The sequence below is a fragment of the Coccinella septempunctata genome, chromosome 9 (genome assembly GCF_907165205.1).
Source record: "Coccinella septempunctata chromosome 9, icCocSept1.1, whole genome shotgun sequence".
Lineage (NCBI taxonomy): Eukaryota > Metazoa > Arthropoda > Insecta > Coleoptera > Coccinellidae > Coccinella > Coccinella septempunctata.
Window position 1 is genome coordinate 7,518,926 of NC_058197.1, and position 111,578 is coordinate 7,630,503.

Below are 111,578 nucleotides of genomic sequence, written 5' to 3' on the forward strand. Positions count from 1 at the left end.
CAAATCCAGTTATTTGCATGGAAAATGCAAGAGATCAGTATAATATTATAATATGCACTAGCTTGAGGAGAGTTAATGTTCGTTATCTTCTTTGGCTAAAGTTTGAATACGTTACATCAGTTGTAGATATCAAAAATATTAACCCTAATATGAAATGCATATGATGCAGTGGTTGGGAATGGGTATCTCCCGAAGGAATTAACAGATAATTACAAGAATGTTAAATTCTTCAACAAAAATCATCTTGCATCAATATAAGTAAAAGGAATTGAAGTTTCAAGTTAAGATGAACAAAAATTTCACATGAATAAACAAGTAACAGGGCAACTTGCGCGTATTTGTGGCTATTCATCTTAATACATTGATTTAATAATAATAATGAGGTATTTATTACTACCTTAAGACATTTACATTGTATAGGACAAGTCAAATGAAAAATAGAAAAATCCATTTTAGGGATCTTATTCTCCGATGACATTTATCGAAAATCCTGTAGTAAACTTTTCGCATTAATTCACTCAAACATAAAATTCTCAAATGCCACCACTCTTTTGGGTCTCCCAATAGAAGGAAATTCTTTGTCGTCCTCTTCATTCACAATCTTTCTGATTGTGGAAATATCCAGCTGAAATATAAGTCGTTTAGATTCAGATGAAACATTATATAAATTCTCTTACATTGAATATGTACGCTACCGTCTGACGTATTTTGGATTTTAGAATATCAGGGTATAACTATTTGAATGAGCGGACCTGAATTCTAAATAGCACTTCCTGAAACCCTGTCTCTTTTTTCAATCACTTTCGGCATTTTCGTAATAAAATTGATATTAGTTGTGGCAACGGCGTTATGACATTAACGACATTTCATGAGTGCCAACCTAACTTCGTTCTAGTTACAAAAACTTGAGAAAATTATTTCATGGCCAACCGACTGCTAAAATAAATTTGAATGAAGTATACATTGAATTCACATTGAACTAAAGTTTAGTTCAATGTGAATTCATTAAAAATTGCTACGCTATGGAGATTTCATTTCTTTTGTGCCTTATCATATCATATCAGGTACATTTTTGCCTTTGGTATTACTGGGTAAAATAAAAAACATCTGTTTTCATCGTTACCGCCCGCTCTCCCCTTGCCAACCCAGATTGAACTGCACATTTATGTTCCATTTACATGCCTTTAATAGGCAATTTGGTTATTTGTAAATTGTTAAATAAGCTTCAAAATCGGAAGAAAAATATTATGCGTCATGGTCATGTACACGTTCTCCAGTACCGAATCATCACCGAAATGCTGATCAATTATTCTTTCAACTCTCGCGTCGTGAACAGTTCCAAATTCTACAAAAAATTCTGTTACTTTGGTGCTTCGGGGCTGTGTATTCTTTCCTGTTAAGGAATGTATTATTTTATCGCCCAGCAGGTTTTTTATAATTTTTTCATCATTTTTCCGCAGCATTGTCAATCGCTTTAAGTCTGAAAAATCCCTCGTTGTGCGAGGCTTGTGTTTTCTGGTTATAAGCAGGTATTTACTATTTTTGATGAATATCAATTCAATATCTGTTCTTGTTTTAGAGATTGATTAAAATTTTGGAATTACTGAAATGGTTTTTTGGATCCTTAGATCCTTTTTTTCCCAGCAGTTTGGTCATTATATAAGAATTTTTCCCTTCATATTTAAGTAGTAAACAAAAATTACCCAAAATCGACAAATTTTTCATTGAGCCTTCTTACAAGTACAAGTAGTAATGACCCAAATAGTTCTATTGATATTGATAGTAATGAAGAAAATTTGGAATTTTTTTTCCGATGAAATTACCGCTGCCGATAGTGGTATAGGTAAAAGAGAGCGTGTTGTCTACATTATCATTTTTCGAAAATGTGAACGACTTGGGAAACTTCAAGAAGAAAATATTGAGTTCGGATGAAAAACGTCAAATTCTTGATGTGGGGGCTATGGGGCCTCTGCAGCCTTCCGGTCGTTTTTCAAAAGACGCCAACCAACAACAGGTATTTTTCGAAATCATACTACTTTTCAATTCCTAAATATGAATCAGTTCATCGGTATTGGCTCTGTTATTCTAAAATACTAGACGCTGCCTATTGTCAACCCTGCTGGTTATGGTAAAAGTTTATGGTGTACAGGCATTCGGGATTGAGGACATTTATCTGGAAGAATTGAACAACACAGTTTTTCGAGTGGACATGTGGAAGCATGTGCTGTGTATGAAAGTTGGAAAAAAAATTACACTATTGATGAGGAAATTGAAGTTGGAATACGTAAAGAAGAGTCATTTTGGAAAATGGTATTATTTCAAGTATTTTCCTCAATAATTGTAGAACTATTCTCACGAAAGACACTCGTGTCGGGTTCATACAAGAAATTATGATAAAGTGGCTCTGCATCTTTGAAGTATTCATATTTCGACTTGATGAAAACAAAATAATTCATTAGGGGGCCCCACCATTTTTTGCACCAGGGCCCCCGACTACCTAGCTACGCCACTGATCTGAATCTAAACGACATATATTTCAGCTGAATATTTCCACATTCAGAATGATTGTGAATGAAATGGATGACAATCCTTCTATTGGAATTGGGACACCCAAAATAGTGGTGGCATTTGAGAATTTTATTTTAGGGTGAACGAATGCGAAAAGTTACTACAGGATTCTCGATGATGTCATCGTAAAAATTGATTTCTCTATTTTTCATTTGACTTGTCCTATACATTGTAAATGTTCTAAGGTACCAATAAATACCTGATCATTATTTTATTATTATATCAATGTATTAAGATGAACAGCCATCAGTTGTCCTGTTAATTGTTTATTCATGTGAAATTTTTGCTCAAAGGTGAAGTTCATCTTGACTTGAAACTTCCTTTAATTCCTTTTACTTATATTGATGCAAGATGATTTTTGTTGAAGAATTTAACATTCTGTTATTGATTATCTGTTAATTCCTTCGGGAGATACCCATTCCCAACCACTGCATCATATGCATTTCATCTTCGGGTTAATATTTTTGAAATCTACAAATGATATAAGCCAAAGAAGATAACGAACATTAACTCTCCTCAAGCTAGTGCATATTATGATATTATACTGATCTCTTGTATTTTCCATGTAAATAACTGGATTTGGTATGCCTTCAATCAGTTTGTATAAACTTCAAATATGTTCGTCACATATTTTCCGAAGAGATTCGACATTGTGATAAAATACGTAATAAAAGAAACTTTTACGTAGAACAGGCAACATAGCGTTAATTTAAAACCAAAAAATGTTTTGACAAGCGTCATAACCCCACATTTTTGTACTATACAGAGTGAAATGTGTCAAATTCCCATGGCCAACCGATGCTAAAATAAAAGTGAATGGAGTATATGAAGATCTGACGCGACGCCTTACGCCCACTCTTCCAGACGCGTCAAGTCGCGTCGCGTTTTAATAATGTGTTTCCGCCTTAATTGCTCATTTCAGAATATTTCTCGAAAGAATAAAAACAAGCAGTTGTAGATAAAATTTTGTACGTAACTCGTAGAATACTATATCATCAAAGCATGAATATCAAAATTGCTTAATTTGATATCTGATATCTGTATCCATCTCGTTACTTAATATCTATTTTTTTAATCAAGTCCTTGATGTAAATCAAAAACCCAAGAAGCATGCATTATAATGCATATGTAAGTTTATTATAATAAACTTACACATCGAGTGTGAATTACCTGTTTTATGCTCATATACTCCCTCACTATCATGTTCTTTCTTGATTAATAAGCGTTCAGAGCAATTAGCATTCTTTATTAGTACTTACGACTTCATTAGTATGACTATGGAAATTGATGCATGTTGAGCAGAAAATTTTTTATTTCGAAATTAAACAATTTTGGCATCCATAAATCGGAAACATCAAGAATAAATTTCCATTTCAATTTCTTCGAATTATCGTAAAAACTGAGTTAGTCTTACATCAACATCAGTACTGACTCCTCAGTGCAGTACATAGATATTTCGTCTGAAGACGAAATTAAAAAAAAAGTGAATCTAGTGAATTCTCGAAAGAAGGTAAGCTCAGCACACAATAGCACTTTGATATAATATTCAAAATCGGTAATAATACTTCAATCGACAATCAAACTCTAAATGAGAGTATGAGAGATCAAAATCTGAAAACTCGTCTAGTACTACTAATTTTGTAAACGCCGAGTGGTAGAAGCAAGTGAGGAAAATCAGATGATTTAGAGATTTGGGAAATCTCCATCTCATCGCGAACCACTGCATATCCGAGTACGCGAAAAATGACGAACTAAAAGACGAATAACCGGAGCATAAGCATCTAATACTTTCGAGCAGGGGAACAGATCGGAAATGAGGAGAAAAAGTTCCAGAATTTCGAGGTTTCTGTAAATGTGAACACATTCAATTCCACCTCCGGCCTGAAGTTTCTTATATTTTCGTTTTATAATAAAAATCTTTTTTGGCATTCTGAACAGTGTCTTCATAAGAGACAACTTCCAGAGAAGTTACTATTCGGAAATGCAACCGTAATTCCCGGTAGATATAATTCGCTGGAACCAAATAAAGTTTATTAAATTAAACAATATAGGGGTGTAAATGAGTAGTTCAAGGGGCGATTTCTTGTATTAAAGTAGTGTGGGGGTTTTACATATATTTTATTTTGAGTTGCTCCTGCTTACACACAGCTCCATACATATGGCACCTGAAAAGCAATTTTTAATTTTTTTTCTTAGAAATCAGAATATATAATCAAAATTGAAACTGAGCGGACGTACTATGTTCTATGGGAGCGAGGAGGCCTTGAGAAAATATCTACTACTTTTTTCTATTCCATGTATACACACAGCTCCCTGAATATGGCACCTGCAAAGCAATTTTTAATTTTTTTTTCTTAGAAATCAGAAAATATAATCAAAAATGAAACTTTCTATGAAACATATAATATGAACATTCTATGTTCTATGGGAGCGAGGAGGCCTAAAGAATATATCTACGTTTTTTTTTCTATTCCATGTATACAGCTTTTCAACCCAAAGAGATAGAGGAAAATGCCACATTGCGGTTATCTTTCTTCGAGAAACTGATAATGCCATAAAATGCATTTCTTTTGTTTTCTAGTTATACACGATTTAAACATTTCTCTTTGTACTAGAATGTTGAAATAACAACATTAAGAGGAGTTTCTCCAGTTTCTCGCCATCCGTATAAGGCGTAAAGGGGGAAAGACTACCAGAATGTGGGGTGTTGCCAGAACACTTGAACGATAAGTAGAAGTTACAAATATTACAATACTTTCCACTTTCGTCGAAAAGATGGCAGCACTTAACGAACGCCTTCTTTCAATTTCACCAGAATACGAATTGTAGCCAATAGCGAGAGTTTTCGAGAAATTTTTTCCTGTGGAAATTCATAGAAGAGATAATTTCACCTCGGAAAGTTAATAACATGAATGAATATTTGTTCTTCAATGAAAAAATTTTCTTATTTTTTTTCCGTTTGAAGAATAAAAAAATTTCTGACTTTCTGACGAACTGATTGAATTTTTGAATTATAATGAAAACCCTATATAAATTAGTGGTTTATGACGTAAGATATTCATTTTCTCTTTTTGAACTGACCACTAAAACGGTGAAGACACCTCTTAAATACACTTTTTTGATAGCAATACACTGGCGCACTCACATTTTTTCCCAGAGGTTTCCTTACTGAGCTATGACATAAAGTTGTGTCAAAGTTATGGAAAGAATGGTTTAAAATAACTTGAAAACCAATCTACGAAGGCGTAGAAGGGCCACATAATATTTTAAAAATATTTTTCCTTAAATTCCGGAATTTAAAGAAATTCCGAGTGCAAACTCGGAATTTAGTAAAATTTCGACTTTGAAATCGGAATTTTATTTACTTCGAAACCGATACAGGCTAGATGCTCAGGATGTTCTACAGTTCTACGACGACATAGATTATTTCTCCATATATACAGAGGGATTGATGGGAGGTTCTGCTTTCGTAATACAATGTGTTTATGCGTTTTAGTGAATACTGAAAATCATTAATATTGTGTGTTCGTACATTTATAATGAATGTGATTGTTATTTATACAGGATGTTCTTTGATATTATTGAACTCTCCTTGCATGAAATCATATGTTATGTATGTATGTATAATGAAAATATTATACAGGCTGTTCCATGACGGCTTCGGCTTTCTCGATGTACAGAATCTCTTATAAAAACTAGTTTTCCATATTGAGGTACATAGGTACAGGTACATAATGAAAATCGATGAGGAATGTACACATGGTTCTTGGATTCTGTTTTCTTCAATGAAGAGGTGATTTCCAACATTCCAACGAGCTTTATGTGATGATTCTCACTCTGTAGTTTCAACTTCCTCATGAGAAAAACGCAGAAGATATCCAAGAACCTTCTGTATATATAAAATCATCACATTGGCGTAGCCGTTTTTTTTGGGAGAGGTGGCGGGGGTTTGCTGGGAGCTCAATGTTATTTTATGGTTACTATTTCAGTACTGGGGTGGAGGGAGGTTGTGTCCAACCTTACCTCTTACTGTCTACGACCATAATTTCATTATTATTCGAAGAAATGTACCTAATGACAATTTTCTCCAATAAAATACATCAAGATCAATATTTATTAGAGAACATCGTGTTTATTTTGTGAAATCTGAATCCTCCCATGGATATCTCAGCTTATTTGGCAATGGTCCAATTCGTCATAGAGCAGCCTATGTGAGGTTTTCTCACCGTTGTAATAACTTTTTCATGTAAGAAACATCAAAGCACACCGGATCTACCTCGGGGTGTACTGATTTCTTGTCCATTGAGATAGCCTCACGATCACATGTGAGAAGGACAATTTTTCCATAAAATATCCGTAATATACCTAAAAAACAGTTATGTCTGAAAAAATATTCATGTCATGTCATGTCTGTAAAAGGTTGTCATATCATTGTTATGACCTCTCATAGAAGGAAACTCAAATAATAATGTACACCCTGTGTACATAATTATTCATTTATAACATATCTGGGAACACCTTGTATTATATGAAATTGAATATTTGTGGAAAAGCAAACTGTAATTCAGGAACAAATCTACGTCGTCGTAGAACACTCTGTAGAAGTTCGGAATTTTGTTAATTTCCAACTTTAAACTCGGAATTTAACTAAATTCCGACTTCAAAGTCGGAATTTAAGAAAAAATATTTTTAAAATATTATGTGGCCTTCTACGCCTTCGTACAAATCAGTATTTTTTCGGTTTTTCGGGTCATCACACATCGCCCTTAGATTAATAATCATACCATAGGTGACATAATATTATTCTGTAATTAAGACTACTCATACTCAATAATTCAAATTTCACATAAAAAATACATTTTTCATTATATCTTAATGTATCAGAGGACGATATATGATGTATTATATATTTTTTAAGAGGAAGACGGAATTTTTCTTTTTATCTCATTATTTCGAACTGTTACTTCCGTAAGAGAAAACAAAACTTTATATTATAGCTCAGGAAGGAAACCCTTTAAAAAAAATCAGAGCACGAAACTGAATTGCTTTACAAAATGTGTATGTGAAATAAAAATATTTCAACATCCTAGCACAAATAGAAACAAAGATTATGACCAATGTTGAGATCGTCCAAATTTCCATTTTTTCCAATAACTCGAAAGCAGAAGAATAAGAAGAGGAATGCAGTTGAGAGCATTACCAGTTTCTCGTTTCTCGAAAGAAGATGACCCCAATGTGCCATTCATTTTCCTTTATCTTTATGGGTTTAAAAGTTGTAGTTCAGATATTACCAATTTCGCCCAGCCTGCACTCCTGTACAGTAATATGTATTATGTGTTATGAGTCAACCAAAGTGTACTCAAGGTGAACCAATCAAAAGTTCCGACATCAATTCAAGGTACCAAAAATGTCATCCATATACATTTATTTCACTACTTTTCACCTTGAATATACAACTGAAGTATCTTTAGAAATGGAATGTGCAGTTTTGATTTACATTTCACTTTAGACAGGGTGTTTCCTAAACATGCGAAATGACTTTCAGGGTTGTCAGGGTATTATTCTCTGAGTGATTTGCAGTCGGAAAGGTCCTGTAGGCGTAATAATTCATTTCCAAGATACTGGGCCATGTAGTTCAGGTATCACCCATTTTGCCCACCATATACAGGCAATCGGCATGACTCTTGAACGCCTGCATGGATCTTCATGAAAATTTCAGGGAATGGGTATGGGCCAGTGTCAAATATTTGCACATAAATAACTTGTTATTTACACTTCTTGTAAAGCATCCTGTACATCAAATCTTCGAAAAGTGAAATTATTCTCAGAATCTACAATAAATCCCCTTTCGAACAAGCCTACTAGGATCAATGGTAGGTACACTTTGCATAACCATATTACGAACCTTTGAATATTTGAAATTTTCAATTTATAGTAGGTAAAAAATGCAAAATGTAATGCATCTGCCCTGAAAGCCTATACAATCATTCGTGAAACACCCTGTATAACTCTTCAACAGCAAGTTGGTATTCTACAAAGGCCTTAGGGGTGTAAGCATGGTGAATTGGCCCTATAAAGATAATTGAAAGATATTGTTAGGATTTGTTGGTACCAAAAAAGTTATGATATCCTGAAAATTGCAGATCTCTTTGATTTTTGAAAAATAAATTATGTGAAAATTACAAAAATAATTAGCTTCTAGAAAATCATTATGATCTTCGTCGGATGTAAGGATACATGAAAATTGAGATTTTTATTTTTCATTTTTTAGTTTAATTTTCAACTATGATACAATGGCACAATTATTATCAAACAATTTTATTCGGATTTCAGATTATTACTCGGATGCATTCTGTGACTTACTGTCGTTCTATGGGTTTCAGCGAACCGTTTTTGAGTCTACAAGAGGTAAAAACTGCCTGGACAATATTTTTTTGAATTTTGGCTGTTTAGATTGTCGTGCTAAGGTCCATGAAGTGAGTTTCTCTGATCATAGAGCGCAGAGGTTAACGATGAGGATACCTGGTGAGTCTAGAGATAGGTCGGTTCGGGTTATCCGACCGCGTACTGGATGAGCTTTCAATGAGTTTTATAGCTTCCTGGAGAATATCGATTCTCCAGCAGTTCATGGAACTGCTTGTTTTCAAACATTTTCATGATGTTTTCCTTGATGCATATGACAGATATTTTCCTCTTAAGGCTATCATCAGAGAAAAATTAAGGGTGGGTATCAGTGAGTGCTGGTACAATGATGGATTGAGAGCTCTACGGGATGACCTTAACCTTGTATCGGGTTTGTATGACAGATACGGCACTGAGCGTCTAAAACTTCATAAGAGAAGGTTGAAAACGAGTGTTGCCCGTTTTACGTAAAAGTTTCTGTTATTACGTATTTTATAACAATGTCGAATCTCTTCGGAAAGATTGGCTGTTCTGTTCATCTTAATGCATTGATATTATAATAATAATTAGGTATTTTTTGGTACCTTAAGACATTTACAATGTATAGGACAAGTCAAATGAAAAATATAATTAGAAAAATAAATTTTCGGGAACTTATTCTACGATGACATTCATCGAAAATCCTGTAGTAAACTTTTCGCATTAATTCACTCAAACATAAAATTCTCGAATGCCACCACTTTTTTGGGTCTCCCAATAGAAGAATATTCTTTGTCATCCTCTTCATTCACAATCTTTCTGATTGTGGAAATATTCAGCTTATATAAATTCTCTTACATTGAATATGTTCGCTACCGTCTGACGTATTGTGGATTTTAGAATATCAGGGTATAACTATTTGAATGAGCGGTCCTGAATTCTAAATAGCACTTCCTGAAACCCTGTCTCTCTTTTTCAATCACTTTCGGCATTTTCGTAATATTAATTGATATAAGTTGTGGCAACGGCGTTATGCCATTAACGACATTTCATGAGTGCCAACCTTACTCCGTTCTAGTTACAAAAACTTGAGAAAATTATTTCATGGCCAACCGACTGCTGAAATAAATGTGAATGCAGTATATTTTCACTCTGTTCCACACAGAATTGCTGGGAGTGTCGATAAAGGTAATATTGACGTCGAGACTTTGTTTTCGAAAGAAATTCGAAGTGATCTCAGTTTTTCATTTAGGGAGGTATCTTTTATCGAGGTAAAAGATATTGTGAGCTCATTGAAGAGTAGCACTTCTAGAGATTTATATGATTTGACTTGATAAAGAGGAATATAAATACAATTATCTATACATTGACCAAACTAATCAATGGCTGTATTCGAGAGAATGTCTTCCCGGATTGCCTAAAAATAGCCAAAATAATGCCATTTTAAGGGGGGGGGATAATTCTGCTCCAGATAATTATAGACCTATTTCTATCCTGCCGGTCTTTTCTAAAATCCTGGAAAAGGTCATGTGTGTTCAGATTGTAGAGTATTTTGAGAGAAATCAACTTTTTTCATCTTCACAATTCGGCTTCAGAAAGAAAAAATCGACAACCGATGCTATATTGAGTATATACCAGTTTGTTTTAGAATGTTTTGAATGAGGAGAGTATACCTTGTCGCTGTTTTTAGATTTAACTAAGGCGTTCGACTGCGTACCTCATGCAGCATTATTGGCTAAGCTACGGAGATATGGTTTGTGTGAGAGTAGTTGTAGGTTGGTTCAATCATTTTGACTAATCGATTACAAACAGTATTTGTTAATAATAAGTGGTCACAAAAAACGAAAAATACTATTGGAGTACCACAAGATTCGTTATTGGGACCTATTTTATTTTTAATTTATATAAATGACTTTCCAGATTTTACGAGCTTGGTGCATGATGTTTTATTTGCCGACGATACGAATATTTCTGTTTCATGTAATGATATGAATATGGCGAGGGAACTATTTGCTGGTATGAGGGCGGATGCCTTGAAGTGGTACTCGGGTAATGGACTCTCTGTCAATAAAGAGAAAACTGAAGAGTTTGTTTTCTTCTTGAAGAGGACCGAGGTGGGAAGTGTGAAATTTTTAGGTCTACAGTTGGATACAAGACTCACTTGGTGGGCTCATGTAGATTATTTGTGTGCAAAGCTGGCAAGGAACATTTTTGTTTTGAAACAGTTATTTTCCTCCGTATCAGTTGAAGTGCTTAGGTCGGCTAATAATCACTAGAACCAGCACTGATTGAGCCTTCAGTTCTCTGATTCCAAGCAGAGACGAATGGCTCCGTCACAAGGAATTCTATCTACAAGGACCTTGCTGGTTCACTGATGGCTCCAGAACCAGTCAGGGATCTGGAGCCGGAGTCTACAGCCGTAGACCGCTAACTAAACTCAGTGCCAGTCTGGGAAAGTCGGCGACAGCTTTTCAGGCAGAAATCTTCGCCATTGATCTGTGCGCAAGCCATTTACTTGACAGTGGTTGGGCGGGCAGATCAATAAAAATCCTAACGGATAGTCAAGCTGCGATTAACTCTCTCGCAGCAGACAAATGCAACTCGGCACAGGTATTTGAATGCAGATCTAAACTAACCAAATTGGGAAGTTCAAACAGACTGCAACTGATTTGGGTACCTGGACACTCTGGCTTCAGTGGCAACGATGCATCGGATGCTCTAGCCAGAGAAGGCGCAACATCAACGCTTATTGGCCCGGAACCCAGTATAGGAATTTCCTATATTTCCCTTGGATAAGGCAAAAGGTCCTGGAGCACTGGCGCAACCGTCCTGGACTGCGTCACTCGCACAGGGCTATTTCAGTGCCTGCCAGCCCATACACCAGTCGTTGGCTAGGATTTTCTAGAACTAATCTGAGATGTATAATGGCGGTTTTCACAGGACACTGTAGACTCAGAGCCCAACTCAAAAAACTTAGCATCGTCAATGACCCGCTCTGCAGACTCTGCTTAGAGGAGGACGAAACAATTGAGCATATACTCTGTGACTGCCCGGCGGCAGACAGGGTCAGACATGGAGTTTTCGGCTCTCCGAAGATGATCCCAGAGGAACTCAAGAATCACTCCCCCTCCGACATAACCTCTATGAGCTTGTCTGTGTGCTACATTAGACCGCTTGGTCGCAGCAAGGGCGGTCCTACGGGGGGGGGGGGGTTAAGGGGGTAATTACCCCCCCCCTAGGGCCCATAACGAATTCCACTGTTTAAATTTTTCGTATGAAAAAACTAAGAAAAACAATATTATAATGAAATAAAAAGGAGAGATTCCTTGTACACTTTGAAGAAAAAATATGGGACTGCAAATGCTACCTAGTGATACCTACAAGGTGTTATTTGAAGTCTTAATCTGAAATTTCAATTGTTCTTTCAATTACTACCCCCCCCCCCCCCCCCCCCCCCCCAGAAAATCAGTCTAGGACCGCCCTTGGGTCGCAGTGGCAGGTTTGGGTTTATCCGTCCAACACACCCAGCAATCAGTAATCAGTAGGTCGGCTAACCTCTCGTTATGTGAGTCCCATTTACCCAATAAATTTGGTATATAGCATTATCTCATCAAAAATTGACTACACTTATGGCAGTTGTTTCGTTTGTGCTTAAAATCACATGTGGCATTTAGGTCGCACACCTCTGTTCTTTGGCGAAATCAAACATGTTTTTTTTTCAACTATATAATATTATAGTTAAAAATTGAAATGAAAATTAAAAATCTCATTTTTCATGAATCCTTTCATGAAAGGAAAATTATAAAAAAAAAATTTCTAGAAGTCATTATCAGCCCTAAAAACATTTCCAAAATTTGAAAAAATCGGTTAAAGAAAAGTTTTATTTGACATTTTCACAGAATTTGCTTCTTTTCAAAAATCAAGTGAATTAGAGATCTGAACCTAGAGGATTTCATGACATCATCAGTACCTACAAATCGTATCAATATCCTTCAAATATCTTCCAAGGCCCAATATACCATCATATATGATGAAATAGTCAAAAATTGAGAGTAAACCAATGTTAAGAATGCATTTGACAGTTCAATATTCGCAAAAATATCCTACAAAATTTGAATTTTTTGCATAAAGCCGTTTTTTTGTGTTTCACGAGACTGCATTTTTGAAAACAATCGCGATTTTATTTTTTATTCTCTATAATATCCGAAAAATTGAATTTTTCCTCTACTTTTCATCATCTAAGATTACGAAATGAAAATACATATTCTTAAAATTTCTGCAGCTCTTCCTATTTCATCCTGAGTATCAAATTTAAAATGTTTTTTATTAAATCTTCGTTTGTGGTATACTATATGACTCATTGTTCCCAAAATAATTCTATCAAAATCCCTCGTTCCGCCCTGCACTTTCCTACTGGGTCATTTCAACTTGTTCGTCAGTCGTACACACTAACGAACATTCAGAATATTCGTCTACAGATCGAGCGTGTTATTTCCTTTGAGCCTGCGTTTACACGAACGACAATCAGTGAACGACTATTTTGTAGGTCAACGCACACGGACGACAGTCTACCAATAAAATCGGTGGTCAACGCACACGAACGATCATTCAGTCGATGATTGTAACAGGAGATGTTTTGCGGTTTATTTGAGGTACCGAATTGATTGAAAAGCCAATTTTATATCCTTTTTGAATTCATCCCAGGCATCAATCAACTGTACAGACACTTCCTCTCAAAGTTTCTTCTTCAGTAATTTATTCGAGTACTCTGCTGTTGAGGTATACTCTTCTGTACCTCACAGATTAATTTTTCAATGTCTATATCCATTTTTGATCGTGTACCTACTATTTAAAACGCTCGCGTTCAGTAATTCAAAACAGAATAGAGATCAAGAACCGACTAAACTGTCGTTCGTGTGCGTTGAAACAAGAGAAACCTATATGCCCATCTGATTCACCGACAATCATGACGGGTGCAGACATGGAGCGCACTACGACTGTTTTGTAGGCCCGACTAAAAGTCGGTCATGTGCGTTGGTGCATTAACATACGTGTTCTGCATCTCAACCGACAAAAAAGACGCCCACTGTCATGTCGTTCCTGTGCGTAAGGCATGGTTCTCACTGGAGCGATACGATAAACGATGCGACAGATGATTCGATAAGCAACCCGACCCTGATTCGACACCGATATCTTATAGCCGTGCAAACGTAATGGAAACAACTAATTCAGTGCACACTGAAGCGATCGCGATACTAAACCGATAAATATCGAAATCGCGTCGGTTTGGGCGACACAGCTGCCGGGTCGCTTCAGCGACAGAAATGTGATTGAGAATCAAATCGGAAAAAGTAGCATAGAATTTCGTAATTGATTGACAATTAAGCGCTTAATTTGGATATCGTATCGCTTCAGTGTGCACTGGAGTGTTGCGAGATAAAAGTTGCATCGGGCGATAAAAGATTGCTCATGTTGCATCGCTTATCGTATCGCGAAATTCTACGCTACTTTTTCCGATTTGATTCTCAATCACCTTTCTGTCGCTGAAGCGACACGGCAGTTGTGTCCCCCAAACCGACGCGATTTCGATATTTATCGGTGTAGAATCGCGATCGCTTCAGTGTGCACTGAATTAGTTGCTTCCATTACATTTGCACGGTTATAAGAGATCCGTGTCGAATCAGGGTCGGGTTGCTTATCGAATCACCTGTCGCATCGTTTATCGTATCGCTCCAGTGAGAACCGCGCCTAAAACTGACAACTATCGGATCGCTCCGAACGACGCAGGTGTCAGTTCGCAATACGACGAAAGCCATCAAATTTTATGGGATTTTCATTGACGTTGCACGAATCGTTTTTCATTGAGTACGCGCCTTAACATGATGAAAAATTCATGAATATTCAAATTAAAAAAAACGTTTCTCACATTTTTCAGACAAAAAGTAGGTAGTTATAAAGAAACAAAATACACTGCGCAAAAAAATTAACGCACATTATGGAAATCTCAAATTCATTCTACAACTGAAGGTGTTCTCAATGATAATTATTTTTATCAGAATTATGCATGCATATGTTATCCACTTTCAACGGTTTTCTTCAATACAGATGTTTTTTCCCAGCAGGAATAAAAAAAGATGATTATCAGATTTTGAATGTATTGGCTCCATTCTAAAATCAGTTGTTCTCGATCAATTCTAGTGATCAATAGTTTTTCTTTCGTTTGATTTTCTACACTCGATCGCTATGCAACGCGAAACACGCAATTTGACCCAAGAGGAATGTGCCCAAGCGGTAGTTTTGCGAGAAGAAGGGTGGACATACACAAGTATTGCAGAAAGGTTTGGAGTTTCCCATACAAGTGTGTCCAGAATGTTGCAGCGATTCAGGGAGACAGGTATGAATGTCCGAAGACCAGGACAGGGTAGACCACGGGTAACAACTATCATTCAAGAACGTTACTTGAGAGTTTCTTCGTTGGGACAACGGTTTGCAACCGCTCGCCTCCTTCAAATTCAGCTTGAGCAAACTCATTAGGCGCAAATTAGCACTCAGACAATAAGAAATCGCCTCAGAGAATATGATTTGAGGCCTCGTGTCGCGGCAAGAGGCCCAGCTCTTACCCCAGCCCATCGAAGGGCGTGTTTGGATTTTGCGAGAGAGCATATCCATTGGGAAGAGGCCGATTGGGAAAGAGTTCTCTTCACAGATGAGTCTAGATTCTGCCTCTAGCATTGTGATCGACGTTCCCTTGTATACAGACGTCCACATGAAAGATATGCTCAGTGCAATTTCCTGAATACTACTGGTTTCGGGGGAGGATCGATTATGGTATGGGGTGGAATATCTTTGACTGCTCGCACAGACCTAGTGGTCGTTGATAATGGAGCTATGAATGCTGATAAGTATATAAGGAACATTCTTGAAGAGCATGTAGTGCCATTTGCCCCCATACATTGGTGAAAATTTCATTTTTATGGACGATAATGCCAGACCCCATCGTGCGCGCATCGTTCAGGAGTACCTTGAAGAGGTTGGAGTCTCTCGAATGGAATGGCCAGCAAGAAGTCCAGATCTCAATCCAATTGAGCAGGTTTGGGACAACCTCAATAGAAGGCTGAGAAGTTCAGAAAATCATTCCAGCTACTCTTAATGACTTAGGAATCCAACTCGGAGAAATCTGGGAAGGATTAGATGAGAACATTTTAAGATCACTCATTTTGAGTATGAACCGTCGTTGCCCAGCTGTAATTAAAGCAAGGGGTGGAAATACCAAGTATTAAATCACTTATCAGCATTTTAGTATTTTGAAAATTGTTCATTTCTCTTCTTTCACATAAGATTCGGTGGAATCCTGAATTTTTCTTCCATTTAATGTGTCTTGTTTTGTTCAAAACCTTCCCGAGAGAACATAAAAATAAGTTATAAAGTCACTTTAGAGTAAACTTTCATTAAAATCGAGATTTTCAGAATGTGCGTTAATTTTTTTGCGCAGGGTATTTTCAAAATATGTATCGCAAAATAATCCCTGCAACCTGGAAAGTGTAGAATGGAGGTTGCAATTTACTCAACAGTTGAATTGAGCTTTGTGCCTTTGTTCTTGATCCACTTGGTCTAAGCACTCTTATTCCATTCACTTTGCACAATGAACACCCTCCAATGAAATATATTATGACGTAAATCGACAGTACTAATATAAAAACAGAATAACAGAAAACAGAAACAATAAAATAAAATCACATGCCCGTCTATTTCCATACCGCAACAATTCGTTTTCGATGCGCGCGCTTTCTATTCACATTGTAATGCTGAGTAGTCACAATATTCCCGAGTGAATAGAATGCGCGGGAGCTCGGGCATTGAAGAGGCGGTGCGGTGGGGAAATAGGCAACGGTTCGTGAAGTTTTGAAACCGTATATTTCTATTATTTGGAATCGGTTTTCCCGATTTCAGTGATTTCCTTATTTAGATAATGTAACTAACAATGAATTGCCCTTTTTGCCCTGGGGTTAATCCGGCCCTGAGTGTTATGTCTCAATTTCGAGCTGAAATGGTTCAGTCGATTTATATGTGTTACGGGCAATGTAATTATTTAGGTCAGTATTAATAATGCTTGGTTATTATGAATAATGACCATTAAAATCGGGCAATTTGATAAATTTGAATTACTTTACAATAATTTCTCACATTGCCCGGTCATTATAAATACCGCTATTATTTCTTTGGGCACTTTGATTAATTGACACCAAAGGGACAACCTATGTGAAAAGAATGGCGAAGATATTCCACAGATAGAGATTTAACTAAGAGAATGTGCAAGATTGTCATTCAAGATAGGCTATAGTCGATGTGGCTGTAAAGGTAGCTGTAAATCCGACGAGCGCAAGTGTCGTAAAGAAAAAAAGCTATGTAACTCGAAATGTCACCAAAGTGGAAGCTGCTCTAATGAATAGAGCCTCTATTGGCCTGTATTGCTACGTATTGACATTTTGTGTGAATATAAATTTGAAAGTACGTACATATCTAATACTTTAGTTTTATTTGGACTCACGTTTTGTTTGTACTTATTTCATCCCACCGGTTTGTTTGTCAGCATGTGAAATTTTATTTGTTATGTTTTGATTGTTACTTTGTCAGTCAGGTATGCAAATATTTGTTATTTTTTATAATAAATATGAATAATATATAATTTTCAAATTGCCCACCTGATTTTTAGCATTATACATAATAACCGGGCAATGTAATATTTGCAACATAATTTATCATTTTGTCATATCCTTTTGGGCACTTTTTAAATTGCCCGGGCATTATAAACAATGCCCAATTATTTACATTGCCCGTAACATATGCACTACAACGACGGCATTGTAGAGCCGTCATTGTTAGAGCGGTGTGTAAAACCAGCTATACGTGAAGAATTTCAATGAATAAACAAAATTAATAAAAACGACAATGGACTTGTGTCCATTAAAAAAATATAAATTTTGAATCCTCATATAAATTTATCAACGAATCGAAAACTTGCTCGTTGAAAAAAAAAGTTCAAACAGTCTGGAGCGGAATTCAGAAAAAATGCGCAGATATGAATAGATAAAATTGAAAACTCTTCGGAACTCGAGAAGATTGTCTAGAACTTGCAGGTTTGCTCGAGTATATAGCATGATTTGAGATATTTGAACTTCTCCAAGAAAAAAGTGATTTTGACAGTACCTACTTCTAAAAAAAGTTCTAGATTGAAAAAGAAAATATTCGAACTCAAAAATTGCATTGAACCTATTGAGACTGCCGATATAATGTGATCGATTGCAGTTATATATTGAAATTACACATTCGAATTTTGAAGGAAATTAATGGAAATGTTTCGTTGATTTGATCGCGAGAGCAAAACAGTTGGCCAAAAATCCTAACAGTATATGGTCTTTATGAATACAAAACCTCCTGTCATTGTACACAGACCATTGTCTTTATACAATGCTCCTGTTGTTCCTACGCAAAAACTCGGGTGGTCCGTTATATCTACGCTAAACATTTCCTCACGATATATAAAAGAGGTGCCTTCTAAATGGGCATGAAATATTACAACGCCTTGCCGAAGAAATATCACGACATCATAACTATAAAATTATTCAAGAAGAAAATACATATTCAGTTATTTAAAGTGAAACCCTACTCACTGTGTGAACTCAACTGACTCAACATTAATCATCATGAACATCAATTTCCTCTTTTCACTTGCTCGTTTTTTATTTTACCTTATACAGGGTCTTTCACGAGGAAACTCACCCATATTTATACGGGAAACTACTGAACGTATTTTCATGAAATTCAGCACTTATAAGTATTTCACGATGCTGATGAAATCTAAAATATTTTCAAGGCATGAGCACCTCCGGTTTTTCCGGAAATGACGTCAACTTCCGTTTTTCAAATTAGAACACCATTTTTTCATTGCAGAAATAGATTCCTTAGAAAATTTCAAGTTATTTTGATGTAACATTTTTCAGTTTTGGTTGGAAAATTCTCTCTGAGCGGGATAATTCGAAAAAAAAATCGAAAATAGAGCTCCGCTGAAACAAGAATAACTTCGAGGTTTTTGGAGGGAAAATTTTCATTTTTGGGATTTTTCAAGATGTAAGATTGATGTATCCACTTTAAAAATCGAAATCGCGATTCATGATACAGGGGGTGAAAAAATCGCTTTCAAAGTTAGGGATGACAAAATCGTGAAAAATCAATTGTTTCAAATTAGAACCCCATTTTTTATGGCAGATATTGAATCTACGTTAAAAAATAATGTGAGTGTATGCATCACACCCTTGCCCTAAAATGGATATTTTCTGAGTTATTCACAAAAAACTGTTTTTCGTCTTGAATTTTCAGCTATTTCTTTTCCCTTCACGCCAAAAAGATGAAATTTTCAGGAACTGTTATTTGAACCATGCTGTAGATTTTTCACCCCTTCCTGAAACCGACTTCAAGTTACTATTAGGAGAACCATGGCAAACTCTCGCAGTTATAACTAGAGAAGATGCTCAAAGTTTTGACCGGTTATTTCTAGACATTTATTTATACGTCTCACGAATGCTTCGTGCGTTGGTCTTTTTATTTCATCGGGAGGAAGAGATCTACAAAAGTGTTTAAAAACCAAATTGAGTTTCAAAACTATGAATCTAAAAATCTAAACAAACCTGAACGCATTTCTGACTCGTTCTATGCAGTCCTCTTTATCAGTCAGGGGAGTTGAGTAGACAATATTTTTTATCCTACCCCAAACATAATAGTCTAAAAGAGTTAAATCCGGAGAACGTGGTGGCCAAAGATGTGAACCATTGTTCGCCAACCATCGATCTTCAAATAGCCTGTAGAGGATATTTTACACATTGAGTGAATTGTGTGGAAAATTTCACCTTTTTGGCGTGAAGGGAAAAGAAATAGCTGCGAAAATTCAAGACGAAAAACAGTTTTTTGTGAATAACTCAGAAAATATCCACTTTAGGGCAAGGGTGTGATGCATACACTCACATTATTTTTTAACGTAGATTCAATATCTGTCATAAAAAAATGGGGTTCTAATTTGAAAAAATTGATTTTTCACGATTTTGTCATCCCTAACTTTGAAAGCGATTTTTTCACCCCCTGTATCATGAATCGCGATTTCGATTTTTGAAGTGGATACATCAATCTTACATCTTGAAAAATCCCAAAAATGAAAATTTTCCATCCAAAAACCTCGAAGTTATTCTTGTTTCAGCGGAGCTCTATTTTCGATTTTTTTTTCGAATTTTCCCGCTCAGAGAGAATTTTCCAACCAAAACTGAAAAATGTTACATCAAAATATCTTGAAATTTTCTAAGAAATCTATTTCTGCAATAAAAAAATGGTGTTCTAATTTGAAAAACGGAAGTTGACGTCATTTCCGGAAAAACCGGAGGTGCTTATGCCTTGAAATTATTTTAGATTTCATCAGCATCCTGAAACCTGAAATACTTATAAGTGCTGAATTTCATGAAAATACGTTCAGTAGTTTCCCGTATAAATATGGGTGAGGTTCCTCGTTAAAGACCCTGTATAATTATTATGAAAATGAATAAATGAATGATATTACTATTACTATTAATATTAATTTCTGCTTTTCCTTGAACTATCAGGGGTCTGTTGAGAAGGACGAATACCTATAAAAAAAATTACAGGTGATGACTCAGAACTGATATCTACGGGGATGTATTGATATTTAGTTAGCCTAGACCAGTTTAATGCGTAAAAAAATATTGCGTTACCATAGCAACGAACAATAATTCATTAGAAGTGTCAGTGTGAAGTCTGAGGTCAAAAAAGTAAACCAGAGTTACGCAATAAATTAAAAGAAAGAAGATGTCCACCGAAATTGTGAAAATTGAAAAATTGGAAGATCGAGCCACCATCAAGTACCTATATTTAAAAGGGTTAAGGGTAAGCAGATTTACGAAGATATTCTTAATACCCCCAATGTCCTTCGTATGCGACCGTGAAAAATTGAGCTGCAAGCTTCAAAAGAGGTACATTTTTCATTGAAGATGATGACCGATCGGGAAGGCCAGATTCTGTGTCAGTCCCCGAAAATATCGATGAAGTTTATGACATGATTTTGTCAGACCGTCGGAAAACGGATATCTGAAGCAAGGAATATTTCATACGAACGCGTTCATCACAATATAGTTCACGTAAATTTGGACATGAGAAAAATTGCTGCAAAATGTTTGAATGTTGACCGAAAGCGTGAAAATGTAGATGCATCGCGTTCGATCTGTGCTCGATTTGAAAACGATGTAGACTTCTTGAACCGAATTGTTACTATGGATGAGACTTGGGTACATTTCTACCATCCAGAAACAAAGCAACAATCGATGGAATGGCGATACTCTGGTTCTCCAAGAAATAAGAAGTTTCGTGTCCAAATATATGCTGGAAAAGTTCTTGCTTCAGTTGTTTGGAATTGCCATGGACTGCCATGGAGTAATGATTGATTTTTTGGTCAAGGGTAGAACAATAACCGGAGATTACTATTCGACATTACTGACCAATCTACGGGGAAATTGAAGAGAAAAAACGCGGAAACCTCGTGATTTAGGGTTTTAATTACTAGAACACCCCCTTTATTCACCAGATTTGGTTCCATCCCAATATCATCTCTTTACTCAACAGAAAAAAGTTTAAGAGGTCGTACATTTTCTTCCACCGAGGAGGTAATAAAAGCTGTGGAGGTCTGGTTTGCAGAGCAAGAAACAACTTTTTTTTTGAAAGGTCTAGAGACGTTGCAGGTTCGGTGTAATAAATGTATCCAATAAAGAGGACAATATGTTGAGTAATAAAATATTTTGACATTGAAATTTTCTTTGGTTCTCTAGTAGGCTAAGAATTTTTCAATATATCCTTGTACACTTGTTCCATCTCGACACAATTGCTAGCTCTAAAAATCATATTATTTATTGCCCTTATCATATCGGGATTTTGTTCAACTTCTGAGGAGGCTTTTTCAATCCTCTATTTCAAATGCTACCGTGACATTGAAATTTTGTTTGGTTCTATAGTAGGCTAAGAATTTTTCAATATACCCTCGTATACTAGAAATTTGGAAAATTTATTAATTGGCCTGTTGTTTCATAGCTGCTTATAAGACAACTTTCAACAAATAAAAAATTCAAAATTTTATTTCCACGAGGGTTTATTGGAGAAAACGAGTGGCTTGAAATCACTGAATATACAGGGTGTATTTGAAGGTGAGGCTTTTTTTTCAACAGAAGGTGAAACTGGTCAAAATGAAGCGTTTCACCAAAAATCACCTATACAAAACTTTCAAAATGACAAAGTTGAAAAAAAAATTGAAAATGATTACATTGATTACTGAAATAGATCCTAGTACGACCCTAGACCGTTCGTTAGCTGAATTATCGCAAAGCAATGGAAAAAGCTTATCGATTCGACCATGTGGATTCGTTCACGATATTGGCTCGTTCGATATTTACGTGGTAATGAATGTGGAAACATACGATTGCCGAATTCTCATATTTTTCAGCAACTTACACGATTTTATGAAATGGCTCATTTCGATACCAACTGCCAGAAGAGACTTAGGACACAAGTGTGAAAAATAGAACAATACTTCAAAATCTCACCAATAAAATTCGTCTAAATTATTCACGAATTTTTATACAATGGGCATCACAATCTTCTTTTTCGAACATTCCAGCAATCATGGTAAAAATGGGATGAAATGGGAAAACATCATAGCACTTTTCAACAAAACTAACATGAGCACTTTTAAGAAACTGCCTCGATATTCTAATTTTTTTTTCACCCTAAATTGCACGTTACAATAGATAGATAGATAGATAGATAGATAGATAGATATTTATTAATCCTTTGAGACATAACATTTATGTATAGGACAAATCAAAAATAATACATATATAATATTTGTACATAACAAGCTTATTCATTAAGTCGACATTTTTCGAAGATATAACTGTAATATTCCTGGACATTATAAAAACACTGTTTTAATAACAAATCTTTAACTAACATTTTGAATTCATTTTTTGAAAGACCTTTTATGTAACGAGGAAGATGATTGAAAAGTTTGATACTTTCATAAAATGGAGACATTTCAAATTTTGCAGTTTTATGAATGGGGAAATATAACTGATCCTTATTTCTCGTATTATGAGAATGGAAACTTGAGAGTTTTATAATACTGTCCTCATTTTCTTTCACATACATAAGACACCTGAAAATGAACAAAGAGGCAACAGTAAAAATACCATTTTCCTTGAAGATGAGCCTGCAAGAGGAACGCGGATGACAGTTGAAGATCAATAGGAGTATTCGTTTCTGAATAACAAAAACTCTATTCACCTCGGAAGAGTTACCCCAAAGTAGTATATTATATGTCAAGTGACTGTACACTAAGCTATAGTAGATGTTAATCATATATGTTAATGGAAGGGCACTCCTCACTCTCTACTCAATGCAAAATAGGAATTATTGAGCTTTTTGCAAACGGCATCAATATGCATATGCCATTTCAAGTATCTATCAATGTGAATACCTAGAAACTTAGTGTGGCTCTTAGCGGTGATAACTGTATCCAGATAACGAACAACAAATCTGTCATTCTCATCACTAGACAAACTAAAATGAATGCATTCTGTTTTATTAACGTTCATTTTAATCCGGTTCATAAGACACCATTCACCGAAACTTTGCACAAGTAACTCACACAAGCTTTGCAGCTCCTCCAATGTATCTGCAGTAGTAGCTATGGAGGAATCAATCACCGACACGAACAGACGCGACTCTACACTCAAGATAATTCCGAATCCAGTCTAGAAAGACACCTCTGAATCCCAAGTTATAGAGTTTGTCTAAAATAAACTGGTGCGAGAGACTATCAAATGCTCGTGACAAGTCAAAAAACAACGCAGCTACATATGAGCCATTATCTAGATGTTCGAAGACAAATTCAAAAAAATTTAACGTCCCAGTTTGGGTTGAACGACCCGACCTAAAGCCATGCTGAGCATCGTCGAGTATTCCAAACCTGTCAAGATAATGCATCATTCTACTGTATACTATTCTCTCGAATACCTTAGAAAAGGTGCTCAGGATAGCAATAGGTCTGTAATTCGAAACAAGATCCATATCATCCTTTTTGAAGACTGGAACAACAGCGGCCCTTTTTAAGAAGACGGGGAAACATACCAGTGGTCACTGACATGTTAATAATATGAGCGAAGTGCGTGCTTATCTCACCAATTATTAATTTCAATAGTCGCGAGGAAACAAAATCAGCTCCAGAACTCCTATTTTTAAGTGATTTACTAACATCAACCACGTAATATAGATGAAGTGGTGCAGGAGGGGCTTAATGAGCCCTTATATTAACTATTGAGGGATGTCTCAGCAACCGTGGTGAAATAGTCTACGAAGATCTCTGCAACAACTTTGGGATCCCTTTGTGGAACGCCATCAACAATGAGCGAAATGGATTTAGGACCAGTTTTTCTCCCAGTCATAGTGTTCACAATATCCCAAACAGTTTTATTCTTATTATCAGATGCTTCAATTATTTTCTTTAGAAATTTACATTTTGTATTTTTGATCAGGGATTGATAAGAAGATTTTGCTGCCTTATATTGATTATGAGTGAACCGATTATTTAAATTTTTATGCAGCCAATCGAGATTGTTCAAGTTACGTTAAGCAGCGATTATATCAGGTGTCAACCAATTTTAGTCATGATGACAATGACCAGTGCATTTTATAAGTGGACAACAATCCTGAAAAATTTCACGAATGATATTAAAAAATGATTCAAAACATCCATCTACATGTTGAAAGTTGTAAATATCCTCAAAGTTACAGTGTGAAATGCCATAAACAAAATCATCAAGATTACGTCGACTAAGATTTCGGACAAATTTAGGTACTTTTTGTGACTTAAAGTTACAATTGAGAGAGAGCTCAAGTGAGATAATTCGATGGTCACTAAAATGTGCTTCAAATACTTCAATATTGCAATTTATTGATTCAGCGTTAGTCGAAATGTAGTCAACTTTAGAAATGGAAGTATGACCTGTGATGTCTGTAAAAACTCTAGTAGGTTCATTTGACAATACTTTCAAATTGAAGCTTTCCAGTAAGTCTGATAGCAACAAACGATTTTTACATCTTACTTTTAAGAAATCAATATTCAAGTCACCACAGAGAAATACTAGGTCAACTGAATCATAACAATGGTTGATAGCTAGTGATATTCGGTCCAAAAAATTTTCTACATTACCAGAACAAGGTCGATAAATACTTATGATGCCCATGCGAATGTTACGAGTGATTACTATAGTCCCACAAATTTCACAAACCATTTCTTCCGAAAATCGGGACACGCACAAACTTTTCACCTCCAAGCCAGCGTTCACGTAAATCATTGAACCCCCATGCTCTCTTTCGGGTCGACAGTAGTATAGTCAGCTTGAATGTATCCAGGAATGGTCATTGTTTTCACATTATCCGAGCAGCACCAATGCTCGACAACACTTATAATTTCGGGACTCTTTTCTATTACAAGTAACTCGAGAATATCTAACTTATTTGAAATGCACTGGGCATTTACTTGATGTAACAGTTTGAAATTTTCCTGAGCCTCCTTCAAGATGTTCGCTGTGTTATTGTCCTCGACCGAAAAAATTGATGGACACTCGATTTGTTAGGCCAATTTGACCCATCTAGAGCTTTCATAATTATGATTCTCTCGAAAGTGACCTGATGCATCTATTCCGATGAACTTGGTACTGAACCATCCATTGTCCAGCCATATGTTTATGTTTTGCGATGCCGGATTCACCTTCCACGTACTTGAAATTCAATGAAATTTTGTCGAACTTCTAGGACTTGCATCTCAGCCATCTTGGATATTTTATATAGACAATTTTTTCAGTCAAAAAAAGCCTCACCTTTGAAAACACCCTGTATTTGTTTTTGACATTTAAAATCAATTGATCGTTAATATTGTTCGTTGATAAGGTAATTTTTATTGCTTGCTTGCGCCACCTTGCTTATTTAAGTTTCTCTCAGACACTTCTTAGCCCAGAAAACCTCGAAGTTTTTTCTCCTTCTCTCTACCTTCCATATACTTCTCCTCCTGCTCGGATCAGTTATTACAATTATTTATGTCCTCAACGCGTGAGTTACGCGATCGAAATCGCGGTTATGAAGCTCACGAAACGAATAAAGACGCTGATTGTACTTTGGTAACTTTCTTTATCGCGAAAGTTATACCTACGTATAATTGAAATTCCATTTTGTGTTTGAATATAATTGAGCGATAACAGCCACTTATGTTATTATACTTTTGTTTCTAATCTGTTTTTTCAGGTGGAATAGTTAGTAGATACCTAAGAATGCGGCCGAGCAAGAATTCCCTCAAAATGAACTATAAAAATTCACCTAGGCGTTACTACAAGCGAGTGAATGAGTTGAAAAGTGAAGAATCTCGGATTGATCTATCGTCATTCTTGAAACCGAACGATGTTGTTCACTGCAAAACTGAAGGCAGTGTGGTGAGTAATTTAAATTCCATAAAACTAGTTATGGTCTATTCTTTCCTGAGTTATGCATTTCTCGCTCATTTTTTAATGGAACTACTATCCCCTCTCTGATGATTCTACTATTCAATGTATATTACTTATATTTTCTTTTTTCTCATTCACAACAACTTTTCTCTGGTCATCATTTCGGTGTAGGCTAGAACTGCCAGAAGATTCTTCGATGACAAGAATTGCACAAAATTTCATAGATAAACACACAGGAGTACGAATAATACAGTAATTTTCACGAAGAGAGCTGGTATGAAATGAGCCATTTTGCGAAGTGGTCTTTTGTCGGGGTATTTGATATAATCAAGAATTTGACTTAGACCCGTTTGCACCAAACACACTTAGTGTTAAGTGTCCCTTAAAATGAACCCTTAACTTAAATTACGTTGCACCAGCTGTAAACTGTCTGCAGAACATTTTTGATGGATTTTGAAAATTGAATGAATTCATTACTCAATACCAGCCTTTTCTTCTGCCTTTATTGTAATGCCATCAGTCTTTTTTAATTTTCAATTTGGTGTCACAAATCATACTATAGTTAGCAACAAACTCTTTTCTTTTGTTGAGAAGTTAAGTGCCCTTTGTAGGTTACCACCACCTGCTTGGCAATCATTCACCGTATTCGTAGTAACAAGGACAATAAGGACATTTTCTTCACGTTCCTCTCCAACATTAATAAAACAAATTCACACAAGACCTTACAAAGAAAGTGTTGTACTTATATAAACTTATTAGGTACTTTTTATTTGACAATCCTTATCATTATCAATAATAATGCTAATTCAACAACAAAAAGTTGTTACTCTTTGATAATTATATAATAATTTACATGAAACTGACTGACAGGACAATTAAGTTATGCTAATGAAATGACAACGATCATCGGCAACCGGCCAACCAATGAAATGGCTTTATTGGACTAGGTAGAAATTGCACCAAAATAAAAAACAGAAATATTACTAGATATAAAAACTTAAGGGCCCCTTATTTAAGATTCTGTTAACTTTAAGCGACACTCAGTTAAGTACTCGTTTTAAGGGGTATTGGTGCAAACAGGCTTTAATCCTCTGTATTTAGACCCGTTTGCACCAAACGCACTTAGTGTTAAGTGTCCCTTAAAATGAACCCTTAACTTATATTACGTTGCACCAACTGTTAAGTGACAGTTAAATGGCTAAAGCTAGCCTTAAATTTAAGCGCTCCTGTAATGTCCACTTAGGTATTTAAGGGCGGGATTCTAACCTAAAATAATTTGTTGAACTCATAAACTGGCTGCAGAACTGCTGTGGTTTTTCTAATAACGTCGAGTACCTTTTATTTGACAATCCATTTCATTATCAATAATAATGCTTATTCAGCAACAAAAAGTTGTCATTCTTTGATAATAATATCCCTAATAGCACACAACGTCCTTGGGACGTCCAATTCATGTCCATTTAACGTCGGAACGTCCATGTACTTGATTTGTATGTCCTTTGGACGTCCGTTTCCGGACAGTTTTAGGACGTCCAAGATGGATATCCATTGTTAGTCCAATTTATGTACAATGTCCGTATCGGATATCCATTGGATGCCCGTGATGGACATAATACGGACCATATGACACATGTCCGAATCATGTAGTCCCAAAATGGTCCCTGATCGACTTAATACATGCAATGTCAAATATATGTCCTTACTGGATATCCATTAGTTGTCCGAGATGAACATAGTACGGACCATATAACTTGTACATATATATTACATGGTCCGTATAACGTCCATGACGGACACCTATTGGATATCCGGTAGGGACATCTTTTGAATGTCCATACCGGATATTCACTAGGAGTCCGTAATGGACGTAATATGGACTAAGTAACATGTATATATTACATGGTCCGTATAACGTCCATGACGGACACCTATTGGATATCCGGTAGGGACATCTTTTGAATGTCCATACCGGATATTCACTAGGAGCTGCACAGATTACTCTGTAATTTGTGACTAGGAGTCCGTAATGGACGTAATATGGACTAAGTAACATGTATATATTACATGGTCCGTATAACGTCCATGACGGACACCTATTGGATATCCGGTAGGGACATCTTTTGAATGTCCATACCGGATATTCACTAGGAGTCCGTAATATGGACCAAATAATACATACATGTATATCAATGAACACCAAAATTTAATATTATTTTTCACTAAACTCCATTTTTCCGCTTTGTAGTATATGAATCTCTTATGAATATTATAGTATGTATAACGTTATGATGAACGAAGACTAAATACTTGAGTAATTACTATTATAAAATAATCTATATTTGAGTTTCAAGACTTCAGTTTTTATTATATAGTATTTCTGTATTAATCGACTACTATTCCATAAATCAGTTAACAATATAATGAATATGTTCCTACAAGTAGGTACATCGTATGGTCTCTGTAGCTAGGACGGTTGCACCGAAGACTCAGTAATGCGGTGTCCCCACGTACTCGCGAGTTCGAATCCGGGCCAAGTGTAAAACTTTCTAGTAAGTATGGATGAAAATGAGAACAACACAGAAAAAATAATATCTGCATCTTAGTGTAAGACATTGGTTTCTAGGACATTGAAATATCTAATAGATAGGATAGCCAACGTCGTCGTAAATTTTTGTACCGTTGAGATTGCTAATGATGGTCCCAACGGGATATCCAATGTACGTCCGCGATGGACGTCCGAATTCTGTTCAAAGTTGTGACATTTGTACGTCCCTCGGATGTCCATAGAACGTCCATTGTACCAGAAATGGACGTCCCATGGATGTCCGTAATGTCCGAAGAGGACGTCCTATGGATGTCCATAGGACTACTTTGTGCTATTAGGGATAATAGTTTACTTGACAGTGACTGACAAGACAATAAAGTTAATGAAATGACAACGATCATCGGCAACTGGCCAACCAATGAAAAGGCTTCATTGGACTAGAATGAAGTTGCACCAAAATAAAAAACTGAAATATCACTAGATATCAAAACTAAAGGGTCCCTTACTTAAGATTCTGTTAAGCCGCAGTCGTGCAACTGGCAATAATATTAAGCGTCCATTAACTTTTAACTACCCTTTGTTAAATGCTCATTTTAAGGGGGATTGGTGCAAACGGGCCTTGAAGGACTAATTTATGCCTAACTTTATTTCACTGGAGTAAAATAGAGCTGAAACCTAGAAAAAGCTGGAACCCATTTTGAAACTTTAGGATTATCTTGAAAATGGGTATTCTGAGTTTGTTTTCCCCCTGGCGTTAGGCATAACTGTTGGTGGCCTAAAATCTTCGACATTTTCCGACTTTTACCAGATTTTTAGTTAACAGACCTAAACAACTCGTCCTATCGAAAATCTCAATATGAAACAAATTGAAGAGCATTTACAACGATCGAGTGTCCCAAATTTGCACAGTTATAGTACTCAATCAACGATCGAAAGAAAGCAATTTTTCACATATTGGATAAAATGTACCATTTTACGAAGGCGTAGAAGGCGTAATATTTTAAAAACATTTTTCCTTAAATTCCGAGTTCAAACTCGAAATTTTATTTAGTTCCGAACTTCTACAGGGTGTTCTACAACGACGTAGATTTGTTCCTGAATTACAGTTTGCTTTTCTACAAATATTCAAATTCATATAATACTAGAGGTTTCCACATTTATGATGAATGAATGATTATGTACACAGGGTGTAGGTACATTGTCATTTGAGTTTTCTTTTATGAGAGGTCATAACAATTATATGACAACCTTTTACAGACATGACATGAATGTTTTTTTAGGTATATTCCGGATATTTTATGAAAAAATTTTCTTGTCATACGTACTCGTGAGGCTATCTCAATGGACAAGAAATGAGGACACTCCGAGGTACACCCAGTGTGCTTTGATGTTTCTTACATGAAGGGGTCATTACAACGGTGAGAAAACCTCGTCATATAGGCCGCTCTATGACGAATTGGTTTTCCAAATATACTGATATATTCATGAGAGGATTCAGATTTTACAAAATAAACACGTTGTTCTTTAATAAATATTGCACTTGATGTATTTTATTGAAGAAAATTGTAATTAAGTACATGTTGTTGAATAATTATGAAATTATGGTCTTAGACAGGTAGAGGTCAGGTTGGGCACAACCTCCCCCTACCCCAGTACTGAAATAGTAACCATAAAATAACATTGAGCCTCCAGGCCCCCCTCCCCCAAAAAAACGGCTACACCAATATAAGGATTTTATGTATACGGAAGGTTCTTGGATATCTTGGTTTTTCTCATGAGGAAGTCGAAACTACAGAGTGAGAATCACATAAAGCTCGTTGGAAAACAGAATCCAAGAACCATGTGTACATAATATTCCTTATCGATTTCTATTATGTACCTGTACCTATGTACGTACATATGGAAAACTAGTTTTTATAAGAGATTCTGTATATTGAGAAAGCCGAAGCCGACATGGGACAGCCTGTATATTATTTTCATAATACATACATACATGACATGATTTCATGCAAGGAGAGTTAAATAATATCAAAGAACCTCCTGTATAAATAACAATCACATTCATCATAAATGTACGAACACACAATATCAATGAATTTCAGTATTCACTAAAACATAAACACATAGTATTACGGAAGCAAAACCTTCCATCAATCCCTCTGTATATATGGAGAAATAATCTATGTCGTCGTAGAACACCCTGTGCATATAGCCTGTATCGGTTTCGAAGTAAATAAAATTCCGACTTCAAATTCAGAATGTCTGTTTTTTAGCCTGAGCTGAAAAATAGCCTGACCTTTAAATACACCCAGTATATTTTGGTAAAAAATCATAAAATCTGTTTGTTATTGTGTTCATATAGTACGAGATCCCGCTGCAGAATTACTACGTTCATGACGAACACGGATGTTTTTGATATCAAATATCAAATTAAAGCTAATTTTTTTTCGAATAGGATGATGTATGGCTGCCTGTGAAAAAATGGCCGCAAGTTAGGTCTACCATCTGTTAAAATAGCGAGATATCTGAAATAAAGTGAAAGAGATGGCGCGCAACGCCACTTGTTAGATGAGGATGGTGGATGCCAGCCGACTTAACATTTACAAAATTATAATTACGTAATGAATATTATGAAAAAAACTTAAAGTATTAAGAGATTTATTTTATAATAAAAAATAATTTATTCATCAACTACAAATGTAATTAAATCTGAAGAATTTTTTTCGTGTTTCTTCAAAATCAGTCTCTTGAATCAAGTTATATTTTATATCAGTGTATTACATTTTCTAGTCCAAGTCCGATTCCTCGCTGCTTTCACAATCGCAGTTGTCACTATCGTCGTCGCAATCAGAGTTTTTTTCATCATCTGAAAATGTGTTAGCTCAATTACATAATACATTTTCTTCTTGTATCGGAGTTGAACTTCCCAGAAATCATGTTGGTTTCAGGGCACCATCCAGAAGAAGCCAACCATTTATTCTCCGCACTAAACTTCAAACAGTGGTACTTAGTAGCATTGAGCAATATCGAATTGACGAAAATCGTCCGTAGCACCTTTTGTTTTAATGACTTCCAAAACCATAAAATGTGAGTTGAAACAAACCCTTTGATTTTTTTAATGAATTTTTCATCATTCTCTTCAGCCGCATACATCTTGTTGAACATTATAAATCGTCCAGTGTCTTTGGAATGAACTTTGGTGAGACTTATCATCCCTTTAAAAAATTCTTCTTATGTTTCGATATTAATTTATTTGGACCTTATTCTTATTAGAATCTATTATATCCATTGCGCCCGAACTCTCAATATTTGTATAGCGCCCGACGAAGGGTGATTACATAAATAATATCAACAGCGTTGTGTACAACGAGCTCCAACAAGTGGTTATAATATACGAATAATTCAGATGCACTGTTGAGAACCCTAAGATTCCTTTCACACCACGGGTTTTTACCGTCGGGTTTTTACCGGAAAATAACCGAATGAAAAATTATTCATCGGGTTTTATCCGTACGGTGGGCACATCAAGCTCTCGAATCTCGTGGCGATAAGCGCCGCCGAAAATGCAATCTGGTTGTTTTCCAGTGCAAAACTAAACCGGAACATGTGTGAAAGATCCCATAATATCGGTAGATATAATTCGGAACATCGGGTAAGAACCCGATGGTGCGAAATTAGTGTAACTCTCTCTTACTTTATTTCGGATATCTCGCTATTTTAACAGATGGCAGACCTAACTTGCGGCTATTTTTTCACAGGCAGCCATACATCATCCTATTCGAAAAAAAATTAGCTTCAATTTGATATCAAAATCATCCGTGTACGTAATGAACGTAGTAATTCTGCAGTGGGATCTTAGACTAATAGTTCATAGCAAAAAGACACGCGGCAAAGGCATATGTTTTATAATACCTACTAAGATAACTTTTTCCATTTGCAGATAGCTGAATTTTTCAAGGGAAAATCTGTCTTCATAACAGGAGGAACTGGATTCTTAGGAAAACTAATAATTGAAAAATTAACGAGATCTTGCAAGGACATCGACAAAATTTACATCCTTATTCGCGAGAAGAAAAATAAGGACTTCATTCGCAGAACAGAAGAGCTGTTAAACGGCATGGTGAGTTTTCTGTATAATTCGCATCCTTTTGAAAACTGTTAATTAAGTATTCAAATTATTGTCATTATTTAGTCATGCTTTTCGTTACGAAGTAAAATTTCGATGCGACTGGAATTGATCCATGAATCATTTATGAATGGCTCGCAAATCAGTAAAATTTGTTGGAATTAGCTACTTTGTATTCCGTGGTATCCGCCTATGTCATACATAATATCTTACGACATATCATACAAATCAATTCAACAGCTTCAAAATGAAAATATATACTCCATTCACTTTTAATTTAGTACTCGGTTGGCAATGGAAATTTGACACATTGACGGTGTATAGTGTATAGTATGAAAATGTGGGATTATGACGCTTGTAAAAACATTTTTGGGTTTTAAATAATCGCTATGTTGTCCGTTCTACATAAAGTCTCAGTAATTACGTATTTTATCACAATGTCGAATCAATTATCAGGCCAACAAAATGAAAAAAAAAATTTGGTGCCGGAAATCTAACATCTGATTTTAGATGTTTTTAATGTGCTGATTCCAAAAATGCCACCAGATTTTTTCTATCAGCTCTAGTTTCTGAGATACACGTTACAGGTTAAATTGATTGGCGCCTCTTTATTGACAGTTCAAAACGTAGTTTAAAATGTGTTCTTTTACATAACGGTAACAAATATGGCTCAATTACTATTGGTCATTCTACTACCATGAAGGAAGAATATGAAACAATAGCATTAGTTTTGAGAAAAATTAAATATGAAGAACATCATTGGTCAATTTGTGTTGATTTAAAAATGATTAACTTCCTCCTTGGACAGCAGAGTGGTTATACAAAATATCCTTGTTTTTTGTGCCTTTGGGACAGCAAAGCTAAAAATGAGCACTGGGTTAACAAAAATTGGCCTTCAAGAGATGTCATGATTCAAGGAATACAAAACGTGATCAACGAACCTTTGGTTTCAAGAGAAAAAAATCTTATCTCCGCCCTTGCATATCAAGCTAGGCCTAATGAAGCAATTTGTGAAGGCTTTAAATCGAGATGGAAATTGTTATGGGTATTTGTCACGTAAATTTCCTGGCATTAGCACGGAAAAACTAAAAGCTGTTATATTTGATGGTCCTCAGATAAGGCAACTTGTTAAAGATCCACAATTCACCACATCAATGAACGAGACTGAATCTAACGCTTGGAGTCCATTTGTTCAAGTAGTACAAAATTTTCTTGGCAATCATAAAGCAGAGAATTGCGTAGAATTAGTGGAAACTATGCTTTCAAATTTTAATATTCTCGGCTGTAACATGAGTATAAAAGTTCACTACCTCCACAGCCACCTAGATCGTTTTCCAGAAAACTTAGGTGATTGTAGTGAAGAACAGGGGGAAAGATTCCATCAGGATATTAAAACTATGGAAGATCGTTATCAAGGACGATGGGATAGCCACATGATGGCGGACTACTGCTGGAGCCTTCAGCGAGACTGCCCTAGTAAACTCCATTCTAGAAAATCGTATAAAAGAAAATTTTTATGTTATTAGTGACTAATGTAATTATGTAATTTTTTTGTAATAAATACTTAAATTCATGTGTCTTTGTTTTTTTTAACTGTCAATAGTAATATTATATATTATAACAGTTATAAAGTAAATTATATACACAATTTTTTTAAAAAATCTGTAAAACTAGATCTGATAGACAAAATCTGAGAACTTTTTTACATTCTCCATCCCAAAAATTACTCAGGAACAGTTAAAAAATCGCAGGCACCAAAATGTGTGTTGGCCTGGAATTATCAATATGAAGTCGAAAATATGTGACTTACCTACATAATTGACGTTTATACAAACTCATTGAAGGCAAATCTAGTTATTCGCGTGGAAAATACAAGAGATCAGTTTTTGAATATATATATTTTTGAATGGCCCCAACTTATTGCTGGAACTCTTAGTAGAACTCTATAACCGATGCCAAGACAGAGAAAACTACCTAGCGACTTCAAGAAGGGGTATATCAGCAGCATCTGCAAGAAAGCTGATAGATAGCAATGTTCTAAATATAGAGGTATAACTGTCTTGAGCAGTATCGGTCGATTATATGGCAAAGTAGGTACTAAAATTCCGTCTTGAGAAAGACTTTGTAGATGTCGAGGAACAAAGTGGTTTTAGGGCAGGTCGCTCATGTATCGACAACATCTTCAGTATCAGACAACTAACAGATAAACGACTTGCATTCAATTTGGACTTCGAGACTTACCTTGTATTTATAGATCTATACAAAGCGTATGATAGCATACTATTGTCGAAACTGTGGATAGCTATGGAGAGACAAGGTGTAAGTCCATACCTAATTAAAGCTGTAAAGGATATTTATAGCGATAACACGGGTCAAGCAAAACAGGGAAAATATCTATCTGAAGAATTCCCCGTTAACAAAGGTCTCCGACAGGGATGTCGCATGGCACCCACTTTCTTTAAAATATACCTCAATGAAGAGCTGCAAGTTTGGCGTAGGCATAGACATAGAGACATGGACTGTGCCTTCCCTTTCTATCTATGCATGAAATACGGTCAAAAAGAGACAGTGACAGAGAGAAACACACGTCGGGCATGCAGTTGTCTTTTTCTAGAATTTTTATTGGTCCACACTCACCTCTGTGTGAACAAAAAAGAGACAGGTAAATGGCCGACGATCATTTCTCTCTTTTTATAAAAAAGACAATTTCATGCTGACATTGCTCAGTCCATGTCTCTATGTCTCTATTTGAAAAATTTATTTCCAATCCTTGTATAACTGAAAGTGCTCACGCTTCAAGAATATTTTAGCTCAGTAGATAATGTCGAACAATATTATAATCCCAATTTTCAGATTTCAAGTAGGTCCAGTTCTCCAGAAACGTCTAATAGGCCCTCGAACTTGGTACACCCTGTATATATAAATATATATTTTTGCGATGGAAGAAAATTGAATTATTGACACTAGCTCGAGGAGGTTTAATGTTGGTTATCTTCAGTTATTGAATTCAAAGAAATCAACCCGAAGATGAAATGCATCTGATGTAGTGGTAGGAAATGGGTATCTCTCGAAAAAATTAACGGATAATTACAAGAATATTGAATTCTTCAACAGAAACTCATCTTACATCAATTTGATTGAAAATAATTAAAGGCAAGTTTCAAGGACAACTGGCTCGTATTTATGGCTGTTCAGTTTTAATACTTTGATATAATACTGATAATAAAATATTTATTGATCCGTTAAGACATTGACAATGTATAGGACAAGTCAAATGAGAAATAGAAAAATTAATTTTCTGGAACTTATTCTACGACGACATTCATCGAAAATCCTGTAGTAACTTTTCGCATTCGTTCACCGTAAAATAAAATTCTTAAATGCCAATACATTTTTGGGTCTCCCAATGGAAGAAAATTCTTTGTCATCCCCTTCACTCACAATTTTTCTGATTGTGGAAACATTCAGCTAAAATATAAGTTGTTTAGATTCAGATGATTTTATAAATTCACTTTATTTGAGAACTTGAACTTGAGAATATGTTCGCAACCGTCTAATATATTGTAAATTTTAGAATATCAGGGTTACCTATACTTCATTCAACTTTATTTTAGCAGTCGGTTGGCCATGGAAATTTGACACATTTCACTCTGTATAGTACGAAAATGTGGGGTTATGAAGCTTGTCAAAACATTTTTGGGTTTTAAATCAACGCTATGTTGCCCGTTCTACGTAAAAGTTTCTGTTATTACGTATTTTATCACAACGTCGAATCTCTTCGGAAAATATCTGACGAACATAATTGAAGTTTATACAAACTGATTGAAGGCATACCAAATCCAGTTATTTGCATGGAAAATACAAGAGATCAGTATAATATCATAATATGCACTAGCTTGAGGAGAGTTAATGTTCGCTATCTTCTTTATCTTACATCATTTGTAGATTTCAAAAATATTAACCCAAAGATGAAATCTACTCTGTAATCTGTGGATGAAATGCATATGATGCAGTGGTTGGCAATGGGTATCTCCCGAAGGAATTAACAGATAATTACAAGAATGTTAAATTTTTCAACAAAAATCATCTTGCATCAATATAAGTAAAAGGAATTGAAGGAAGTTTCAAGTTAAGATGCAACTTCACCGTTGAACACAAATTTCACATGAATAAACAGTAACAGGGCAACTTGCGCGTATTTGTGGCTATTCATCTTAATACATTGATGTAATTATAATAATTAGGTATTTATTAGTACCTTAAGACATTTACATTGTATAGGACAAGTCAAATGAAAAACAGAAAAATCCATTTTAGGGAACTCATTCTCCGATGACATTTATCGAAAATCCTGTAGTAAACTTTTCGCATTAATTCACTCAAACATAAAATTCTCAAATGCCACCACTTTTTTGGGTCTCCCAATAAAAGGAAATTCTTTGTTACCCTCTTCATTCACAATCTTTCTTATTGTGGAAATATTCAGCTGAAATATAAGTCTTTTAGATTCAGATGAAACATTATATAAATTCTCTTACCTTGAATATGTTCGCTACCGTCTGACGTATTGTGGATTTTAGAATATCAGGGTATAACTGTTTAGATGAGCGGACCTGAATTCTAAATAGCACTTCCTGAAACCCTGCCTCTTTTTTCAATCACTTTCGGCATTTTCGAATTTTCGTAATAAAAATTGATATTAGTTGTGGCAACGGCGTTATGACATTAACGACATTTCATGAGTACCAACCTAACTTCGTTCTAGTTACAAAAACTTGAGAAAATTATTTCATGGCCAACCGACTGCTAAAATAAATTTGAATGAAGTATAGGTACTATTTGAATGAGCGGAACTAAATTCTAAATAGCACTTCCTGTCGTCTCTCTTTTCCAATCACTTTCGGCATTTTTGTAATATTAATTGATATTAGTTGTGGAAACGGCGTTATGACATTAACAATATTTCATGGGTGCCAACCTTACCCCGTTCTAGTTACAAAAACTTGAGAAAATTATTTCATGGGCAACCGAGTACTAAAATAAAAGTGAATGGAGTATTTATATGAAACGGTTCGAACCAATTTATTTCCGAAAAGAGTCTGTTTCTGCTAGGAAAACATAGAACTATTAAACTGACATGTGTGAAGTGACATCGGTTTCGGATGGGAAATTAAAAATGTAGGTAATGTAATTATTCAGAAGGCCTTTTCAAAACCCCAATTGCTTTTTGCTAATAATTTCACTGATTATTTTTTATTCGTTTTTAAGAAAAACACAATTGAACAGCTCAGAGCATCGGAAGGGGATTTGAAGTAACGATTTATTCATTTATTTCGACGATAAAGCATAATTAAAAACAATCTAACATAAAAAGAATAAACTCGAATTAAATGTTCTACGTGGCCTCTAATGGCTTCTATGCCTTTTCTAATTATTTTAATAAAGGACTTTCGAACTTCGAAGAAAATATTATTCTCTCTCCTTATAAAGGTATATTTGGTCCTATCGCCATATTTTGGTCCAAACAATCTGCCCTTAGCCTATGTCCCAATAGTTATGAATCACCCTGTATAGGTCTCGGTATAGGTATTGCAGCTTCAACAGAACGAAAAGGAAGCCTTACCTAATTATTACTACTCGATCGTACATTGAAACGAAACCTCTGGGTTCGATATCATTTTGCCTGCGAAACCAGTTTTAAAAAGGAACATGAATGATTGCACTCAAAACACCATAGAAGAATCAGTGCAGCACTAGTTTTACCATTATAAAACACTATATTTTCTTACCTTTATAGGGTGGTGACAAATTCTATGTTCATCAATAATATCTTCCAACCTATACCTCACAGATTCCGTCAATGACAAAAATGTTCTGCCTTTGCAAGACCTACAACATGACGTCCTTCGAATTCTTATGTCTTTCTTTGTTCTAGATTTATAATGAAAAATCGGAAATCTATGATATCCTAAAATTGCTTAAATCTTTTTTTTTTACGGAATATTTCCATGAAATTTTGAAATCCTTCAATGTTATCGTCTTTTAATGAAATTAGACAATATTGCTCTTCGAATCGGCCTCCTAGATTTCAAGAGAGGTACGTCTTTCAACTTTTTTTACTAATGGAAGCCATATTGAATTTTTCCATTGGAAAATGAATGATAATATTGTATTCAACATTAGTTTATTCGAAGTGATGAAAATATGAAAATAATCCTCCCTATAATTTTGGGTGAGGTTGAGAAAGAATGACTTTGCAAATCTTGAAAATCAAGATTGATTTTTGTAACTCAATCAATAATCCTAATCAATAAATGAACAACTTCCAAGCTATTTACATGACATGTTTTTCTTAGGTTTTTTCCGAAGTTAAAAAAGTACAGCCAGACTTCCAGAGGAAAATTATACCGCTAAGGGGAGATATTTCACTTCCCAATCTTGGACTGAACGAGGCTGACCAAGAAACGATAAAGAATGAGGTAAATTGAATCGAAATATTAATAGATATTTGATTAAAAGCTCTGTGATGATTTAAGCGAAATTTTATAAATTCTAGATCGAAATAAGATATGCAAATTTATAAATGATTCATACCATATTAATTGGATTTGATGGTCAATGTTTGTACTAATTTATTATATTATACAGTTATATATAATCTTTGTTAAGTCAAAAAAAGTAGTTTTCAAAACACTGTCGTCTAGCCTGGCACCAAATAAACGAAGGAAAGAATACGCAACTAAGCAAGGTCGACGACATGAATCACATTGTCAACAATCGTTTACTATTTTCAATTATCGGTCTATATAAACTATGACACATTTCTGTATCAGCGAGACCGCAGTTAGCTAGTTCAATAAACGGATATCAGTGGAATTTCCCAATTCACGCCTACAACATAAAAATGTATTTCGGCAGTAACATGTACAGGGTGTCCGAGTTGAAGTGTCCCTATACCTTATTGTGGAAACTAAAGGAGCTAAAAGAAAAAGTTCATTACAAAACTTGTCTGTAATCGATTGAATTTTTATTTTTTATAACCCTCCTCAATACAGGGTGCTCCGTTTTATCCTTGTTGGTATCAACTTTCTTATTCAAATTGGAACACCCTGTATATTATTGCATTTTTCAATTCCTTGTCAAATTTCAAGGTATCTTTGGTATGACAACCATGGTCCTATATAGCACCGATTCTGAAATATTCCTAAAATTTTCACAGCTGATAGATGCTCACTAAAATAGCTGATACTAGTTTTCTAATGTATGTATCAAAACCAAATTTTGCCCAGCTCTTGTCAACATATTGGATTATACCCTACATCTCTTTTTTTAACAATCTGATATACAGGATCTTCAAAAATTAAAGTTGAAAATTCAAATAGAAGTTCAATCAAAACTTAATTTTTTCAAATGGCAACCTATATTTTTTTCTTGTTCAACATGTAGAGCAGGTTCAAATGAGCAAGAAATGTATTTAAACTTTCTCTGTAATGTAATGTGAATAAGTCAATCTTGATAATTGAATTTATCAAAAAAATCAAAGCCAACTATATAGTAGCAAAACTAGTTAATAAATTTATCGTTGATTCTTACGAGAAAATGCACTTTTTCGTCCATATTTCTGAAACTATTCAATTAATAGAAAAAGTTTAAATACCTATATATTTTGCTCATTTCAATCTGCTCTACAAGATGAACAAGAGAAAAATTTAGATTGCCATTAAAAAAAATTAAGTTTTGATTGAACTTCATCTATTTGAATTTTTAACTTTAATTTTTGAAGACCCTGTATATCAGATTGCTAAAAGTAGAGATGTAACATATGATCCAATATGTTGACAAGAGTTGACCAAAATTTGGTTTTGATAAATTCATTAGAAAACTAGTATCAGCTATTTTAGTGAGCACCTAGAGCTGTCAAAATTCTAGGGAAAAGTCGAATATCTCAGAATCGGTGCCATATAGGACCATGGTTGTCAAACCAAAGTTACCTTAAAATTCAACAAGGAATTCAAAAATGAAATAATATACAGGGTGTTCCAATTAAAATAAGAAAATTGATACAAGCAGGAAAAAACCCTGTATTAAGGTCGCTCCTTTAGTTTCCACAATAAGGTATAGGGACACTTTAACTCGGACACCCTGTACTAAATGCAACCAACAACAACAAAAATTTCCCGAAACACGCCGAATAATTTTGTTTGTACATCTTTTGAAGTATATTTGAGGCTTGAACGAGCAACCCCCAAAGAAGGAGCATTTCAACCCCTCAAAATTGAATAGGGGGGAGGGGTTGAGTGATACTTCATTCGAAAGGTCTTGGAAGCCTTTTCACAACGTAGAGAATCGTTTTCTAATTCTTCTTTTATAAACGGATCAATCGCATTTTCCATTTTCCAAGATAAATTTCGCCACTTGAATCACCAGGAATAAACAGAGGTCCATTGAGGTGGTCTCCCAAAATTCCTCCATTAATCGTAAAATAACCAAAATATTCAAGGTGGGGCTCATTTGAGCTGAAAAATTGATTTTTGGCGAAAATGGTTCAATAAAATTACGTTCTTCATACACCGCTTTGTAAATAGGCTTCCAATAAGACCTTTCAAATGAAGTATATCACTTAACCACTCTTCCCTATTCAATTTTGAGGGGTTGAAGCGCCCCCTCTTAGGGTGTTGCTCGTTCAAGCCTCAAATATGCGTCAAAAGATGTCCCCCAAACAAAATTATTCGACGTGTTTCGGGAAATGTTTCTAATCACTCTATGGTATAAGAAATATACGAGATGACTCGTCTAAGCTGGAACATCCTGTATATTCAGCATATGAACATTTTATTTGAATAAATTTGCTTGCTGCAGATTAGATATAGGTACGTTATTCCTTTACATGCTGCATGTAATTGTTCTACATAAATGAATACATTTTTCAGAAAAATATGCATATATGTAAATAGTATTCTTCTTATCCTCACAACATAACATAGTACAATTTTTATAAATAAACCTTTATAACCTTTGCTAACAGATTAGTAACAGTTGATTAATATTTTTATGGCATGCATGGAAATGTTGGTTTAATGTTTCTTAGAGAACAGTTATAAACCCAGCTCACCGAACTGATGTGAGATGTTTTGGAATTTTTTTTTTCTTTTCAACAATGATTGATAAAGAACACCGATTGAAAATACCAAATTCTAGTTCAATATCATAGCAATAGTTTCAAAATTTATGCCAATTAATAAATTGGAATAATTTTTCTTGTTTTTGTTGAATCATTCTCCAGAACAACTTTTTTTATATCTCATTATACAGGGTGTCCCAAAACTAGCGAATCAAACGTCACACCACGGTAGAGTAGATCAAATACCATCACCAACATTAGTTGAAAATGTATCGTTTCCAAAAAAACCCAACCTGAAATTGCCGATTTTCGGTCTATTTTTCTAATCACAGGGCCAATTTGTGATTAAGGACAGCGTTTATTCTGAGTAATAAAAATTATGTAGAAAAAAAAATTTACATTTACTTGGGTTTTCGATTAACTACTAGGAATAAATCAATTAGGCCTAGGATCTAGGATTAATATGATTTAAAATCGCTATCCTTTGTCACAAACTGGCCCTGTGATTAAAAAAAAATAGTTCGAAAATAGGCAACTTTAGGTATTTTCATAAAATTCTGATTATTTTGGAAACGGTACATTTTCGCTGAACTAATATTGGTGTCATTCGATTGTATTTGGTTTACTATATCGTGGTGTGACGTTTGATTCACTAGTTTTGGCCTGTACTTTAATTTAGCAATGTCATTGTTTTTATCGATTTTGTCATTTATTGTTCAGATTTTATACGATCCTTAAGCTTTGCTTTTTTTTGTGATGGGTCTGTGAGGGTCCACATATTCGGTGAGGTACAATCTATGAAATAAAAATTGGACATGTAGGTACATGAATGTTTTACCTACCTATTGCCTAATGTGGTGTGTCTTGAGGAAAGTTCAAAACTGTGAACCGATACATAGGCATTGGAATAAATACAGTAAACACTAATTGGTCTTTCATAGTGAGAAAAAATTCAAATCCCACTTGAAAACTATCAGAAAACCAAACTTCCATTCGCATCGCAACTATTTGAGTAGATTTTTTGATATTACAACAGGTGCAAAAATAACAGGTTTATTGGTCTAAGGATATTTTGGAAACATCGTTAAAATTGGAATTCAACATATAAATGCAATTTTCAGGTTCATGTCATTTTCCACGTGGCGGCTACTGTCAAGTTGGATGAAAAACTCTGCAGGTCGGTTAAAATCAACATAGAAGCCACTATCGATCTCGTCAATCTAGCCAAAACATGCAAAAATCTTATGTCACTTGTTTATGTTAGCACTGCTTATAGTAATTCAATACGCGAAGTGATTGAAGAAAAAATTTATGAACCAACAGTTACAGACTTCCAAATTCTGAAAATGACCCAATCGCAAAGAGATATATCTGACGAGGAGGAAAAAAGGTATGTGGAATAATTTTTCTCGAATACTGTTTATAACAAAGAATTTTATTTTATCTATTATAATATGTTGTTAATATTTTTCCTAACAAAGGCGATTTATAACTACCTATCCTTATAGTGAACATGAAAGTCTTATTGACGTACGAGATTGAGTACTTGCTGTATAATTATAGTTGGGCTCTTTCCACATCTTCTTGGTTTCTTAACGTTGCTGTCACGTCTCATTTTTTTTATATAGCAGAGGGAATCTGCGACCGTGCGGGGCTCTATGCCTAGTTGCACACACACCGATTTTGGACGGCCCGGAATAAAATCGGCCGATATTTTATCGGTAGCAGCTGCTAGCACACTAATCGGATTTTTACCGTCCAAACGATTAGCTAACTAAAGTCGACTGAAATGGTCGGTAAAAAACATTGAACTCAAGAAAGAACTCCTTTTTGAGTTCAATGGTGAACAATCGTTGCTCGTACAAACGTGTAGGTACTGAGTCACGTATGCCACTACATCCCGATATTGCCGGTATTGGACGATTTCTCACCGGCATTTTACCGTCACCGATCAGTGGTCGGCGTATGTGCAGTGCAAGGTCCCGCTCCCACACAAGGTTTACTATTGGAATTTGGACGACCGATTTAAAATCGGCAATTTTCTCACTTCGAGTAGTTGATATCGGTCGAGCTCTTGACATTTTGAAGTGAGGAAGGACACCAGTTCTTCAGGATTCCTCTGAGATTTCGAGACTTCTTCCGTACTTATCCCACCCGAAATATGGTACACCGGTACACCATGTCCAATCAAGGTATTCTTCTTCAGGGTGACTGGAAACATGTTGACATTAAGCAATCGGATGGGAGAACTGTCTCTTACCCTTTCCAAGGTCTTCCCAAGTAATAGTCCTTTAGCTAAGGTTGTATCGTCAGAGGGCTCAATTACTCTCACGCAGCCACTCCTCGTTACATCGTCACATCTACCAGTTCGCCCTGGCAACGTGATGTCCTCGGTCAGTTGAATCCGATATGTCTTGTCCTACACATCATTGAATGGAATCTCTTCACATCCTAGCCGAAGTACATCACTCTTCATATCTAAATGGCATCCAATCTTCTTAACACGGTCCAATCCCAGAATAACTTCTTCCGTGATTTCAGCTAGCAGAACTTCGTGGCTAACTGTTGTGTTTCCCAATTCAATAGTGGAGACGATCGATCCATAAGTCGGTATTTCTTGCCCAGACGCAGTTCGAAGTTTGATCTTAACTGCGCAAATCTTGAATCCTTCAGCAAAATCTGGACGCACAATGGTTTTAGTCGAGCCAGTGTCTACCAGTATTTTCACATTTCGATCATTTATCTTTCCGGAGATAACTATGCTCGATAAATCCTTATACATTATTCCTCGGATTATCACTTCGAGGGCATTTTTGGCTTGTGTCGATTTATGCCCCTTATCACCGACCCCTTTTAGTTTCCCTGCTGTGGCTCTTTTTCCAATTCTGGACAGTTTCGCTTCAAATTGCAGTTCCAGCACACGACATTTTTTTCATAACTTGTGATATTCTTCGGATTTATTCTCTGACAATGTCCTCAATGGATCGGTCTGTTTCTTGGACTTGTCATACACAAAGGTGTCCTCTATGCGACGCTTGCTTCGCTGCCTCAATTTAAAAAGCCTGGACTAAGGCATCATCTACGGTTTTAGGGCGTGCTAGTCTCAGGGTTTGTTGTATTTCACTATCCTTGATCCCATCCACGAATGTCTGGATTGATAGCTGTTCGGGGAAGCTATCTGGAGCAAATGGATGAGCCAGCCTGACTAATCTCGCCACATCAGCTTCAAACTACTGGAGATTTTCCCCGGTTTTCTGCACTCGGTTCTTTATTTGTGCATGCTAAACTTGTTGTAGATGAGTATCGCCATATCTCATCTGAAGTTTCGATGTTAGAACTTCGTAACAGGCTTGCTGACTCTCCGGAATGGTTTGCCGAATGTTGAGTGCCTCTCCTCGTAGAGCTATTATTAGTTCCGTGGCTTTTTCGTTGTCGTTCCAATTGTTCGCCAACGCAGCAGCTTTACACTGTTTTAAATATGTCGACCAGGGTATTTTGCCATCAAAAGTTGGAGGCTTGATCTTCATTCTACTACCTTCGTCGTCATTTTCCGCTTTCGATGTGCTGTGAGCTGATGAAGCCAGAATATTTGTTCTATTCGACATTATTCTCAATGAATCTATCAATTTGGAATGATGTTCAATTATTCCTGCCATTCCTTCAAACTTTCCGGTAACCTTATCAAACTTTTCATTAACTTCGTCAAATTTTTCACTTACTATATCGAATCTCTCGTCCACTTTCTCGAATTTCTCATTTATGTTTTCCAGTTTCTCATTCAATTTCTCGTCCATTTTCTCATTTCATCTTCTGGAACTTTCTTCCATTTATTCATTCAACTTACAACAGTTCTCGTCAATTTTCTCATTTACTTTTCTAGAAGATTGAAGGAGAAAGTGCTTTCGTTTTGTTTTTTTTTTGAAGAATAATTTTGTTTTGATTTTTCATATCTCCTTCGGGGTTGAATTTGTTCTTTTTTCTTTCGGTGCAAATGCACGAGCCGAAGATTCAACCGAACCGTTCAGAATCCAGAGGTAAGACAACACTACGTTTTATTATCTTGGAATATCAGCCTCCAATCTCAGCCGTCCTGTGCCCCTACTGTTAGTACGATACCCTGCTAGTGTTGATACCCGCGGGGTACAGAACGCACTTTGGGGTGGCTGCCCTTCCTTAATTTTCCCTAACCTTCCAGTGTACACCCCTACTGTTAGTACGACACTCTGCTGGTGTAGATACCCGGGTTGTGCAGAAAGCTCCTGGGGATGAACCGTCGTAGTTCTGTGCCGTCTTACTCAAACCCTAGCCTTGCTGAGTTCCGACACTATTGTCTGTTAAGTGTGAGTCTTAGGTTCTGGCCACAGATTACAGAGTGGTTCTGGCTGGCGAACGAGTCCGTAAACCCCGTATCGCGTTTGAGATCAAATCCCCCTTTTTCATTCCGTCCGATTCACTCCGCAAATTCACCACTTTATTTTGTTACTTGTAGACTGTTTCTATTTAACCTATTATATCGAGCTTTTCACTTTACGGATTTTGTAATAGTGCCTTTTGTGTTTCCTTTTACGAGTCGACAAATAAAATTTGTGTACCAGGGTAGATTTGCTAATGTTCCGTTTGAAGTGAGCTTTCGACTGGCATGAAAATCAATGTGATCTTCATCTTATCTAACGTATATTCAGCTGAAATTGAACAGTGACTAAGATTGAGTAACTGAGACTCAGTTACTTAGTGACTGAGTAACTGAAATTGACAGTGCCTCTTCTAGCACAGGGCTGTTAGGAAAATAGGTTAAAATGGTTTTCGAATTTTTGTAATAAAACACTCATCTGTATCTCGGTGAGAACAGACCTTAGTCTGTTCTTCAGCTTACTGAAGTTATTCCAGGTACTATATGGACAATTCTAAATGAATTTACTACTATATACTAGTGAATATTATCATTATATTTACTACAAGCATCCTAATTTTTAACTTTAGTTATTCCAAACAATTTTACATATTATTGAAAATGTTGCCTCAATGTAGATGTGACTCACTGAATAATGTATTTCTTACAGAATTCTTGGAGAATGGAAAAATTCTTATGTTATGACAAAAAATATAGCCGAACATGTCATAAAAACTCATGGAAGTGATCTTCCAGTTTGCATTTTTAGACCAGCCATAGGTGAGTCAAAAAATATGGATATCTTCAACATTCTGTTTTATCATTTTACTAGTTCTTTGTCCACTTGCCCTTCGTGTATTAGCCTTGAGGCTAGCAGATGGCCGGCTTTACCTTTTCTACCTGGTAACTAAGAGATTCTTCGATAACAAACCTAGCTACAGAGGCATATGAGATACCTTTGTTAAACCTTAGGGGTGAACTTGCAAAGCTAAAAGTGAAGAAGCAAGCAGTGCAAAAGATGGGTTGTTGTCTAGATCAACTCAATTGGAAAATCGTTCGAAACATGCTGGAGGTTATATTCAATAGAACAGGAACGAAGATACTGGTATGCAGATTCAACACGAAGAAGTCTGTAAATTGCTATTTCGAACAACAAGGGTGCTCCAGAGAGGGAGACGCTTGTAGGTTCAGTCACACCAACCGGGGTATTCGGGGACCTTGTAACGACCAATGCTACCACGGCAAATAGTTTTCCCAGTAGAGTCCAGTGATCAGAAGAGAATTCCGAACAGTTACAAATTTTGAAGTGGTGGAAGTGAATAAATAAGTTAGAGTTAGTCCTTGTACATAAATGTGTGGTGGTTGTGATGTAAGGTGGTTACCTTACTTATCTCGAGCACCAGCTATTCTTTTCACTAGGAAGAATAGCAAACCTACCAGAGTAGCTGCTAGTCGGAGACAGAGTTCGATGTTATCTAGGGTGGTAGCGATAACGAAGTAGTCAAAATCAAATTGTGTACCAGTTTATTCACACCTTCGGAAACTGATTATATATATATATATATACAACGGAAATATGTGTAGGTATGAAATATGAGCGAATCTATCAGCAAACATACATTCTAGAAATTCTATCCGATCACGTGCACTTTGTAAAGCTTATACCGGGTACAGTGAAAAATCAAAGGTTGTTCAATAAAATGCGCCAACCAGAACTGACGAAATGGATACTAAGGATGACCTCGCGAAGTGGAATGACTTGCTATACAGTATCGGGATGTAATTAATTGTATTTCTCCAATGAAAAGAAACACAACCAGGGCGGATCTATTCGAGACTTTTATTCGCTACCCCAAGGGCTAACGCTCCATGACTGTTAGCGAAGAAAAGGTCTATTTTGAGCGCAACTACGGGATTTCACTGACGACGAGTGGTATCTCTTATCCTCTACCCCAAGGGCTTACGCACCATGACTGATAGAAAAGAAGAGATTTCGGTTTCAACACTTATGACGCGGAATGCGAACAGGGGGGTTGACGGGACTTTCCCTTCAGTACCCGAAGGGCTTACGCACCATGACTGATACCGAAGGGAAGAGTCAGACTCGCGAAACAGGGTAAAGTACGATAAAATATAACAGAAAGCGATAAAGTACAGCAGTGTCGAAAAAGTAACCGGTGTAGGTCTAATTAAGAAACTGAACGGTAAAGACGGGGACCTACCTCCTTTATTTCAGGCACTCGCGGAAAACAAACGAAAACTAAAAATTAATTCCTAAGAGCACTAATCCTCGCAACACAAAATTATTTCTAAATTTGTTGAACGGCTTGTCGTGCACACAATTGAAGTCGAATCGCAGGGAAAAGAGATTACGGAGCGTAAAAGTAACTAAAGAGTAGAAGAGTCAAAGTAAAAGAGATCCCTCGCGAGGGAAAATCTGCTTTTATAGGCAAATCCCCCCACACGTTAAAAATCTGAAAATTCCAGAATGCGACAAGAGTGAAAAACGTTCGTCAGCTCCGGTTTATCGCATATCAACATCAGAAAAACGTCAAAATCTTCAACGGCATGCAAGAAAAACAACGTCAACCACAGATAAACGGTTTTTTACATTTACTCTGCCTATCGGAATGAATGTACTGAATAGAATTAAATATTTTCAAAGGCGGAAATGTGAAATGAAAGGAATGCACTCAAATGAACTCCAATTTTTCTCAGAAAACTGGAGATCATTACAGTGTATAAATGAAGTAAACATTAAGAAAGAAGACAATTCAATTAAACCCGGAAGAATGGAACAATAGAGGACATTCGAGACTTCCGTTCATCAGTACTATTAAAGCTGATTTTAGTCTAAGTTTAAGTTTAATGTAATTTTCATTTGATACAATGCATGTGATCGATCTAGTGATCAAAATGGCGGAAAAAACGCAGTACCTCAATGAATTAGAGTCCACAGTGGCCCATTGAGTCAGTGAGGGCTATTATTGATATACGTAACGGAAATACGATAAGAAAAGAAGAGTTCTCTACGCTCACTAGATGTTATCACAAAACAAAGCATGCTATATCACTGTATGACCAGCGATTAGAACCAAATTATAGCGTGAATCAAATATTTACCGCAGAACAAGGGAAAAAAATTGAGGAATATTTTCACCATTCTACGCTCCGGTTTTATGGTTTGACTCTAAAAGAATCTAGGAATATAGTTTACGAATGTGCCAAAAAAAGCATCCAAATTACACAATCTTGGGAAACAAATAAAATGGCTGGTAAAGATTGGTTAATATGGCATATCGACGTCGGTTCAATCTAATCTTACGTACACCAGAGACATGCAGCCATGCAACATCTTTCAACTGTTGATATCCTGCTTCCGCTGATGGAACATGAATATTCAATTTGGATGAAACGTCCACTACGACCGTCTAAAAATCACCAAATATTATAGCTCCAAAAGGAACGAAATGTATAGGGTTACTAGTTCTGAGAGGGGAGCGGTAGTAACCACATGCGAGTTTTTCAGGAGTATTGGACGTCGGGGCATTTTCGATATCTTCTTGTGATAGTGTAGCTGCGGTTAATGTTTCCGCGTTTGATTGTGGGCTTACAATCCTGCTCAAAATCCTGCTCTGGGTGTTACTTTTTTCAGAATTCAATTCCTGTCTGCATGCCGTTAGAAATTTTCATAATATAACATATTATTACTAGCTGACCCGGCAAACGTTGTTTTGCCATATAAATAATTTCCTTTTGTATGTTGTATTATGTATGTATCATAAAAAAATAGAAATTAAAAATTTTGTCTAAAAAATAAAAAAAAAATTAGGGGTGGAGTACCCCTAACATTTAGGGGGATGAAAAATAGATGTTGGCCGATTCTCATAGATACCGGATAAGCACAAAAAATTTCATCAAAATCGGTCAAGCCGTTTCGGAGGAGTATGGCAACGAAAACTGTGACACGAGAATTTTATATATTAGATTTCATTAAACACATGACTGATGAGTCACACAAGGTACTACTAAGGTTTCCGTTCGCATGATTTTTCAAAGAAAAAGCTCGACCTGCTCCTTCCTGTTTTTTTTTATATTCTATGGATATTTGTTTAGTTATGTTAATTGTTATTTGGCACCATGACGCAATATAAATATTTAATGAAACTTGAAGATTGTTTCGCTTTATCTTTATGAGATCAGATGTTGATATTTTGTATGATCAAAACTATGAGAACATTGTATAAGCCAAATCATTAAGGAAAAAAATGGTTTCGACGTATTTCACCGTCCATTATAAATTTGTAATTATTTCTGGTGATTTCGGTTCAAGAATGAATGATTGTTATTTCCTGACATAATAAAATTACTTAATGAGTGAATAAAACTATGTTAGAACCAATACAGGGAATATAAAGGGTGTTCCATCTCAGACGAGCCACCCCGTATATCTACCCAGTCAACCAGTTTCAGTCACAGGGAAGTTGTTGGGAATTACCACTGTGGAAATGCGACTTCACAATGTTGATTTAAAAAAAGGCCACCAGTACTTACTGGAGAGTGCTTAATGTCCGCAACATCGCATATCGCGGGTAATTACCCAGTACATCACATAGTAGGTGTAAAAAAAGCACCCTAGACAGCAACTTTGCGACTTCTCATTTTGGAGGTTTTTGGAACGATTATTTTGACAGAATAAACTACCAAAGTGTATCCTCTATTGAAGTTATATTCATGTTCAATTTGATGAATACCATCGTGGCAATCAATTTGCACTCTATATTCGAGGCGTTCCGAGGAAAAGTGACCCAAGCTACAATTTTTCTGAAATTGAATTAATAGTAAGAACTGCCTGAAAATGAATCAAAATTTTATATACTCGTAAACTCAATTCCAGAAAAAATGTAGCTTGGGCCTCTTCAGCTCTGAACGCCTCATTTGTACCCTGTGTTTACTCCTTACTCTTACCTACATATATTATATTTCGCATTCTGCTCTCATCCTCAAAAGGGAAATTGAACAACTATATGAATTACTGATATCTTTTTATTCAAGATTAATATGTTTCATACAAATCCAAATATATAAAATAAAGAACATATATCTTGTTATAAATCTTCATTCCACTTCAGGAACGGCATGGTCCAGCTGAAGAAGAAAAAATCAGAGCTGTATTGATAGTAATAAATTGAGTGTCATGAGAAATGTAACAACAGTAGAAGGTGATTTTTTCCAGCACAGTATCTAAAATAATAATTTGAAGTTCTCTCGATGATTCAAATCAATTCCAAGTTTGATTTTGAAGATTGTGAATGTTACTTATCACCTAAATTCATATGAGGTATGTTGAAAGTTGAACGTTATAAAGGTGCAAAAATGGAGAGGATAAGAGGGCCAAGAAGTGATCATGATGTAGTCATTATTTCAATAGGTTATATAACTACTCACCTTTTACTGCACTTTAATTAATCAATCAACGTCAAGTAACACTTAACTAAAACGAAATTTAATAATAGAACAGCTCGGTTAAAAAAATTATTCTAAAAATTCATTCATAAAGATTTTGTTTGTTCATTCTCTCAACACAACGCAGTCACAGAACGAAACACGTCACACCACGTTTTGCACTTTTGCATAGCGGGATTTAGGTTATGAGTTAACCACGTGCTGATAAATAGAACATTTCAGACAGTTACTGAAAGTTTTTCTTAGAGAAGTCGCTGGGTAGAGTTCATCGAAATTTATTCACCACACATCATTTCATGTTCTAAAAATATCACAGATTCAATATTTCAAAAATATCAACAGAGAGAAGTCGCATAATAGTAGCTATGTTCACTTCATCGGAACATCTCGATATGATGTTACATGCAACCACTAGGGATCTAAAGTTGAGGAATTCGCAAACTTAACAATATGCGGACGTTAATGTCCACAATGTGAAATCTTAAGTACATCCATGAAACTTCTCAAAGAAGCGCTTCAATGCGATATTTTTGGGTACTCCCTGCGACTTACTGTTACATTTCTGGTTGACTGGGTACTATCTCATAGTGATTGGAAAAATTTCCCGAAACACGTCGAATGATTTACAGTGACTCTAACGAGACAGTGGCGTCAATTGTGGTCTCGTTTTTCATCGTTTTAGCAAGAATATGGCGGATTTGGTCACGTGACTTGACGTGAGCCAATCCGCATTCCGAATTTGAGATCATAGCCATATTCTTGCTAAATTTCCAATTGTCGTCACTGTCTCGTTAGAGTCACTGTAGAATAATTTTGTTTGGGACATCTTCTGACGTATATTCGAAGCTTGAACGAGAAACCCCCTAAGAAGGGGCGCTTCAACCCCTCAAAATGGAATAGGGAGAGGGATTCAGTGATACTTCGTTTGAAAGCCCCTTCACATTGGTGTACGAAAAACATAATTTTGATGTACCGTTTTCGCCAAAAATAAATTTTTCAGCTCAAATGAGCCACCTTGAATATTCTGGTTATTTTTACAATGGAGGAATTTTTAGAGACCACTTTTCGCTGTAGACATGTGAAAGTTTTATTTGATTTATAGAAAAATTTCCTCACAGAAATTCTCAGAAAATTGTGTTCAATCTGAAAATGATATTCAAATTGGTTCTTCTTCTTCTTCTTCTACGTGCGGTGCCCCACCGGGCTGAACTGAGGCCTCGTGACCCATTGTTCGTCCGCTTGTAGTTGGAGAGACTTACACTCTGTGACATGTTGACAAAAATGCCACAAGTCGACAGAGAGGTGTCCCTCTCACCATAGGAGCTGTGGGTGTTCTGTTTCCTAGATGTGTCATCCTTAAGTCCTCAAGGTTGATACAGAAGAACAAAATGTGTTCAACCGTTTCCTCCGTGCTCCTGCACCAGCGGCACAGGGAACGGCTAGTCAGTCCCATTCTATTTAAGTGTTTGTTAAACAAATGGCCAGTCATTGCTCCAGTCACTAGACTCAGTTGTTTCCTCTCAAGAGCTAAGAGTTTTTTGACCTCAGGCACAGAGGATGGTCTCTCAATGAGAAGCCTCGACTGTCTGAGACCACTTCTTACGCTCCATCCAGAGGAAAATTTCCTGTCCAGCCAACTATTAAAGAAGTTCTTGACAGATGTACGACAGATAGGCAGCGCCGGTCCTGGACCTACAAAAGCTGAGCGGGCTCCCTGCTTTGCAAGTTTGTCTGCCTTCTCGTTCCCCGGAAGTCCTGCGTGAGCCGGGCACCAGATAACTTTCACAATGTTATCAGAACCTAGCCCCCTCAGAGCCTCTCTGCATTCCTTTACTAGGTGTGAGTTAACCCGTTCCTCAGAAAGGGATTTCAGGGTTCCCTGACTGTCACAACAAATATAGATGTGTTTTCCGGAGTACCCTCTGCGGATATTCTCCAGTGTGCAGGCTAGAACAGCATACAGTTCCGCTTGCACTATGGAACAGTCCTTCCCTAGGGGGATGGATAGATTGAAACGAGGTCCCACAATTCTCACTCCAGTCCCTGTGGGCATCACAGAGCCATCGGTGAACCAAGTGGGACCTTCGGGCTCAAGAAGCCTGTTTGGTGTAGACCAAAGGTCTCTGTCAGGGACAATTACCCTGTAGGGTTCGGCAAAGTAGAAGCTGGTGCCCGCGCGGTCCCCTCTATGGAGAAGGGATGCGTTGGCATCCCTCACCATCTTGAGAGCCCTCGCATGTCCCCTGAATAGTCCTCTATCGCGCCATTGTCCCTGTTCCCAAACTCTAAGAGCTGTCTTCATGGCCACCTGTGTAACTGCAAGGTCCAAAGGTGGTAGTCCCAGCAGACACTCCATAGCTGCCGTAGGGGTGGATCTCAGAGCGCCTGTGATGGCTAGACATGCGTTCCTCTGACATCTAGTCATAAGGTAAGGATAGGCCTCACCACTACAGTATACAGCCAGTGCATAATGTGTGGTTTGAAGCCCCATCCTTTTCCAAGCACTCTCCGAGTAGACCAAAAAATTACATTAGCCTTGCTCGATTGAGTATCAATGTGTTTGTTCCACAATAACTTGTGGTCCAGTGTCACACCGAGATATCGAACTTGCTCGGATAGGGTGAGCCCAATCCCAAACAAGCTAGGAAGCTTGATGTTGTGGGGCACCCTCCTCCTAGGAAAAGAACCATCTCTGTTTTACCAGGGTTGACCGAGAGTTCGTTCTCTAAGCACCATCGTTCAATCATACGCAGGGCATTCTGCATCAGATCGAAGATGACACTGATTACCTTACCTCTGATCAGTAGGACAAGGTCATCCGCATGGGCCACAACAACGAGCCCAGCCCTTGTCAGCTCGACCAGGAGCCCATTCAGGACAAGATTCCACAGTAGAGGTGATAAAACACCTCCCTGCGGACATCCCCTTCCCGGTGAGCCCCAGATTGTCGAGCGGCCTAGCCGAGCAGTTATGCTGCGATCCCTCAGCAGAGACCTCGCCCAACGACAAAGTGTCGGTTCCACGCCATGTTTGGACAACGCAGCTTGCATCGCGCCAAACGCAGTATTGTTGAATGCACCTTCTATATCCAGGAATATAGCCAGTGTCCATTCTTTGTGATGTAGTCCGTCCTCAATGCAGTTGACCACCGAGTGAAGAGCAGAATCTACTGATTTGCCTATTTGGTAAGCATGCTGGCAGGGGTGTAATGGGTACGTCTGTAACGCACCATCCCTGATATATCTTTCTACCAATCTCTCCAACGTCTTGGTTAGAAACGAGGAAAGGCTTATTGGACGAAAGTCGTTCGCTCTCGTATGCGTGGGTTTGCCAGGTTTGGGTATGAAAACAACCCGCACCTTTCTCCAGGGCAATGGAATATGTCCTAGAGCTAGACTCGCTCGGAGTATATGGAGCAGTGGGGAGGACAACACATCCAGCCCCTTAATAAGGAGTGCCGGAATTATGCCATCCTCGCCCGCTGCTTTGTAGGGCTCGAATCCGTTAATAGCCCATCGGATTCGAGACTGTGTCACCACTTGTGAAGCCAACTTCCAGTCCTCTCGTGAGGCATGTCGTTGGCGCTCATCCTGCGTGTTGTTGTTCTCTGTGAAGCCCGGAAAATGCGCCTCTAGGAGATGTCTTAAGCTTTCTTCCTCTGAGCCTGTTTTATGCCCGGTAGGAAGCTTTAAGTAGTCTATCGTGACTGTGCCTCCTGCAGAGAGTATCTTCCTCAGCCGATTGGCTTCAGGTGCACCCTCTATGTCGCTACAGAAGCGCCTCCACGATTCGCGCTTGGACTTCCTTATGAGTCCTTTGTATCTCTTCAGGGCCGATTTGTAATCGTCCCAGTCGTTTTCAATGCCAGATCTCATCGCCCTGTTAAAGAGCTGCCTGCTAGTAAGTCTGGCATCTGTCAGCTCAGGTGTCCACCACTTCGTCTGACCCTTTGGTCTACGAAATTGAGGTCTACAACTGCTGTGGTAGGCCGAGATAATGCACTCCTGCAGCTTGTCAGCAGCAGTGTCCAATTCTCTCGTGGTCTTTGGTACAAGGTTCTCCTGTCCTAGGTTGTTAGAGAGGTCTGTCAAGTAGTTGGACCAATCTGTTCTTCTCGGATTCCTGAAAATTTCTGGATCCTTTGAAATTCTGTTCCCTTTGATAGTGAAGCAGATGTGTCGGTGGTCTGATAGAGAGATCACTTCCGTTGCAACACGCAAATTGGTTACCGGAAAAAATGACGAACATTGCCGGTTCTCCACCTTTTTTAAATTTTTTTTCGGAGTTCTTCACCTTTTCTGAATTGAGCACCCAAAAATACCCAGATGTGATCAGAAACCGTTGCTCTGGTTTGTACATAACTGACCACACTCAATAGAACTTGAAACAGATTGTACGATTTTCACAAAACGAAGTTCTAAACCACGGCACGTGTTTCGCTATCACAGTAGCGTCTTCTGGTGGGTGAAGGTAAACTTAAATATTTGGTACCAAAAAAAAAAAACAAGTAATTGGAATACTCATTAGAATATTGCTCATAAATGACGGGTATATTTCATAAAGTGAAAATGATTCTCCCGGTGCCACCTACCAGTTTATGATAAAATACCCTGTATATTAAATTGAAATTTAAGTTTTTTGAAAAATTTATTGTCATATATTATCCTTTGGACCTGTATATTTGAAACTATCTTTTCTAGTAACCAATACATTCAAAGAACCCTTGAAAGGATATGTAGATAACTACTATGGAACAATAGGAGTATTAGCGAACAATTACGCTGGAGTTCTGAGGACTGCTAATGTGGATGGCGAGGTACTTATCGAAAATGTCCCAGCAGACTTTGTAGTGAATGGTATTATTGTAGCTGCCTATAAGAATCATATTCTTGGGTAAGGAAATCATTTTGATCTTAGGAAGAATAGAACGAACCGTCTTTTTGTAATGATAAATAATTCAATTAACGATTCGGTACATATAGGTGAGTATACTCTCATATACGGGGTGTATTCAAAGATGAGGTTTTTTCAACAGAAGCTAGAACTGGTCAAAATAAATCGTTTCACTAAAAATCACTTAAGAAGAACTTTCAAAATATCAAAGTTGAAAATGATTATTGAAATAGATCCTAATAAGACCTTGATCATTTGTGATTTGAATTATCGCAAAACGATGGAAAAAACTAATCTCGTGATGACTGACTCAACCATATGATTTCGTTAAGGATATCGGCCCATGGGACTTAGGATTGCCGAATTTCTGTCTTTATTTGGTAATTTCAGTGATTTTATGAAATGACTAATTTCGATACCACCTGACAGAAAAAGACACAAGTGTAAAAAAATATTTTACAAGTGTAAAATAAGATATTAGTTGAAAATCTCAACAACAAAATTCGTCTAAATTATAAACAAAAAATTTTTTCACAATGGTCATCACAATATTCGTGTCCGAACCCCAAAACAATCGTTTTAAAAATGAGGTGAGTAAGAGTAAAATAATAGCACTGTGTCAACGTAAGCACTTTGAATAAGCTGTCTTTTTTTTACTCAAATCGCACGATACAGGAATTTTTCGAGTGACCTGATGCAACTAATCAGAAAGACTCGGACGTACTGAACCATATTGTCCAGTCATATGCGTTTAGTTTCGTTTTTCCGATACCGGTATCATCTTTCAGAGTCCCGTACTTGAAATTTAATGAAATTTGGTCGAAATTCTAGGGTTTGTAGCTCAGCCATCTCAAATATTTTATATGGACAACTTTTCATGAACTTACTTATTTTGATGACTTCTACCTGTTGTCGGAAAAAGCTTCACCCTTCACCTTCGGGAACACCAAATAAAAACTTGTTGACTCTGCCTCCAATAACAGTCTCACTATCACGATTAAGGAAGGTGATGGAGGCAGGGCCATCGTCAACTGGCGCCCTAGGCAGAGCCCTAACTTAAAAGTCAACTCTGTAGATTTCAGAAATTAGGAATTGCGTAAACTGAGTTTCCCATGGATGAATGCAAATACTGAATGAATATTTGCGAATATTTTGCTTGATGAGGAGGCAACCTTTCCAGATATCAATTGGAAAAAATTGCACATGAGCTCCTTCATCCAATGATTCTGCCATTAAAAATTCAATGAAAAGAAACATAAACCTGCTGAAACGATCTCGTAGCATTAAAAAATAAAAGTACAGAAATATTTACAAGGCACCTGAAGCCCAATCGCTACTGCTATTTTTCTCCTGCACTATAAAGGAATGTGCCTCATGTCGAATTATGAAGACATTACGAATATGAAACATCGGATGCACTAAAAGCATTATATTTCAGGATTTTCCATCGATTTTTATTGTTTTACCCGGAGTCGAAACGATGCTCGAAAAATACCGAGTTAGAGAGCTTGCTTACCTTAAACTTAACTCGTTTCAAAATCCTCAAACCCAAATAATTGAATTATAAAAAAATCAAATCTAAAACTCAATAATTATCAAAAACTAAAGAATGAATTGGTTCTGGAGTGAACTATGAACTTTTCCTTTATTTCTTTCGAAAACTGAATAGAAAATGAAAATTAAATACTTTTCCAAGTCTTTCACACCCCTCTTCGGGATCAAAATTCTGGATTCTGATTGGAAAATTGAAAATAAAATCCTAAAAAAAGCCGTCCCAAAACTACTAAGAGCAGTCGGTGACATTTATCCAAGAAACCGAAAGCGACCACAGTGCGGAACCAAACAGCTTGAGATATTTATGAGTAAAATCGAATGCGGCACCTTCGATGGTTTTTTATTGCCATGTTGGAGGTTGGTTAACGTGTGAGTGCGCAATAGAGAGTTGAAGTGCTGCCATTAACGTAAACGTTAACGTTATAATTGACATCTACGCATGCTCATTCGCCAGTTTTTAACGTTAACGTTAGCGTCAGCTTTACGGCCTACGTAAACTAGCGGTCTCCCACGTATACCTTAAACATCGACGGTTAACGAACCGAACGTTGAACGAGTACCATTGATGACTTCCGAATGGCCGAATTTTGACTGTTGAATTCAATTCTCGATATCCTCATACGGTCATTAATTGTTTACATTTTCCGTGTATTTTCTCATAATGAATGAAAGCTATAGGAAAATGGCAGTGATTTTAAAGTTATCAAAAGGATTAAGTTATAAAACTTTGTTATTGGATTACATTCAGTACATAAGTAAATGGCTGAAACTTCACTGCGATTCTCATGTCTCTAACACTTAAACATTTCATTGATAGTAAAATACTTCCAAGTTGAAAATTCTCTTCATTATGTATATAAATCATTAGAACATCAAAATTCCAAATATTATTTCAGCTCTCGAGGCACAATATAATATAAAAGAGAGTTCACGCAAAACAAAAGCAAAATCCAAATTTTGTTTGTTTAACGTCCGACGTTTCATATGCAGGAATTTTTTAACTGTTTATTGCATATTTAAAATCTACTTTTAGTAGTAATAAGTAAATGTTATGAAAATCTTGACTTGAGTCGGGTACCATCCATCAATGGTTCTCCGTACAATTATTATCAATCCAAGAAGTCTTCGGGACAGGTTCAACTCAAATTTCATTACAACACGTAAACGTTTATCTGACGTTATCTCTCACGTTTACGTTCAGTCTAACGTACTATGCGCACTTCAACTCTTTAATAGCAATACCAGTGAATTCGTGGGTATTCTTGTGATTCGTGAATGAATTGAAATTTCATTCGGTACATTGAATTTCTGCATATGTATTAGGTTAATTTTTTAGGAGGGTGATAACTCACATCTCAGAAGCGATGCATATCACACCATGTAGATTCAGGGCAATCGCTAGCCGAACCCTAACATAAAAGTCAACTTTGTAGAATTCAAAAATGTTCAGCACCAAAAATTGGCATAGCTTTAAACTAGTAAAATATATTTGAATTTCTCTGAAAAAAGTTATAAAAGATAGATCGAAGATATATTTAGTTAGAATAAAAGACCAGAATAAAAATATTACTGTGGAAATTTTCAGCTTGAAACTCCATGAGAAGACAACATTTCCAGCTATAAATTTGAAAAAAAAGGGGCTAGGAAAGCCACGCCATAGAATTGAAACATCTTTGGCGACTGGCCACAAATGCAGAAATTTATCTTGTTTTGTTAAACTACTGAGGGAAATTCGAGGCATTCCGCGCTCCACTTATTTGAAAATTGTATTCGGATTCGTGACTGTAACTTAAGTGTAAGAGCTTGAGAATTAGATGCTGATCCTCAAAGTTTTAATGTTTCAGTAAGCTCAAGATAAAGTTCAAAAAAACCTTTTTTGTTGCTCAATCTCCTAAGAATTCATAGTAAAAACTTTTTCACTTCTACCAGCAGTCCTCAATAGTCTATAGCTTCTCATAATCTTTTAATTTTCAGGCGAGGAGATATAAGGATATACAATTACGTTTCGTCAGAAGAGAATCCCATAAAAACGAGGGATTTACATGATCTGGCCGCTTTTTATGGCCATCAGACACCCACAATTAAAAGCCTCTGGTATCCTTGTAACACAATCAATAGCAATTTTTACGTTCACGCAATTTTTACGATATTCCTCCACTTCGTACCTGCATTTTTCTTCGATTTGTACTTGACATTAATGGGGAAAAAGCCTTGGTAAGTTAAATAATGAAATATCTTATCTATTCACAACATGCATCCTGCAAAAAGCATGAAGTTATTACATAACATTAAGGAAAACACTACCTAACTCGAATTCAGGAGCTTTTGCGTTATTGTTCAAAATCATAAGCGATCCAGGCACTGAACTCCTAAGAGGAGGCTTTCAAATTGGGCTTTCAAAGGTCCCTTAATCTTAGGGTACAAAACGTTTTCTTGATGGTACATTTCGATACAATACTAGTACAAGGCTTTGAAATAAAAAAAATTTGAAATTTCAAAAGTGAGAGATTTGTTGTACGTCTTGTTATTGTGTTAATCATTGATGCGCTGTATTCAGTACGCCGATTCCCTTCGCGAACAACAGACGTATGACGAATTGAGAAGTCTGGGAACACGTTCAGATCACGGCAGAAATGATGCCAGCGGTACAATAATCATAAATGGCATCATTTCTGCCGTGATCTGAACGTGTTCCCAGACTTCACAATTCGTCACACGTCTGTTGTTCGCAAAGCCAATCGGCGTACTGAATTAGAGAAAATATGGGACATATACAGCTGTATTCGGGTTCGGCTTTTGGACAGTCCGAGAATGGTTCTAGAACTGCGCAGAGGATTTAATACTAGGGCGCAACAGTTTTGCGCAGTCCTAGAACAATTCTCGGACTGTCAAAAAGCCGAACCCGAATACAGCCGCTATTGTCTTCGTCTTGATTTCTATCTGGAGGGGATTGAATCGAACACCGTTTGATATTGGGTGGCGCTCTGGGTAAATATATAGTACCCAGTAGAACGTGCCAATATTGAATGAAGTTCCATCAATTCCAATTCCAAACAATTCCGCGAAGTGAATTGTGAATGCAGCTTCATATATAAATATTATTTTGTGAATGTTTGTTCCAGTATGATTATACTGAAAATAAAGATTTTTTATTATTATAACTATTTTCAGGATGATGTCATTTTACAAGAAAATATACAGATTCAACAAGTCCATAGCGTGGTTTGCCTCGAACGAATGGAAATTTTCTACCAACAATGTTCAACAGTTATGGAACGAATTGCCATACGTTGATAAGAGAATATTTCCTTTCAGTATGTCCAAAGAGAACTTCAACTGGAATGAGTACCTCAGTCAAGTTAATCTGGGTATTCGATTATATTTGTTACAGGATGAGTTGCATACCATGACAAATGCGATCCGAAAACATAAAAAGTAAGTACTCGACTAACCCGCGAAAGCTTTTTTAGTACCTTACCCATTGGCTAGGCTCTGCCACTACTAACGGACCCATTTGTGTCAATTAAACTTGACCTTGCTACCTTCTACGTCATCACCTTTGCAATAGGCTTCGATCTGAATTGCACCTCCATTCTATATAGAAAGAACGCAAGAACATATGTTCTTGCGAGCGTCCTTCCATTCCGATGCGCACAGCATGATCATTATCATCAAAATATATTTTATCGTCCAGAAAGAACCAGCGTAGAGGTGCACTTGAATGTAACAGCCTATCGTCGTTCGCCGGCGTTACGAGAAAATTATTATTTCTTTTCGATTTCATTTTTCATAGTGAGGTTTGTCTATTTTCTGCTCATTTTCTCATACGAATTATTCTAATGATATCTTTCTTAACTAGCGTTTACCATGAGATATTGCGCAAGTGATGCTGTAGGTTTGAGCTCGTTTTATTATATGTACCTAATGAAATAGATAACATACTTAAATATTTTTCTAATTTTTACAGCCAGTACTACTTACATATTGGAGTAAAATATGGAGTAGCTTCCGCTATGTTCTTATCTTCTGCAATATTTTTTGGACGTATTTGGGGATTATAGTCGAAGTGAGAAGAATGTTCAATGAAGCTCAACAATTGTTATTTCAATAAAATTTAATGAAATAAAACATAATATATAACAGCATTTTTATTTCAAGTCACAGCCGAAGATTTAATTAGATTTCTCTTTTACCTTAATAAAACTATAGCTTTCTGAGGATTACTGAAGGGAATTGAGACAGTAAGTATCGTGGGATTCCGGATTGATTGAATATCGGTTCTTCCAATAAAGTGAATCGCTCTTTCCGGAATCGCTGCACCGTAATTATTTTCATCCAATTACGCCGAGCAGAAGATTTTTGATGTTGACAATATGCAACATTGTGATGTGGGTTTTTGTAAGGTGATTTATGTTAAGGGTTTGTCCGAGCAGCTTAAACAAATCATGAAAAGATAGTGTTTTACTATAGGAGGACTGTTCGTTCTTTGTTCTCCATGGTTATGGATACCAAATATTGATGTTTTGTAGTGGTGTACAAAATCAATTGTAACGAATGCGATGGCTGTTATGTGGGACAAACTGGCCAATATTTGTTGAATTTCAGTTCGATTCCTTAGATAGAGATTTCAGTGGTCGATTCGACAAAGCATAAGTTCAAATTCTAAAAAACTGTGGGATCAATTCGAACCAACTCTTGGAATCTCTTTTAGTTTTCGAATTGAGATGCGTTCGTTGAATTTCACTTCTATAATTTCGATAGAAATGGAGATTTCAGTTGTTGATTAGTATTTAGTATTAGTATTAGGTAAATTTCTAAAAAGCTGTTGAATCAATACGAACCAAACCTGGTGATCTCTTATACAGTTTCCGAATTGAAATGCATATGTCGAATTTCAGTTGGATATTTCCGATATAAATGGAGATTTCAGTGATCGATTCAACAAAGTATGAGATCAATTTCCAAGGAACTGTTGGATCAATTCGAGCCAAGTGATGAAACTTTACATAGTTCTCGAATTGAGATGCATATGTTGAATTTCTCGATACTTCGATAGAAATAGAGATTTTAGTGGTTGCGTCTACAAGGTATTACATACATTTCTCAGAAACTGTTGAATCAAGTCGAACCAAACCTGGAAATCTCTCATAGTTTCCCAATTGAGATGCATATGTTCAATTTCAGTTCGACATTTTAGATAAAAATGGAGATTTCAGTGATCTATTAGACAAAGTATGATACCAATTTTTGAAAAACTGTTGGATCAATTAGATCCAAACTGTGAAATCTCATATAGTTTTCGAATTGAGAAGCGTTTGTTGAATTTCACTTCGATAATTTCGATAGAAATGGGGATTTCAGTAGTTCATTCGACAAAGTTAACATAAATTTCTCAAAAGCTGCTGAATCAATTCGAACCAAACCTGGTAATCTCATATAGTTTCCGAATTGAGATGCATATGTCGAATTTCAGTTCAATACTATCGATAGAAATCGAGATTTCGGTGATCCATTCCACACAGTTGGATATCAATTCCTCTGAAGTTGTTCGATCAATCCGAACCGAATCTTGGAATCACACATTGTTTTCGAATTGAGTTGAACTTATACCAACAACACCGCTAGTATACAGTATAATGGCTCTACGTATATAAGAAGCTTTAGGCCTTAGACTCAATATTGACAAAACCAAAATCCAGGTAAGTCAGCCAGAAAGCCTTCAAACATATAACATCCCCTGAGAAAAGGCGATTAGCAAGAGATTTTGCCGAATCAACAAGGACAGTTTCATTTGCGTCATCTCCTACCGAAACCGCTAGGGTGAGAGAAGTAATAAGCGAAGTATCAACGACCAAGGAAACCGAACATCCGTCGACGAAACCGTTCCTACTGTTCCTGTATGGAAATGGAGCCTGACATTTGATGGGTCGACCAGCGTGACCTCGTTCCTGGAACAGGCTGAGCATTTTGCCGAGGCTAGAAAGGTGAGCCACGAACAGTTTTTCGAGTCGATCTACTAGCTGTTACGTTAGGATGCAAGAGACTGGTACATTCCCCGAAGGGGCACATTCAGTGACTGGGCAGATTTCAAGGACCAACTCCGAGAGGCCTTTCTTCCTCCTGATTACGAGGACATTCTTCTAAAGGAAATCAAGACAGGCACTCAAGGAACCGACAAACGACTCTCGTTGTATGTAAGTCGAATGCAAAATCTGTTTCAGAAACTGACCGTAAAGCGACCGACCGAGGAAGAGCAGGTGAATGGAATCGAATTCCTCGACATTCGAGCAGCGTGCGATGCGTTCATCGGCAGAATCAAAGATGTCATCCGAGCTCTTGACATATCGAACAATGATATCGTTTTCCTAAACTTTAATGTTTCCCAGATTATCGCTAATTTTAAAATAAAAAAAAAATATTTACAATCGACGAAATATCAGCTCTTGAATTGGTAATTTCGAATCAGTAGTTCTGTAGTATTTGCTATTAATCGCTGTTCGGAAATCGCGTGTCCGATATACATACATACATACATACAGCACCAAGTTACAAGTATACCGTTTTCGAGCAGAATTTATAGAGGAGAAAGAAAGGAAACATCTTCCTACCTGTAATTGAATAGCGCGAAATTCGAATTCTACTGGATTCTAATATCAACTTTTTCGGGACCTGAAAAAAACATCCTGAGCGTTAAAACAAGAGTATGACTTTGTTTTGTGATCAGAATGTTATTTTCCATCTAAACATTGTGAATCAAATGACATTTATGAAATATCTACGCTGTTGGATATCATTAATTTGAAATTTATAAAGAAATATGACAGAAATTGAACACAAAAACTAGAGCTTGGAATATAGGACACAAAAGTTTATGGTGATCTGTTATACTTCAAAGGTGTTATTTCCGTGCAATTTATACTATTTGTTGAATTTTTATCATTTAAATGATAAAAATATATAATTATATTAGAAATTAATATGAATCAATATTCAATAATTTCAATATACTATCATAGCATACACATTTCACTTCTTCAAATATTAGTTGAAGAATGTTCAGAACCACAATTGAAAAAAAATCTTACAGAGGTATACAATATCTGTAAGTCCGGAATAGGTATGGTGTCTTTATGTATTCCTCTCTGTATTCCCGCAGGGCATGTCATTATTGGAGAAATCTTGTGCTTTGAAGAACGCAAATGCTTGGTACTATCTTTTTGGAATGTACATATCTGGAATAAAGAAACAGGAAGTAGGAGAAAAAATACCAGGTTTGGAAAGTTTCGAAGATATGAAAAAAGCTTTCCATTATGCACTTGAAGGTTGTAATTTGGGAAATGCATATAGCTGTGCGAACTTGAGTCAGATGTATAACAAAGGAGATGGTAAGTCATGATTGCGGTAAATTTTCCTCACTTTTTGATTATTCGATTGCAGAATCAGTGAAGACCAGTTTCATAATCAAACTTGAAGTCCCTTCAATCTTGAAGCTTCCTTTAGTCCTACTGGAAATGACGTAAAGGACAATCTAAGCTCAAAGGGAATTTGAATTTAATTATGAAACTGGCCGAAAGGAAGTAGTAATATTTCACGTTTTCGGGTGTTGAAAAAAATGCAGAATTAGCAGAGAAATACAAAGCTATGACCTTAGAACTCCAAGAACAAATAACTAGTAACAATACACTTTCTTTCCAAGGGGGTCTGCCAAAAACGTAAATTATTGTTGTCCGAGTGCTCCAGTTATTCATCATGGTCGAGTGTTTAGAAGATTTTTGTAATTGATATTGAAATGTTCAATTTCTGTTATTTATTATGATGTGCTCATAGCAGGCACAGTTTTAATAAATCCTTCCAGTAATAAAAAAGCTAAGCTTGTAGATATAATCCTGAAATATTGCGAGGAAAAAAGTTGCGTTTTCCATAAATATAACAATAAATTGAAATCAGATGCAAATTTTCCATTAGGCAATGTGGGCAGTTTACTGGGGGCGCAAGTTTATAGAGGACGCACCTCTTAGAAAACTATAAAATTAATTGTATCTATAGATGCCGTGCTGATATGAGATTTTTCTGTCCGAAAAGAGTAAAATATAATTTCTCACAACTATAACAATGAATAGAGTAAAATGATAGCAATACATACACGACTTCGAATCAAAATAGAAATCAGCGGGTGGTATGCATCTGAATTTATTTTCGTTATTGCTATCTCTACATGGAGTATACTAATACACCAGGAGATCCACTTTTACGAGCCGATTTGCTTCAAAAAACTATTATGAAATGATTTTCACGAATATGATGACCGAAAACACTATCCTTTGCTATATAAGTCCAACCGGTGTGACCGTTGATTGAAGTATTCAATCAGCAATATTTTTTTCGAGAAAATATGGGAAAGAATGTAGAAATCCCTAGATAAAGAGATGACGTTTTTTTAGGGCATGTTGATTTATGGCAATTTATGGCCAACCCCTATAGTTGGGAAAGGTCGGAACTTTATGGCAACAGACATGTGTACCATAAAAACATTACCGCTGCCGTGAACACAGCTTCATTCAACATTTAGGGCAGCCAGATGACTTGACAATACCGTCCCAAGACTTGGTACTGCTGGAGTTCTATTGGTCCAAAAGTAAAAGAGACATCCCCTAAGGTTCCCGATCAGAAATGTGGGTGGGCCTAGAAGCTTCAAAATCACATTTCTTCCCTGGAAAAATACATTCAGCGTCATTCATATAAGGGCGAATTCAAGTGTCGGGCACAGTTTCATTAACTAGACAAGAATATACGATTCGATTGTTGAATTATTGGATGTTTAGTCGATAACACGATTACACAAGTTGTTTTGTTTCGAGGTAAAGGTGAAAATAGTCAGCAATCGGTTACAATATACAAGGTGGGCCGGCCAAAAGAAATCATCCGATGTTGTTTGGCTCTCATTTTTTTCTAAATGAAAAACTTCGATTTTGTTTTTCGATATGTTTATTTGAACCTCAAAATGGCTGCCAGTCAGGCAGCAGGTCGGAAGAAGCTGTCAACCTGTATCATCGGTAGGAAATCGGCAATATATTAACAAAACAAGTACTTAAAAATACGCTAGGAACCCCAAGTCCTCTTGGGACCCAACGGCGGTCGAACGGTCGCGGAAGTCGGCAATCTACACAGCCTACAATGACAACACACAATGACTACAAAGATCAAGTTTAAACGATAGGTCGGTATTTTCAGCAGTTCAACGGACGAAAGAGAACGAAAAATAGTGAAAATATCACCCCAGGTATGCACTGCGGAAGGAATAAAAATGCTACCAGTGACTTGCCTCAAACTTTCAAACTTGTCGTAATTCTAACTGAACTACAAGGTAAAACACCTTACACACTCTCCTTGGCATCTAGATCTCAATAAAATCCGCTCTTGACCTTCAGCGCCGGTCCTCGAAAAAGTACCCCTCTCCGCGGAAAACTGTCCCCACTATGGGTGACTCATTTCCCCATTGGATATACTCAAGTTGTTCGGTCAATTAACTGGCTCGGAAAGAGATAGAAATAATTGAAGAGAAGGAAAAACGGAACAAGTTGAAAGACCTTTTTCGACTCAGAAAAAGTACGGTTGAAGGGAAAGAATTATAAAATATATGAATTTTGAAAACAAAAGATATATGATAATATAACGGTTTTCTTCCGAACTATTTCGGTTGTCAGGTCTTATTATGAAAGTATGTAGTAGGTGAAGAAATTTCCTTTTTTGGCGGAGCAAAAATTTGCCACGTCACATCCCCCTCCGTCGTCGGCAAGAAAAATAAAACGTTTTATTTCATGACCTGATGAACGGTAATTTAAAACGCATCCACCTCGTTAAGAAGACTTTTAGCCTTCTCGGATTTTCAAATTGGAAAATTATTCGGTCAGGTTCTTAACGGTATATACTTTTCTGTCCCAGGGGAGTTCAGATCCTTTATGTGAATAAGTCTGACAACCTTTTTTAACGGTATACGGTCCGGAGTATTTCGGAGCCAGTTTGGCGGCAATTCCCTCTACTGCAGAAGATATGTTATGCTCTCTTCGGTACACTTGCTCTCCAATCCTATGACTCCAGTCCCTACGACGTAGATTATAGTGACTTTGCTGGGCGAAGGCTCGTGTTAATTTAGTTCGGACAAATTTAAATGTTTGAAGTAAAACGGTAACGGTTATTTACATGGTGAGCAACTTGCGGTTCGGTATCCGGTTCGGTGTGATCCTCTCCCACCTTGTTAGCAATCTCGGTTAGAAATTTGGCATTCGGTAAACGCATGTCCCTATCTGAGTTCAAGAATGCCCTGGGGTCTCCTGTTGACTCCTGCTTGGCGGAATTTACTCCATCTTCCTTGAAAGCCTGGTACACACCTCTTTGGACAGCTTTTCTCATGGGCCTGAATTCCATCCATTTGGAGAATCTGTTATTTTCACATGGTTCTTCTACCACATAGGAAGGAACCTTTTATCGGTGACACTTGCTACATTTTCGGACATATTGGGCAACTTCTCGGAACATTCCTGGCCAATAGTAGCTGCGAGCTATGCGAAATTTTGTTATTGCTATTCTCAAGTGTCCAGCGGTCGGTCGGTCGTGGTTTTCAAGAAGGACTTCTCTTCGGTCATCTTTCGGAACACATAACTTCTAGGGATTTCCCAATCCAGGCTCTGTAAAACCATCGGAATCGCAAAAATGGCGGTAAAATTTTCCTGACACAATCCTGCAGTCGGGAAACGCTATAATAGGATTCGATTTCACCTCTGCCAATTTCCTCCTGTACCACGAGCAACTTACATTGTCCTCGTTCAGGCATATGGTTCCTTCGGTCGGTAACGGTAACGGTAAAGGTGACGGTGACGGTAACGGTAACGGTGACGGTAACTGATTCTGCTTTTCCTGAGTCATGGGCTTGTCCTTTAGAGATCTGTCATTCAGAAAGCATTCGGCGGTTTGGAGATTGATGGAGAGGTCGTGTGCTCTCAGTACATCCATTCCCAGTACTACGCTGATCGGTAAATCTGAAACTAACAACCACTTATCCTCAATATTTTCGGATCCATCCTGAAACTGCGCTGTGTACACTTTCTTAATCGGGATAGAACTTCCGTTGGCGACGGTGGTGGTAACGTCCTTACATTATTCGGTTTTATTCCAGCGGCCTTGTAGTGGGCAGTCACTTCACTGCTGATGAAGGATCTGGTTGATCCGGTGTCCAAGAGTGCCTGGAACTCCTTGTCTCCTATAAGAACAGTAATTATAGGACGGTTATCAGAAAGGGTTTTCTTCGGAATAACCAGGGATGGGGTTGATTGGGACTGACGGATCCCCGGTTTTGGAGAGTTCCTGGGTAACGGACACTGACAATCTCTGGACATTACACATTTCTTACCACATGGAGAGCAGAAAAGTATCGGTTTTGATTTTCACTGTACTCGTAGATGTCCCTAATGGGTACCACTCACGAGGCGTTTTCAATTCAATTCAATTCAATTCTTTATTGATCCCAAAGACACAGAATAATGTATAGGACAAGTCAACATCAGGAAAAAAAGAAAAAAAATAGCATAGTTACAAACTTTGAGATGCAAAAATTAACATTACAAGAAACAATATAAGGGATTAACTTAATGTGTCGCAAAGAAACTCCTGAGTGCTGTAAAAGCATTTATCAGCTAATATACATCTGATCTTTTTTTTGAAAGTTTTGATGTTTAGCGATTTCAGCTCGTTCGGAAGATGATTGTAAATCTCAAATCAGTGGCGCATTCCATCTCAGAACATGTGGCACATCTTATAAATTCGTCTGTGTCGGCTGGAATTTTCCCATCTATACTGAACACAAGGAAAACGACGAGGACAACATTGCTAACTATCGACCTATATCCATTTCGAGTCAATTATCGAAAGTTTTTGATAGAATAATGCACCATCGTATGAGTGTATTCCTGACCAGCAGTGGTACCACGATCGATCGACAAGCTTTCGACAACTTATCGATGTCGGATTCGATAAGGTGTTGCCGGCAATCTAATTACACCCGAGAGTTTTTGTGTTAACAAGATGTTCATACAATGGAAAACGATCATCTGTGGTACAAATTTCCACCTACTCGACTTAAAGATAAGGTAGGGAAAAAAGGGGAAAACGCGATTACTGTCGAGTCGTGCGCTTGTCGTGAGCTTGTGGTACGTACTCAGAATTACAGTACTGTCTAAGCAACAACATGGCTTTAGAGTTGGTAGGTCCACTCAGACGGCATTCACTGAATTCGTGGAATTTGTGTACGACAGTCTGGACAAGGGTGCTCATGTCGCAGGGATCTTTTTTGATCTTTCACGTGCGTTCGACTGTCTTCAACATAAATTCATCGCTGATAAATTATACCAAATAGGTTTTAGAGGCATAATTCTTGATTGGATTCTGAGCTACCTCTCTAATCGTTCCATATATGTCCATGTAGGCTAATACGTTTCTACCGAGTATGAGAACAATCTTGGTGTCCCTCAGGGATCAGTTCTTGGACCACTTATTTTTATTCTGTTCATGAATGACTTGCCTGAATATCTTGTAGAATGCATTCTGATTCTCTTCGCAGATGACACCTCTTTGGCTATCAAGGCTAATAGCCTAATCGAATTAATATCTAAATGTGAGATGGTGATCCATATCTTTAATAAGTGGTGCAGAACTAATTCACTCGTCATGAATGTGGATAAGACTCAGGTAATCCGATTCCGCTTACGGGATTCGTTATCAGTTTCGCCGTTGGTTCTCAGTACTCAGGGGAGAGCTCTGAAATCTCTCGAATGCATCAAATTCCTTGGGTTGTATGTAGACGAGTTTCTGAGATTGAATTTCCATATTGAACATCTAGCAAAAAAATTGAACCGGTCTTTTTACGCCATTCATCGTCTAAGACACTCACTACCCATGGATACATTAATAAATTATATACTACGGTATGGTAAACTGTCACCTTCGTTATAATATAGTTTTAAGGGGGGGTTTTCTGGTAGCGACCGAATTTTCATTGCCCAGAAGAAGATCATTAGATTAATTTTCAATCTGCGTCCTCAAGAGTCCTGTAGACCGACATTTAAGAATTTTGGAATCCTGACATTTCCATCTCTTTACATCTTAAACTGTCTCCTGCATGTAAGATATAACATCAATAACCTTATGAAGTGTTCTGACTTTCACCAATATCAGAAAAGACATATTAGCATCGTCTGCATACCACGACATAACACAAGCAGATATGAGACCTCGCCTACTTCTGCGGGAATCAAGTTTTACAATCATCTTCCGAACGAGCTGAAATCGCTAGATATCAAAACATTCAAAAAAAGATCAGATATATTATAATAATAATAATAATAATAATAATAAAAATATGTTTATTAATTCCAAGAAATTACACCAAATAAGATATAAAAATGGAAAAAGTCAAAAAACATATTGAACAGGAATCAAACAGACAAATATTAACATACCTATCTCCTACAGTACGAAATGAATTCAGATAAACTGTATGGCTCTGATTTCAAAATAAAACAATATAAAGATTTCTTAAAATCCTTATCGCAAGTGATCATTCTAATAGTTTTTGGTAGAGCATTGTACATAGATATTGCCATACATTCAACAGTTCTCTCCCTTAGTATTGTCCTATGAATAGGTACATTATAAGGAAACATTCTTCTGGTGTTATTAACATTTTTGTAATCCTCAAAATAATGAATTCGTTTTCTAAAAAAAAGTAAGAGCCTATATACATATAATCCATAGACAGTGAGTATATTATTTTTTTCAAAATTTCCTCTACATGATTCTCTATAACTCAAACGTAACATAGAACGCAATGCCCTTTTTTGAACAACGAAAATATTTTCCACATTTGATGAACTACCCCAAAAAATTATTCCATATGAAAGTATGGAATGAAAATTTGCAAAATAGACAAGTTTGAGCACATCGAAATTCACTTGACCTCTTAACATAAATAATGTGTAACATGCAGAGCTTAATCTGGTCTTAAGTTGTTCTGTATGAGGTCCCCACTTTAATTGACTGTCAAGAACTATACCCAAGAATTTCACATTATCTTCAACCACAACACAGCTATCAAGAATATCCACAGTTTCAGGAAAATCTAATTTGGAATTATCACTATGAAAAATCATACATTTAGTCTTCTCAATGTTTAGGACAATAATAATAATAATAATAATAAAGTTTATTTGACATAAACATTAATCGCAGAGGCTTGCGCCTGTACGCGATATATAATCAAAAACAAAAGTAAACAATTTACAGCAGCCAATATGTTGGACAAATTTTCATGATACAAAGCAAAACATTTGCATTTCCACACAAATATACAAAACAAAGAGTAGCACAACAACACTTGCATACCCCTATCTCTCGTTTACTTAGGATTGATTAACAAATTGAAATAATGTCTCCTCATTTCATAAATCCACGCTTTGATATTATATTTTCTTTTCTTTGCACTCCGGATCTCTCTTATTTCTCTTGGAATCTCGTTGTAAATGCGCGGGGCGAGGTAAGTGTAACATCTCTGGCCAATTCTCTTCCTTGCTTTCGGCACCCAGTAGTTCGTGGTCCCCCTTCTGGTCTCATAACTGTTGGTATTCAGTTGGATTTTGATCTTATTGGAGGATATTGCAGTCAACATCTGAAAGACAAACAGTTGATGGGGATTCATCGCTTCAGATATTGCATATAGATCATTCGATGGAAACAACTGCGGTTTTCTGTGAATTACTCGCAATAACCATTTTTGCACTACTTCTACTCTTCTCATGTGACACTGATACGCCCCTCCCCAGGCCATTATTCCATATTTGATATGCGATTGACAAAGTGCATTATATATTATCATCAACTTTCTTTCATCGAGGTAATTTCTAAGATGCCTGAACTTGAAGAGAAGACGTCTCAGTTTCTTGACTAAATGGTCTATGTGTTTGTCCCATTTCATGTGTCTATCAACAGTTACACCCAGATATTTCACATTTTCAGCTTCAGGGATTGATGTATTGTCGTCAATTTCTAAATTACCCATATGAGGAAGTCCTGTTTCATAACAAGCAAATGGCAGATATTTCGTCTTTTTAATATTAATTCTTAACTTATTGATTTCAAACCAGTTCATAACATTGCGAAGATCTTCCTCAACCTTCGATTTCAGGTTTTCCCAGGAACTGTCCTCATATAATATTACAGAATCATCTGCGAAATTGATTACTTCACCCCTCACATTCATAAACAACAAGCTGTTAATGTAAACAATAAACAAGATCGGCCCCAATACAGTTCCTTGGGGTATCCCATATTCGACGGGTCTCTCCGCACTGAAATGATCCTCTATCTTCACGGATTGTACTCTATCAGTCAAGTAATCTTTAATTAAGTCATATGCTTTACCTCGAAAACCATAGTGATGGAGCTTATGGAGAAGAATTTTATGTGACACCGTGTCGAATGCTTTTTCGAGATCTATGAAAACTCCTAAACCAACCATTCCTTCGTCCAACCAAGCATATACCTTCTCTACTAATTTCATTATAGCGTCTTCGGTGGATTTTCCCTCTCTGAATCCGTATTGGTTTTCCGATAAAATTTTGTTTTTTTCTAAGAACTTGGCAATACGGGTTTTCATCATTTTTTCTATTATTTTGGCAATATTGGACATGAGGCATATAGGTCTATAATTTGATATGGTCTTTTTATCCCCTGATTTAAATATCGGTTTGATGATACCTCTCTTAAGAATGTTCGGAAATCTAGAAGTCTCAAAACAAAGGTTAGTTAACATCATCAGTGGCCTTGAAATCTCCTCCTTGATATTTTTCAACAATTCTGTTCCAATGCCATCCTCTCCAGGTGCTCCTCCTGTCTTCAATGTTAGAATTGTATCCTCAACCTCTTTCTCACATGTTGGGAAAAGGAACAGGGTGGCATCACAAGAATGTTTGTGTTGTTCTTGTGTGAATGTGTTGTGTTGTAAACTTTCTGACAATTTTTTTCCTATTTCGGCATAATATTTACTGAACTCCTCCGCAATCTGTTTCTTCTCTGCTAGTTCATGCCCATCCACTATTAATTTCACAACATTCATAGGTTTGGTTTCCCCACAAATATTTTCAACGCATGACCAGAGAGATTTTGTATTTGAGCTGTTTTTACTGATTGAATTAGCGAAATAGTTCTTTTTAGCTTCTTTTATAAGCTTTTGCAGAGTGTTTCGATATCTCGCATACTGACTTTTCAAGTTTTCATCGAGTGGATTCTTCATCATTTCTTTGAACTTAATGTTCTTTTTAATTATGGACTTTAGCAGTCCAGGAGTGATCCAGTCCTTTTTTCCAAACTTTCTATAGGTCATTCTGATTCTTGTTGTGTTTTTTTGGGTCAATGTGTTCAACAAATTAATGAACGACGTCGTGAAATAATCAACATTTCTTCCTTCCATCAAACTATCCCAATTCATTTCCTTCAGATCATTCTTCAACCGGGAGTAATCTATAAAACATTTATGCTCCACTTTATTCAGTTTGGGCTTTTTCTCCAAATTCAGACACAATACGATGGTAAAATGATCAGTTATACCGGTGCGAACAATAAACGATCTATTCTGATTCAACTCTGAATGTTGACCACCTAGGAAGAAATGATCTAAGCAGGTTCGACTCGAAGGTCTTGTTATGTCATTTATATATGAGTTGTAACCAAAATAACAGAATAAATTCTTGTATTCGTCAACAATCTCATTTGTGGATAAAAGGTCTATGTTCATATCCCCGACAACAACATGATAATCGCTCATTTTCGCATCCTCAATATAGTCAGCCAAATCTTTCGTGAACTTTCTTGCACATCCATTTGGTGAACGATAAATTCCCGTTATCTTGATTTTCTTATCCGATATTATCATATCTAATTCGAGAGCTTTAACATCCCCAATTGTTCTTATCCTTTCACTATAGTCTATATCATTTCTTACATATATAACTACCCCATCATTTCTATTATATGTTCCTTCATTGTAGATACATGCATATCCCTCAATTTTATATAGATCTATTTCTGGCACTGTAAATGTTTCAGTCAACACGATTATGTGAAATCTTTCCGAGTATGTTCCCAACAATAACCTAAATTCATCGAAATTCTTCTCAATACTTCTGATGTTATTATGTATCACCTTGAATTTTGTCTCAACATTGAAACATCTCAAATCTCCCAAATGATCCAAATATTCAGCCCTGTATACTTCACCATCAAAGTCTCTCAAGTACTGGTCCATATTAATTCAAAAAAATATTTATATTTATATATATTCGAAAAAAAACAAAAAAATTAAACTGCTATTCTACAAATACGGAATGTAAGGAAATCTTACTCGACTCCTCTTTATCCGCCCCTTTTTGATTTGCTTCCACTGTTAACAGCCTTCTGTCCCTTCCTGGTACTTCCTGAGGATTGTGATCTGGTCCTTGTCAGTTCCTGCCAGTTCTTGGTTTTTTCTAGTACTTGACTAATTGAGGAGATCTCCTTGTTGAGTTTTGAGTCTTCCACTTCCAATAGGTGGTCGTGTTCAGTTAACAACTGTTTGTACCGCGCAAGGGGGGCAGGGCTATTAGGTGCACTACTTGTCAGTGGTTCAGGACTTACCGTTGTCTGAGAGGTCGATGATGACGGCTTTTGACTCGTATTTTCGTGCTTTTTTAGTTGTTCAACGGAAAATTTCTCACCATCCACAATTAGGCACTTTTTCTGAATGTATGCCTTATGGTTGTCAGCTTTCGCTAAGCTGAGATGCTGTCTCAAGAGCTTGTGGTCGTTTCGATCCTCCCTGGGTAGATCGTCGTTGATGTAGATGCGTGTATTTTTCAATTTATAGCGATTTCTTATGACCTTCGATTTGGACAGGAAGGACACAAATTCAATTTTAATGATCGATTTACTTTTGCTAATCTTATAAATATCGTTTATTTCTACCTCCTGTAAGTTGACATCCAATAATCTATTTAGTTCAGTGATCACAGAATACAACAGATCTGAAGAATCGAGTTCAAGCCCAAAAATGACGACGTTATTTTTCAAGGACCTTCGCTTCATCTCCAGAACATCATCTTCAATTCGGGCGATTCGTTCCTCATAAGCGTCTATTCGAATCGTCGTAGACTCACCTAATTGCTTTATTTCTTCTCTTACTTTCTTCAGCTCTTCTTTTATTGTAACCATTTGATTAGCAAACTCATTTTTAATAAGTTCAGACAGTTCTTCCTCAACCATTATTCTTCTTGCGTGTTGATACCTTGACGTGTGTGTTACTCCTTATACTTTTGATTCGTGAACGAACAGATGCTCCGATGTGATCGCTTGAATATTTACAGAAATGAATATACCAACTTTTTTCATCGAAGTTATCTCAATGAACAAAAAGACTTCCTTCCGGATAAAATCATCCACCGTATCAGAAATATTCACTTGTATATTTCCACTAGATAAATATTATATAAAACACCATCAATTCTGAAAACTCTGAAGACAACTCGGAAGTACGTCCACTCAACTCAGCGCTATCAACCCTATGAATGTCAAGACAAGATTATAATTACATAACCAGGTTTTTACCGAGTCAACCACAATATTGCAAACATCAACAGCGTATGGAATACATGACGATCGGGTCAAAATATTTGTATCATCTGCAAATAATCTCATTGAGGTAGTATCCCGGGACGGCATTGTAGACTTAACTGAAAGAGCATGATTTGTTTCAATGATTTTAGTCAAAACAGCTGGTGATTTTACTTCAGTCCGAGATGAGGGTATACTCTTCATCATCCTCTCAATTAGAGGTTCACATTCACTTTTGATCGCCTTAGGTAGAGAATTAACATAAATTATGAACAATAGAGGACCAACAATACTACCCTGAGGGAGTCCTAAAATTGTTTCAATTTCATCCGAGACAAAGGTTTCACCATCAGCCTCCAGAACTACCCGTTGTTTTCTGGACTTCAAATAGCTCTCTATGAATTTGAGTTGACTATCTCTGATACCACAATTATCGAGTACTTCCAAAAGCTTCCGATGATCAACACAGTCGAAAGCCTTCGAAAGGTCCAAAAACAGTGCCATAGGTATTTGTCCTTGCTCCAGAGCATTCTATTGCTTAAAATCTTTTCAAAAACTTTAGAAAATGAAGAGAGGATGCTTATAGGCCTATAGTTGTTAAGGTCATTTTTGCTACCTTTTTTATGTAGGGGTTTGACTATAGTTATCTTCAGATTATCCGGAAAAATACCCTCCGTGAAAGAACGATTGATTATAAAAGTTAATGGTTCAATGATAAAGTCTATCGATGCTTTTATCACTTTCATCGGTATCTCATCATGGCCCCATGATGTATTGGTTTTCAAAGATTTCACAACTTGTACAATTTCGTCCTGCGTAATATCAAACATGAAAAAAGAATTATCAAGTTTGCTCTGAGAATTAGGGATAATAGATCTGGTTAAACCTTCAGTTAATTTAACTGGAATATTTGCAAAAAATGTATTGAACCGATTTGCCAGAGCTGAGTGGTCGCTTTGACCAAGAGATACCTCGTTATGAACTTTATTCTTGGTTAGAGAATTAATAATCCTCCACGAAGCTTTGGATTTATTTTCAGAATTTACAATAATCTCGTTGAAATATTCTCTCTTCGTTGTGGTCAAAAGAGAATCATATCTCCTTTTAGTGGACCTATAGACATCCCTGAATTCTGGTTTACAGAATGATATAACATAAAGTTTGTCTAGGGTATCTTTCAGTTTTTTAATTTCGGGAGTTTTTCTAAAAACACCAGGAGAAACCAGTCGAATAGCAACTTTAGGAAAACACAGCTCAAAAATTTCCGAAAAACGTTGGTGGAAAACATTCCAAAGTTGACTAGGATCAAGTTTGCTGCCGTAAACATCATCCCATTCCATCAGTGACAGTTCCCGTAAAAACCTCTCAATTGATTTGTCATTTATAATTCTTTTCTTTACAAATTTATTCTTCATTTTGTCACCGCAAATCAATGTGGAGATGAACTTCAATCCTGAATGATCTGAGATGTGGTACTCAACTACATTAGTATTACCGCTAAGGGAGGTGAACACATTGTCTATACAAGAGCCAGACACATGACGTGCTGGCTTAAAATTTGTAATTCTGACATTGAAATTCTCCAACAAAGACAGAAATTCTCTAACATCAGAAGAAGAAGACAGAATATCTAGGTTAAAATCTCCTACCAGAATATAGTCAGATGTCTCCGACAAGCAACGCTCAAAAATTTCTCTTAGGCATTCGAGGAACTGTACAACATCGGCTAATGGCGGGGTATTAGGCCTATAGATACAAATAATAAGCATTTTACAGTTTTCCATATACAAACTGGCAGCACAACATTCAATGACATTAGGAATACTTAGTGAATTATAATCTTGCCTATCAGTACACTTCAGATCTTCCTTGCAGTAAATTGCAGTTCCACCATGTCTTCCTTTCAAACGACAAAAACTTGAAACAAGCTTGTAACCCTCCAACATGCCGGCTTCGAGTTCATCTTTGAATTTCCAATGCTCAGTTATCGCCACTATGTCTGCACCCTCTTCCAGAGCCATCAAGTGCAGCTTATTGAGAGCAGTACCCAGAGACTGGACATTCTGAAGGAGAAGGCAGAAATGACGCTTTGCAGCACAATGCTCCGATACTATGCCATCAATTGATTCTCTCTGGACTTCTGAAAAAATTGTTTATCAAAGGAAAATTCCTATTATTCCTATTCCTATTATTCTACTATTCCTATTATTAATTCATATTAGGTGATAAATGCTTTTACAGCACTCAGGAGTTTCTTTGTGACACATTAAGTTAATCCTTTATATTGTTTCTTGTAATGTTAATTTTTGCATCTCAAAGTTTGTAACTATGCAATTTTTTTTCTTTTTTTCCTGATATTGACTTGTCCTATACATTATTCTGTGTCTTAGGGATCAATAAAGAATTGAATTGAATTGAATTGAAAACGCCTCGTGAGTGGTACCCATCAGGGAGATCTACGAGTACAGTGAAAATCAAAACCGATACTTTTCTGCTCCCCATGTGGTAAAGAAATGTGTAATGTCCAGAGATTGTCAGTGTCCGTTACCCAGGAACTCTCCAAAACCGGGGATCCGTCAGTCCCAATCAACCCCATCCCTGGTTATTCCGAAGAAAACCCTTTCTGATAACCGTCCTATAATTACTGTTCTTATAGGAGACAAGGAGTTCCAGGCACTCTTGGACACCGGATCAACCAGATCCTTCATCAGCAGTGAAGTGACTGCCCACTACAAGGCCGCTGGAATAAAACCGAATAATGTAAGGACGTTACCACCACCGTCGCCAACGGAAGTTCTATCCCGATTAAGAAAGTGTACACAGCGCAGTTTCAGGATGGATCCGAAAATATTGAGGATAAGTGGTTGTTAGTTTCAGATTTACCGATCAGCGTAGTACTGGGAATGGATGTACTGAGAGCACACGACCTCTCCATCAATCTCCAAACCGCCGAATGCTTTCTGAATGACAGATCTCTAAAGGACAAGCCCATGACTCAGGAAAAGCAGAATCAGTTACCGTCACCGTTACCGTTACCGTCACCGTCACCTTTACCGTTACCGTTACCGACCGAAGGAACCATATGCCTGAACGACGACAATGTAAGTTGCTCGTGGTACAGGAGGAAATTGGCAGAGGTGAAATCGAATCCTATTATAGCGTTTCCCGACTGCAGGATTGTGTCAGGAAAATTATACCGCCATTTTTGCGATTTCGATGATTTTACAGAGCCTGGATTGGGAAATCCCTGGAAGTTCCGAAAGATGACCGAAGAGAAGTCCTTCTCGAAAACCACGACCGACCGACCGCTGGACACTTGGAAAGCTATAACAAAATTTTGCATAGCCCGCAGCTACTATTGGCCAGGAATGTTCCGAGAAGTTGCCCAATATGTACATCCGAAAATGTAGCAAATGTCACCGATATGAGGTTCCTTCCTATGTGGTGGAAGAACCATGTGAAAATAACAGATTCTCCAAATGGGTGGAATTTAGGCCCGTGAGAAAAGCTGTCCAAAGAGGTGTTTACCAGGCTTTCAAGGAAGATGGAGTAAATTCCGCCAAGCAGGAGTCAACCGGAGACCCCAGGGCATTCTTGAACTTAGATAGGGACATGTGTTCACCGAACGCCAAATTTCTAACCGAGATTGCTAACAAGGAGGGAGAGGATCACGCAGAACCGGACACCGAACCGCAAGTTGCTCACCATGTAAATAACCGTAACCGTTTTACTTCAAACTTTTAAATTTGTCCGAACTAAATTAACACAAGCCTGGAGTCATAGGATTGGAGAGTAAAGCTGCATTCACAATCAATTCGCGGGCCGAAGTGCACTTCGGCACGAAATTTACCATTCGCAATAATCTTGGAACCAAATACTCAAATGAATCAAAAATGTAACTGATCAAAACATAAGCATCAGCATCATCTATAGCCGGCACGAAATTCCTTGCCGAAGTGATAGTTTGCGACTTGCAAGAAATTTTGTCTTGAATTTCATTGTGAATGGTAACGGAGAACGCCATCTGCTAAGCTTCCGTGCCGAAGTGCACTTCGGCCTGTGAATTGATTGTGAATGTCGCTTAAGTGTAGCGAAGAGAGCATCCCTTATCTTCTGCAGTAGAGGGAATTGTCGCCAAACTGGCTCCGAAATACTCCGGACCGTATACCGTTGAAAAAGTTTCTCCTGTGGTGTATGACATCAAGGATGGCAGTGGTAAGGTTGTCAGACACATTCACATAAAGGACCTGAAGTCCCCTGGGACAGAAAGGTATATACCGTTGAGAACCTGACCCAATAATTTTCCAATTTGAAAATCCGAGAAGGCAAAAGTCTTCTTAACGAGGTGGATGCGTTTTAAATTACCGTAAGAGTTCATCAGGTCATGAAATAAAACTTCGTTTTATTTTTCTTGCCGACAACGGAGAGGGATGTGACGTGGCAGATTTTTGCTCTGCCAAAAGAGGAAATTTCTTCACCGATACTTTCATAATAATAAGACCTGACAACCGAAATATTTTGGAAGAAAACCGTTATATATTATCATAGGGGGGGCTTTCCCGATTGCTATTATGTCATTTTTTCCGCCGACCAGGCCCATATTTGTAGCGGAAACCGTATATATCTTTTGTTTTCAGAATTCATTTATTTTATAATTCTTTCCGTTCAACCGTACGCGAGTCGCGAAAAAGGTCTTTCAACTTGTTCCGTTTTTCCTTCTCTTCAATTATTTCTATCTCTTTCCGAGCCAGTTAATTGACCGAACAACTTGAGTATATCCAATGGGGAAATGAGTCACCCATAGTGGGGACAGTTTTCCGCGGAGAGGGGTACTTTTTCGAGGACCGGCGTTGAAGGTCAAGAGCGGATTTTATTGAGATCTAGATGCCAAGGAAAGTGAGTAAGGTGTTTTACCGTGCAGTTCAGTTAGAATTACGACAAGGTGAAAGTTTAAGGCAAGTCACTGGTAGCATTTTATTCCTTCCGTAGTGCATACCTGGGGTGATATTTTCACTATTTTCCGCTCTCTTTCGTCCGTTGAACTGCTGAAAATACCGACCTATCGTTTAAACTTGATCTAGTCATTGTAGGCTGTGTAGATTCCTGACTTCCGCGACCGTTCGACCGCCGTTGGGTCCCAAGAGGACTTGGGGCTCCTAGCGTATTTTTAAGTATTTGTTTTGTTAATATATTGCCGATTTTCTACCGATGATACAGGTTGACAGCTTCTTCCGACCTGCTACCTAACTGGCAGCCACTTTGAGGTTCAAATAAACATAATCGAAAAACAAAATCGAAGTTTTTCATTCAGAAAAAAAAATGAGAGCCAAACAACATCGGATGACTTCTTTTGGCCCACCTTGTATATTGTAACCGATTGCTGACTATTTTCGCCTTTACTTCGAAACAAATCAACTTGTGTAATCGACTAAACATCCAATAATTCAACAATCGAATCGTCTATTCTTGTCTAGTTATTGAAACTGTGCCCGACACTTGAATTCGACCCTTATATGAATGACGCTGAATGTATTTTTCCAGGGAGGAAATGTGATTTTGAAGCTTCTAGGCCCACCCACATTTCTGATCGGGAACCTTAGGGGATGTCTCTTTTACTTTTGGACCAATAGAACTCCAGCAGTACCAAGACTTGGGACGGTATTGTCAAGTCATCTGGCTGCCCTAAATGTTGAATGAAGCTGTGTTCACGGCAGCGTTAATGTTTTTATGGTACACATGTCTGTTGCCATAAAGTTCCGACCTTTCCCATCTATAGTGGTTGGTGATAAATTGCCACAAATCAACATGCCCTAAAAAAACGTCATCTCTTTATCTAGGGATTTCTACATTCTTTCCCATATTTTCTTGAAAAAATATTGCTGATTGAATACTTCAATCAACGGTAACACCGGTTGGACTTATATAGCAGAGGATAGTGTTTTCGTCCATAATATTCGTGAAAATCATTTCAAGGTAGTTTTTTGGAGCAAATCGGCTCGTAAAAGTGGATCTCCTGGTGTATTAGTATACTCCATGTAAAGATAGCAATAACGAGGATAAATTCAGATGCATACTACCCTCTGATTGCTATTTTGATTCTCGAAGTCGTGTATGTATTGCTATCATTTTACTCTATTCATTGTTATAGTTGTGAGAAGGTAACCATCATCTTCTCTGAAAAATTATGTTTTACTCTTTTCGGACAGAAAAATCTCATATCAGCACGGCAACTATAGATACAATTAATTTTATAGTTTTCTAAGCGGTGCGTCCTCTATAAACTTGCGCCCCCAGTAAACTGCCCACATTGCCTAATGGAAAATCTGCATCTGATTTCAATTTATTGTTATATTTATGGAAAACGCAACTTTTTTCCTCGCAATATTTCAGGATTATATCTACAAGGTTAGCTTTTTTACTACTGTAAGGATTTATTAAACTGTGCCTGCTATGAGCACATTATAATAAATAACAGAAATTGAACATTTCAATATCAATTACAAAAATCTTCTAAACACTCGACCATGATGAATAACTGGAGCACTCGGACAACAATAATTTACGTTTTTGGCAGACCCTCTTGGAAAGAAAGTGTTTTGTTACTAGTTATTTGTTCTTGAAGTTCTAAGGCCATAGCTTTGTATTTCTCTGCTAATTCTGCATTTTTTTCAACACCTGAAAACGTGAAATATTACTACTTCCTTTCGGCCAGTTTCATAATTAAATTTAAATCCCCTTTTAGCTTAGAGTGTCCTTTACGTTATTTCCAGTAGGACTAAAGGAAGCTTCAAGATTGAAGGGACTTCAAGTTTGATTATGAAACTGGTCTTCACTGATTCTGCAATCGAATAATCAAAAAGTGAGGAAAATTTACCGCATTCATGACTTACCATCTCCTTTGTTATACATCTGACTCAAGTTCGCACAGCTATATACATTTCCCAAATTACAACCTTCAAGTGCATAATGGAAAGCTTTTTTCATATCTTTCTGTACCTCGAAACTTTCTAAACCTGGTATTTTTTCTCCTACTTCCTGTTTCTTTATTCCAGATATGTACATTCCAGAAAGATAGTAACAAGCATTTGCGTTCTTCAAAGCACAAGATTTCTCCAATAATGACATGCCCTGCGGGTATACAGAGAGGAATACATAAAGACACCATACTGATTCCGGACTTACAGATATTGAACCTCTGTAAGATTTTTTTTTAATTGTGTTTCTGAACATTCTTCAACTAATATTTGAAGAAGTGAAATGTGTATGCTATGATAGTATATTGAATATTGATTCATATTAATTTCTAATATAATTATATATTTTTAACATTTAAATGATAAAAATTCAACAAATAATATAAATTGCACGGAAATAACACCTTTGAAGTATAACAGATCACAATATACTTTTGTGTCCTATATTCCAAGCTCTAGTTTTTGTCTTCAATTTCTGTCATATCTAATATATAAAATTCTCGTGTCATAGTTTTCGTTACCATACTCCTCCGAAACGGCTTGACCGATTTTGATGAAATTTTTTGTGCTTATCCGGTACCTATGAGAATCGGCCAACATCTATTTTTCATCCCCCTAAATGTTAGGGGTAGTCCACCCCTAAATTTTTTTTTGTATTTTTTAGACAAAATTTTTAATTTCTATTTTTTTATGATACAACATACAAAAATACATACAATCCTCAATTTTCACCCTTCTACGATCAACCCTTATTTTTTAATAGCCATTTCAGTAATTTAATCATTAGGAAATTATTTATATGGCAAAACAACGTTTGCCGGGTCAGCTATCTATGAGAATCGGCCAACATCTATTTTTCATCCCCCTAAATGTTAGGGGTAGTCCACCCCTAAATTTTTTTTTGTATTTTTTAGACAAAATTTTTAATTTCTATTTTTTTATGATACAACATACAAAAATACATACAATCCTCAATTTTCACCCTTCTACGATCAACCCTTATTTTTTAATAGCCATTTTAGTAATTTAATCATTAGGAAATTATTTATATGGCAAAACAACGTTTGCCGGGTCAGCTATCTATGAGAATCGGCCAACATCTATTTTTCATCCCCCTAAATGTTAGGGGTAGTCCACCCCTAAATTTTATTTTTATTTTTTAGACAAAATTTTTAATTTCTATTTTTTTATGATACAACATACAAAAATACATACAATCCTCAATTTTCACCCTTCTACGATCAACCCTTATTTTTTAATAGCCATTTTAGTAATTTAATCATTAGGAAATTATTTATATGGCAAAACAACGTTTGCCGGGTCAGCTATCTATGAGAATCGGCCAACATCTATTGAACAGAAACAACAGAACAATTTTATTAAACACTTTTCTGTATACAGTATGTTTTAGCACCATCTCATTGCTAAATGTGTGAAACAAATACCAGAATGCAGTCGGTTTTTAGTACAAGTGATATGAAGGTGTTTCCTATCTTTCTCCTCTATAAATTCTGCTCGAAAACGGTATACTTGTATCTTGGTGCTCAATACAAATATGTATATCGGACACGCGATTTCCGAACAGCAATTAATAGCAAATACTACAGAACTACTGACTCGATGTGTTACCAATTCAAAGAGATGTTATTTCGTCGATTGTAAAAAATTTTTTTATTTCAAAATAAGTGATAATGTGGGAAACATTAAAGTTTAGGAAAACGATATCACTGTTCGATATATCTACTCTTGGCTCGGATGACATCTTTGATTCTGCCGATGAACGCATCGCACGCTACTCGAATGTGGGCTAGAGAAATTCGATTCCATTCACGCTGAAGACTTTCTTTCAGCGACTCCAAACTCTGATATTTTTTTGAGGACACTTTAGCCTCAAAAATACTCCAAATGGAGAAATCCTTCGGTTTTAGATCGGCTGAGTTTGAGGCCACTGTTGTGAGGAAATGAAGCGAGGAACGGCATTTCGCAGAAACTGTTGAGTTTTTCGAGCTTTATGGGACTGTGCCGAGTCCCGTTGGAAGGTCCATGCAGAGCCGCCGTCAGGACCGGCAAACCGGACACTCTGCAGGGGCGGCAAATCAGTTTATAACACGTTACCAATTTTTTGACACAAAATTTTTTTTTCTTCAAAATCGAAAAGACGAACATTATTAATCATTAGAGTGAAATCGAAAAGGCGCCTTTTGGCGCTTGGTCGCCAAACAATTCATATATGTTCTTCTCAAAGAATAAAAATGCATTTCACCCAGAAACAAGGGGAATACCGACAGATAGAAAACGATCAAGGATGCCGCATTCTACTAATAAATAACTATCAAAGTCAGCCTGTAAATATCTCCACCGCAGCGACCACTCACTGTCCCTTTTTTTGCTCTCTAGCCAGTCGGTCTCTTTGATAAACGTCACGGACTGTATAGTCTTAGGGACGGCTTCTTGAATAATTCAGAAATAATTTTTATATTATGTTTGCCAACCCGAATTCGAAATGTTGATTTCTGGGAGGGTTTCAAAATACTTTAGAAGCAAGACTACCTATCAACCCTTTACAATAGTAGGTATATCGAGTTTATACGAATTGAGACTGTTGTAGATTTCCATTCATCTATTTATCTGTGGAGATAGAATTTGATAGAATTTTCAAATTGAATCGTATTGAAGGTCAGTTCTATATCTGTATTTTTCAAACGTTTCACTGCAGGTACATATTTTACTGTATGATACCGGCGTAGTTAGTACTCCTTTTTTTCTTATGGTTTTTTAGATTCAACATTTACTAAGGCATATCAATTTATAAAAAAGACTTATCTCTGAATATCTACATTTTGAACATGCTGTGCGTTATTCCATAAAGAATGATGTACAAACTCAATATAGTCCCAGCAATGTGGCAAAATATCATTTTACGGGGGTGGCGAAATTTTATTTTGCCGGGGCGGCAAAATGTCTGGCGACGGCCCTGGGTCCATGCTCTGTTACGGAATATTTTGTGTGCCCATGGTGTAAATGCAAATTTTAAAACCTTTTCGGGATGAATATCCTCGTTAACTTTGATGCTCTGATAGACAAATACCAGAGGAGAGCGACGTTGGGCAGTCACGGCAGCCTAAACCATAACGTGCTGTCACAGCACGTTATGGTGGTCCTTGCACTCTTGTGGCAACTCTTTGTTGCAGATTATCGTTCGTCCTTCCTGGTAACCACACACGATTATTTTGTTTGTTCACGTATTGTACAGGGTGGGCAAAATTGGTGATACCAGAATTATAACTTTTTCAACCCAACGAGATAGAGGAAAATGCATGGCACATTACGGTCGTCTTTTTTCGAGAAACTAATAATGCCATCAACTGCATTACACTATCTTCTTTTGTTTTCGAGTTATAGGTCAAAATTAAAATTTCAACTTTGGTCATTATCTCAGTTTCTGTTTAAGCAATTATGTTGAAATGAAAACATTATACAGACACTCTTTTGTCCCCAGAGCATAGTATGTTTCCAACATGGGAGGTTAGGTAGTGTTGTAGCTGAGTGATTTCATTTCAGGAAAATAATGGTAATTAAAAATCAATTGACGTGTTTCAGCGTTTTCATTTTGAGTAATTGGTCGAAAAGAACAAATATTAATTTCATCTCAGAGTTATGCCTAACCCTGTATAATTCAGTATTCGATTAACAACGCGCTTGCTTCGCTCGCAACATTGTTCATCAGCCCAAGTCAATACACTAGCTCGCTAGTTAAATATTAAGTATTATTTCATTTTGCAATTTCGAATTTTAGCAAATTCTCTGGAATGTACTTGTGAAATTTCTTTGAAAAATTAAAGGCCGGTTTCATAATCAAACTTAAAGTGTCTTTAATTTTAAAGCCTCCTTCAGTCCAACTAAAAATTACACTAAAGGAAGCTTAGCTTGAAGGGACTTTAAATTTGATTTTGGAAATATCAAATACCTCTGTACTTTGAGCTTTTTTCATCTCAATAACTAGAAGAGATTTGAGATTTATAACTCAAGATCAGATTAACTGTTTCTTGTGATATTTGCTTTGTTGGATTTTATGAGAACTCTCCTTGAAACACCAAAATTTTCTCTGTTCCTTGAAGTGAACAATCAAATGTCTACTAACTTTTCATTTACAAAAAATGACACCAGGGGGCGTATCGCTTGTTTGGAATTCCCAATAAATAAAGCAAATGTCTTGTTGACACTTAATCCTATCCATGTATTGATTTTAATGTAATCAGAATCTTTTTTTCATCTTCGTACATCAATTTTTCTTCATTGATTTCTTATATTATTTTTATTTATTTTCCTTGAACTCCTGATGGGTTTTAGACAATTAGTGCCTAATTATTCACATAGTCATTATAGACTTAAAATATTATTAAGGCTGATTAAACTAGCAAGGGCTTTTAGAGTCAAATTGTCCATGCAGGCTCACTACTGTCATAGTCTGCAAAATCCATAGCATTAGAATCTATGTATCTGCCACTTATAAATCATTTTGAATTATTGTCTAGTTTTGTTAAATAATATTGTGTCTATGATTCTTCAAAAACCTTTAATAATTGTTCTATCTGGCAATGTAGCTTCAGATTATGAACCGCCTCGAAGTCCTCACATGTTTAGAGTGTTTACCATTTAACAGGAATACCCTCCTACATGATGTTTCTGACAAAGTTATTATTTCCTCTCCGATATATATGTATCGAAGCTTTGAAAGCCAAAGCAACATGAGGGCTAGTAGATCTATTAGTAGTATCTTATGAACTAGCACATTTTAGGGAGAATCTTTCCCATACTTGCCTTTGCAACATCTTTTACTAATCTTTTGTCCTCATTTTCACAAATAGTGAGCAAACCTTGGTGTAAACAAGAAACATCATTATTGAGTTCACAACCTTTGTGGAAATAATCATATGCACATTTATAATCGGCATTTCCCACTCCTCTACCCAACAACATATATGTACCATATTTCATGCAGCTTTTAGCATATTTATAATCATCACAGGTACTTTTATACACTACAGCAGCTTTTTCAAAATCCTTTTTTATTGATTCCAAGTAGTCACCTAGCAAATGACATACTGAAAAAAAAAAATATCATAGTATAAAAAGATCGTACTTCTGGAAATAATCGGCATGAGTTCTACTAATTCATGATTTTTCAATTGAGATTAACCTCACCTTCAGGATTCTTTTCACTGTAGCAACCAAACCGATACTCGATTCCTAAATTCTTCAGAAATTCTTTGACATCTTCCTCTGATTTGAAGTCATATCCTGCCATTCTGAAACTTAGAATTTCATTTAAACACAATCCTCAAATATTTAGTAACCCATTTTCAATTCCTAACCCATAAGAAAAGCGACAAACATAGACAGATAATTCTTTGGTCGGAAGGTCGGAACCATAGAGTTAATGAATTATTTTTATGTTTATGGTCATAACAGAGACAAACCCTGGTCTCTGATCATAGAGAGTAGAGAGGAGGAGAACGATACAGTTGAGAGTTCAATGGATGCATCACCAAAATGAAACAGATATCTAGCAACTGGGAGAAGTATGGAAGATCTTAAATTCTCCTCTACAATCATAATATACAGGATGGTCCAGATCGTAACCAAGAAATTTTATACACGTATTCTTCATCAAAAATAAGCCCTAGTTTTCCATATAAACATATGTCGAGAAATGTTTCCTCTGCGAGATACGGGGTGTTAAAATTATAAAAAATGTTTTTTATTCATAACTTTCACACTGCTTGAAATATTTTCATGAAATTTGAGACATAGGTTTTGATCGTCAAGGAGCACTTTTTGCATAATATAATTTCTTTTCTATTCTACCAGTGGCGTCCGTACTGCAGCGGGACTGAATATTTTCAGATAAAAAAATGAGACGCGACTGGTTTTTCCGACAATAAAAATTACTATTCAAATCCTTATTAAATTGGGAGCAAATTCGGTCTCTTGACTTTTTGCTATACGAGGCACCGTTTCCGGTTAAAAAAATAGAACACATTCTCATGCGTGAAGAAATCTTTCACAAAAATAGTCTTATTATGTACCTACCATATCAAATTTTGGCGATTTCTTCATGCATGAGAATGTGTTTTATTTTTTTTAACCAGAAACGGTGCCTCGTACAGCAAAAAGTCAGGAGACCGAATTTGCTCCAAATCAAATAAGTATTTAAATAGTTATTTTCATTGTCGGAAAAACCAGTGGCGTATCATTTTTTATCTGAAAATATTCAGTCTCGCTGAAGTACGGACGCCACTGGTAGAATAGAAAAGAAATTATATTATGCAAACAGTTCTCCTTGACGCTCAAAATCTATGTCTCGAATTTCATGAAAATATTTCAAGCAGTGTGAAAGTTATTAATAAAAAACATTTTTTTTTCTATAATTTTAACACCCCGTATCTCGGAGAAGAAACATTTCTCGACATATGTTTATATGACAAATCAGGGCTTATTTTTGATGTAGAATACGTGGTTAAAATTTCTTGGTTACGATCTGGACCACCCTCTATATCCTCAAGCTTTAGGAAAAATGATTCCAGAAACTTGCAAATTTATTTTTCATGAAGAAGGCAGTATTTGAAGGTAAATAAAATTTACTTTTATATAATAAGTTCTAATACATATTTGCAAAATTATGGATATTAAACAATATTGGATTAATGGAACAATCTGTTTCTGTTTTGTCAGCTTAAACTGAGAATCAATATTCAACCAAAAATATAATAACTGAAAATCACTTCAAATAACAAGGGAGATAAAAAATAAACAGTTTCTAACTTCTTAAATCCATACATTCTGAAAGAGCTTCTATTTGTTATGACCTTAGAACATAAATATCTATGTTCCAAGGTTATGACTCGATTCGGAGATGAACTAATTTTTTTTTCTAGAATTTTCAGAGGTGTTAGGAACTGAGATCTGTTAATGATTTCCATGAAAGCCGGAGGTATGGAGAGTAGAGAGAAGGAGAACGATCGCTGCTTTGAGACCACAGATTTTTTGTCCCCTAAAATATGTACCAATAGGGTAGTTCATGCTTTTGCCAACAGGCGCGCTGGCCATCACGAGAGTGCGAAATTTTAATTTAAACAAATTGTAGTTGGCTCAGTTGGCTGAGTGAACTGTTTCCCTGGTGACAGATGATGTAACTATTATTATTTTCGATAAGAGAACAACATATGACCATGGTGAAATGTTGAAGCGTGCGCTAGTGTAAGAGTGTTTTGGCATCGGAAAGATAAGGAGAAGAGATAAAATTTCCGAGAGCATTTTTGAGCGAAAATTGGAAAAAACCTTACCTCAAGAATCGACTCCGAATCCGTGTGTCAAGAACACTTTTGCGATGAAGATATCAAAAAGATGATGGATTCATTATAAACGAAATAGAAATTGTCATCCCTCTTGAGAAGTTGACTCTTCTGAATAAGAATATCTAACCAATAAAACTACATGGTTCAGAAGTAAATATTCTTGAAGAATTTTGTTGGCATAACATAATATATGGTTTATATCGGTTCTCAGTTGGGTATTGGCAACAGAATCTACTTTAATACCTAAGTGATAAATCTGAGATTGCTATCTTTTTTTGTCTTGATGTGTAGTACTCCTCACTACGGATTTATATAATTTTGAAGATTACGGTAAACCAACTAACATATCTGCTTTCAATAAACAATGATAAACAAAAGTAGGTACAATTTTTTTGATAAGTGATTTCTTTTGAATTTCATTGATTTCGACTTGTATTTTATTGCATATAATTCATACTTAATATAGATTCGAAGAATGGTATTTGAAAAATCATCAGAAAAATCACGATGACACAAAACCTAAAATAAAATGAAGTCTGTTCATTTCAAATTGCTGCTTGAATCCCCACCCCTTATCGATACCCGCTGCAATCGCAGCGACACCTATCCTACGTTTCCTATTTTCGGGGACACATTTTTAGTACGGCGATCGTTCTCCTTCTCTCTACTCTCCATAGCCGGAGGAATGTCGCATATATACCAGCGAGAAATGTTACAATTTTTATTTAGCTTTCTTTGAGAATCATAAAAGAGAACCATGATCATAAAATGCTCGGCGTACAGTCTCTGAGTTTCCTCCATGTGTCGCAATTTACACGCGAAATTGCTACCAACAACATAAACATGGGCTTTTTACAGAAGATTAAATTTTGAATTCCTTCTGCCGGGGCTATTAGAATTTTCCGAAGAAATTACTAATGTTAGACTTATCAACAGAAATATTTTCTCGGTTCAAACAGGGTGGTGAGTCAACTGAAATCTCTGCATCGGACATTAACTATCACTTCGCATTTCCTCTGGAAAATGATAAATACGAATCATTCCTAATTGAGTGAAATCATTCAGTTGATACAATTATCGAGGTCAATATTGAAGTTATTAAAATATCGCTTTAGTGAACCTTATTTGACATCTATTTATAATTAAAGCAAAAATTAAATGCTTTGAAATATACTTCAAGCTATCTAGAATTTAACTGAGTCCAGTTTGCGTCGCGTTGAGGATTTTAAATAGGTATGCATAGGTATTCGAATTGTGGAGTGGCTATTGATGGAAAACAACAGAATAGTGAAGCCAGCTAATAGTGGGTCTTATTTTTAATTTATACAACTATAAAAGATATTTTAGCCATAAGATATGATAGCCATAGTCCACGCATATACTATGAATTTCTTTATGTGGACGTCGGTTATGACCGAAATTCCGATGGCGGAATTATGGAAAATACTAAATTCTTCGATAAGCTTCTCAATAAACAATTCAAATTACCAAGTAATGATAACACAATCAGTAATTTGAATTACGTTTTTGTTGCTGATGATGCCTTTGCTTCACATGAAAATATATTGAAGTTTTCCTGATTAGAAACTCAGCAGAGGAAAAATTATTTTCAACTATCGTCTTTGTCGAGCATGTCGAGTTGTAGAAAACGCCACGTTGAATGGCGTCTGGAAAACGCGGACACCACTGGTGTCCGCTCCGTATGGTTGTCACGTGATAAAAAAATTCGCCTCCTCTGGGATTGTAATACCGAACGCTTTATCTGTAGGCAAAAAACTCCATAGAGTTTTTTGCCTACAGATATCGAATATCGTCTATGCCATAGCATAGACGATATTCGATGGTTGACAACTTAACCTTGAGAACCTCTGTTATCTGTGAACAGGTCAGAGATGACAAGAGGAAGGATAAATATAAATTGCATTGTAATCCAAAACAGAATGAATCTAAAGATGTATTAACTTCTGTTACGGTGAGCAAATTTCATTTAATCTCGTAATGAAGTCATTCTCTCAACATTTGTAATTTCGACACATAGACCTAATAATTATATATTATCAGAGTTGTCTCTGTATATTTTTATTAGGTCTATGTTTAGACATCTATATACGTATGTAAATATTGCTCGACCTACCTTCTCTGAGCTTATCGCCTAAATCTTTTCTGGTATTTCAGTATTTTGAACAACTTCTAGAAAGATTATTTTTCTGAATCTGCAGTATCTTTTAGAAACTAACGGAGCAACTTTATTTTTCTAAAAAAATTAACAGTAAGTAACTGTTATTGATAGTACGTTCATGCAATATTTTTATAGAAGATAAAAAATACTAGTAGGAAATCTGAACTGTCAACTATGCTTTTGTTAAATTGTTATCTCGTAGGAATGTTGTCTAAATAACCATGGGTAACATCACGTAACTCTGAACTTGGTATCTTTCATCTTGAAGATATAAACATTTTTGGATGTCGGTTTCTAAAGAGAAAAATCAATATAAATTTTTTTTTAAATCCTCACAGATTGATTGTATGAAGTTTTTCCAAGTTGTGATATTTAAAGTTGCGATGTCTTTCAGAAAGCATTTGTATCATCCCATAATAAAAATATTTTGGTTTGCTAGAGTTTCCCTTCAATTTTTATTATTACATTTCAATAAGAGAAGAGGTAGAACCTACAATATTCTCAGTAAACAAAACGTATAATGATTAAAGGAAAACCCAATAATCTTGAATGAATTGTCATGTCTCAAGTTCCAGGCCACTCATTTGTAATAATTTACAATTACTTGATATTTGACAATGGTCAATAGATCAATGGATCTACGTATATTCAAGATGTATTATTCAGGGGCAAAAGAATTTTTCTCAGTACCAACTGAGACTATTCTATCGTGGATTCTGAGCAAGGTTTCAATCTCATTTGACCTTAGTGCATTACAACTTCTACCTCAATGGAGCATAACAATTTTCAATATCAAACAATAATGTGTATGCGATACAGTTTTGGCATACAATTTGGAACACATATATAGAAGAGCTTACGGAAAAACCCTTTCTCTCCCTGAGTGTCATTGTTAATGGAGCTGTTAGGAAATAAACTGAAGAATTCGGTATTGAAGGGCATCTCACACAGCAAAAATTGATCCTTTCCTTGAAGAGAAAGAAAATACAGGGAGTCTTCCCCAACCTGAAAATTTCATCTGAAATAGAAAAAAAAAAACAAAAGCAGGAAAATGTAAGATAATAAAAATCAGTTCAATATGTCAAACGGACCTAAAATTCATAACTCGATTCAAAAAATATTCGAAAACTGCATGTATAGCCTTAAAATCATCCTGAAATTTATGAATGGGACAATGTTTATCCAGATGATTTGAATATTATACTCCTAGTTGTAAATACAATTCAATTCCTAACAATTATTTTGACAGGAGGTAACTCATCAAAATAAATCATTTCACCAATTCAAGATAACATCACCCCTTTGCATTTGAAAGGAATTCAGTGAAATTGCAAATACAGGTCTGATTATTCCCAAGAGAGGCAGTTAGATCAGATGATTTAGTAGGTTACACGACTTGTTGATTGCTTTCCCTTTCGAGAATTTGTCACTTATGCCTCATATTTATTGAACTATCGAACTCTTCCAATTTATGGTCAGTACAAGCAAAATGATACCGCAGCAAGCTGATTGTACAGATTGCCAAAATTTGTGATACCTGAACTACAACTTTTTGACCCAATGAGATAGATAAAAATGAATGGCATGTTAGGGTTGTATTCTTTCGAGAATCTGATAATGCCATCAATGGCATGAAATAAAGACATTAAGCAGACACTTTTTTATAGTGATCCATTGGCGTACTCTGATTTTTTTCAAGAGGTTTTGTTGCTGAGCTATAATGTAAGGTTTTGTTTTATCTTAGGGAAGCAATAATAGTTTGAAATGTCATAGAAAGAATAATCCTTTTTTTCCACAAAAAAAAAATATTTAAATATTTTATACATCGCCCTCATTCATTCAGATATCATGATAAATATAGTTTGTGAAATTACAAGTATTGACTAGGCTGAATCCCTGAATAATATGCCTCTAGGCATGGTGTAATATTATAATCTGGGGGGGGGAGAGAAGATATTTTGAACTTCTTGTTATAGTCCAGCAATTAAACCTCTTGAAAAAAATCAGTGTAGGTAAGCAACTAGATAGCTATTAAAAAAGTGTATAATGTTTTAATTTCAACATCCTAGCACCAACAGACACGGAGATAATGATCAATTTTGAAATCGTCCAAATTTTCATGTTGGCCTATAACTCGAAAACAAAAGAAGCTAGAGTAATGCAGTTGATGGCATTATCAGTAAGGTTATCGTAAAAGGTGGGTTGAAATATTGTAGTTCTGTACGCAGAAGGATATCCGATACATACGTCGAAACACCTGCAACATCTCCAATGGCAGATATCGAGAAAGAACTGAAAATAGTCAAGGATGAACAAACAGCACACAAAGTATGAAAGAGTCTACAGTCATAGACCGCTGACTGAACTCAGTGCCAGTCTGGGAAAGTCGGTGACAGCATTTCAGGCAGAAATCTTCGCCATTGATCTATGCTCCAGTCATTTGCTTAACATTGGTTGGGCGGGTAGGTCAATAAAAATCCTAACGGATAGTCAAGCTGCGATTAAATCTCTCGCAGCAGACAAATGCAACTCGGCACAGGTATTTGAATGCAGATCTAAACTCTCCAAATTGGGAAGTTTAAACAGACTGCAACTGATTTGGGTACCTGGACACTCTGGCTTCAGAGGCAACGATGTATCGGATGCTCTAGCCAGAGAAGGCGCAACATCAACGCTTATTGGCCCGGAACCTAGTATAGGAATTTCCAATTCCTTGATCAGGGACCGGAACAACAGCTGGATAAGGCAAAAGGTCCTGGAGTACTGGCGCAACCGTCCTGGACTGCGTCACTCGCACAGGGCTAATTCAGTGCCTCCCAGCCCATACACCAGTCGTTGGCTAGGATTTTCTAGAACAAATCTGAGATCTATAATGGCGGCTTTCACAGGACATAGTAGACTCAGAGCCCATCTTAAAAAGCTTAGCATCGTCAATGACCCGCTCTGCAGACTCTGCTTAGAGGAGGACGAAACGATTGAGCATATACTCTGTGACTGCCCGGCGGCAGACAGGGTCAGACATGGAGTATTCGGTTCTCCGATCCTAGAGGAACTCAAGAATCTCTCCCCCTCCGACATCATCTCCTTTTTGGGCAGGATGGGACTGGAGAGAGAGAGATCTAGCTCTACGAGCTTGCCTGTGTGCTACAATAGATCGCTTGTTCGCAGTGGCAGGTTTGGTTTATCCGTCCAACACACCCAGTAATCAGTAAAGTATGGAAGACACTGTCTTTGAATAAAGAAAAGTATTTCTTTATTCAATGGAGTCAAAAACAAATTTAAACCTACTACTATCAAAGGGTACAAGCATATTGCAATTGGAAGTTTAAACCTTTTTTCTTCTTCCTCTTGAATTAGGACGGAGTCCTGTCATTTCTGTCATCTGCCTTCTTATAACATTGATGTCCAGCTGTCATACCAACTGGTTGTCTTCTTCCTGGTTTTTGCGTTTTTGGGTTATTCTCTCTTCAACGAAATATCCAAGCCTAGTTAAATGATATATTTCCCCAATAGGTTGATAGGGCGCAGTGGTCCAATCTTTCGGCATGCACTCTCCCCTTATCTAAATCCTTGCGATTTCTTCCTTTAGGGTGATTTGAAAACCTTGGTGTATCATGAGGGAAAGATGGAGACTGTAGAAGAATGGAGACATCGAAAAAAAAAGTGCTTGTGAAGTCATTCTTGAACAAACTGATATTATCGTTGATGCATGCAGTCACTAATTACTATGATGCCGGTCAAGATGCATATGCAACTATTGGTGAGAAATTTAAACAACTTCTGTGAATAATCTTCTTCATGAATAAAAACGGCTGAACCAATTATATTAATTTCTTCTTCGAAACCTTGCCGTTGTAGAAGGTTGAAACGGAAGAAAAATTCGGGAGAGTTGCTTGGAGAACTGTCAGAATCAAGAAAACTGAACGAAATTTGAATTTCGCACGCAAGTATGTTGGGCATTTTTCCCTTTAAGAGTGACTGACACTTGCTGACAGAAATGGTTTATTTTGATGAGATCTACCACCTGTTGAAAATAAATCCTCCTATTTGAAAACACCTTCTCTTAGAATAAACCAGAAATGAAGTATATCATAAATCTTTTCTATGGAGAATAACGGCTGAACCTGCGAACTTCTATAGTGAAAAGTAATTTGAGAAAAAGATTGAGAGTTTGTGTAAGGAATAGCGACGGACGGAATGTACGTCACTACAGAACAACCCTACGTTAGATTTTTGAATCATGCGCATTATGACGTGGTCCCACGTCACGTCACAGTAATCTGTAGGTACCTTTAGGCGAAGTCAATAGTAAGGAGAGTGAGGGATAGCACTAGCAGCGGCACTGGTAAGGTTAAGCAGGTAGCTTTCTTCTTTTCGGTTAAACTTTATCGGAACAACCAGTAACAGAGTTGGTACTCTTAAGTTGGAGCAATGATTCAACACATAATTGATTTAATAAATAAGACGCTTTGAGTTCGATATGTTGTATTTATAAACCTGAAGTTTATTATTTACTAAATTAATCAATACGTACGGGTTACTTTCAACTGGAACACATCAGAAGAATCAGGAAATGATCATACTCTAGCAAAAAATATAAATAGATGCTGAGAAAAAAACTTGTTTTTGATTAACTGTTTTGTTTATCCTTCAAAATGTAGATTTCTATCAACGTTATATTTGCGTTTAAAATAAAGGCATACTTCCTACAGAATGAACATTATTCCTATTTTCCATGTTTGCTTCGATGTAGTGCATTGAAGTGTTATGATAATTTTCCTACGCATACAGGGTATGTATGAGATCCAGTAATTAGGAGACTAAGAAAAAGTTTATATTTTTATGAAATAACTTTGAAAAAGTCACATTTGGGGAAGATAATCTAATTATTTTCCAATTTTCTGCCACCGCATTAGCGGCATCTAGATTTGACGCAAGTTAAAAGGTGAAAAAGTTGTTTGCGGAGAAACGAAATATACTGATTTTTTGTGGTCTTTCAAAAATTGTAAATAAAATTTTAAAATATTGATATGTAAGGTATCTGCTTAGCTATATATCTATATATCAACTATAATATTTTTTTAAATCGAACATGGAATAAGATTTTCGTTATTATTGTTGTACACTTCACTGTGGACAAGAATATATGGACGGACCAAATATTAGAAAAATGTGCAGGGTGGCTCATAAGTTATCATTAATCGAATAAATCTGGTAATCAATTGAATCACCCTGTATCTTTATAAAAAAGGATGATAAATCTATAGAATATGGGTTATTTAGAAGCCCCTGGATGTCCTCTATCTATCTTGTTTGTATGCGCATTTACCAATGCCAATGAATCACCTTGTATATTCCAAAAATATGGCCGATTATTAGGTTGTTGAATAGCGCAAAACTTACATTTCCCGATATTTTCAAAATAGTGTACTTGTTTTTTACTTTTGAAACATTTTCAGGTCAGCACCTTTTCTTTTAGAAACAACTAATTGACGACTTTAGTCATGGCTATACTTCAAGACAATAATAGATTATGTAAGTTACCCTTTTAAATTATTGGAATTCCAAAATATTGAACATTAGGTGTATGCAGTACCTTGTTCCCTCTAATCATTTAAATGTTACTACCAAAGAGTGTCAACAAGAGATCTGGAATATGAACCTGAAATGGGGAGATGCTACGCGCCAGAAATACTGCTGATAGATTAACTACAGTCGAACGAGAAATCGTTCAATCGCTCAGTCGAATTGACAGTTGCGAACAGAACGCACATCTGCTTTCGTTCTCTGCCACTAAACCAAGAAACAGTCAAGTGCATTGAAACCCAACAGGCTAAAATGAGTGAATCCTCTTGTTGATATACTCTTAGTACTACTCCATAGTTATTCCCTGCGTATGGGCTAGTAGTTCGAATCAATGGACGTGTCCACCACAGAATACTAATAGTCACACACACTCTCAGGGTAATGTCAGACGGAGCGTTTTTGACCTAGACGTTTCACGAGAGTAAACACATATCGGTGAGTCATGTCAATGGGTTTCAAACGGACCATATCAGACGTAGCGGAATGAAACGACAAGCGTTTAAAACCGACTCGATGGATCGTCGGACCATAATACGCCTTGATTTGTCTGTGTCAACCTATTCCTGAGTAAACAAACACCAAACCCGAGAAACCGAAGATTATGACATGTGATACCGGGCATGTCCAATGGACGAGCCCAAGGTTTCCCAACGATGAAAGTTTGGGAAACAAAGAAGAAGAATGCGCCTTTCGTTTAATCATCAGTGGACAAGTCAGACGCGGCGTTTATATCGTTTTGTTCACTATCTCACACCGCCTTGTATTTTGGATATTAACCGTTTATAAAAGCTGTATTCGGGTTCGGCTTTCAGACAGTCCGAGAATGGTTCTAGAACTGCGCAGAGGATTTTATACTAGGGCGCAACAGTTTTGCGCAGTTTTAGAACAATTCTTGGACCGTCCAAAAGCCGAACCCGAATACAGCCAAAAATCGACCCGTCTGACAACGACCAAATGAACGCTACCGTGAAACGTCTCGGTTAAAACCGCTATGGGGTAGTTCCGATATTCCCGCACAGTACTGTCAGTATTTCCAGAGACGATGTCTATTGGCCCAGTCGATCGAGTTCTATTGTTATTCGAATGCGGGCCAGTAACACCAGCAATATCGGAACTCGCCCTATGTGTGACATTCCCCTTATTCGTCCCCTACCTCATTTTCAAGTCGAGTAGGTGGAAGACCGTTTTTCGCTGTTTGAACATTTTGTTAACACGAAAACGCTATGGTTACATGATTGATTTTGGCTGTTTCTGGTACTTCTGCACTAGATAGGTAAAAACTTTGAAAGGAGTCCCGGTCTCGCTTTTCGTGAAAACCGAAATTGCTATCCGCAATAGATTCATGTAATGGTGTTTTTTTTTAGAGATCCTTTTAAAGATGGAGATGGATGATAATGATGCTACCTCAGCGATGGAGGTGGAGCAGACACTTCTGCATCAGTTTAGTTGCCTGGGAACAACTGATCGCGACGACTTGGTGAATCAACTGCAGAGGCTTTTAGGTGAGAAGAAAAGTATATGAGGTTAGCGATTAAATCCCAATGATAAAAAAGTGGAGAGGTGTACCATTATACACTGCGCAAAAAAATTAACGCACATTCTGAAAATCTCAATTTTTATGAAAGTTAACTCTACATTGACTTTGTAACTTATTTTTTATGTTCTCTCGGGAAGGTTTTGAACGAAACAAGACACATGAAAGGAAGAAAAATTCAGGATTTCGGCGAATCTTATGTGAAAGAAGAGAAATGAACAATTTTCAAAATACTGAAATGCTGATAAGTGATTTAATACTTGGTATTTCCACCCCTTGGTTAATTACAGCTCGGCAACGACGGTTCATACTCAAAATGAGTGATCTTAAAATGTTCTGATCTAATCCTTCCCAGATTTCTCCGAGTTGGATTCCTAAGTCATTAAGAGTAGCTGGATGATTTTCTGAACTTCTCAGCCTTCTATTGAGGTTGTCCCAAACCTGCTCAATCGGATTGAGATCTGGACTTCTTGCTGGCCATTCCATTCGAGAGACTTCGACCTCTTCAAGGTACTCCTGAACGATGCGCGCACGATGGGGTCTGGCATTATCGTCCATAAAAATGAAATTTTCACCAATGTATCGGGCAAATGGCCTTCTAGCTCTTCAAGAATGTTCCTTATATACTTATCAGCATTCATAGCTCCATTATCAACGACCACTAGGTCTGTGCGAGCAAGCATACCATAATCGATCTTTCCCCTAAACCAGTAGTATTCAGGAATTTGCACTGAGCATATCTTTCATGTGGACGTCTGTATACAAGGGAACGTCGATCACAATGGTAGAGGCAGAATCTAGACTCATCTGTGAAGAGAACTCTTTCCCAATCGGCCTCTTCCCAATGGATATGCTCTCTCGCAAAATCCAAACGCGCCCTTCGATGGGCTGGGGTAAGAGATGGGCCTCTTTCCGCGACACATATTCTCTGAGGCGATTTCTTATTGTCTGAGTGCTAATTTGCACCTCATGAGTTTGCTCAAGCTGAATTTGAAGGAGGCAAGCGGTTGAAAACCGTTCTCTCAACGAAGAAACTCTCGAGTAACGTTTTTGAATGGCAGTTGTTACCTGTGGTCTACCCTGTCCTGGTCTTCGGACATTCATACCTGTCTCCCTGAATCGCTGCAACATTCTGGACACACTTGTATGGGAAACTCCAAACCTTTCTGCAATTCTTGTGTATGTCGCAAACTTCTTCTTCTCGCAAAACTACCGCTTGGGCACATTCCTCTTGGGTCAAATTGCGTGTTTCCCGTTGCATAGCGATCGAGTGTAGAAAATCAAACGAAAGAAACACTATTGATCACTAGAATTGATCGAGAACAACTGATTTTAGAATGGAGCCAATACATTCAAAATCTGATAATATCATCTTTTTTTATTCCTGCTGGGAAAAAACATCTGTATTGAAGAAAACCGTTGAAAGTGGATAACATATGCATGCATAATTCTGATGAAACTAATTATCATTGAGAACACCTTCAGTTTTAGAATAAATTTAAGATTTCCATAATGTGCGTTAATTTTTTGCGCAGTGTATATTCTTTTCAAGATACAGCATGAAAAAAAAAACGCACATTATTCATACCTTGAGTATTAACTGTTTTGCATAAAACTGTTTACAGGTTGATTTTCATTTTGAATTACATAACTTGTGAAATATGTAAAATTGAGGAGTTAAGCGTGTCCAAGGAAGTATTCAAAAAGTTTGTTTTTAATCACTTCATCAATTTGATTTCAGGCAAGGATATCAACTATTCGACTGCATCGTTTTTCTTGGACATGAACAACTGGAACTTACAAGGCGCCATCTGTTCGTATCTGGACGCAGAATCGCAGTGTCCGCTACCGCGCATGACCCTGATCAGCGAACCAGAGAGCAGCACCAGAAAGATACTAGAACCCCACACCAAGTTCGAACATGTTTGGACGATAAGCAATACTGGATCAGATAAATGGCCGCCGGGTTGCTACGCCGAGCAGTGTCAACCGCCAGTTGGATTGAATCGCCCGGGAAGGATACAGGTGCCTTGTTTGACGCCCGGTTCAAGTTATCGTTTAGTGGTGGACTTTGTCGCCCCCGAAAAGTCCGCTATTTATCAGTCGAAGTGGAGGTTGTGCGTATCAGACGGCACGTATTTTGGGGAAACGATGTGGGTGATTGTCGAGGTGGATGAGGAACGCACGTCCAGACTAGCTAAAGAACTGGAAGCGTTGAGGTCTTTGGGTAACAGGATAGTTGACTCTTCGGACTGCCCGAATCCCTTCGATGTGAACAATAAACAAGGACTGTGATTTAGAAGTGAACATTCTGTGATCTGGAGAGGCATATTCTAGGCGAAGACAAACTTTTGTGATGAAGTGATGTACAAATTTATTTTCGTGAAAGATAATTGTTAGGTTTCAAAAATTCTTATTAAACTTTGATATTGGAATTTTTTTTGGGAATAGATTACTGAATAAGATATTGATTGAAGTTCAGTTCAAAATTTGATTAATGCGACATAAAAACCAAAAACTCCCAGTATTAATGAATTCTCTAGAAATAATTTCTAGGAATATTCCTAGAAATTCTTTCTGGGGAGTCGAACGCCCATAACTCGAACTTTGAGGGCTTAAAAAGTTCGAGTTGTAGAGAGTACTAGTTGAAAAAATACAACATAAAAGAAAAACATTTTATTGCAACACTAGGTGTACCAACTTGTTTTGAAGGACGAATTTTTCTGGAAGAAATTTTCCATTTCCATACAGTAACAACCTCCTTGATGAGAAGAAAACACTCCTCAAAATAAGAGAAGGTGGGATTTTCGGTCACAGGAACAAATAAAACCAGTTGATCGCTAGGCGACAACAAAATATCCCTTTAGAAACACATGTTGTCACGAGGCCAATAATATTAATAATAATTTTATTTGAAAAGGATAATGAGAACAGGCCTTAACAGCAAGAATCTGATAAAAGCTATTAATACCTACGCTTGCACGGCGCTGAGCTACTCATTCGGTATCATCTCTTGGACCACCACCGATTTATCAGCCTAACAGAGAAAAATAAGGACGATGCTGACTAAACACAATAAACATCACCCCAAAAGCTCAATAGAACGGACCGAGGTGCCACGACATCTTGGGGGTAGAGGAATTGTTGATTTGTCCAACCGTATGTCCCAGGAAATTGAAGGACTTCGAAAATATTTTGTGAGCAAGGCTGCTTCATCAGAACTCCGTCAAGTAGTTTGTGTTGCTGATAGTTCTACACCGTTAGAGCTACAGCAGGACCACTCGGAAACCGTCGAACACTCTGCAGAAAGTAAAATGCAGAAACTGATTGGCAAACCTTTGCATGGGAGGCACCAGAACGAGGTCAACCATGATTACGTCGACATATCTGCGTCGAACTACTGGTTGACTTCTGGAAAGGTTGTTTCCTGACACAGAGGGCTTCATGCTCGCCATCCAGGATCAGGTGATTCCAACAAGGAACTACATGAAATATATCGCCACGGATGCCTGAGTGGCGGATGATAGCTGTCGTTATGGCTGTGCGATACATGAAGCTATCCACCACATCACCGGGGGATGTCAGAAGTTTGCGGGCACGGAATACATGATGCCATTGCCAAGATTCTTCACCAAGAATTGGCACTAAAACACCAACTTCTAAGTTCGAAAAAGGTTTCTTATTACAATTACCATCCAGATGCTGTATTGGAAAATGAACATCACAAGCTCTACTGGGATCGCACGGTTCTCACAGACCGGAAAATAACCCACAATAGACCAGACCTCATATTGCTTAATAAGGATGAGGACAGAGCACTATTAATCGATGTGGCGAATCCAAATAATGACAATTTTCTCGATAGGCATACTGAAAAAATTTCAAAGTACAGAGATCTCGAGGAACAAACCAGGAGACAGTGGAAGCTCAAAGATATCAAGACCATACCTGTTGTCATGTCATCTACAGGCCTGATACCAAAGAAACTACTAGAGAACTTGAGAAAATATCTATAGAGCCATGGAGAAGGCGGTACTGCTCGGAACGGCGAGAACTGTACGTAAGTACATGGGGAATGCAGAGGAACAATACTTGGAATAGAAAATTTTCAGCCTTCCTGAAATGGTTGCTTGACTCTTTCGCGACTTCGCATTATGCCCTGTCCGATAACGTAGTATTTTGAATCTTGCAACCGCATTAATATCTGCCGATCTCATGTTTAACTCTTGAATATCATAATATCAAAATTTCAGCCTTCCTGAAGTGGTTCGAAATTTCACTATTTTCTTCATCGGAAATGGCGTCTGCCAGGCATTCAGCAACGTCCAAAACGGCTACCAAAAAAAATATATACATATTCCTAATTGTGTTCTGAAGTAAATGCAAGAAAAATGAATCTTCCTAAAATGAGTGCAATTTCATCTTTTTTTACCTATAAAGAACCTCTGCGCACGAGAGAACGCAACGTCCCCAGCTGGCAGAGGTGTCGTTTAGTGTTCGAGTGAGTCTAATATAAGTAATCATATATTGAAAAATCAACCTTCCTAAAAATTCATGCTCGTAAATGTTGCTAGCTCTAAGACTAATAGAAATTGGGAATTTCGGCCACAGGAACAAATAACAATTAAAAAATACGGCATTCAACTCATACTTGCTATTTGTTAAGTAGAAATAGTATTTTGTTTATTGTTGTTGTTTATTGTTGTTAATCAGGACACATACAGGTAATTGAATACCCAAAAAATGGTCACAATTTAGATTAAAAAAAAATAGAAGTACCTTAAAAAAAAGCAAAAAAAATGCTGGAGAATTAAAATTACGTATTCAATATAAAAAGAAAAAACCACCACAACAGTATACATCATCTATGTGGGCCGAAAGTCAGAATACCGCGATCAATGGTAAGATGTGATGAAATAACTCTTTAGCCTTGACTTGACAGAAATTGTGCTGAGAAAAAATGGGTCAATTACTTCTTTAAAGCTGTTACATTGACTGAGCATTCTATGAACAGGAGAGTTCATAGCGCTATTGGTTTGTCTCTTCGGTAGTAACTTGATAACTGTTATTTTGGGCAGCAAACCACTCAGGCTGAAGTTATCTTTGCTCGTGTGCCAGACGATCAATCAATCGGATCCCCGTCTTCAATAAAAAAGGAAAACTTACTCAGTGTGTCGATGAAAAATGAGGGTGTTGCTACTTCTGTACCCAGAAGGGTTTTCATCTGTTTCTGATCATCCTAAGTTCGTCTCTGCAGGTGAATAGCTCTGTGAAGGAGATTTTCACCAGCCGCACCAAACCTTGGATTGATAACAGACCATATTGCATATAATATGATTGGCCACAAACGGAGACTTTGGCAGAGGTTCAGCAGGCGAAGTAGAAGGCCTGTTGACCTTTCTGTAGTATAGGAAGATGCACCTACAAGAAGGAGTTCATGGAGAAGGAGAAAGCCGAAAGGGAAAAACTCTGGCGTAATCTCCCAGGGATCGATCACTCCGAAAAGTTCCTTCGGAACTTTGAAACTGCTAAATCCAAAAAATATCTGGATCTCAGTAAGAACCAACTACACCTACTGAATAGCTTTCTCACAGGACATTGTCGCCTAAAGAAGCATCTGTTGAGAATGGGTTTGTCGAAGACTGACGAATGTAGATTCTGTGGGGAGGAGGAAGAAACTCTCCTATTCACCTGTTTACGGAATGCTATACCATTGCAAGCCAAAGGAAAGAGAGCTTTGGACAGGAAATGTGTGGGAGTAGGGACTCTCCGTTGAAACCGTCCCAGATATTGGATTTCATCAGATCTCTGGGACTGAAAGGCGAGCTGTAAAGGGCGCGATGAGAACAGTTCTGATAGGGGGCACAATAGACCTTAAGGTTCCAGTGCACTGTAACCCCTTCTCTCTATACTATACTTACGCTCTATTTCTATTGCATTGCAAGTGTTTCTTCTCCAGATTATTCACCGAACCTGTGTCTTGATCTCAATAAGCCTCTAACCTAACGGGCCTAACCTAACTTAACCTAACCCAGTATGACGTGGCAGATTTTTGCTCCGTCACAAAAGGAAATTTCTTCACCGATACTTTACCATCATTATGTCATAGGGAGGCTTTACCGAGTGATATTATGGCATTATTTTCCACCAACCAGGCCCATGTTTGTAGCGGAAACCGTATATATCTTTTGTTTTCAGAATTCATATATCTTATAATTCTTTCCGTTCGACCGTTCTGACTCGAGAAAGGTTTTTCAACTTGTTCCGTTTTTCCTTCTTCTCTTCAATTGTTTCTGTCTCTTTCCGAGCCAGTTGATTGACAACATGATTGAACAATTTGAGTATATCCAATGGGGAAATGAGTTACCCATAGTGGGGACAGTTTTCCGCGTGTAAAGTGTTTTACCGTGCAGTACAGTTGGAATTAAGACAAGTTTGAAAGTTCAAGGCAAGTCACTCGTAGCATTTTTATTCTTTCCGTAGTGCATACCTGGGGTAATATTTTCACTGTTTCCTACTTTCTTCAGTCCGTTTAACCAGCTGAATATACCGACCTACCGTTTAAACTTGATCTAGTCATTTTAGCCTGTGTAGATTGCCGACTTCCGCGACCGTTCGACCGCCGTTGGGTCCCAAGAGGACTTTGGGCCGTATTTTTGTACTTATTGTGTTAATATATTGCTGACTTCCGACCGATCAAGTTACAGGTTGACAGCTTATTCCGACCTGCTGTCTGACAAGCATTTTGAGGGTCACCGAGAGAGAGAAAGAGAGACAGGGTGCACTGCAATTGGACCGGTACCAGCCACCTTACCGATTTCCGCCGGAAGAGGGAGTGACTAGCCAGGCTTTCATAATTCAACCGAATTTACCGTTTATTTCAACCGTATTTTTCTGGAGTGACCGTATTTAATTGACCGTATTTCATCAACCGTCCCACGCCGACCAGTCCGCCAGTTGACATCAACATTTATTATTACCTGTACATTTTTGTATATAATTCAATTCTGTAGGAATAAAGTAGTGATCATTTACTTTGTTGCCAGATATTTTTGCCAGTGAGAGTTCGTTCTTAAATCAGTTACATCTAGGTTTTTGCTTAACGATCAAAAACCGTTGAAAAGCAGAGACTTAGAAGACACTACTATCCTAGTCTTCACTGATACCCTTCTCCACTGATAATTTCAAGTCTACCCCGGCTCTCTGTTTTTGGAGATTCTGTGATCTATCACACCAGAAACAGTATTGTTGAACAATATGTTTCACCGCCGTCATGATCAGCATCACCCCATATCATATACCTTTTTATAAACATCTGATGAGGTGTCGATGAGGTTAATGCTACCTTTCTAAAAAGATTAAATCAATAAAACACAATAGATAATAGCACGTTTGTATTATCCATAATTTTTTTTCAATCAGCATGATTTTTTGAATCTAAAAAAGGTTGTAAATATCAACATGTCAAAGAAATATTGGAGACTTTATTTGAAGCTGAAACAAGAACTGTGAAAAATATTTTTCAATCCTCTATACCCTGTCCGAAACGGCGAAATAGCACCAGTGAAACAAATCAATGGACTCGATGATTTAAGTCATAGTGAGTACCAAACAACAGAATTCGTTTCTACTAACTATGAGTTTTTACATGATTTTGATGTATATGAAATGTTTAAAAATGGTTTATACTGATTGATTTTGGCAACAAGCTTCAGAACACACTACATACACATAAAGATGGTTGAAATATCAGTTTTTACGACAAAAATGTGAATAGAACAACTCAAATCACGCATATCATGTGAGGAAATGTTTCATGTCAATCAGTCACATTCTTATTAACCATGATATTTCAGAAATCGTCATACTCCGATAAAAAATGCACAATATATTTCAGCTCCAAAACAAAAGATAATATACAATAAAATATTAATTAATTTTATCTAAATACTAATATTTAACCTATAATGAAAATCACAGGAAGGGTAGATGGTACGTTAACGTAACGTGAGATTTCAAATACCATAAATGGTTGTTATTTTGACTAGTCTTATACTTAGTAATACTAATAGGATGTAGAAATTGGAGCAAGCTGTATGATGCGGACTTGTCTCAGTGTTTCAAGTTCATCGAGTTCTTTCGGTTCTGACATTTTTTTTTAATGTAAATGTACGTTTTTTTATCACGTAGCGGTCGTAACGAGATGTTTCACAAGTTCTCAAAGAAGTTTAAGGCGGATGAGAGTTGGATACCATTGTTCGAAATGATAATAATGTTGAAAATGGCAGTTTCTCGATAATATTACTAAGTACTCAAAACAAAATACAGATAGTTTCGAGCATTAAAGGATTCACCATCGCAATTAAACGGTCATGGGCCCAGGTAAACGCAAAGGTTTTTGACTAACGATTAGTTTTTACTACTGCACATGTTTCGATATTACAATAAATCTTCCAGTTGGATGAAGATGTTATAGTTGAATATTGTAATAGCGGAGCAGTGAAGTAGTTTATAAAAACTACAGTGTAAATCTTTAAATTTGGTTTAATAGTTTGATTATAGATATTAAGTATCGGCAATGCATTAGTTACTAGTCAGTATGTAACCATGATATAATCATTTCGTGAGCACCGAGTGGAATAGGTGAAATGGGACCATAAGCTGAAGGGGGTTGGGAAATCGCTATCTGTGGGCGGAATATTGGGGGTCGCGAAAAATAACCTAAGCATGCCCAACAAAAAACTAGGTAGGAAAAAAGATCTGCTTAGCAACAGGCTCATTCGGCTGATGTGGAAATTTGTTTGAATGGCCTGAGCAGCCGTGGACATAGTAAAAGAAAGAAGAAGAAGAAGTCTATCTCTGTTTCACAAAAATGAGGTTAGCACCGATGACAGACAGGGGTGGGTAGTACCGATATCTTATCGATATAGCGCAGAGTGGTATTTTTGGCCTCTTTATTTATTCAATTAATTTTATTATGGGTTTTTAAAGCAAATTGCCAGAAAAGGTAGATCCTCTGTCCTACTAGTAGCTTTCTAACTTAAAAATAGATCACAATACCAAAGAGGAACAAGAGATTTCACTCTACAATAATGACGCTGCGTGTTACTTTGACCTTGAGCAGAAATGGGCGGAGTCCCTTACGTCAAATTCGAAATTTTCAAACATAACCTAGCAGACAATTATTATTATTATTTTCTGAATTTTAAATAATCACGAACTATCCTCTAGAAACATTGATAATATCAATATGATTGTCTGTTGAATTATGAAGAAAACGATTGAAACTCTTACGAATCGAAGCCATTCCAACCTTCTAACCTCACAAAAATTATGGACGACAAAAAACGCTTCATTACAAGTGAAATTCCTCACTCGAAGAATATAATGCTAATTCAATGTACGTATATTAACTAAAAGTACAACAATATTCCTAATTATATGATTCATATGTTTTATTTACGTACACAACACCTGTTAATCCTCCACAATTCAATTTTGATGTCTATCTGACAGCGGGTTGAAGTGGCCTATTTATCGATATTATTCATAAATGAATGACTTATTCTTTATTCTAATGAAAAAATCCTAAAGGATTATTTGCTTTCAATTTGACAATCAAAACACGGGATCAGCTGATTCTGTTCGACTGAATCTTCAATTTGATTAGCCATTCGAAATTCCTGCGATCTGATTGGCTCCCTCGCAACTAGAAGGCAAGTGGGAAATTGGTTCGGGGCAAAGCATTGCGAAGATCGCCCCACCACCGACATAGATTCGGGAACTAAATTCGAGGAGTGAAATCTCTTGTTCCTCTTTGACAATACGCCAAAATTTTAATCCCTTCTTATTCGATAGGATTATATTTCATCTTTGTGTCATTGGAAATAGGAATGTCATATGATGGAATTAAAAATAATTGTTTTTAGGCAATCAATGAAAGCTATCACTCTTTTAGTCCTTTAAGAGGCACCAAACTATCTGAACCAAAGCCACCTGAAGTACCATCAATAAACTCTTATATTATATATTCTTAAATATTAGACCTGTTTGCACCAGACACACTTAGTGTTAAGTGTCCCTTAAAATGAACTCTTAACTTAAATTACGTTGCACCAACTGTTAAGTGACATTTAAATGGCTAAAGCTAACCTTAAATTTAAGCGCTCCTGTAATGACCACTTAAATATTTGAGGGCGGGATTCTATCCTAGAATAATTTGTTGAACTGGCTGCAGAACCTCCCATTTTTGATGGATTTTGAAAATTGAATGAATTCATTATTGAATATCAAGCCTTTTCTTTGCCTTAATTGTTATGCCATCAGTATTTCAATATTCAATTTTGTGTCACAAATCATACAATAGTTAGCAACAAACTCTTTTCTTCTGTTGAGAAGTTGAGTGGCAATCATTCATCATATTCGTACTAACAAGGACAATAAGGACATTTTCTTCACGTTCCTCTTCAACATTAATAAAACAAATTTACACAAGACCTTACAAAGAAAGTGTTGTACTTATATAAACTTAGGTACCCGTTATTTGGCAATCCTTATCATTATCAATAATAATACTAATTCAACAACAAAAAGTTGTTACTCTTTGATAA

At 36.8% G+C, this 111,578-nt stretch overlaps 3 protein-coding genes and 1 long non-coding RNA gene across 10 annotated transcripts; 3 read left to right on the forward strand and 1 right to left on the reverse strand.

Moving 5' to 3' along the window:
- The first annotated feature begins 3,942 nt into the window (after positions 1–3,942).
- LOC123320681 (fatty acyl-CoA reductase wat-like) lies at positions 3,943–62,768 on the forward strand. Of its 5 annotated transcripts, none has more exons than XM_044908065.1 (10): positions 3,943–4,078; positions 26,356–26,540; positions 33,038–33,217; positions 39,580–39,702; positions 43,466–43,734; positions 47,405–47,514; positions 56,901–57,093; positions 60,622–60,861; positions 61,819–62,082; positions 62,615–62,768. In XM_044908065.1, the coding sequence occupies exons 2-10, from the start codon at positions 26,382–26,384 to the stop codon at positions 62,706–62,708; spliced, it is 1,632 nt and encodes a 543-aa protein (XP_044764000.1). In that variant the 5' UTR covers positions 3,943–4,078; positions 26,356–26,381; the 3' UTR covers positions 62,709–62,768. The 5 variants fall into 5 exon arrangements, with proteins under 5 accessions (XP_044764000.1, XP_044763998.1, XP_044763999.1 ...); XM_044908063.1 differs by lacking the exon at positions 3,943–4,078 and adding an exon at positions 8,847–8,976; XM_044908064.1 differs by lacking the exon at positions 3,943–4,078 and adding an exon at positions 8,964–9,093.
- Positions 62,769–65,962: 3,194 nt separating this feature from the next.
- On the forward strand, positions 65,963–66,504 carry LOC123320527. Its single transcript, XR_006538774.1, has 2 exons — positions 65,963–66,032; positions 66,085–66,504. It is a non-coding gene; the product is annotated as an uncharacterized LOC123320527 (long non-coding RNA).
- A 17,279-nt stretch (positions 66,505–83,783) lies between these two features.
- LOC123320788 (cytochrome c oxidase assembly factor 7 homolog) lies at positions 83,784–89,707 on the reverse strand. Of its 2 annotated transcripts, none has more exons than XM_044908219.1 (4): positions 89,517–89,706; positions 89,133–89,416; positions 84,228–84,465; positions 83,784–84,012 (listed from the first exon to the last, which is right to left on the reverse strand). In XM_044908219.1, the coding sequence occupies exons 1-4, from the start codon at positions 89,617–89,619 to the stop codon at positions 83,897–83,899; spliced, it is 741 nt and encodes a 246-aa protein (XP_044764154.1). In that variant the 5' UTR covers positions 89,620–89,706; the 3' UTR covers positions 83,784–83,896. The 2 variants fall into 2 exon arrangements, with proteins under 2 accessions (XP_044764154.1, XP_044764155.1); XM_044908220.1 differs by having other exon boundaries at positions 83,981–84,175; positions 89,517–89,707.
- Positions 89,708–93,509: 3,802 nt separating this feature from the next.
- LOC123320772 (protein ILRUN) lies at positions 93,510–103,433 on the forward strand. Of its 2 annotated transcripts, XM_044908197.1 has the most exons (4): positions 93,510–93,641; positions 99,308–99,383; positions 100,799–100,936; positions 102,710–103,433. In XM_044908197.1, the coding sequence occupies exons 3-4, from the start codon at positions 100,813–100,815 to the stop codon at positions 103,261–103,263; spliced, it is 678 nt and encodes a 225-aa protein (XP_044764132.1). In that variant the 5' UTR covers positions 93,510–93,641; positions 99,308–99,383; positions 100,799–100,812; the 3' UTR covers positions 103,264–103,433. The 2 variants fall into 2 exon arrangements, with proteins under 2 accessions (XP_044764132.1, XP_044764133.1); XM_044908198.1 differs by lacking the exon at positions 99,308–99,383 and having other exon boundaries at positions 93,619–93,641.
- The last annotated feature ends 8,145 nt before the right edge of the window (positions 103,434–111,578 follow it).

Excerpts from the sequence above, each read along its gene's own strand:
- LOC123320772 (XM_044908197.1), top strand. The coding sequence starts at position 100,813 with ATGGAGATGGATGATAATGATGCTACCTCAGCGATGGAGGTGGAGCAG. Across the intron at positions 100,937-102,709 it reads TCAACTGCAGAGGCTTTTAG|GCAAGGATATCAACTATTCG; the intron begins GTGAGAAGAAAA and ends ATTTGATTTCAG.
- LOC123320681 (XM_044908063.1), top strand. The coding sequence starts at position 8,862 with ATGGCACAATTATTATCAAACAATTTTATTCGGATTTCAGATTATTAC. Across the intron at positions 39,703-43,465 it reads AAGAAACGATAAAGAATGAG|GTTCATGTCATTTTCCACGT; the intron begins GTAAATTGAATC and ends TGCAATTTTCAG. Across the intron at positions 57,094-60,621 it reads TATAAGAATCATATTCTTGG|GCGAGGAGATATAAGGATAT; the intron begins GTAAGGAAATCA and ends TTTAATTTTCAG.
- LOC123320788 (XM_044908219.1), bottom strand. The coding sequence starts at position 89,619 with ATGGCAGGATATGACTTCAAATCAGAGGAAGATGTCAAAGAATTTCTG. Across the intron at positions 89,417-89,516 it reads CAGTGAAAAGAATCCTGAAG|TATGTCATTTGCTAGGTGAC; the intron begins GTGAGGTTAATC and ends TTTTTTTTTCAG. Across the intron at positions 84,466-89,132 it reads TAGTAAAAGATGTTGCAAAG|GGCATGTCATTATTGGAGAA; the intron begins GCAAGTATGGGA and ends GTATACCCGCAG.